This window comes from Salvelinus alpinus, chromosome 15 (genome assembly GCF_045679555.1).
Source record: "Salvelinus alpinus chromosome 15, SLU_Salpinus.1, whole genome shotgun sequence".
NCBI classification, from domain to species: Eukaryota; Metazoa; Chordata; class Actinopteri; order Salmoniformes; family Salmonidae; genus Salvelinus; species Salvelinus alpinus.
The window spans coordinates 28,673,148-28,817,326 of NC_092100.1; the positions used below are offsets into that span (position 1 = coordinate 28,673,148).

The 144,179-nt window shown below is 42.7% G+C and overlaps 6 protein-coding genes, 1 non-coding gene and 1 pseudogene across 10 annotated transcripts in view; 4 read left to right on the top strand and 4 right to left on the bottom strand.

Moving 5' to 3' along the window:
- Nucleotides 1-5,141: 5,141 nt before the first annotated feature.
- LOC139539856 (CMP-N-acetylneuraminate-beta-galactosamide-alpha-2,3-sialyltransferase 2-like) lies at nucleotides 5,142-56,817 on the top strand. Of its 3 annotated transcripts, XM_071343200.1 has the most exons (8): nucleotides 5,142-5,555; nucleotides 42,305-42,465; nucleotides 43,781-44,632; nucleotides 48,205-48,398; nucleotides 49,154-49,333; nucleotides 51,570-51,615; nucleotides 51,757-51,876; nucleotides 51,965-56,817. In XM_071343200.1, the coding sequence occupies exons 3-8, from the start codon at nucleotides 44,219-44,221 to the stop codon at nucleotides 52,136-52,138; spliced, it is 1,128 nt and encodes a 375-aa protein (XP_071199301.1). In that variant the 5' UTR covers nucleotides 5,142-5,555; nucleotides 42,305-42,465; nucleotides 43,781-44,218; the 3' UTR covers nucleotides 52,139-56,817. The 3 variants fall into 3 exon arrangements, with proteins under 3 accessions (XP_071199301.1, XP_071199299.1, XP_071199300.1); XM_071343198.1 differs by having other exon boundaries at nucleotides 42,305-44,632; XM_071343199.1 differs by lacking the exon at nucleotides 5,142-5,555 and having other exon boundaries at nucleotides 42,287-44,632.
- A 3,016-nt stretch (nucleotides 56,818-59,833) lies between these two features.
- LOC139539307 (alanine--tRNA ligase, cytoplasmic-like) lies at nucleotides 59,834-73,387 on the bottom strand (annotated as a pseudogene).
- On the bottom strand, nucleotides 73,151-85,687 carry LOC139539857 (protein-glutamine gamma-glutamyltransferase 2-like). Its single transcript, XM_071343202.1, has 13 exons — nucleotides 85,375-85,687; nucleotides 84,124-84,294; nucleotides 83,728-83,958; nucleotides 83,233-83,351; nucleotides 82,490-82,618; nucleotides 82,221-82,398; nucleotides 80,865-81,003; nucleotides 80,657-80,760; nucleotides 80,266-80,508; nucleotides 79,797-80,063; nucleotides 79,368-79,528; nucleotides 79,054-79,190; nucleotides 73,151-73,605 (listed from the first exon to the last, which is right to left on the bottom strand). The coding sequence occupies exons 1-13, from the start codon at nucleotides 85,388-85,390 to the stop codon at nucleotides 73,458-73,460; spliced, it is 2,043 nt and encodes a 680-aa protein (XP_071199303.1). The 5' UTR covers nucleotides 85,391-85,687; the 3' UTR covers nucleotides 73,151-73,457.
- Nucleotides 85,688-88,376: 2,689 nt separating this feature from the next.
- Nucleotides 88,377-88,459, top strand: trnal-cag (transfer RNA leucine (anticodon CAG)). Its single transcript has one exon. It is a non-coding gene; the product is annotated as a tRNA-Leu (tRNA).
- Nucleotides 88,460-101,554: 13,095 nt separating this feature from the next.
- On the top strand, nucleotides 101,555-115,318 carry pllp (plasmolipin). Its single transcript, XM_071343207.1, has 4 exons — nucleotides 101,555-101,858; nucleotides 105,423-105,593; nucleotides 111,056-111,172; nucleotides 113,990-115,318. The coding sequence occupies exons 1-4, from the start codon at nucleotides 101,715-101,717 to the stop codon at nucleotides 114,095-114,097; spliced, it is 540 nt and encodes a 179-aa protein (XP_071199308.1). The 5' UTR covers nucleotides 101,555-101,714; the 3' UTR covers nucleotides 114,098-115,318.
- arl2bp (ADP-ribosylation factor-like 2 binding protein) lies at nucleotides 114,933-117,423 on the bottom strand. The gene is made up of 7 exons (XM_071343206.1): nucleotides 117,261-117,423; nucleotides 117,049-117,118; nucleotides 116,826-116,887; nucleotides 116,617-116,723; nucleotides 116,383-116,468; nucleotides 115,999-116,095; nucleotides 114,933-115,838 (listed from the first exon to the last, which is right to left on the bottom strand). The coding sequence occupies exons 1-7, from the start codon at nucleotides 117,277-117,279 to the stop codon at nucleotides 115,731-115,733; spliced, it is 549 nt and encodes a 182-aa protein (XP_071199307.1). The 5' UTR covers nucleotides 117,280-117,423; the 3' UTR covers nucleotides 114,933-115,730.
- Nucleotides 117,424-118,011: 588 nt separating this feature from the next.
- LOC139539858 (RING finger and SPRY domain-containing protein 1-like) lies at nucleotides 118,012-136,853 on the bottom strand. 2 transcript variants are annotated; one of them, XM_071343204.1, is made up of 15 exons: nucleotides 136,495-136,853; nucleotides 135,258-135,703; nucleotides 131,567-131,619; nucleotides 130,141-130,253; nucleotides 125,034-125,160; nucleotides 124,159-124,217; nucleotides 123,957-124,023; nucleotides 123,754-123,885; nucleotides 123,397-123,512; nucleotides 120,284-120,427; nucleotides 120,088-120,199; nucleotides 119,828-119,930; nucleotides 119,516-119,668; nucleotides 119,271-119,375; nucleotides 118,012-119,169 (listed from the first exon to the last, which is right to left on the bottom strand). In XM_071343204.1, the coding sequence occupies exons 2-15, from the start codon at nucleotides 135,617-135,619 to the stop codon at nucleotides 119,073-119,075; spliced, it is 1,743 nt and encodes a 580-aa protein (XP_071199305.1). In that variant the 5' UTR covers nucleotides 135,620-135,703; nucleotides 136,495-136,853; the 3' UTR covers nucleotides 118,012-119,072. The 2 variants fall into 2 exon arrangements, with proteins under 2 accessions (XP_071199305.1, XP_071199304.1); XM_071343203.1 differs by having other exon boundaries at nucleotides 135,258-135,792.
- Nucleotides 136,854-137,070: 217 nt separating this feature from the next.
- Nucleotides 137,071-144,179, top strand: part of LOC139539863 (PSME3-interacting protein-like) — a 19,676-nt gene continuing 12,567 nt past the window's right edge. The window contains exons 1-4 of the mRNA XM_071343208.1: nucleotides 137,071-137,277; nucleotides 138,356-138,405; nucleotides 138,579-138,712; nucleotides 138,858-138,956. Of these exons, the coding sequence (XP_071199309.1) occupies nucleotides 138,586-138,712; nucleotides 138,858-138,956 (226 nt within the window). The 5' untranslated portion in view covers nucleotides 137,071-137,277; nucleotides 138,356-138,405; nucleotides 138,579-138,585. The remainder of the gene's footprint in view (nucleotides 137,278-138,355; nucleotides 138,406-138,578; nucleotides 138,713-138,857; nucleotides 138,957-144,179) is intronic.

The following is a 144,179-nucleotide window of genomic DNA, read 5'->3' on the forward strand; positions in this document are numbered from 1 at the left end:
AACTTTGAAGAATCTCAAATATAAAATATATTTTGATTTGTTTAAAACTATTTTGGTTACTACATGATTCCATATGTGTTATTTCATAGTTTTGATGTCTTCACTATTTATTCTACAATGTAGAAAATAGTAAAAATAAAGAAAACCCCATGAATGAGTAGGTGTGTCCAAACTTTTGACTAGTAATGTATTTAATCATCATCATTAATCTGTTATTTGCGCGTGCCTGTATTTTCAGGACAGCGACCGCGTCTTGATGAACATGATGAAACTACAGTTCCCTTGAAGCACACAACTTACCATGGATTTGCCAAATTCACACATCTGTGGCGTTGAAAAGAATGTGTATGCTGTGATGCCAATTTAGCAATTATGTTGTTAGATTTAGCAACTTTTCAGAGTACCCTGGCAACTTTTTTTCAAACAGCACCTAGCAACAAATTTAGCTACTTTTAAAAATGTATTTGGAGCTTTTAGCAACTTTTGAAAAGTGACTCAAACGCTAAAATGCACCCATTTTCCCTCAAAATTACACAAAAACGATTTTCTCTGTCACATACTCAGTCACAACACACGTCCTGGCTGCAAAAGTGCATTGTGAGTGACATCAGCAGCAGCAGGCCAGCAGCAATTTCAGCAAATTAAAAATCATTGTTGGCTGACTGCAGCAGCAGTAGTATGCGTTCGACGAGACAAACCCAATGAATATAGTTGGTCACATATGTTTGATTGAACAGAACTTACAACATCAATCAACATGTCTCAATCAAAATTGTACAGAAAAGAGTGGGAGTCTGTACCTGAATTTAAAGGGTGGCTGAAGCCAGTAATTGGGGATGATTGTCGGGCATACTGTGTGTACTGCAAATCAGATATGCTTGCAAAAATGTATGACATCAAAAAACATTGTGCTACAGCAAAGCATATAAATAAATCAAAACCGTACAACCCCACAACGCAGTCTACATTAACACAGTTGGTTAAAAAAGTGGATAACTGCAAAAGCGCAGAAGTTACTATGGCAATGGCTACCGCAGAGCATTGTTCGCTGCTAGCATGCGACCATTTAGGTATGGCTTGCAAAGCTGCCTTTTCAGATTCTGTGGCAGCAACAAACTTCCAAATGCACCGCACCAAGTGCACAGAAATGATTAGGGGAGTACTGGCTCCTTATTTTCTCAAAAGGGTAACATCAGATGTGGGGGATGAGAAGTTCAGTCTCCTTTTGGATGAGTCCACTGATGTCAGTGTCTCGAAATACCTGTGTGTGGTGGTGATTTGGTATTTCAGTGCAAAAAAAATAACCGCTGTGTCCACATTTCTCGGGCTGGTTGAATTGGAGGGGGGCGATGCCAGATCAATAGCAAAGGCGGTAGTTGAGTTTCTTGAGAAAAGTAACCTTAAAAAAGAGAATCTTCAGGTTATTGGCACTGATAATGCGTCCGTGATGACTGGGGTGCACAACGGGGTGCACATGATTTTAAAGGAAGAATGTGCATTGCCCAATTTGGTACTCATCCGCTGTGTGTGCCAGTTTTTACAATTGGCTGTCTGTGCAGCATCCAAAGAAACCATCCCTAGGAGTGTTGAGTACTTAATCAGGGAAACCTACAACTGGTTTTCCATTTCCCCAAAACGGCGCGAGGCGTACAAAGCAGTGTATGCCACCATTAATTGTGGCCAGAATCCCCTGCAGAACACCAAAGTGTGTGCCACACGTTGGCTATCGATTGAGCATGTGGTAACTCGTATATTGAGCCAGTGGGAAGAACTGAAACTCCACTTTGAGTTGACCAAGGCCAGTGAGCGTTGCTACATGGCGGATGTGCTCCACGCCATGTACATGGACAAGACCAACTATGTCTACCTGACGTTCTTGAAATCAATTCTGTCTGATGCACAAGTTGCAGTGAAGTCTTTTGAGGGAGAGCAAACAGATCCTGTCAAGCTTTTGGACAATCTGGTACACCTCTTAACATCAATTTGCAGCAGAGTAGTCAACCCTATGGCAAAAATTGATGTCCTGAAGGATGCCATTGATGGACATCTCAGTCCATCACCATACCTTCGGTACCTTTTCAAGAGCACGGTGTACCAACTCAGTCTTGCGCCAGAGGACAAAAAGGTCATTCGGAGACAGTGCATCAACTACATTGTTGCTTTAAGCAAGGAGCTGCAAGCAAGGCTCCCAGACAACCTTGAAGCCTTGTGAAACATGGCCTTGTTCAGTGTTAAGGAAGCGCTAAAGCACAATAAAGGCACCACTGAAATGATTAAAGTAGCTGAGCTACTGGGATACCAGCCACAAACAATTGATAAAATTGTTTCCCAAAGGAGAAACATCCATCTGTTTAGATGGGACTCAACTGAAAATACAGTCGAGTTTTGGAGTGAAGTCAATAACTACACGGACTCTTCCGGGTCAAATCCATTTGAAGAACTGTGCACAGTTGCACTCGCTGTCCTATACTTGCCACACTCAAATGAGGAGGTTGAACGCCTGTTCAGCCAAATGAGTGTGGTCAAGTCAAAGTTAACCTCTTGACGCTAGAGGTCTGATTTTTTTTAATTAAAAAAATAATAACTTTCCCAAGGTAAACGGACTATTTCTCAGGTCCAGATCTTAGAATATGCATATATATTACAGATTAGGATAGAAAACACTCCAAAGTTTCCAAAACTGTCAAAATATTGTCTGTGAGTACAATTGGCTCATTCATCCCCCTCCTCTCCCCTGTAACTATTCCCCAGGTCGTTGCTGCAAATGAGAACGTGTTCTCAGTCAACTTACCTGGTAAAATAACGGTAAAAAATAAAAATAAAAAAATAAAAAAATAAAAAATATATAACTGATTCTGCAGGCGAAAACCTGAGGAAATCTAACCCGGACGTGATTTTTTGATTTTTTTATCTGTGTTTCCTGGCTCGTCTTTCTTCCATTTAAAGGGGTATCAACCAGATTCCTTTTCCAATGGCTTCCTCAGGCTGTGACCAGGCTTTAGACATAGTTTCAGGCTTTTATTTTGAAAAATGAGCGAGATTTTTCAAAACTAGTCAGGTGTCCTCTGATTAGTTCCTGCGCGCGAGAGGGGTAGCTCTCCATTTTCTTTCTCTCTTTTATTGAATAGGTTACGGTCCGGTTTAAATATTATCGATTATGTTTGTTAAAAACAACCTGAGGATTGATTATAAAAAACATTTGACATGTTTCTACGAACATTACGGATACTTTTTGGAATTTTCGTCGAACGGAACGAGGCTTTGGTTTTCTGAACATAACGCACAACCCAAATGGCGTTTTTTTGTTATAAAAGTAATATTTATCGAACAAAAAGAACATTTGTTGTGTAACTGGGAGTCTTGTGAGTGCAAACATCCGAAGATTATCAAAGGTAAGCGATTAATTTTATTGCTTTTCTGACTTTCGTGACCATGCTAATTTGGGGCTAGCTGTTGTAGCATTGATTGATACACTCACAAAAGCTTGGACTGCTTTCGCTGCAAAGCATATTTTCAAAATCTGATACGATAGGTGGATTAACAACAAGCTAAGCTGTGTTTTGGTATATTTCACTTGTGATTGCATGATTATAAATATTTTTAGTAATATTTTGCGCCCTGCAATTCAGCGGTTGTTTAGGAAAATGATGCCGCTAAAGGGATCCGTAGCGCAGAGAAGTTAAGAAATAGAATGTCACTGCACACTCTCAACTCCATACTCCTGGTGCGGTATGGACTGAAGTGGCTGGTGATACCTGTTACCAGCATAAACTACCAAGTGAAGTTCTGCATCAGTTTGGCACCATAGCAGCATACAGCTTTAAAACTTCTTGCGGATCATTGGGACGCTAGCGTCCCATCTGGCCAACATCCGGTGAAATTGCAGAGCGCGAAATTCAAATTACTATAAATATTTAACTTTCATGAAATCACAAGTGCAATACATCAAAATAAAGCTTAACTTGTTGTTAATCCAGCTGCAGATTTCAAAAAGGCTTTACGGTGAAAGCAAACCATGCGATTATCTGAGGACAGCGCCCAGCACACAAATGCATAACAAATCATTTTCAACCAGGGAGTTGCTACACGAAAGTCAGAAATAGTGATATAATATATGCCTTACCTTTGAAGATCTTCTTCTGTTGGCACTCCAAACGGTCCCAGTTACATTACAAATTCTATCCAAATCTACCAATTATATGCATATCCTAGCCTGAGTAGCACGCTTTGGGCACGCTTTTCATCCGGACGTCAAAATACTGCCCACTATCCCAAAGAAGTTAAGGCCACTCCATCCTCTACTGCTGGTTCCAGCTCCGTGACAATGCAGTTGGACAGTGAAGATGAAGAGGATTTCCTTGCCAATCTATGATTCATCATATTTACAGTACGTATGCAAGGAGTGGACTTTCTGGAACTGGCGGAGACACACAGCTGATGGTGGCAGTGTGTACTGCAGTGTGTGCGAAAACAGTGGCAATATCTGGAGGAAACCATTGAGCAGCTAGCCAGCCAAGCAGCACAACAACCTGGAGAGAGCTGGAGAGAGATGCCTAGCGCATACATCATTATTTGAGTTAAGGTGCTTCTTCAATAAGATAGCATATATACCTTGTTATTAGCCTGTACCTGTAATTGTTGATCAGTTAGGTAGCATGTTAACTAACTACCAATACACTGCTTAAAACTATAATGTTCAGAATGTGTAGGTTTTCTAGTTAAAAATAAAATAAATCAAATGTAATTGTTCAATGATGTGTATTTGTTCAATAATTCAATGTGTTGTGTTTAAAAATAAAAATATTATCATATAAAAATGTGTTGTGCTTATATTACTTTTACAAATAAAAATATATGATAATAAACAAACAAATCTAAACTAACAAATGTCAAATCATATTTTTTGCCGAGATGGCCAGTCAATTTGAGTAACGTTAGTGTGTATTCTACGTAATGACGCAGTTTTACGTTATTACGCAATGACATCACAACGTCATTTAGCAACTTTTAGCAACAAATTGACCTGCCTCTAGCAACTTCCCCTGAAAATTAGTTGGCAACACTGCGTGTATGACCAGTAGGACTACAAATCCCAAAACCCTTTTAGCGCGTTTGAGGAATGCGGGGTGGGCTCATTTTTCCGGGGCTACCACTATGTATATACCACAGCCATCGGGGTTTCTAGCCATGACCGGTTTGAGCTGAGCTACGCGGTCCTTCCTCGCTTTAAACACTGCCCGACCTGTCGAATTTAAGTCCGTGAAACCGCCTCCAAATCTGTTTTATTTTGCCTAGGCTACATATCACAATACAGCCTCACATCTGGATACGGCACAGGCTGAAACAGACATATCATCTCTCACTCTGATGCATTGTTGCGTAAAATAGAAATGCAGTTATATTCCGACAACATGAGTGCACAGAAGCAAAAACATAGGCTAGATGCATAAAATAATTTAAATCAGAATATCATTTTTTTGGGGGGGGGGGGCGCAGCACACATAAAGGGATTGCTTTCGAGTTTTATACACTGGCGAAATCAGAAGATTTACAAGGTAAGACTCAAGAATATTGTTTAAATTACATTTTCATTAGACTATACACTAGGCTGTGTTGGGGATGAATAGCCTATATTTGTGAATGAATGACGAGATGTTGGGGATATAGGCTAGTCTATTTCTATTGAATGCATCTGTTGTAACCCCCTGCTCCTGTTTGTCCCCTTACCGTCACTGGTCCCCCATGCAGGAGGGAGATATCGTATATTGTTCTCAGCCCAGCTAGCATATAACGTTCCGAATTCTAAATGTAAAATCGGTGCGCAGTACTGTTGTCTACACTTGACACTTACAATCAACTTCTGCTGTCAGAATTCGAAGCTTGCATTGAAAAGACGGGTTTAAACGCACCAAAGTCGCTTTGTCGTCTGATTGTGTTCAGATCTGAGGTAGTCAGGGATGCATTATGTGAGGATTTCTCCTCAGTCTGGACCGTAGGCGATTTTAGCATGTAAATCTTGGTGGGGCAACAAAAAAAAGTGGGAAGCATGCCAGCAAAGCCACTACACAACACAACACTAAACAATACATTAATTACACTATAACGGTGACAAACGGTGCCCACAAACTGTTAGGGCCTACATAAAGCTGTCCCAACAGCAGTCCCAACACCTTACCACTGCTACACCTGGCTATCGGTGGAGTCTTGTCTGGCAGCGAAGCAGTTCATTCTGCCTCATTTACTGTTTAAAAAAAAAACATAGCTGATATGGCTGACTTGCTTAAACAAATGTGGTTTCTACTGACAATTGAGATGTACAAACTATAGCATAAGGGAACGACAAGCGGATAAGAGGCAATCTGTAGTTTCGATTAAGACATTAATGAGCGAGCTAGGACAGACGTAGTCAATATAACTATTTGTTCAGCACATTTGAAATGTATAGTGACAGAATTCAGAACATGGACCTTTCTTACAGTGTACTCCCTGTACAACAAGTCAGAACCATAGGAAAAATAAAGGGGGCATATAAGCAAACAATGAAAGCTCTGTAATCAAAAACCGGTTATAGGCTACATGAGCACCACCAAGTCAGAACAGTAGGTGAAATTAAGAGGTGAAAATAGACCAAATTATTAGGGTGAGGAACATGGGCTACTAACAGCTTACTACACAACATACACTTAGTATTACTTTCTTAGCTACAGTATACTTATCACCCTGGCAGATTACATTTTATGCAGCAACATACAATACATTTTTGGACTCACCTTGTTGTGCTTTGCTCACTTGAACAGAAAGGTGGTGCGGCGATCCTTCATGGGCAAATTTTGTCCTCAAACTTTGTCATCAAAGTCTGGCATTCTCTGCATTTATGGTGCTTTCAAGACAACTGGGAACTCAGGGAAGAAAAAGGTTGAATCATGATGGCGTCGGTGATTTTCAGGTCGTAGCTATAGAAAGAGGCCCGAGTTCCGAATTTACAATTCTGAGTTGTTTTGAAAGTTCAAAATTGATTTTCCCAGTCATAGCTCGTTTTTCCTGAGTTCCCAGTTGTCTTGAACTCACTAAAGTCAGATTTTGCAGTTGCGAGATAACAGTTGTTTTGAGCGTGGCACAAATCATGCTTCATTGACAGCATGGCCAATGTTGAATGTTTATAATTTTAAACTAGGAAAATATACCCTTAATCTTAGATTTGGGACCACACAGCCACTCCACTGAATAGCAAGCTAATAGTTGCTTTGCAATGCTTGCAGTTAGCCACTGATTCCTTCCAAACCACTCATTGTTGAATTTCAATTTCCATCTTGTTGTGTAATGTTTATGTCCAATCGCCGATGAGCACCGAAATGTTTTATCTATCATTTCTCTTCATTATTTATGACAAGGATTAAAAAGGATTTGCCAGTAGATTGTTGACTTGATTCATGATGACTGCTAGCTAAGATTTTGAAAGTATGATGTTGACATGATGAGTCCAATCAAAGCTACTGTAGATATAATGTGATTTGATGTCATCTTATCTGTGGCCAATGACCTTAAGTTTTCTTGGATGGGCACTTCTAATGTAACTATGGTAGTACCCAAGGGGCATTAATTTTCTAGCTCTACCCATAGACTTGGCGATGACGTGGTGTTCCCATGAGTGACAGAACACTGAGCCAATCACGGCGCAACGCTACGTATTTTCTGCTGGCTTGCATTTTAGAGCTGCCTTACTCAAGAAAACAAAAAAGAGACCATGTTTGTATGCGGCTTTATTAACTCAATGATATATATATTTTTGTACATTGTTTGTAAACTGATATGTGACACATATTAATGCCAAAATAACATGCAAAAAATTATAATAATAGTTGCCCCACCTGCCCTGAATCACGGGTCGGCACTGGTCTGGACACAATCATACTACCGAAAGCACATACAGTGGTCGACGTCATCAGCAGGACCGCGGTTTCATGACATACCAGATAAGCGAAGAATTTGACTTTGAACATAGATTTTTGCGTGTGTTTTTTGTGTTCAATCATAACATTCGGTTTCGGAAGTGAACGCAGTGGTGCGTTTGGTTAGCGGATCTAGACAGCTGTACTGAGACTAAGGTAGGCATGGCAGGTAGCTCAGATGGGAGTAAGTCTGAGTAGGATGAAGGTAGTAGGATCAGTGGTGAGTCTACCTACACGATGGTGCGGGAAAAAGGAAAAGGTTCAGAAAAGGGGACAAGGGTGGATTACCACAGATGGAGACATAGACGAGGGTGGATTTACCACAGATCGGGACATAGACGAAGGTGGATTTACCACAGATGGGGACATAGACAAGGGTGGATTTACCACAGATGGGGACATAGATTCCCCCCTTCCGTCTATGAGAGCAAACCGGCAGGGAGATGAGGTACAGGAGAACAACCACTAAAATGTTACATCCGATAATGTTGTCAAAGGCCATCAAATCAGATATAGAACATGTAAAAGATGCAAGGTGCGTAGGGAAAGGAAAGGGAATGATATTAGTGGTTAATATAGTTCAGAGGGTCAAGATACTGAAAATGGAGGTAAGGTGAGATGCCATATCCCTGGCAGTAGGGCGAAAGTGAGAGGGGTGATTGCTGATTGCGGGAGTTCTGATGAAGGTGTCAATGGAGGAGTTTGAGGGAGATGACCGGGGGGAAAGTGGATGATGCGAGGCGAATGAGCAGTAAGAAAAGAGAGGGTGGAGTAGAAAGCCCTATGGCGCTGTTAGAGTTTGAAGGGAATCTTCTGAGACGAGATTTATCAGCTTCTATGTTAGGGAGTTTGTGCCAGTGCAGACATGTTGTGCGGAGTGTGGGGGGCCACATGATTATGGCAGGTGTGGGGTGGAGTCCAAGGCAAGATACTGTGGGGGGAACATAGTGAGGTACAGAGATATAAGATCACAAGCAAGGTAACGTATGCTGAACTTCCGGCGCCGAAAAGAGATGGCCGCCTCGCTTCGCGTTCCATGGAAAATATGCAGTATTTTGTTCTTTTATGTGTTATTTCTTACATCGGTACCCCAGGTAATCTTAGGTTTCATTACATACAGTCGGGAGGAACTACTGAATATACGATTAACGTCAACTCATCATCGTTCCTACCAGGAATATGACTTTCCCGAAACGGATCCAGTGTTTTGCCTTCCACCCAATACAATGGATCTGATCCCAGCCGGCGACCCTGTGCGACGCCGAAAAAGGGGCAAACGAGGCGGTCTCGTGGTCAGGCTTCGGAGACGGGCACATCGCGCTCCACTCCCTAGCATACTACTCGCCAATGTCCAGTCTCTTGACAATAAGGTTGATGAAATCCGAGCACGGGTAGCATTCCAGAGAGACATCAGGGATTGCAACGTGCTCTGCTTCACGGAAACATGGCTAACTCAAGGGACGCTAACGGAGTCGGTGCAGCCAGCTGGTTTCTTCATGCATCGCGCCGACAGAAACAAACATCTTTCCGGTAAGAAGAGGGGCGGGGGGGTATGCCTTATGATTAACGAGAAGTGGTGTGATCATCATAACAACACACAGGAACTCAAGTCATTCTGTTCACCTGATCTAGAACTCCTCACAATCAAATGTCGACCGCATTATCTACCAAGGGAATTCTCTTCAATCATAATCACAGCCGTATATATTCCCCCCCAAGCAGACACATCGATGGCCCTGAACGAACTTTATCTGACTCTTTGTAAACTGGAAACCACACACCCTGAGGCTGCATTCATCGTAGCTGGGGATTTTAACAAGGCTAATCTAAAAACAAAACTCCCTAAATTCTATCAGCATATCGATTGTGCTACCAGGGCTGGAAAAACCCTAGATCATTGTTATACTAATTTCCGCGACGCATATAAGGCCCTCCCCCGCCCCCCTTTCGGAAAAGCTGACCACGACTCCATTTTGTTGATTCCAGCCTACAAACAGAAACTCAAACAACAAGCTCCCGCGCTCAGGTCTGTTCAACGCTGGTCCGACCAATCTGAATCCACGCTTCAAGACTGCTTCGATCACGCGGATTGGAATATGTTCCGCATCGCGTCCAACAACAATATTGACGAATATGCTGATTCGGTGAGCGAGTTCATTAGGAAGTGCATTGACGATGTCGTACCCACAGCAACGATTAAAACATTCCCAAACCAGAAACCGTGGATTGACGGCAGCATTCGCGTGAAACTGAAAGCGCGAACCACTGCTTTTAACCAGGGCAAGGTGACCGGAAGCATGACCGAATACAAACAGTGTAGCTATTCTCTCCGCAAGGCAATCAAACAGGCTAAGTCCCAGTACAGAGACAAAATCGAGTCGCAATTCAACAGCTCAGACACAAGAGGTATGTGGCAGGGTCTACAGTCAATCACGGATTACAAAAAGAAAACCAGCCCCGTCGCGGACCAGGATGTCTTGCTCCCAGACAGGCTAAACAACTTTTTTGCCCGCTTTGAGGACAATACAGTGCCACTGACACGGCCCCCTACCAAAACCTGCGGGCTCTCCTTCACTGCAGCCGAGGTGAGTAAAACATTTAAACGTGTTAACCCTCGCAAGGCTGCAGGCCCAGACGGCATTCCCAGCCGCGTCCTCAGAGCATGCGCAGACCAGCTGGCTGGTGTGTTTACGGACATATTCAATCAATCCTTATCCCAGTCTGCTGTTCCCACATGCTTCAAGAGGGCCACCATTGTTCCTGTTCCCAAGAAAGCTAAGGTAACTGAGCTAAACGACTACCGCCCCGTAGCACTCACTTCCGTCATCATGAAGTGCTTTGAGAGACTAGTCAAGGACCATATCACCTCCACCCTACCGGACACCCTAGACCCACTCCAATTTGCTTACCGACCCAATAGGTCCACAGACGACGCAATCGCAACCACACTGCACACTGCCCTAACCCATCTGGACAAGAGGAATACCCATGTGAGAATGCTGTTCATCGATTACAGCTCAGCATTCAACACCATAGTACCCTCCAAACTCGTCATCAAGCTCGAGACCCTGGGTCTCGACCCCGCCCTGTGCAACTGGGTCCTGGACTTCCTGACGGGCCGCCCCCAGGTGGTGAGGGTAGGTAACAACATCTCCACCCCGCTGATCCTCAACACTGGGGCCCCACAAGGGTGCGTTCTGAGCCCTCTCCTGTACTCCCTGTTCACCCACGACTGCGTGGCCATGCACGCCTCCAACTCAATCATCAAGTTTGCGGATGACACTACAGTGGTAGGCTTGATTACCAACAACGACGAGACGGCCTACAGGGAGGAGGTGAGGGCCCTCGGAGTGTGGTGTCAGGAAAATAACCTCACACTCAACGTCAACAAAACAAAGGAGATGATTGTGGACTTCAGGAAACAGCAGAGGGAGCACCCCCCTATCCACATCGACGGGTCAGTAGTGGAGAAGGTGGAAAGTTTTAAGTTCCTCGGTGTACACATCACGGACAAACTGAATTGGTCCACCCACACAGACAGCGTTGTGAAGAAGGCGCAGCAGCGCCTCTTCAACCTCAGGAGGCTGAAGAAATTTGGCTTGTCACCAAAAGCACTCACAAACTTCTACAGATGCACAATCGAGAGCATCCTGTCGGGCTGTATCACCGCCTGGTACGGCAACTGCTCCGCCCACAACCGTAAGGCTCTCCAGAGGGTAGTGAGGTCTGCAGAACGCATCACCGGGGGCAAACTACCTGCCCTCCAGGACACCTACACCACCCGATGTCACAGGAAGGCCATAAAGATCATCAAGGACAACAACCACCCAAGCCACTGCCTGTTCACCCCGCTATCATCCAGAAGGCGAGGTCAGTACAGGTGCATCAAAGCAGGGACCGAGAGACTGAAAAACAGCTTCTATCTCAAGGCCATCAGACTGTTAAACAGCCACCACTAACATTTAGCGGCCGCTGCCAACATACTGACTCAACTCCAGCCACTTTAAAAATGGGAATTGATGGAAATTATGTAAAAATGTACCACTAGCCACTTTAAACAATGCCACTTAATATAATGTTTACATACCCTACATTACCCATCTCATATGTATATACTGTACTCTATATCATCTACTGCATCTTGCCATCTTTATGTAATACATGTACCACTAGCCACTTTAAACTATGCCACTTTATGTTTACATACCCTACAGTACTCATCTCATATGTATATACCGTACTCTATACCATCTACTGCATCTGCCATGCCGTTCTGTACCACCACTCATTCATATATCTTTATGTACATATTCTTTATCCCTTTACACTTGTGTGTGTGTGTAAGGTAGTAGTTGTGGAATTGTTAGGTTAGATTACTTGTTGGTTATTACTGCATTGTCGGAACTAGAAGCACAAGCATTTCGCTACACTCGCATTAACATCTGCTAACCATGTGTATGTGACTAATAAAATTTGATTTGATTTGATTTGAAGCAGTACGGCGAGTTCAACGGACATAACCTGTGAGGAAATTGATGCACCAGCCTCCAATGGAAGGGGGAGATTAGGGAGTAGTACAAACTGGGGTCTTCAAGACATGTGACCGTCAGTGTGCGGTCACAAAATAATTGTTGGTGGTGAACTGGGTTGACTTCTTGGCTTTCATGTGTAGTGTGATGAATATGAGGTTAAGAATAATTCTACACGCATAGTGGTATGCGTGGCCAAAGATTTTCTGGGAATTACAGAAGCAACTGAAGTAATGATGCATGAGATTTTGAATCAGCCAAGAGGTGATGGTTTGGAACAACCTATTTAGGTCCTTCAATTGAACACTAGAAGCTTAATAGCTAACGGGCAGGAGTTTAAGAAGTTTGTATATGACATGGATGTAGCACCAGATGTAGTGTGTGTACAAGAGACATGGCTCACACCTCAACTGAAGTTTGTGATTCTGGGATTCAGTTTGGTACGGTGTGATAGAATTGGAGGGGTCAGGTGGGGCTTGTTCTACATTTGTTTAAGAGGTGGTGGAATACAGTGTATTGGAGATAGAAATATGTAGGAGTAGAGGTAACATTGTTATAGTTAATTTCTATAACCCCACCAAACCTCTCATGTTAGCACAGTTCGACGTAATTGATAGGATGTGTAGGGGTAGGAAGGTAATATGGTGTGGTGATTTTAATGCCCATGAAATCTGGGGAAGTAAATATAAAGAACAATGGGAGTATAGTTGAAGGATTTATGGATAACAGGGGATTAGTATGTGTTAATGATGGGAGGGGGACAGAGTCATGCTTGGACTTGACATTGGTATCTGCAGTGGTGGCAGGGAGGTGTGAATGGGAAGAGAAACCACGGTAGGGAGTGATAATTTTCAAGTTCGATGTAAGGTCAATGTGGATGTTTGTATGCAGAGTAGAGGCAATAACATGAGATGTTGCTTTGAGAAAGCTAACTTGAAGATGTTCAAGTATCTGTGTGAGCGGGTGGGACAAAAGTTATCAATGTAGGGGTCTGTGGATGAGTGCGCTGAGGCAGTAAAGTCTATAATTACAGTGGGGAGAACAAGTATTTGATACACTGCCGATTTTGCAGGTTTTCCTACTTACAAAGCATGTAGAGGTCTGTCATTTTTTATCATAGGTACACTTCAACTGTGAGAGACGGAATCTAAAACAAAAATCCAGAAAATCACATTTTCTGATTTTTAAGTAATTAATTTGCATTTTATTGCATGACATTAAGTATTTGATCACCTACCAACCAGTAAGAATTCCGGCTCTCACAGACCTGTTAGTTTTTCTTTAAGAAGCCCTCCTGTTCTCCACTCATTACCTGTATTAACTGCACCTGTTTGAACTCGTTACCTGTATAAAGGACACCTGTCCACACACTCAATCAAACAGACTCCAACCTCTCCACAATGGCCAAGACCAGAGAGCTGTGGAAGGACATCAGGGATGAAATTGTAGACCTGCACAAGGCTGGGATGGGCTACAGGACAATAGGCAAGCAGCTTGGTGAGAAGGCAACAACTGTTGGCGCAATTATTAGAAAATGGAAGAAGTTCAAGATGACGGTCAATCACCCTCGGTCTGGGGCTCCATGCAAGATCTCACCTCGTGGGGCATCAATGATCATGAGGAAGGTGGGGGATCAGCCCAGAACTACACGGCAGGACCTGGTCAATGACCTGAAGAGAGCTGGGACCACAGTCTCAAAGAAAACCATTAGTAACACACTACGCCGTCATGGATTAAAATCCTGCAGCGCACGCAAGGTCCCCCTGCTCAAGCCAGCGCATGTCCAGGCCCGTCTGAAGTTTGCCAATGACCATCTGGATGATCCAGAGGAGGAATGGGAGAAGGTCATGTGGTCTGATGAGACAAAAATAGAGCTTTTTGGTCTAAACTCCACTCGCCGTGTTTGGAGGAAGAAGAAGGATGAGTACAACCCCAAGAACACCATCCCAACCGTGAAGCATGGAGGTGGAAACATCATTCTTTGGGGATGCTTTTCTGCAAAGGGGACAGGACGACTGCACCGTATTGAGGGGAGGATGGATGGGGCCATGTATCGCGAGATCTTGGCCAACAACCTCCTTCCCTCAGTAAGAGCATTGAAGATGGGTCGTGGCTGGGTCTTCCAGCATGACAACGACCCAAAACACACAGCCAGGGCAACTAAGGAGTGGCTCCGTAAGAAGCATCTCAAGGTCCTGGAGTGGCCTAGCCAGTCTCCAGACCTGAACCCAATAGAAAATCTTTGGAGGGAGCTGAAAGTCCGTATTGCCCAGCGACAGCCCCGAAACCTGAAGGATCTGGAGAAGGTCTGTATGGAGGAGTGGGCCAAAATCCCTGCTGCAGTGTGTGCAAACCTGGTCAAGAACTACAGGAAACGTATGATCTCTGTAATTGCAAACAAAGGTTTCTGTACCAAATATTAAGTTCTGCTTTTCTGATGTATCAAATACTAATGTCATGCAATAAAATGCAAATGAATTACTTAAAAATCATACAATGTTTTAGATTCCGTCTCTCACAGTTGAAGTGTACCTATGATAAAAATTACAGACCTCTACATGCTTTGTAAGTAGGAAAACCTGCAAAATCGTCAGTGTATCAAATACTTGTTCTCCCCACTGTATATCAGATGCAGATGTGACCGTTCCAGTGTGTTCAGGGGAGGAAGACAGCGGGTGGTGCCATGGTGGACAGATGAGTTCTCAAAGGTGGTGCAGGAAAGGGATATACAGTAGCTCTACGGGTACTTAAGAATGGCTTATCAGTTAAGGAATCTCATGGAGTATCAAAGAAAGAGAGCGATGGCGAGAAGAATGATTTAAGACCGCGAAAAGGGAGGCATGGAGGGAATCTGCACCGAAATTGGTGCAGTTTGGAAAATGTTTTTAAAAATAACTGGAAAGGGTAAAAATGCTGGAATTCCGGTGTTGGTAGTGTCGTGGAATATCACCACTAAAGACTCAAAGTCAAAGTACTGCTACACAAACAAGTCATATAAGCATGGTTTGTTCCTGTATGTGACTGATTTATACCACACAAGGCTTCTTACTTTGGAACTGAGATATTATGTCACTCCTTCTAGTTCTAGTTCCCAGAGCAATGTTCTGGGCGTACTGCCAAATTGCTTATGAGTGATAATGTGGTTTACTCCTTTGTGCAGTCAATCCGTCACTCGCATGAATCCAACCAAGACAGGTTATTATAAAACAGCATTGTGCTAAACACAATTATATGCACACAAAGAAATGTCCATCACACTCCCTCATTTTATCACTCTGTGATAACTATTGTACATTTTTAAGGTAAGCATTAGATTATGGCTTAAACTATCAAAGGAGATTCTATTAAAATACTTCTAATAAAAGTCTGCGAAATCACCACAAAACCAGACACTTTATCCTTTCAAACCCTTAATTCTGGGTTGTACAATTACAACAAAAACTTCTCTAGGATAGGGGGCAGCATTTTCACTTTTGGATAAATAGCGTGCCCAATTTCAACTTCCTTCTACTCATCCCCAGAATATAAGATATGCATATTATTAGTAGATTTGGATAGAAAACACTCTGAAGTTTCTAAAAAACGGTTAGAATCATGTCTGTGAGTATCACAGAACTTATGTAGCAGGCAAAACCCCGAGGACTAACCATTCAGATTTTTATTTTTTTGAGGACACTGTCTGTTCAATGAGTTTTCATTGGGATACTAGATTTCTAATCAACCTGTTTGCAGTTCCTACCGCTTCCACTGGATGTCATCAGTCTTTGGAAATAGGTTGAGGTTATTCCTTTGTGCAATGAAGAAGAACGGCCATCTGGAATCAGTGTAACGTTATGTGTACTGTTTGAGAGTTGCGCAAGACTAGAAAAGTATTGTTAGTTTGTTGTCCTCCTGTATTGAAAACAGATAGACCCGTCTTCAATTTGATCGATTATTAACGTTTAAAAATACCTTAAGTTGTATTACAAAAGTAGTTTGAAATGTTTTTGCAAAGTTTAGAGGTAATTTTTGAGATATTTTGTAGTGACGTTGCGCAAATTGGAAGCTGTTTTTTTCTGGATCAAACGCGCCAAATATTTGGACATATATGGACGGAATTAATCGAACAAAAGGACCATTTGTGATGTTTATGGGACATATTGGAGTGCCAACAAAAGAAGCTCGTCAAAGGTAAGGCATGATTTATATTTTATTTCTGCGTTTTGTGTTGCGCCTGCAGGGTTGAAATATGCTACACTCTCTTTGTTTACTGTTGTGCTATCATCAGATAATAGCATCTTATGCTTTCGCCGAAAAGCCTTTTTGAAATCTGACATGTTGGCTGGATTCACAACGAGTGTAGCTTTAATTTGGTATCTTACATGTGTGATTTAATGAAAGTTTGATTTTATATCTTTTTTTTTTTTTTTTGGCGCTCTACATTTTCCCTGGCTATTGGCCAAGTGGGACCCACCTAGTAACTGATCCTTATTCCATAGCCCTTACACTTGTAAAACCATTGGAGTAGAATGGTTTAACTTAAGACCTTCACTACAGTTACACACGTGCTTAATTACACCATTTAATTTATGGCAATACTGTCATCATACGCAGGGGAGAGAACATGGTTATACTTTTCATGGCCTTCAGTGAGTTACTTATGGTCCTCATTATCTTCATCATTCTCATCAGCAAATGGCATTTATTTTAGCCCAATCAAACGAACAGTTTCCCCTGCAGTGGCAGAGGTGAACATGATAGTTGCTGAGACCCACGAAGAGCACAGAGCCTTAGAACAGTGTTATCACACACACAAGGACAAATATTCCCAATATAGCCCATTTTGCAAGGTTCACAGACCATGATCCAAACATAGTTAACAGCCAAGCTATCACCTCCCACTCGTTATCTTCATTGTCAGAGTGGCTTCTAGAAGTTTATGCAATGTAATCTTTGAGGGTCTGCCCATCTGCAAATCATGAACTGTCAGTGAGCAATTTGATTCTCCATCAGAGTCCATTATACAATTGTACACATTTTCACCTAGGTAGACAGACCCATTACCCTGTATACACCAGGCTGCAGTCAGTGAGCTTTCTATTGGGATGGTTGGGAGACAGGTTTTATTTTCACAAGGTCTTCTATAACTACAGTTGAAGTCGGAAGTTTGCATACACTTAGGTTGGAGTCAATAAAACTAGTTTCGTCAACCACTCCACAAATTTCTTGTTAATAAACTATAGTTTTGTCAAGTTGGTTAGGACATCTACTTTGTGCATGACACAAGTAATTTTCCCAACAATTGTTTACAGACAGATTATTTCACTTATAATTCACTGTATCACAATTCCAGTGGGTCAGAAGTTTACATACACTAAATTGACTGTGCTTTTAAACAGCTTGGAAAATTCCAGAAAATTATGCCATGGCTTTAGAATCTTCTGACAGGCTAATTGACATAATTTGAGTCAATTGGAGGTGTACCTGTGGATATATTTCAAGGCCTACCTTCAAACTCAGTGCCTCTTTGCTTGAGATCATGGAAAAATCTAAAGAAATCAGCCAAGACTTCAGAAAACAAATTGTAGACCTCCACAAGTCTGGTTCATCCTTGGGAGCAATTTCCAAACGCCTGAATGTACCACGTTTGTCTGTACAAACAATAGTATGCAAGTATTAACACCATGGGACCACGCAGCGGTCATACCGCTCAGGAAGGAGACGCGTTCTGTCTCCTAGAGATGAATGTACTTTGGAGCGAAAGTGCAGATCAATCCCAGAACAACAGCAAAATACCTTGTGAAGATGCTGGAGGAAACAGGTACAAAAGTATCTATATCCACAGTAAAACGAGTCCTATATCGACATAACCTGAAAGGCCGCTCAGAAAGGAAGAAGCCACTGCTCCAAAACCGCCATAAAAAAGCCAGACTACAGTTTGCAACTGCACATGGGGACAAAGATTGTACTTTTTGGAGAAATGTCTTCTGGTCTGATGAAACAAAAATAGAACTGTTTGGCCATAATGACCATTGTTATGTTTGGAGGAAAAGGGGGAGGCTTGCAAACCGAAGAACACCATCCCAACCGTGAAGCACGGGGTGGCAGCATCATGTTGTGGGAGTGCTTTGCTGCAGGAGGGACTGGTGCACTTCACAAAATAGATGGCATCATGAGGAATGAAAATGATGTGGATATATTGAAGCAACATCTCAAGACATCCGTCAGGAAGTTAAAGCTTGGTCGCAAATGGGTCTTCCAAATGGACAATGACCCCAAGCATACTTCCAAAGTTGTGGCAAAATTGCTTAAGGACAACACAGTCGAGGTATTGGAGTAGCCATCACAAATCCCTGACCTCATTCCTATAGAACATTTGTAGGCAGAACTGAAAAAGCTTGTGCGAGCAAGGAGGCCTACAAACCTGACTCAGTTACACAAGCTCTGTCAGGAGGAATGGGCCAACATTCAAGCTTGTGGAAGGCTACCCGAAACATTTGACCCAAGTTAAACAATTTAAAGGCAATGCTACCAAATACTAATCAAATCAAGTTTATTTTATATAGCCCTTCGTACATCAGCTAATATCTCGAAGTGCTGTACAGAAACCCAGCCTAAAACCCCAAACAGCAAATGCAGGTGTAGAAGCACGGTGGCTAGAAAAACTCCCTAGAAAGGCCAAAACCTAGGAAGAAACCTAGAGAGGAACCAGGCTATGAGGGGTGGCCAGTCCTCTTCTAATTGAGTGTATGTAAACTTCTGACCCACTGGGAATGTGATGAAAGAAATAAAAGCTGAAATAAATAATTCTCTACTATAATTCTGACATTTCACATTCTTAAAATAAAGTGGTGATCCTGACTGACCTAAGACAGGGAATTTTTACTAGGATTAAATATCAGGAATTGTGAAAAACTGAGTTTAAATGTATTTGGCTAAGGTATATGTAAACTTCCGACTTCAACTGTACCTTTCCAAGTTTGGTTATAAAAAGCAAAAGATGTCATAAGGTCCGGTTTTCGAAGAGGGGAATTGTAAACCACAGTTCTAGGAGCATTGACAAAGTCTCATTTACACCGGCTAGGACACCAAATAAAGGGAATTCTTCCCCTACCCTCAGTGGTCCTAGCCCACAGACCCAACAGGAAGTGCTTGGGGAGAGGCCATTCGCCACCATCTGTGCTGTGGAAAGGAATGAGTTCATAGTGTCTTTGAAGTCTAGTTTTCCTCTCGCAATCTTACCTGCTTCTTCTGGGCCTCTACTGCGGGCCTGCAGTGGTCCTGTTGGCTGGGGACGGTCCCTGGATTCACCTAGATCATTCCTGGCCAGCAGGAGGCAGACAACGGTCCCCACTATCATGGTGAGACCAATCCAGAAGCAGGTCCTTTTGCATTCACCAATGCTCCTTGCCATTCTGATTTCCTGGTTCTGGCACCTTCCTGCAGTGGGACAGGTGTATCCACGTATCTCATTCTGCTACCTTGACAGCAGAGGATGTGGTCAGGGGCACCTGGTATGGTCCCTTCCACCTGAAGTCTTTCCAACTTTTTCTTCGAAGGTCCTTTACCACAATGAAAGGTTGTGGTGAGCAACACCTGCAAGGTTCAGCAAAGCAGCCTTCACCCGTGGGAAGAGAGTCTTAAGAACACTGTTAAGTGATATACACAATACATCACCATGTCGTCTTCCATTGCCTGAAGGGTTAACCTATTTTGAGGGAAAGGAGTGTTAGTCATTCTCATGGGGCATTCAGTTAGTACCTTGAGTGGGGAGAGACCAGTCACAGTGTGGGACCTACCTCTAATGCTCATCAGTGCCAATGGGAGTGCTCTTACCCAGGTCAGACTTGGAATGATCTCTTGCAGGTGTGCTTTGGCCACAGTACACGCTGTGGCTCTTCGATACAGGAACACCTCGACCCACTTGGAAAACATATCAACAATGACCAGACAATATGTGTTTCCTTCATATGGCGTTAATTCAATGAAGTCCATCATCAAATACTCAAAAGGTCCCTCTGGCCTTTAGCGGGACACTGGGGTTATAAAAATACCACGTCCTAAATTGTTAGTCATACAGTACCGAGCTACTCCTAATAGACACATCATGTGTTGTTTTGTGATGGGTTTCGGCAATGCCTTTATTGATTCTAATCTGTCTTTTGAGAGGGCGCGACCCTCAAGTAATATCATGACCCAAAGCCTCCACCAATGCTGTGTGTACTGGGATAATGCGGTGCGTACTGGGATAATGCCTTTTTCTGCCTCTTTGTTCAGGGGGTACTGGGCCTTGTAAGGCCTGTGGGTGCTTTTTGGTACAACCACGAATGGCGTTGCTCCTTTCATTTTGCCAATGTCCGTCTTCCCCTTGACCCGTATTTTGTCTGGCACTTCCTGTAGCTATGGAATTGTGTCATTTGTTTCAGTCACTACCATTACTTCTTCTGTGGCTTCGGGGTAGTTGTGTGCTTCTTGCTCTTGCTGCTGCCCAATCGGGTGAGAACAAGGTAGCTGTTGAGAGTGACCATTTTCCCATTTCCTTTCCATGCCACCCAATCAGTTGCTTCCATAACACCTTTAATCCAAGGCCAATTGTCTTCCCACTTCATGTTTTTCGTTTTTGATAGACTGCAGAGGGGTCAGCACTGTGCACTTCATACAGTTCTCTCTGTGCATCTGTCAGGAGGACCGCTGCTGCGGTTAATGATTCACCATAGTATATTCCATCAATTCTCATTTCTTCCCAGGAGTTTGTTCCAGCGTGTATCATAGGCTTGGTCTTCTTCAATGGAGGGAACTGCTGTTGTGCACTGAAGGTGTCTGGGAACCTCCAAGTCTCTCTGAGTTTTCATTCCATGTCTGCATCTTCCAAATGCCAGGCATAGTAGGACTGTGCCATACATGGGAAAACTTCATTTGTTAGTGACTGAATGGAGACGTCATCTGGGTCACAGGAGAGGTGAGTATTCATTTTGCACATGAGGTCTCTTCCCAGTAGATTTACTGTGCATGATGATGAATACAGGAATCGATGTCTCCGTTTCCCAGTTTCCCATGCCACTGGGAGGAGGTATGTGAGGGGTTCGATAGAGGGGATACCCGACGCGCCGACAGTTTCCCATGCCACTGGGAGGAGGTATGTGAGGGGTTCGATAGAGGGGATACCCGACGCGCCGACAGTTTCCCATGCCACTGGGAGGAGGTATGTGAGGGGTTCGATAGAGGGGATACCCGACGCGCCGACAGTTTCCCATGCCACTGGGAGGAGGTATGTGAGGGGTTCGATAGAGGGGATACCCGACGCGCCGACAGTTTCCCATGCCACTGGGAGGAGGTATGTGAGGGGTTCGATAGAGGGGATACCCGACGCGCCGACAGTTTCCCATGCCACTGGGAGGAGGTATGTGAGGGGTTCGATAGAGGGGATACCCGACGCGCCGACAGTTTCCCATGCCACTGGGAGGAGGTATGTGAGGGGTTCGATAGAGGGGATACCCGACGCGCCGACAGTTTCCCATGCCACTGGGAGGAGGTATGTGAGGGGTTCGATAGAGGGGATACCCGACGCGCCGACAGTTTGCAATTGTTCTTTTTGAGGGAATACATTTTAAGGCAGATTTTCTTTTTTCAGGACTGTCTACTAGGAATGCATTTTTTTTCTCCTAGTATTTCAATGTCAATTAGTGAGTTATCTGTTGAGAGTGTAGTAAGGTGTAGCATCTGCAGGGGTCCTCTTCTTCATCCCGCCTCATCCTATTGTCCACCTCTAAAAAGGTCATCCACCATCATGTTTCTGGGGGGTCCATTCCACTCCTCCCTGCCTTAATTTTCTTGGCAGTCTCTGGCCAAATGTCCTGGTTTACCACAGTTATAACAATTCCAACCGATTCTTTCCAGGGGTCCAGAGTTTCCACCTCTCCCCGTCCTCAACCGCTGTAGAACATCAGCTGCAGTAAGGACTGAGCCTCCGGTGGGGCTGTTGGAAATGCTGGATATGGGCTGTTCTCTTTGCTCATGTCCTTCTCTCACTTTCCTCTGTTTCCTTTTCTTTATCTACTTTCTTTGTTTATTTAACCTTTATTTAACTAGACAAGTCAGTTAAGAACAAATTCTTATTTACAATGACGGCCTACCCCGGCCAAACCCGAACAATGCTGGGCCAATTGTGCGCCGCCCTACGGGACTCCCAATCACGGCCAAATGTGAGTCAGCCTGGATTCAAACCAGGGACTGTAGTGTCGCCTCTTGCACTGAGATGCAGTGCCTTAGATCGCTGCGCCACTCGGGAGCCCATACTTGCTTCACCATTAATCCTTTCACTGTTCTGTCCTTCCATACCGACCGCTTCTCTTTCCCTTTTTGAAAATCATCCCATTTAACTTTTATTTTCTTGTGTCTCTTCTCTGCCTCTTCCAACTTTTCTCTAACTTTTCCAAGTCTCTCTGTACTGAGGGTCCCATCTGAAGGGGATGCTCCATTTGTCCATTTAGTCCATTTCTCTGTTTGGTTTCCAAATTTCTGACTCATAATTTTCGCAATGGGCCCGAGGTTTAGAGCGACCTGTATTTTCATTCTTAGTACAACATGTCTCCATTCTCTCTCTTAGTTCCCTATCTTGAAACAGGGACACCTTAACTATAATCAGCATTACTGTAAAATACAGTCTTTAAAAAAACAGCATTATTGGTCCATATCAATATTACATTTTGTGTTTCTGTAGTTACTCTCTTACTTTTATAATACAGGGGTTTGTTTAGATATACATTCCTCACAGTTTCTCCCATTCTTATCTGCAGATCCTCTCAAGTTCTGTCAGGTTAGATGGGGACAGTCGCTGCACAGCTATTTTCAGTTCGATCAGGTTCAAGTCCGGGCTCTGGTTGGGCTGCTCAGGGACATTCAGAGACTTGTCCGGAAGCCACTCCTGCGTTGTCTTGGCTGCGTGCTTAGGGTCCTTGCCAAGACAATGCAGGAGTGACTTCCAGACAATTCTCTGAATGTCGTTGAGTGGCCCAGCCAGAGCCCAGACTTGAACCCGGTCAAACATCTCTGGAGACATCTGAAAATAGCTGAGCAGCGACGCTCCCCATCCAACCTTACAGAGCCCTTTAGCTCTTGGAGTCCCATGCAGGAAAAGTTAGACTAGAATAGCTTGCTGGACGTTATGGAATTATTTTAGCTTTTATTATACCAATAGACTATTCGAAGAGGGACGCAAGCTCTTGTTTGCTGAATATTAACTATAGCAGCCAGTAGAACTCACGGGTAGTTTGAAAGAAGGGCAAATGCGTGATGGCGGTAGGCTATAGCAGTTATTTATTCAGACCCATAACCATTCAATCTTCATGAAGAGAAGTGAAAGCCTTCTGCATCTATTTCTAGTCCTATATTATTCAAGGATGTCATTAGAATTATGAAGATAAGGACAACGAAACTGATTTAATTTAACTGATGAAGCAACAATAGAGAGAGAAAGAGGAGGTAGGCTATAAAAACATTAGAGGAAATATTATGAAAGGTATATATGCCTCAGCCTACTAATTAAACAAATAGGCCCTATTATTTTTCTAAAATCAAATTCGCTATACTTGTAACTTTGTAGGCCGCATGTGCTGCACCAGAATCTCATGTTCTCTCCCTGCTTTATCATGTTCCAACAATGTGCCAAATTCTAGTCCATATAATACAATACAGTAAAGTAATACAGTTCACACTCAAAAAGATTAGCCTACTGGAGCTAATTTAATTTATTTACCCAAGAGAGCATATAGCTAGCTGCATCTATGGTCTTTTATGTTTTTCTCTCATGCGTAATGTGCAGTAGCCTATTTATTGGATAACGGCAAAAACCATTTGGCCTTTTTTGGGCTTGGGCTCATGAAATGTCTTTAATGTAGGGCTCATGAAATGTCTTTATTGTAAGTCTTATGAAATGTATGAATGTTGAATTTTCGATCAAAGCTCTAATCAAATCCAGCCTATTTAAATGCTTTTGAATAACACTTCCGGTTTTGGTGGGAAATACCGGGTTACCCAGGAGAAAAGTGATTTATTCTCTAATATTTGTTAGATACCGGAAAAATATTCAACCCTAGTCAGAGCCTAGGCATGCTGTTCAATGGTCCAGATTGTTTAGAAGACTGGCTATATTTGCCATACCCTGTTTACTTTGGACACCGTTTCATGTAGTCTTTTCCTCACTCAAATAATGTTTGCAACAAACAGTTATGTTGTAATTAGCACAGACACACTAAGAACACATAGTATCAGTAAGCTGTGTGAATGAATTTACACTGAACAAAAATATAAACTCAACAATTTCAAAGATTATACTGAGTTATAGTTCATATAAGGAAATCAGTTCAGTTGAAATTAATTAATTAGGCCCTAATCTATGGATTTCACATGACTGGGAATACAGATATGCATCTGTTGGTCACAGATACCTTTAAAAAAAAAAGTAGGGTCGTGGATCAGAAAACCAGTCAGTATCTGGTGTGACCACCATTTGCCTCATGCAGCGCGACACTTCTCCTTCGCATATAGTTGATCAGGCTCTTTGTGGAATGTTGTCCCACCCCTCTTCAATGGCTGTGCAACTTTTCTGGATATTGGCAGGAACTGGAACACACTGTCATATACGTCGATCCAGAGCATCCCAAACTTGCTTAATGGGTGACATGTCTGGTGAGTATACAGGCCATGCAAGAACTGGGACATTTTTCAGCTTCCAGGAATTGTGTACAGATCCTTGCGACATAGGGCTGTGCATTATCATGCTGAAACAACATGAGGTGATGGCGGCGGATGAATGGCACAACGATGGGCCTCAGGATCTCGTCAAGATATCTCTGTGCATTCAAATTGCCATCAGTAAAATGCAATTGTGTTTGTTGTCAGTTTCTTATGCCTGCCCATAACATAACCCCACCGCCACAATGGGGCAATCTATTCACAACGTTGACATCAGCAAACCGCTCGCCCACACAACGTCATACACGCTGTCTGCGATTACGCTGGAGAAGTGTATTTTTCACGGGTCAGTGGCCATCGAAGGTGAGAATTTGCCCACTGTTGTCGGTTACAACTCCGGACTGCAGTCAGGTCAAGACTGATTAATGGTGAGGATGACGAGCGAGCAGATTATCTTTTCTGAGACGGTTTGATTGTGCAAACCCACAATTTCATCAGTTGTCCGGGGGACTGGTTTCAGACAATCCTGCCGGTGAAGAAGCCGGATGTAGAGGTCCTTGGCTGGCGTGGTTACACGCGTGGTTACACGCGTTAACGTTACACACGTTAACGTTTAAGTTCCTTGCTCAGAACATATGAAAGCTGGTGGTTCCTTTTAACATGAGTCTTCAATATTCCCAGTTAAGAAGTTTTAGGTTGTAGTTATTATAGGACTATTTCTCTATACCATTTGTATTTCATTTACCTTTGACTATTGGATGTTCTTATAGGCACTTTAGTATTACCAGCCTAATCTCGAGAGTTGATAGGCTTGAAGTCATAAACAGCGCAATGCTTGAAGCACAGCGAAGAGCTGCTGGCAAATGCAGGAAAGTGCTGTTTGAATGAATGCTTACTAGCCTGCTGCTGCCTACTACCGCTCAGTCAGACTGCTCAATCAAATATCAAATCATAGACCTAATTATAATATAACACACAGAAATATGAGCCTTAGGTCATTAATATGGTAAAATCCGGAAACTATCATTTCGAAAACAAAACTTTTATTATTTCAGTGAAATACGGAACCGTTCCGTATTTTATCTAACGGGTGGCATCCCTAAGTCTAAATATTGCTGTTACATTGCACAACCTTCAACGTTATGTCATAATTATGTACAATTCCGGCAAATTAATTACGGTCCTTGTTAGGAAGAAATGGTCTTCACGTTGTTCGCTACGAGCCAGGCGGCCCAAACTGCTGCATATACCCTGACTCTGCTTTCACTGGAACGCAAGAGAAGTGACACAATTTCCCTAGTTAAAATAAATTAATGTTAGCAGGCAATATTAACCAAATATGCAGGTTTAAAATATTTACATGTGTATTGATTTTAAGAAAGGCATTGATGTTTATGGTTAGGTACACATTGGTGCAACGGTAGTGCTTTTTTCACGAATGCGCTTGTTAAATCATCACCCGTTTGGCGAAGTAGGCTGTGATTCGATGATAAATTAACATGTACCGCATCGATTATATGCAACGCAGGACAAGCTAGATAAACTAGTAATATCATCAACCATGTGTAGTTAACTGGTGATTATGTTAAGATTGATTGTTTTTTATAAGATAAGTTTAATGCTAGCTAGCAACTTACCTTGGCTCTTGCTGCACTCGCATAAAAGGTAGTCAGCCTGCCACGCAGTCTCCTTGTGGAGTGCAATGTAATCGGCCATAATCGGTGTCCAAAAATGCAGATTACCGATTGTTATGAAAACTTGAAATCGGCCCTAATTAATCAGCCATTCCGATTAATCGGTCGACCTCTAGTTTATATTTTTGTTCAGTGTATTATTGAGATGTTGATTTCATCTGACATGCATTTGCTTCAGCCTAATTAATAAACTCTACTCTCACTGATATGAATTGTGATTATGTGACCGACAGAATGTAAGAGTCATTCTGCCCATGGTTTGTTGGAATAGATTGGATAAGAGACTCAATGAGTCAGTTTGAGTCTGTGCTCATTCACCAATATAGTGCTGAGGTCTCGGCGCAAATTCAATGTCCTGTTTTGGGACTATAATGTCAGTGGCAATGCTGGGTAATAGTGGTGAGGCGGCAGGTAGCCTAGTTTTTAAAAGCATTGTGCCAGTAACCAAATGGTCGCTGGTTTGAATCCCCGAGCCGGCAAGCTGGAAAAATCTGCTGTTCTACCTTTGAGCAATGCAGTTTAACAACAACTGCTCCCCAGGCGCCGATGACGTAGATGTCAATTAATGCAGCCCCCTGGCCCTCTCTGATTCTAAATGCGGAAGATACATTTTGGTTGAATGCAACAGACTAGGTATCCCCTTTCCTTCCCTAAATATCTCCCAGGACCTATAAAGCATCCAGCTGTCTTAAAGGACTGCTAACTGTGTAACCATGTATAAATCTTGTTTGGCATGCACCAAAATGACAATCAAACCATTTTTAACCAATAACAATGATTTTTAATGTACATGCTAATATTTAACTCTCTCTATAATAAACTATTAATTTAGTGTTACAGATTTTTCCGATCCACTATAGAGGACATTTTGAAACATTTTGTAAAGGGCTAGACATGTAGACTTATATTTAGTCCACTCTGAAGTAAAATCCAATTGAGCTCAACAAACATTCATACATTTTATATTTAACTAGGTTAATATGCTAACCAGGGAATTCAAACTGCTTGCAGAAGTCCTATAGACACAGCTGTAACTAGATTACTCACTTCTAAGGCCATACAGAGTGCTGTCAAAGTGTGTTAATGTAAGGAGCATCCTCCATTACAACATGAAATAGGTTACTTCACTCAATGATTAAATTCCAAAGCAACCTACTGTAACGTCCTTGTGCACAAGGACCACTGAGTTTGCCGTAAATAGGCAGGTCGCCATGTAGATAGATAGGTATGTCATATAGAGAGGAAGATATTGTATGTTGATGTTGGGCACGATTAGAAAACATGCTGGCCAAGGCAAACCGTGGCGGGTTGCATAGCAATCTGGATTTGAAGTTGTACTGGGACATCTGACCTTACTCCACTTTGGGAAACTCCTTTTTGAAGCAAAAAGGAGCATGTACTGTATATGCCCATCTTCTTCAAAAAAGTGCTTCCAGTGTGTGTGGTGTGTATGTTCGCTCTCCTACTGCCGTTACTGGCTCTGGATTCCTAACAGATGGGAAAGTCTCCTGGTAGAGACAGGCATCACAGAAAATGTGATGGCTTTGTGCAGTCAGGCTTTTGATCTTCTCAGTAATAAGTTTCTCCTCACCTGGGAAATTTGGTGGGTACTCAACCCTAGCAGGAGTAAAGACGCTTCCTGAATCTAATATCCCATTTCTCCCACACACACTTTTTATTTGAGGGGGGGCTTCAGACCTTGATATTCACCCCATCTTGTAGCCTACCACCGTTTCCCTTTTCATTGGATAATTGCTACTGCTACTAATACATCAAATCAATGTTTATTGGTCGCATACACAGTTTAGCAGATTTTATAGTGGGTGCATCGAAGTGTTTGTGTTACTAGCTCCTAACGGTACAGTAAAATGTTAAACAAGTACAAAAATAATAACATTTCAGAATTAATCCAATTAACAACCCAAATAACGCTATCAGTAATACAAGTACAATCTATGTTTATGTACACAACAACAACAAAACACTGAGAATATGTACAGCAGTAGATATATTACAGTGATCTATGTCAATAATCCAGTATATAAACATGCGATGTGTATTAACAGTTTAACAAAATGCAATGTACACTAGTAGATATATTAGAGTGAGCTATTTGAAGAATACAGTATATAAATACATAGTGTGAAAAAACTTCTAAAAGAAATGGGAAGTGTCTAGTGTGTATGTAGCCCTTTACATTCAAACCCGTATAAGGGTTGAAAATGGCAGATTTGGGCACTGAGAAGCACCTAAATTGGACTATGTTTTGATGTTCAGTTACAAGAAGACATGGTGTCATACACTTGGTTGTTCTGAACAGAATGAGCCTATCTTTGTCTATTGTGAAGAAAATCAGATCATACACCTGAACGCACTCATGACTCCTTTCTGTGCGCACCAAAATTACGATCTGTTTTTCTGAATTGCCTTTTGAAAGCTTAACACTGTAAGATCGCATTTTATAACTTAGCTAGTCATGCTGGCAATAGAACACAAAAGTACATTGAAATGATACTGAACAAAAATATGAACGCAACATGTAAAAAAAAATATAAACGCAACAGAAATGTTCCATACGGACAAAAAAAGCTTATTTCTGTCAAATTTTGTGCACACATTTGTTTACATCCCTGTTAGTGAGCATTTCTTCTTTGCCAAGATATCTATCCACCTGACAGGTGTGGCATATCAAAAAGCTGAATAAACATCATGATCATGACACAGGTGCACCTTGTGCTGGGGACAATAAAAGGCAACTCTAAAATGTGCAGTTTTGTCATACAACAAAATGCCACAGATATCTCAAGTTTTGAGGGAGAGCGCAATTGGCATGCTGACTGCAGGAATGTCCACCAGAGCTGTTGCCAGAGAATTTAATGTTAATTTCTCTACCATAAGCCGCCTCCAACTTAATTTTAGAGAATTTGGCAGTACGTCCAACCGGCCTCAGAACTGTAGACTACGTGTAACCATGCCAGCCCAGGACCTCCACATACATCCGGCTTCTAAGATGGCTAGCCAGCTAAATTAGATAGCTAGCCAGCTAAGTTAGCTAGCCAGCTAGTTAAGCTAATTGAATCTGCATGCACTTTTATACTGTCCTACAGTTACAAATAACAACACCTCCATTCAAAGTATTAAGTAGCAGCCTACCTGTTGGCTCTAGTTCGTTGTAGCATATACTTCTCATTTAACTTTTAATGATTCCATAATTTTAATCCCATCTTCCATTGATTAGATAATCTCCTAACTTGCTTTGCCACACAAGGAGGCTCTATGATTGTATTATACAACGGGTGGGTCTAATCCTGGATGCTGATTGGTTAAAACCGCATTCCAGCCGGTGTCTTTTCCACAAATTACCACCTTTACTCTGTTACATCTCACTGCACAATCCACTGTCATCAGCCCAGCCAGGCAGTTTTTACATTTGATCTCCACTATGAAAAGCATCTAGCCATTATCTCCCATTTCTTTCAGACTGGCATTTCATTTTCAACAGCGGCGATTTGTATAAACCTTGCTCTCTGTCTCTCCAACATTGTTTCAATATTCAAATTCGATCTCCAGCTGTCCCATAGTAATGAACGTGTTGGGAGTCAGGGCAGTCCAAATTATGAATCAGCTGGCATCATTTTTATGGATATATACAAAGAAAAGTCAATAGAAAACAGGTCAAATGAAACTAAATTCAGCTAGTTTGCTGTCTTTCCTGCTTCAGTTTGAAGTGATTGTGTTAGCCAACAACACAGCTATGTCCTTAGAACAACAGTGTCTTGACAATTGAGCACATTGTCTATGGACTATATCTTGTGGAAGGATGAAATAATATGAATAAATTCATCAATATAACATTTTTAATGAAAATATGTAAATCATTATTTGAATATGTTGGTAACCTGTTGTATAAAAGTGATAATGCCCTCGAAGCCGGTATTGGAGGATATATTGGCACGGGTGGTGTTAGGCAAACCATGCCAATATACCCTCCAAACACCGGCTTCTTGGGCATTATCACTTAAGTGGCGCTTTGACTTGTGATTGGCAAACAACAACAAGCTACATGCGCCACTCTTTAAATCCACCAGTTTAAGATTCTAATTTTGATTACAACGTGTGAATATGCTGTAGTTGTTTTAACGGAATAGCCTACAATGTTTTTTCAACTCAGATTTACTCACGAGGCAATGGCATACAACGTAGCATAGGCATAGCCTATAGGCATTTTTATTTTTATTATTTTATTTATTTTTATATATTCATTCGGGTTCACAGTGCGGACCGAACCAAGGTCCTCGTACCGAACGCTTTTGTACCAAACCGAGGTCCCCGCATCGAATGGTTTGGTACGAATGCATGTACCGTTACAGCCCTAATACTTATGCATATGCTTATCATATTCCTTCTGTAAGAAACATTTACATTTAGCCTGATCCATTTAGGCCAATTCCCATGAGTGTAAAGGGTTAATGTCTCTATACATGGGACAGCAGCTTTGGCTGTGAGTATTATTATTTGACCCTGCTGGTCATCTATGAACGTTTGAACATCATGGCCATGTACTGTTATAATCTCAACCCGGCACAGCCAGAAGAGGACTGGCCACCCCTCAGAGCCTGGTTCCTCTCTAGGTTTCTTCCTAGGTTCCTACCTTTTCTAGGGAGTTTTTCCTAGCCACCGTGCTTCTACATCTGCATTGCTTGCTGTTTGGGGTTTTAGGCTGGGTTTTTGTATAGTACTTTGTGACATCGGCTGATATAAAAAGGGCTTTATAAATACATTTGACTTGATTGATCGATTGATTGAGTGTGTATGTGCGTGTGTTTGTGAGCATGGGCATATGCGTGTATGTGAGTGTATATGTGAGTACAGGAGTCTTCTGGTTTGTTCCGGGGGCGTCCCTAAAGATGACGCCTGATGGTCCCAAAGAAACGCTGTTTCATTACACATCATTACAGTGTTAGTGAGCCCATTAAGACCCTTATTGGTGAACTACTGATCCATTCACAGCTCTTTGTCTGTTGGCAAGGTTACGGATACCCACAAACAGTGTGTGTGTGAGTTTTGTGACTCTTATTTTTGTCTCTTACTACAGGAGATGTTGTGATGGCTGTTCAACAGTCTGATGGCCTGGAGATTTAAACTGTTTTTCAGTCTTTCAATCCCGGTTTTGATGCACTTGTGCATTCGGAAATATTCAGGCCCCTTCCCTTTTTCCACATTTTGTTATGTTACAGCCTTATTCTAAAATTGATTAAATTAAATTGTTTACTCATCAATCACAACACCCAATAACCCATAATGACAAAATAAAAACAGGTTTTTAGAAAATGTTGCAAATGTATTAAAAATTCAAAACTAAAATATCTTATTTACATAAGTATTCTGACCCTTTGCTATGAGACTCGGAATAAGCTCAGGTGCATCGTGTTTCCATTGATCATCCTTGACATTTCTACAACTTGACTGGAGTCCACCTGTGGTAAATTCAATTGATTGGACATGATTTGGAAAGGCACACACCTGTCTATGTAAGGTCCCACAGTTGACAATGTATGTCAGAGCAAAAACCAAGTCATGAGGTCGAAGGAATTGACCGTAGCGCAACAAGAAAGGATTGTATCAAGGCACAGATCTGGGGAAAGGTACCAAAAAATGTCTGCAGCATTGAAGGTCCCCAAAAACACAGTGACCTCCACCATTCTTAAATGGAAGAAGTTTGGAACCACCAAGAGTCTTCCTAGAGCTGGCCACCTGGCCAAACTGTGGAATCGTGGGAGAAGGTCCTTGGTCAGGGAGATGACCAATAACACAATGGTCACTCTGACAGAGCTCCAGAGTTCCTCTGTGGAGATGGGAGAACCTTCCAGAAGGACAACCATCTCTGCAGTACTCCACCAATCGGGCCTTTATGGTATGGCTAGATGGAAGCCGCTCCAGTAAAAGGCACATGACAGCCTGCTTGGAGTTTGCCAAAAGGCATCTAAAGGACCCTTTTTTTTTTTCTTTGCAACTCTGCCTAGAAGACCAGCATCCCGGGGTCTCCTCTTCACTGTTGACGTTGAGATGGGTGTTTTGCGGGTACTATTTAATGAAGCTGCCAGTTGAGGACTTGTTTCTCAAACTAGACACTCTAATGTACTTGTCCTCTTGCTCAGTTGTGCACCGGGGCCTCCAACTCCTCTTTCTATTCTGGTTTGTGCCAGTTTGCACTGTTCTGTGGGGAGAAGTACACAGCGTTATACGAGATCTTCAGTTTCTTGCCAATTTCTCGTAATGGAATAGCCTTCATTTCTTAGAACAAGAATAGACTGACGAGTTTCAGAAGAAAGTTCTTTGTTTCTGGCCATTTTGAGCCTGTAATCGAACCCACAAATGCTGATGCTCCAGATATTCAACTAGTCTAACGAAGGCCAGTTTTATTGCTTCTTTAATCAGCCCAACAGTTTTCAGCTGTGCTAACATAATTGCAAAAGGGTTTTCTAATGATCAATTAGCCTTTTAAAATTGTAAACTTGGATTAGGTAACACAACGTGCCATTGGAACACATGATGCTGATAATTGGCCTCTGTACGCCTATGTAGATATTCCATAAAAAATCTGCCATTTCCAGCTACAATAGTCATTTACAACATTAACAATGTCTACACTGTATTTCTGATCAATTTGATGTTATTTTAATGGACAAAAAATTTGCTTTTCTTTAAAACAAGGACATTTCTAAGTGACCCCAAACTTTTGAATGGTAGTGTATATTTTTTACATTGTTTGGAAACTGATATGTGACACGTATTAATGCCAAAATAACATGCAAAACAGGCAAGCCCCCCCCCAAAAAAAATGTTGGGTTTTGTTTTATTTGTTGTTGCTAAAATATGGGGCTCAAAACAGACCACTCCCTGACAGAGTATGTTATACCTTCATGTTTCAAGCAGACCACCATAGTCCCTGTGCCCAAGAACGCAAAGGTAACCTGCCTAAATGCTACCACCCCATAGCACTCATGTAGGTAGCCATGAAGTGCTTTGAAAGGTTGGTCATGGCTTACATCAACACCATCATACCAGAGACCCTAGACCCATTTGCATACCGCCACAACAGATCCACAGATGAGACAATCTCAATCGCACTCCACACTGCACTTTCCCACCTGGACAAAAGGAACACTTATGTGAGAATGCTGGTCTTTGACTACAGCTCAGCGTTCAACAGCATAGTGCCCACAAAGCTCATCACTAAGCTAAGGACCCTGGGACTAAACACCTCCCTCTGTAACTGGATTCTGGACTTTCTGACGGGCCGCCCCCAGGTGGTAAGGGTAGGCAACAACACATCTGCCACGTTGATCCTCAACACGGGGGCCCCTCAGGGGTGCGTGCTTAGTCTCCTCCTGTACTCCCTGTTCACCCATGACTGCATGGCCAAGCACGACACCATCATTAAGTTTGCTGGCGACGCAATGGTGGTAGACCTGATCACCGACAACGATGAGACAGCCTATAGGGAGGAGGTCAGAGACCTGGCAGTGTGGTGCCAGGACAACAACCTGTCCCTCAACGTGAGCAAGACATAGGAGATGATCGTGGACTTCAGGAAAAGGAGGGCCGAACACATCCCCATTCACATCGAAGGGCTGTAGTGGTGCTGGTCGAGAGTTTCAAGTTTCTTGGTGTCCACATCACCAACAGACTATCAAGGTCCAAACACACCAGGAAAGTCATGAAGCGGGCACAACAAGGGCGCTACAGAGGGTAGTCCATTCGGCCCAGTACATCACTGGGTCCAAGCTTCCTGCCATCTAGGACCTATATACTAGGCGGTGTCAGAGGAAGGCCCCAAAAATGTGCAAAGACTCCAGTCACCCAAGTCATAGACTGTTCTCTCTGCTACCACATGGCAAGTGGTACCAGAGCACCAAGTCTAGGTCCAAAAGGCTCCTTAACAGCTTCTACCCCCAAGCCGTAAGACTGCTGAACAATTAATCAAATTGCCATCCGGACGATTTGCATTGACACTGCCCCCCTTTTATTTACAGTGATGCTACTCGATGTTTATTATCTATGCATAGTCACTTTACCCCTACCTACATGTACAAATGACCTCGACTAACCTGTTCCCCCCCACATTGATTCAGTACCAGTACCCCCTGTGCGTAGCCTCGTTTATAGTTTATTAAGTAAATATTTATTTAACTCTATTTTCTTAAAACTACATTATTGGTTAAGGGCTTGTAAGTAAGCATTTCACGGTAAGGCCTGTTGTATTCGGAGCATAGAAGCTGTTTTTCAGTTTCTCGGTCCCAGCTTTAATGCACCTGTAACCTGTACTGATCTCGCCTTCTGGATGATTGCAGGGTGAATAGACCGTGGCTCGGGTGGTTGATGTCCTTGATGATCTTTTTGACTTTCCTGTAACATCGGGTACTGTAAATGTCTTGGAGGGCAGGCAGTGTGCCCCCGGTGATGCGTTGGGCAGACCGCACCACCCTCTGGAGAGCCCTGCGGTTGCGATCGGTGCAGTTTCCGAACCAGGTGGTGATACAGCCCGACATGATGCTCTCAATGGTGTATTTGTCAAAGTTTGAGGGTCTTAGGGGCCAAGCCAGATTTCTTCAGCCTCCTGAGGTTGAAGATGCAGTTTCACCTTCTTCACCACACTGTCTGTGTGGGTAGACCATTTCACATTGTCAGTGATGTTTACACCAAGGAATTTGGACGTTTTTCACCTTTTCCCCATCCCGTCGATGTGGATAGGGGCGTTCTCCCTCTGCTGTCTCCTGAAGTCCATGATCAGCTCCTTCATTTTGTTGACGTTGAGGGAGAGGTTATTTTCCTGGCACCACTCCGCCAGGGCCCTTACCTCCTCCCTCCCTTTTGTCAAGGTGGGTGAGGGGAGTGTGCAGTGCAATGGCGATTGCATCGTCCGTGGATCTGTCAGGGCGGTAGGGGAATTGGAGAGGGTTGAGTGTGTCGGGGAGTAGGTGATGTGGTCTTTGACTAGCCTCTCGAAGCACTTCATGATGACGGAAGTGAGTGCTACAGGTCGGTAGTCATTAAGTTCAGTTATTTTCCCTTTCTTGGGCATGGTGATGATAGTGCACATCTTGAAGCATGTGGGGATAACAGCCTGTGGGCACGCCTAGGGATACCGTCTGGGCCGGCAGCCTTGCGAGGGTTAACACCCTTGAATGACTTGCATAGAGGTCCTTAAGCATGTGGCTCTCGTTGTCCTCAGGGGCTCTCCTTGGCAGCTCAGTCATTATTATTGAATTATAATTACTGTATAAATGAACATACACAATGTAATCATGTATGTCCAAGTGTGTCAAATATGTAAGTTGTAAACATTGTATGTCAAAACCACTGTTTGTGTGTGTGTCTCCCTAACCTTGCTAACAGACAAAGAGCTGTGATTGGATCAGTGATTTACCAATCACAGCCTTGATGGGCTTGGCAACAGTGACATGGGGTGGTGTGTAAAGAAACACATTTTGGGGAGAAAGTTTCTTTGGGATCATCAGATGACATCTTGAAACCGTCTTTAGGGAAGTCCACTGAACAAGCTGGGAACTAGACAACCACCTCCAGGGGTATTAAACGTAATTGGACTCAGGAATGTTCTTGTAATGTTCCCATGAAACATATCTAGAACATTAATATCTTATATTCTGAGAACATGGCAACCATGTTCTGTGTGTGTTTGGTGTGACGTTGCTTGCAACATTTCCATGAAACAAGTCTAGAACATTAATATCTTATATTCTGAGAACATGTTTGGTGTGACGTTATTGAAATATTATCCAAACCCTCAGAAAACTGGACACATGAATGTTCTTGCAAAGTTTCCATGAAACGTGTCTAGAACATTAGTATCTTATGTTCTGGGAACATGGTAGCCACGTTCTAGGTAAGTTCTGTTTGACGTTAACTTCTTTGGGCTGCAGGGGCAGTATTGAGTAGCCTGGATAAAAGGTGCCCATTTCAAACGGCCTCGTACTCAATTCTTGCTCATAGAATATGCATAGTATTATTACTATTGGATAGAAAACACTCTCTAGTTTCTAAAACCGTTTGAATTATATCTGTGAGTAAAACAGAACTCATTTTGCAGCAAACTTCCTGACAGGAAGTGGAAAATCTGAAATCGATGCTCTGTTCTAGGGCCTGCCTATAAATGTGCTTGATATGTATTAGTATACATGCACTTCATACGCCTTCCACTAGATGTCAACAGGGAGTGAGAGAAGAAATGGAGTGTATAACTTGATCTGAGGTCGAATAAGAGCTCTTGGCATGACGTGTCACCAATTTCTTGTTTTCAGGAAGGCGCGAGAAGTACCCGGGGATTGCCTTCTGAAAAGCTGTCGTTATAGACGGCTACTATCTCCGGCTTTGATTTTATTTGATAAATGTGACAATATCATCGTAAAGTATGTTTTTTCAATATAGTTTTATTAGATTATTGAAATTTTTTCGGGACGTTAGGCGTGTTGCGTTGTCTGCGTTTGTTCACGAAGGAGAGCTTCGCGCCACTTTGTAGCTTTCCGTGCTAATTGACTGGAGAAGAAGACATTCTAAAACCAAACAACGAAAGTTCCCGACAAAGGACCCCTTGTACAACATTCTGATGGAAGATCATCAAAAGTAGGACCCATTTATGATGCTATTTCATATATCTGTCGGAACATGTTTACTAATAGTTTGCGCCCAGATTTTGGGCACTCTCTCGCTATAACGTAAGCTGGATGTCGTAATGAAGTTATTTTTAGAATTTTAACACGGCGATTGCATTAAGAACTAGTGTATCTATCATTTCCTATACAACATGTATTTTTTAGTAACGTTTATGAATAGTTATTTGGTCAGAATAGGTGAGTGTCATAAAAATATCCGGACATTCTGGGAAAAAGATGCTACGTTAGCACAATGTATAACCACTGATTTCAGCTCTAAATATGCACATTTTCGAACAAAACATAAGTGTATGTATAACCTGATGTTATAGGAATGTCATCTGATGAAGCTTATCAAGGTTAGTCAAAAATTATATATCTTTTGCTGGTTTGTTACGATCGCTAACTTTTGCTGCTGGTAAATGGCTTGTGTTTCTGGCTATTGTGGTAATATAATGCTATATTGTGTTTTCGCTGTAAAACACTTAAGAAATCGGAAATATTGGCTGGATTCACAAGATGCTTGTCTTTCAGTTGCTGTACACCATGTATTTTTCAGAAATGTTTTATGATGAGTATTTAGGTATTTCACGTTGGTGTCTGTAATTACTCTGGCTGCTTCGGTGCTATTTGTGACGGTAGCTGTGATGGTAGCTGCAATGTAAAACTGATTTATACCTCAAATATGCACATTTTTCGAACAAAACATAGATGTATTGTATAACATGTTATAAGACTGTCATCTGATGAAGTTGTTTCTTGGTTAGTTTGGTTGGTTCTTAGGTTAGTTAGGTTGGTTTTGTGCATGCTACCTGTGCTGTGAAAAATGTCTGTCCTTTTTTGTATTTGGTGGTGAGCTAACATAAATATACGTGGTGTTTTCGCTGTAAAACATTTTAAAAATCGGACATGTTGGCTGGATTCACAAGATGTTTATCTTTCATTTGCTGTATTGGACTTGTTAATGTGTGAAAGTTAAATATTTCAAAAAAATATATTTTGAATTTCGCGCCCTGCACTTGAGCTGGCTGTTGTCATAAGTGTACCGACACCGGGCTTGGTCTCTTGGAAACAGTCCTTGGACATCACTATGAAAACTGTAGGTAATTACCTAATGTAACGTTCTCTAAAGTTGTGGGAATGTTTGTTAGCTGGGGACATACAACAGAGAAGGAACAATAATTCGCTGGAGCTGTCAGAGTATCTAATTTTTACATTGAAGGCATTTAGCAGAACAATTAGGGTTAAGTGCCTTGCTCAAAGGCACATCAACAGATTTTTCACCTTTCTCACCTTTCGTTTACTGGCCCAACACTCTTAACCGCTAGGCTACCCATCTTCTGATACACAGAGCTGTAGCTAGCCTCTACTACAGGCCTCATCATGAGACCCTTTCTACCGAGAGTCCTCAGATCTGAGGTTCACACATTTTTGTATCTCACTTTGAAAAAAACTATTTTTTTACATTCATATTTAAATATCAACAAGCCTTGATTGAGCGTGAGTGTTTTAATTGGCTGATGGAGATTTGCTGATGCTGACCCCACACATGCAGCTCTCAAACAGACTCTCACCTTGGAACTATATGGGTTAACTCTGATATTGTATGAGGAAAGTACATTTACTGTAGATTTAGGCCTCCTGTTGGTTACAATCCCACAGAAAAGTCAGCCAGTTATTTCACATTGATTTCCTTAAGGAAAGCCCCAGGTCCAGTCCCCTCCAAAAATCTTTGACAGACAGGTAAGCATTTCACTGTAAGGTCTACACCTGTTGTATTCGGCGCATGTGACAAATAGAATGTGATTTGATAACGCTTAAATGCTTTAATCCATTAAACATTAAATTTGATTAGGCCTCTCGGTCCAGGCATTGAAAATCTGTGTATTTTGTTCAGATTAATCGACAGAGGCAAGCGAACACTGTCATTGTGGCTGCATTGTAAAGTCTCAGTCCACAGAATAAGGCATCCATTATAGATGGAGTTTTAGGGGTTTTAGACTGGGTTTCTGTATAAGCACTTTGTGACATTTGCTGATGTAAAAAGGGCTTTATAAATACATTTGATTGATTGATTGATTGATAGCACAGGCGGTCTGTGGCACCTTAATTGGGGAGGACGGACTTGTGGTAATGGCTGGAGCGAAATAAGTGGAATAGTATCAAATACATCAAACACATGGTTTCCATTTGTTTGATGCCATTCCCTTCACTCTGTTCCAAGCATTATTATGAGCTGTCCTCCCCTCAGCAGCCTCCACTGATTGATAGAGCCTGTAACCAACAGCTATGCATGCACTTTCTTAAGGTGGCTACACAGTGTTGTCCATGGATATCTTTTTCTACATTTTGCTACATTGCCATGGCAGCCAGCTGTGAGGCAATGTTTCCAGGGCAACAGAGGCCCTCACCCCTCCAACCCCCCACAACCCTGTGTAGACAATCAGGACAGAGATGGAACAAAGTCTTACTGTGTTTGTGTGTGTGGTGTTGTGTGTGTGTGGTTGTGGTTGTGCGCATGCTGCACATGTGTTCTTGCATACATGTGTGTTTATAGAAGTGTTGGTTAATGGAAGAGACTTGGGTGAGGTCACTCCTGGACTTGACATGCACCACGATAGCTGCATCATGCAGGAGCAGTGAGTGGGTCCAGAGTCAAGCCCAGCCAATCTCATATGGCTATGCTTGTTTTTAGAGCGTGTCCATCTCATCTGCCAATGTGTGCTTGTCTGTTGGCTTTTCCAGCTTTGAGATATTTAGATTGACGTCAGTGAATTTGATTAGAAAAGATCATCTCTGTGGTCAAGATGATCCATGCATACACTGCAAGAGTGTAAGCCAGATTGTCACTAGGTAAACTCTCTCCCCAACATGATTATGCTTTTCTTCACATATTCAAATAGGTGATCAGGGCCGGCCCTAGCCTTTTTGGAGCCCTAAGTGAGATTTGGTTGGGGGGCACTTTTGCATTCAAAACATTTGAGAATAATTAAAGTTTTAAAGTACATTTCCTGCAATTCTACCCATTTGCCATGGGGTGGAGAGCCATTTTCTTCAGTTTCAAAGCTGTGCCTGCGAGCTGGCCCTGTAGGGGATCAGTGCCTGTGCTTGTTGCTGGTACCCTATGTTCCTGTCACAGTGAAGATAGATAGCGTATCTCTACAGGTAGCAATCACGTAAGTCTCAATCCCCTCTCCTGTATCTCCCTCCAACTCCCACACTCCTTCTTTCAATCTCTCGCCCTGACCATCCCTCCTTCTTGTGCTTTTCCGATTTCCCTGTTTTCAAGGACACTTACATGGCTCTGCAGCTTCAAGGAACAAATGCAACGCTTACTGGTGAACATGTCATGTAAAAATGTTCTAATTGGCGAAAAAAATCAAGGCATTATCGACGCTTTAGCGGTACCCCCACACATATAATCACAGTGCCCATCATTTAATCTGAAGCTGAGGCAGCATCCCTCAGCAGCATCCTGCCAAATGACCACATGTTTAGCTATTTTGCTATTGTTTATTTTACTGATCTCTTCTTCCTAAGTATTTGTGTGTGCTGTATGCTATTGTTCTCTGTCTTTTTTTGGGATGGTTCCCAAGCTTTTTGGAAGCATTTTGGCAAGTCCAGGCTGGCCCATTTTGTAAACATTGAAATGTTTGTGGATCAACAATCTTTCCTGTATGTAAGTCTTTCTGTAAATCTGATTCAGTGAGAGTAACACGCATCTCTGCACAATCACAATCCAGTATGTAGCCATGGAAACCTGAAGTCTCCTCTTTGATGAAAGCAAGGACATTTTTCATTGGGTGGCATAGTTAAAAGAGTACAAACACCGATCCTACTGAACTAGAATGAGAGATTATATTTATATGACTGATCCATCCATTACCAATGACTCAAACATGTAATTACAACAGGTGTTGCATCACAACCATCCATCTACGTAGCGCCTACCTACACTGTGGCCTGAGAGTTTAAGAGCTGCATTCAAATGTGGTTTTCAGCGCCAACGTATTATGGTCCAGTCATTGTGTAACATTATTTGGTGATTGTCCCTTTCTTTCTACATGTCATGTCTGGTCTTTGTCAACCCAGTGCTTTGGCCCTGCTGCAGATACTCTGTCTCCTTTCATCTGTAAGCTTCGGTCCCCACAGAGGCCCAAAGATAGAAGCACATCCCCTGTTCTTCCCTCAGAGACTGGCCTGAGAGAGAGAGCGAGATGAGGTGTTTGGGGGGATAGACAAAGTCACAAAATGCATTTAGCAGTAGAGATGGAAAGTGGGTTTTGGCTGAGGCAGGGGAATAAGGGAGATGAAGAGGCTGCTATACTGAGATATAACAAACTCTAATTCTGTTCAATTAGATATGCTCCTAATGAATGGGGCTTTGTTTTGTTTTGGGTTGTTTGTGTTTGGGTATGTGGTAGCTGAACAGACTTGACAAGCACCAAACCACAAATGTAACGTCTGATAAGCATCATTATTCTGTGCTATTCTGGTAGGGTAGGCATGATTCATCTTATTTTTCAAGAGGTTTGGGGTTTGTTTTGAATATAAAGACCAAGGAAAGAGTAAAGGCCGAGAGGGGCTCAGACAAGGGGGCTTTCTTTACAGCAGACACAATAACTTGAACGACACAAAAGCTTTCAAATCAAACACTGTCATGAAGTCAAAAACCCAGGTAAATGTCAGTATCTCTATTGCCGGGAATGCCACGATGCCTGTGTGTTATAAATGCACAGTCTATTGATTCACACCCTCACTTATATTATCTCCTCTCTCTCCTCCAGCTGTCCACCACTTTCTGAAAAGCGGTGTGTTGGTGTCTCAGGAGGACAGGGACCTGGAAACAAGCAGATAGGGAGCAGGAGCTATAGGAGCTACAGGGGCCACGGTGTCTATCTGCTCCTCAGTTCCCCTGTGAGGCTGTCTTTGTGTCAGGGATCAAGAGGTGAACACACACACAGACAAGGACTGTCTAACAGCAGGACTGCACCACTTTGCAGGGCACTGGAGGGACACTGGGCAGAAGGTTAGCATCTGGCTGGCAGAGAGAGGGAAGAGAGTGAGTAATGTGGTGGGCAGGCGACTGCAGTGCCGAGATTACAGATTAGGAGATTAGGGAGAGCAGCAGGTCAGGGCACATCATCCTGACAAAGCCTGTACTTCCACCAACACTACACAGCATAATTCAATTAAACCCTACAGCTACTGGCAGGCAGTGGCCCAGCCTCACATACACATACACTCACACACAAATAGACAAAGAATCTCCACTGCTGGACAGCTGCTGAGCTCCCCTTCCCTCTTGTCCTGTTTAATGTTCAGTGCCAGATGGGATTTTTTTCTTCTGATTGATTTGTCTTTTTTCAATCCAGTCACTCATAGCCTCAGTTCCTTTCAGGGCATTCATTGGTAAGCCCTTTTAAGGTCCTCATATCTAATTTTCTTAAGACTCTGTGGCAATCCTCTTTGTCATTACGGCCAGAATGCTTTGATTACTTTAGGAGGTTTTACAGTATTGCTTTTTCTCTGGCTGAAGAGCACTGGAATTCTGATGGTCGCGCAGACTTTTTGAGTCTGCACTGCTATGAATATTTGTGCCCATATTCTCCTGTCAATCAGACTTGACATGTCCAGAGAGCTCCTCCCCCAGACAGACAGACAGACAGACAGAACGTGGATACAGAGCATCTGGAGGGCTGGTAGATGCTCAGTCTGCCACACAGAGAGACAGACACACCACTCACAGCCTCGATGACAACTAGACTACAGGACACCTGGCCCTACGTTCTAGTGGAGGAGAACACAAGGTCCTGAGTAGCTCTGCTTTTTCTGCAAGTCTCAGAAACTCCAAAGTGGATCTTCTGACAGAAAAAATAAAGCTTGCGCGAGACAGGGGTAGAGAAGTGAGAAGAGAGGGGGAGACGTATTATTTGTTCAGGTTGACTAGAGACTCGATGGAGCTTCTTTCATGCCAGCCTGCCTGCAGTCGCCGCCGCCTTTTACCCTCCTTCTCCCATCTAGCCCGCTAGAGCATACTAATCAGAAGACTGCTTCAGCACTTGACAGAGGACCTCCAAACACTAGGGCGGGCTACTCACATGGACGGCTGAGATGACACTAATGACTCGCTACCTGACTCTTACCATGGATATCACTATAGGTGGATATGACTGCTAACACAGCGTGATAAGCTCTGACAGTTTATCAGACTCTAGCAGTGTACAATTTGTGCAGAGTTCATCAGAGTTTTGTATGTGCAGACACTGCTGGAGCTCCCATCGAGGCCTGGAGCAGTGCAGGGAGTGGAGAGCCGGGCTGGTGGGTGATAGGTGTGAAGAGCGGCAGCTGCGTACGGAGAGACGGAGAGCGGGGAGAAGCAACAGACACAGACTCTCTGACAAACTGTTTAGTGTGAGACACTGAGAGACTCACTGTGGAGCAGCGACTCACTGTGGAGCAGCGACTCTCCCTCTGTCTGTCGCACTGGGAGAGTGTTCTCTCTGAGCCAGCGTGAGCCAGCCAGCACACTGAGTGGAGCTGAGGCCAGCAGGGTGGGGACGGTGGCAGGAAACAGCGCATGGCATTGGGGGGGCCGGGTGCCCTCCATCACCCAGCACCGGGAGGGGCACTGGGGTTGGGGCTGGGTGTGGGGCAGCCCTGGAGGGGCGAGGGTCCAAAGGTCAGGGGAGCTGAGGCCCATGTTGACAGGCGGGACCAGCGTGGAGCGGGGTGGTCGGACGGCAGGGGCCAGGGCCGGCGGAGGGGGCATGCGGTGCTCATTGAGGGTGTGGGTTCTGCTGGGCTCCCTGGGCCTCGTCTTTCTCACCTCCCTCTTCTTCTCCATCTCTCTGAGGGGGGGCGTTGGCCTGCCCTACCTGGAGCCCCCCGGGTGGGAGAAGTCCAGCCGAGTAAAGCTAGTGCCCAACTACTCTGGTGTCCACCAGCTGGGCCCACTGGAGAGCACCCAGCAGCAGAAGACATGTGCCTGTCCCCGCTGTGTGGGGGACCCTGGGGTGTCGGACTGGTTTGATGAGAACTACGACCCGGACATCTCCCCTGTGTGGACACGGGACAACATCCAGCTGCCTTCAGACGTCTACTACTGGTGGGTGGTAAGTGATCCAGCTGAACAGCTTCTTTGTTTTACTCCATTTTACCATCCTCTATCGTTCTTCTGGTCTCCCTGGAAATAATGAGAGCAGCTCTGCCAATCATATTAAAGGAAGGCAAGCACATGATGGGTCTGTTAAAGAGGATATTGAGTAATGTCTGAAAATTGAAATTAACAAGTCAGACAAAGCTGTAGAGGTCCAGTGGAAAAATATCTCCTGTAATTCTGTTTGAATTACAGACAGGAAAGCACGCATAGGTGATTACGTAGCTAAAAGAGGTTGATATTTTTAACAGAACACTGAAGTAGAAGACGTGTGAGAGAAAGATGCTGACCTGTGAGAAGTAGCATTTAGAAAACTAAATTAGTTTGTGTTTGGTCAGAAGTTTAACTTATTTAGTGTCACATCCTTGAGTTTCTGGCCTTGCTTTATATATTCTGAACAAAAATATAAACGCAAAAATGTAAAGTGTTGGTCCCATATTTCATCAGCTGAAATAAGAGCCCATACGCATTAAAAGCTTATTTCTCTCAAATGTTGTACACAAATTTGTTTACATCCCTGTTAGTGAGCATTTCTCCTTTGCCAAGATAATCCATCCACCTGACAGGTGTGGCATATCAAGAAGCTGATTAAACATCATGATCATTACACAGGTGCACCTTGTGCTGGGGACAATAAAAGGCCACTCTAAAATGTGCAGTTTTGTCACACAACACAATGCCACAGATGTCTCAAGTTTTGAGGGAGCGTGCAATTGGCATGCTGACTGCAGGAATGTCCACCAGAGCTGTTGCTAGAGAATTTCATGTTCATTTCTCTACCATAAGTCCCTACGTAGATGGATGGTTGTGATGCAACACAGTTGTTTTAGAGAATTTGGCAGTACGTCCAACCGGCCTCACAACCGCAGCCCATGTGTAACTGGCCAGTCATGTGAAGTCCATAGATGATGGCCTAATTAATTGATTTAAATTGACTGATTTCCTTTACTGTAACTCAGTAAAGTCGTTGAAATTGTAGCATGTTGTGCTCATGTTTTTGTTTAGTATATATCCCACTCGATAATTAGGTGATTGCAAACAGAGGCAGACCAGCTAGTGCCAAGCAACTAAGTGGTGTAATGTAAATGAGCTGGTGAAAGGATGAGATTAGAGAGAGGAGCTAATGAGGTAGGTGCACAGGAAAGGTGAAAGAGGGCATAGATTAGGGTTAATGGATCTCTCGAAGAGTTAAGTCAAGAGTCTTCACTGTTGAGTTGGTTAGTACATATATACCTAGTATATGGTCAAGGTGGTTGAGCAATGAAGAGCATGTCATAGTTTCTCTGCAATGGCGCCTGAGAGGAGCAGAGCAGGAGTGGAGCAGAGTAGTAAAGACACTGTTTGGCAGCAGCAGTAACCACTGAACATCTGCCAAGAATTAGTGACCCTGCAGAAAGCCGGTGTGCTGTGCCAGGTGCTGGTATCGAGGAGGGGGAGGGGGCAAGACAGAGTAAAGAAGAGAGAGAGCATTGGGGAGAGGTCATGCAGGGGAAACTTAGAATTGGGGAGGGGGTGGCACGGGGAGAAACTGGAGAGAGAGAGAGTGCTATGTGAGAGAGAGACAGAGAGTGCTATGTGAGAGAGAGACAGAGAGTGCTGTGTGTGAGAGAGTGCTGTGTGAGAGAGAGAGAGAGAGAGAGAGAGAGAGAGAGAGAGAGAGTGCCGTGTGAGAGAGTGCCGAGAGAGAGGGTGCCGTGTGTGAGAGAGAGACAGAGTGCCGTGAGAGAGAGAGAGAGAGAGTGCCGTGAGAGAGAGAGAGAGTGCCGTGAGAGAGAGAGAGAGTGCCGTGAGAGAGAGAGAGAGTGCCGTGAGAGAGAGAGAGAGAGAGTGCCGTGAGAGAGAGAGAGAGTGCCGTGTGTGAGAGAGAGAGAGTGCCGTGAGAGAGAGAGAGAGAGAGCCGTGAGAGAGAGAGAGAGTGCCGTGAGAGAGAGAGAGAGTGCCGTGAGAGAGAGAGAGAGTGCCGTGAGAGAGAGCCGTGTGAGAGAGCTGTTAGAGCAAGAGCTGGGTGAGCGAGAGAGAGTGCTGGGTGAGAGCTGTGTGAGAGAGAGGTATTTAAAGGGGGTGTCAATTAGAGGTCGACCGAATATGATTTTTCGATACCGATACCGATTATTGGAGGACAAACAAAGCCGATACCGATTAATCGGCCGATTTATTTAAACAAATTAAAAAACATTATATATATATATATATATATATATATATATATATATATATATATATCATACACACACACACATTTTTGTAATAATGACAATTGCAACAATACTGAATGAACAATGAACACTTTTATTTTAACTTAATATAATACATAAATACACACACACACACAGCTCTGAAGTGACAATGATACTGAGTTTAAGTTACCTGTGATGAATGTTGAAAACAAAAACTTTAATTTCTATATGCAGGAAATCCTATTTTAATAATGGGCTTGGTAAGAATTGACAACCAAAGTGCGAGTCATAATTCCCATGACACCTTTTAGCAAAATCTGAAAAGCGGTTCCTTCATTTATTCCATAGGATATTTTTAGATTCACTTAAAATAAGATCTGTGTTTCGTGTAGGCTTACATCACCGTGCCAATGTTATAACTGTGTAGATATCCATAGGACAAGGTAACTCTGATCAATATTGGCTAAATATAAGCGAAGATAAAAAAAAAAAAATGTAGAGTGGATTTATGAAAATATGTTGACAAACGTTACCTTATCCTAGTGAGATTTACACGGGTATCAAAACGTTGAGGCTGTTTAAGCCTGCACGAAACACAGACCTTATTTGAAGTAGATCAAGACATTTTCTATGGAAGACATGAACGGTAAAATAACGAAGGAACCCTTTTTCAAATTCAGTCCCAAGTTATTACAGGAATTATAACGCGTCGACTATTTCTCTCTAAACCATATACCTTTGACTAATCAGGAAACTATCACCTCGAAAAGGTTCCGTATTTTATCTAACGGGTGGCATCCATGAGTCTAAATATTCCTGTTACATTGCACAACCTTCAATGTTGTCATAATTACGTAAAGTTCTGGCAAATTAGTTCGCAAAGAGCCAGGCGGCCCAAACTGTTGCATATACTCTGACTCTGCGTGCAATGAACGCCGATTTCAAGTTTTCATAACAATCGGAAATCGGTATTTTTGGGCGCCGATTTGTCTTTTTTTTTTTTTTCACCTTTAGTGTCCTCTAGTGTCAATAGCCTGATGGAACTGTTTTGTTTGGGGGTTGGGATGTTCACATGTGCTCCTATAGCAAAGACTTGAAAAACAGACTCTGTTTCACCTTCAATGTAAATGTTTTGGTCACCTCTCCCTAAAACATCTGACCTCTTTTCACCTCCATTTAAATATTTTGTAACCTCTTCTCTTTTCCATGAGTCAGTCACTAGGATACTAAAACCTACCCCTCTGCCCTCTTTTGACATCCTGTCCGAGGAATGAGAGAAAGTCTATGGTATTCTCCCAGTCCCTGACTGCTCTCCTGACTGTGTGGCCTCTCTGTCGCCCCCTGCTTGTAGATGCTGCAGCCTCAGTTCAAGCCCCACACTATCCAGCAGGTGCTGTTGCGACTGTTCCAGGTGATCCCTGGCCGCTCCCCCTATGGCTCCTGGGACCCCGCCCGCTGCCTGCGCTGTGCCGTGGTGGGGAACTCTGGCAACATGCGCGGGGCCGGTTACGGACCCACCATAGACAGCCACAACTACATCATGAGGTGAGGGAGAGCGAGGGGGTTTAGAACATAGGTTAGGTTAATCTGTTTAGTAGTTGAGGGGGTTTAGAACATAGGTTAGGTTAATCTGTTTAGTAGTTGAGGGGGTTTAGAACATAGGTTAGGTTAATCTGTTTAGTAGTTGAGGGGGTTTAGAACATAGGTTAGGTTAATCTGTTTAGTAGTTGAGGGGGTTTAGAACATAGGTTAGGTTAATCTGTTTAATAGTTGAGGGGGTTTAGAACATAGGTTAGGTTAATCTGTTTAGTAGTTGAGGGGGTTTAGAACATAGGTTAGGTTAATCTGTTTAGTAGTTGAGGGGGTTTAGAACATAGGTTAGGTTAATCTGTTTAGTAGTTGAGGGGGTTTAGAACATTGGTTAGGTTAATCTGTTTAGTAGTTGAGGGGGTTTAGAACATAGGTTAGGTTAATCTGTTTAGTAGTTGAGGGGGTTTAGAACATAGGTTAGGTTAATCTGTTTAATAGTTGAGGGGGTTTAGAACATAGGTTATGTTAATCTGTTTAGTAGTTGAGGGGGTTTAGAACATAGGTTAGGTTAATCTGTTTAGTAGCTAGTAAGTTATATTATGTGTTGTGCTATAATGCTACTGTAGGCTATTTATAGTTTTTGTAGAGAGAGAGAGAGATTTTTATTTAACTAGGCAAGTCTTGTCTAGATGTCTTGATATCCCTCTGTTTGTGTGTTTGTCTATCATTGGAGCTGCTCCCAGTATGGTCTGATTACCTGTGTCTGTCAGGATCAACCTGGCCCCCACGCTGGGCTATGAGGAGGATGCAGGCAGCCACACCACCCACCACTTCATGTACCCAGAGAGTGCCAAGAACCTGGCAGCCAATGTCAGCTTCGTCCTGGTGCCCTTCAAGACCCTGGACCTGCTGTGGATCACCAGCGCACTCTCCACTGGACAGATCCGCTTGTGAGAGCAAAACTGCCAGCACACACACACAGTCCATTCAGTTCCGGTCCTTGCTGTTCTGCAGCCCTAAGCTAGACCAAAAAAATGCTGCTAGACTTTAAAAAGTCCCAGTAAGCAAAATGACGTTGAAAAGACAACTAAAATATTCAATTTAGGTTCTGAATGAATGGTGAAAGTATATATTTTCTGTATGTTTAGAATACTTATTTTCACTTATTTTTTTAGATGTTGAAATCAGGCAAATTTTTGGTTCTGAATGAAGGTTGAAAATACGTAATTTATCTATGATCTATGGTCTATGATTGGTTCAGTTTTGGTCCGTACCGGATGTGGAAATCAGGGCCTGTCCGGTCTGCACCAAAAAAAGATTGTCCAAAAGGCGTCAGCCTCAATCCGTGCTTACTGAGGTGCACCCTACAGTGTTGCCTGAAATTACATTTTATGAATGCCCATCTATGTGGTAAGCCTACCGTTTGTAAAATACCCCAAAAAAGATGTCCAAAAGACGTTGGCCTGTGCTTAATGGGATGTAGCCTAATGTGTTGCCCCACAATGGAATTGTATGAATGCCCATCCATGTGGTAGTCCCACCATTTGTAAAACAGGCTGTTGCATTGGCTTTATTAGTCCTGATTCCTGTAACTAATCCATTTGTCTATTTAAGCTCTGAATATCAGCTACCCAACTTTATCAGAAGTTATCGTGAGCCTATTTGCAATGTGTTTATACTGCGGGAAATGCAGAATTATTCTCTTTTTCGCTATGATCAGCTTGTCAAAAATGTACCGATACAAACTTGAAACCAATGATCATGACGATGGTTGTGATTGTCCATCCATGTTGTCCATTTTACTTTGACCTGTTCTGTTTTTAGGATATGTTGCTTGTTAACATGACAGCACATTTTTTATTTGATTGAGCACCATTTAGGTTACGCTATATGATTGGAGGTTAGGCTATATGATTGGAGGTTAGGCTATATGATTGGAGGTTAGGCTATATGATTGGAGATTAGGCTATATGATTGGAGGTAGGCTATATGATTGGAGATTAGGCTATATGATTGGAGGTTAGGCTATATGATTGGAGGTTAGGCTATATGATTGGAGGTTAGGCTATATGATTGGAGGTTAGGCTATATGATTGGAGGTTAGGCTATATGATTGGAGTATATGATTGGAGGTTAGGCTATATGATTGGAGGTTAGGCTATATGATTGGAGGTTAGGCTATATGATTGGAGGTTAGGCTATATGATTGGCGGTTAGGCTATATGATTGGGGGTTAGGCTATATGATTGGAGTATATGATTGGAGGTTAGGCTATATGATTGGAGGTTAGGCTATATGATTGGAGGTTAGGCTATATGATTGGAGTATATGATTGGAGGTTAGGCTATATGATTGGAGGTTAGGCTATATGATTGGAGGTTAGGCTATATGACTGCATGATGTAAAAAAGTGTCCATCTCATTACTTTGTCATTTTATCTCCAGCCAGTAGCCTACAGAAAAGTCCACACACTCTTTCTACCATATCCTATATCTGCTACGTGATTTATGTTCGATTATTTTCTTGACAGAACGTTGGTGGAGCTCCGCAGCGTTGCGTCTCTCCAACAGCACCTTGGAGAGGCGCGCTGGGATTGGACAAGCAAAATAATTTGCGCCCCTGCCTTTGACAAAGTGGGCACTGCTTATCACAGGGCGGAATCAATGCTCGCCTAAAAAGCCCTTATGCCCTTGGTTGAGAGAAATTGTCATTTTTGGGGGGGCAGAATTGTGTGAGGATTTATGTGTTGTTGTTGGAGTTGCGTCTTGGTCAGTTTAGCTCAGAAAATGCTGCCCTCGTCAATCTGCCGCCTTAGGCGGACGCCTAATCCTGCCTAGTGAGCAGGCTGGCCCAGAGTCCATTTATATTGTTTAACATAAACACACCTTTTCGCACTAGCACATTTTGTTCACATTCAAAGTGAACTGCTGGCTTCACAATCACACCTTCATGAACACATTCTCACGCTGCGCTCTCTCTCTCTCTCTCTCTGTCTCTCTCTGTCTCTCTGTCTCTGTCTCTCTGTCTCTCTCTCTCATATATTCCAGGTCAGAGCACATCATCAACAGAGCACTCTCTCTGTGGAAAAAGGAACAGCGTGCCATCTGTGAATCAGTCAATCATTTCACAGCAATTTAGAAATTAAAGGATAAAAGTGTGCTAAGTCTCTTTCGCTCTCTCTTTCAGTACCTACGCCCCTGTGAAGCAGTTTCTACGGGTGGACAAGGACAAGGTGCTAATCTATATTTATAATCTCCATCCAACCTTTGTCATGTATTTGTTCAATAGTGCAGAATTGTAAATAAATATGTCTGTCTCCAATATCATTGGTAAACCCAGCATGGTACACTGTGCTGCTATCTAATCTCCCCAGGTTCAGATCTTCAACCCAGCCTTCTTCAAGTACATCCATGACCGCTGGACCAGGCACCATGGACGCTACCCTTCCACAGGCATGCTAGTCCTGTTCTTCGCTCTGCACGTGTGTGACGAGGTGAGGACCTCGCTAACACACTTTCACACAAACACCCAATACAGACACGTCTCTCTGCCTGTTTTTAAAACGTTATCTTGTATTCCAGGTGAATGTGTTTGGCTTTGGCGCTGACAGTCGAGGCAACTGGCACCACTATTGGGAGCAGAACCGCTACTCTGGAGAGTTCCGGAAAACAGGGGTGCATGATGCAGATTATGAGGCCCTGATCATTGACACGCTGGTTAAGGCTGGCAAGATCACCATCTTCCCAGGAAAGTGACGAGGGCTGAAGGTGTGGTGGGCTGGACAGGTTTACAGGAACACTAGAACACTCATCACCACAAGGCTTTTTGATGTTGTCATCTGCTTCTTTGTGCTTTGCATAGAGAGGGATCCAAAACAGTACATTATACAATGCCTGCTAATCATGTTCCCATTGTGCAGGATGGTAAGATGATGGTGGTTTTGGGTCGAACTACATGTGATTACACTCTGCCCCCAACAGGCCTACTACCTCCATAGAAACGACAGAACTATAAAGGGGGCAGATAAGTCTGGCCTAGCCACTGTATGGACCTGTGAACCAGTCCCATCCACGATCCCCCCTCTTGCTCAGCCATTGGGAGTTGAGTCATCACACGCCTTGGGGGTCTCACGCCCAGAGACTCAGTCCCCTCCCACTCTGTCGCCCCCACCGTAAATACCATGACAACCAGTGATGGTCACTGAGCTATCCCTGCCATGTCCACACTCACCTGCAGAGCTGCTGCTAAAGCCCTCTCGCTAGCCACACCTGCATGGAGCTAGGAGTACTAGGTAATTGAAGTTTACATGCTTTCAAGCCCAGAGGCAACTTCAAAATAAGAGTCCCTGTTGTAATTACATGACTATCATCTTGAAGGTATGTAGAGCCCACAGGGATTTGACCACATATACGGTATTAACCGTTTTATTTGTGTTAACCATTTTAAGTGACTAATCATACTGCTGATTAGGTAAATTGGGGAGAGGCTTACACACAGTCAACAACACAAGTAGACACAGACACAAACACAAACACAAGCTGACATACAGATAAGACTAAAACCACTCACTCATTCACACATATACTGTACAGTGCCTTCAGAAAGTATTGCAGCCTGAATTCAAAATTGTTTTTGTTTTTTTAAATATCACCAATCTACACACAATAGCCCATAATGACAAGGTGAAAACATGTTTTTAGATATTTTTTCAAATTAATTGTAAATGAAATATAGAAATATCTCATTTGCATAAGTATTCACACCCCTGAGTCAATACATTTTAGAATAACCTTTTGCAGGGATTACAGCTGTGAGTCTTTCTGGGTAAGTCTCTAAGAGTTTTGCACATCTGTATGGTACAATATTTGCACATTAATATTTTTTTAATTCTTCAAGCTCTGTCAAGTTGCTTGTTGATAATAGCTAGACAACCATTTTTAAGTCTTGCCATAGATTTTCAAGCCGATTTAAGTCAAAACTGTAACTACGCCACTCCGGAACATTCAATGTCGTCTTCGTAAGAAACTCCAGTGTATTTTTGGCTTTGTTTTTTAGGTTATTTGAAAATATATATTTAACCATTATTTAATTAGGCAAGTCAGTTAAGATCAAATTCCTACCCCGGACGACACTGGGTCAATTGTGTTCCGCCCTATGGGACTCCCAATCACGGCCAGATGTGATACAGCCTGGATCTGAACCAGGGACTGTAGCGACGCATCTTGCACTGAGATGCAGTGTCTTAGACCGCTGTGCCACTCATGCAGCAGGTTATTGTTCTGCTAAAAGGTGAATTTGTCCCAGTGTCTTTTGGAAAGTAGACTGAACCAGTTTTTCCAATAGGATTTTGCATGTGCTTAGCTCTATTCCGTTTCTTTTCATCCTAAAATCTCCCTAGTCCTTGCTGATGACAAGCATACCTATGACATGATGCAGCCACCACTATGCTTGAAAATATGAAGAGTGGTGCTCAGTGACGTGTTATGTTGGATTTGCTCGAAACATAATACTTTGTATTCAGGACAAAAAGTGAATTGCTTTGCCAAATTCTTTTCAGTATTACTTCAGTGCCTTGTTGTAAACAGGGTAAATGATTTGGAACATTCTGTACAGGATTCCTTCTTTTCACTCTGTCATTTAAGTTCGTATTGTAGAGTAACTACAATGTTGTTGCTCCATCCTCAGTTTTCTCCTGTCACAGCCATTAAACTCTGTAACTAGCCTCATGGTGAGATCCCTGAGTGGTTTCCTTCCTCTCCGGAAACTGAGTTAGGAAGGACGCTTGTATCTTTGTAGTGGCTAGGTGTATTGATACACCATCCAAAGTATAATTAATAAGTTCACCACAAAGGGATATTCAATGCCTTTTTTTTCTTTCTTTTGTTTACCCATCTACCAATAGGTGCCCTTCTTTGCGAGGCATTGGAAAACCTCCCTGGTCTTTATGGTTTAATCTTTTTTTAAATTCACTCCTCAACTGAGGGACCTTACAGATACTTGTATGTGTGGGGTACAGAGATGAGGTAGTCATTCAAAAATCATGTTAAACACTATTATTGCACACAGAGTGAGTCCATGCAACTTACTGTATTATGTGACTTGTTAGGCACATTTTAAGGCTTGCCATAACAAAGGGGTTGTATACTTATTGACTCAAGACATTTCAGCTTTAAATGTTTGATTAATTTGTAAAAATATCAGAAAACATCATTCCACTTTTATATTTTGGGTTATTTATTGTGTTTAGGCCAGTGACAAAAAAATCAAAATGTAATACATTTTCAATTCAGCCTGTAACACAACAAACTCAATGGGGTGTGAATACTTTGTGAAGGTACATACACACTCTCCCACACAGACACGGGTTCACACAATGTTCTTGGTAAATTCAAGCTAATACCACTAAGAATAAAAGATGGCCTGCTGCCTCCTGCTGCCTGTTAAGGGATACTGCATCACTCTGAAGCCCAGACATTACGCATGCATAGGACAAACTGAAGGCTGTCTCTTCTGTGTCTAATGATGACCACTTGATAGCTGAGAGTAATATGGCTTAACATAACTAAACCGACTGCTAGTAAAAAATTCCATTATATTTTCAGATCAGATCGCTAGTTACGAACAGAGTTTAGGAACTCTGACAAAAATGATGATATCATGTTGTTCTTATCTGACACCATGACATTGATCTGGGAAGGTCTCAGATCAGTGTAACTGACTCCATTACTATGTCTAATTTCTGTGTGGAATTTTAGTTGGTTTCAAGTAAGTGTCTCTACCTGACACACACGCCTACTTTAAGTATGTTGTGCTGAGGGCTGGCACAATTACCATGTAACCGTGTAACGGACGGTTATGGATGTAGACCGTCATGACTAAAATAACCCTCATAACCGTTTTTACAAAAATGGTGTGTGCGTGTGTGGAAAGAACAGCTGACTGAAGATGGGTCGGCCGGGTGACCGTGGTCATTTGGCTGACCAATAGCCGTCATCCAAAATTCCATGACCATCTCAGCCATAGTTGTGCATGCGTGTGTGTGAGAGAGAGAGCGAGTGCCTGTTAAAGAAATGTAATTATCTTAGTTTTGTCAGTTTGATTTTCAGGAAGAACCCTCATAACAAAGACACATATCAATTATTTACAGCCATGTGACAACACACACGTCCATGCTTGCGTGCCTTTTCCCATTGTTGGACATACAGTACCTTTTCTGTAGTGCACCATAAACCTCAGCTACAGTACAGTGCTATCTTAAGTTTTGGTAGTCATGCACATTCACACACCTACTATAAATACCTGCATGTGCTATTCAAATCGTACTGTTTGTTAGTCATGTCTCTTACACATGCACATTCTGAGGGATTCAAATGGCTTCTTTTCCCTGATTTAGACCACACACCGTACATTATACACACCCCTGGTCTCGGCCTGGCTGAGAGCTGTGCCTTCTGGACCCACACACATACGTTTCACTCTGCCTTTCTCTAGGAGCCACGTAGAAAGGCTTCCTTTATGTTACTTTTTACACAGAACACATTACCTTGACATGAACGCTATCTGTGACGACTAGTTTTGGGTGATATGACGATGGCTGAATTAATTTGCTGTGCTCAATCTGTGTTTTGCCATTGTCGGTGAGCTAACATGTTCCAAGATGACAGCCAATGGCAATGTATCTAGCTCTTAAAACACATCTCCACCATGTTTTACATGGAAAGTTTCGAAATATTCCCACCACTTTTCTGGGTGGTGCTGTCCATGCCAGAAATAGAATGTGCAATACTTCACCAAAGAGAATCAAACATAATTGACATTGTTCTAAACCTTTAATTCCATTACTCCCTATCACTTTTGTAACTCTATAAATGTTTATCCAACAGTATATAAGGCCCATATGTAATGTATCAATAAAACTAGCCCACTGAAGCTTAACGCCACGTCCTAGCTCAACTTGCATCATTTTGTTTTCACATAGTAAGGACACAGCATTTCCCCTATTATGTTGTTCAATTGCAGTGTACCTTCTGGGAAATTGACTGTGTGAAAGGTGAGATCCCTTTCCACTCTGCTGTTCCTGAGTGTATCGTTGGATAATGGATCGTTTTTTAATGTATTTGGGTTTATTGGTTCTGGTTTGTAGCGTTACCTAAATGGTTACTAATGACACATACTGTATCCATTCTGTTGCATTGTTTTGGTGGTCTGCATCTCCAGCTCTTCATTAGAGTTCTCTTGTGCACAACAACAGTATTCACCGACAACAGTGTTTTATAGTGTTACTATCATATTACTACTATTACCAATAGTATCCTCATTAGTATTATGACTATCATTGGGTCAGTCAGTACTCCATCTCTATTTTAAAACTCGATCTATATGATGGACTGTTTTTATCATATGCTATTGTAAAATAAAAGCAAAATGAAACAAATGTGGCTTTCTGGATCTTTTCTTAAAACCTCTTATGGCTGCAATCCCGCTAACGGGATGATATGACAACAACCAGTGAAAGTGCAGGGCGCCAAATTCAAAAAACAAAAATCTCATAATTTAAATTCCTCAGACATGTGTCTTATACCATTTTAAAGGTAATCTTGTTGTTAATCCCACCAAAGTGTCCGATTTCAAATATGCTTTTCAGCGAAAGCACTACAAACGATTATGTTAGGTCACACCAAACCACAATAAGCACAGCCATTTTTCCAGCGAAAGATAGCAGTCACAAAAAGCAGAAATATAGCTAAGATTAATCCCTAACCTTTGATGATCTTCATCAGATGACACTCATAGGACTTCATGTTACACAATACATGCATGTTTTGTTTGATAAAGTTCATATTTATATAAAATAAATCTGAGTTTACATTGGCGCGTTACATTCACTAGTTCCAAAAACATCCAGTGATAGTGCATAGCCACATCGTTTCAACAGAAATACTCATCATAAATATAGATGATAATACAAGTTTTTGCACATGGAATTATAGATATACCTCTCCTTAATGCAACCGCTGTGTCAGATTTCAAAAAAACTTTACGGAAAAAGCAAACCATGCAATAATCTGAGACGGAGCTCAGAACAATAGTAAAATTAGCCGCCATGTTGGAGTAAACAGAAACCAGAAAATACATGATAAATGTTTCCTTACCTTTGATGAACTTCATCAGAATGCAGTCCTAGGAATCCCAGGTCCACAATAAATGCTTGATTTGTTCGATAATGTCCATTATTTATGTCCAATTAGCTACTTTGGTTAGCGCGTTTGGTAAACAATTCCAGAGTCACAAAGCGTGTCCACTATTTTTATTTTTTATTTTTTTTATTTCACCTTTATTTAACCAGGTAGGCTAGTTGAGAACAAGTTCTCATTTGCAACTGCGACCTGGCCAAGATAAAGCATAGCAGTGTGAACAGACAACACAGAGTTACACATGGAGTAAACAATAAACAAGTCAATAACATGGTAGAAAAAAAAGAGAATCTATATACAATGTGTGCAAAAGGCATGAGGTAGGCAATACATCGAATAATTACTATTTAGCAGATTATCACTGGAGTGATAAATCATCAGATGATCATGTGCAAGAAGAGATACTGGTGTGCAAAAGAGCAGAAAAGTAAATAAATAAAAGCAGTATGGGGGGTGAGGTAGGTAAATTGGGTGGGTAGTTTACAGATGGACTATGTACAGCTGCAGCGATCGGTTAGCTGCTCGGATAGCAGATTTTTTAAGTTGTTGAGGGAGATAAAAGTCTCCAACTTCAGAGATTTTTGCAATTCGTTCCAGTCGCAGGCAGCAGAGAACTGGAAGGAAAGGCGTCCAAATGAGGTTTTGGCTTTAGGGATGATCAGTGAGATACACCTGCTGGAGCGCGTGTTGCGGGTGGGTGTAGCCATCGTGACCAGTGAACTGAGATAAGGCGGCACTTTACCTAGCATAGCCTTGTAGATGACCTGGAGCCAGTGGGTCTGACGACGAACATGTAGCGAGGGCCAGCCGACTAGGGCATACAGGTCGCAGTGGTGGGTCGTATAAGGTGCTTTAGTAACAAAACGAATGGCACTGTGATAAACTGCATCCAGTTTGCTGAGTAGAGTATTGGAAGCTATTTTGTAGATGACATCGCCGAAGTCGAGGATCGGTAGGATAGTCAGTTTTACTAGGGTAAGTTTGGCGGCGTGAGTGAAGGAGGCTTTGTTGCGGAATAGAAAGCCGATTCTTGCTTTGATTTTGGATTGGAGATGTTTGATATGAGACTGGAAGGAGAGTTTGCAGTCTAGCCAGACACCTAGGTACTTATAGATGTCCACATATTCTAGGTCGGAACCGTCCAGGGTGGTGATGCTAGTCGGGCGTGCGGGTGCAGGCAGCGAACGGTTGAAAAGCATGCATTTGGTTTTACTATAACGTGACGAAATGTCCAAAAGTTACGTAACAGTCAGTAGAAACATGTCAAACGATGTATTGAATCAATCTTTAGAATGTTGTTAACATACATCTTGAATAACGTTCCAACCGGAGAATTACACTGACTTCAGTTGAGCGATGGAACGGAGCTGCCTCTCACGTGAACGCGTGTGTTCAATGCGTGGTCACCGCATGGCAGTGGTGAATCATTCCTGTCTCCTTCGGCCCCCCTTCACATTAGAGTCATAAGACAAAGTTCTATTGACTGTTGACATCTAGTGGAAGCCGTAGGAAGTGAAAACTCATCCATATCTCGCTGTAATTTCAATGGGAGCTTGGTTGAAAATCTACCAGCCTCAGAAAAAATCCAAACAGGAAGTGGAACTTCTCAGGTTTTTGCCTGCCATATGAGTTCTGTTATACTCACAGACATAATTCAAACAGTTTTAGAAACTTCAGAGTGTTTTCTATCCAATACTAATAATAATATGCATATATTAGCAACTATGACTGAGGAGCAGGCCGTTTACTCTGGGCACCTCTGTGCACCTTTCATCCAAGCTACTCAATACTGCCCCTGCAGCCATAAGAAGGTAAGTGGGGTCGTAGGAGCAGAGACAACATCTGCCCTGTACTAAAGCTTGACATCTTTACCTAGCATCTGACTGACCAGTCAAACAGGTCATCTTACAGTACCATTGCCTATTAACTACAGGAGAAGAGAGATCTAACTACTAGTATTCGTGGACAGAATGCAACAGAAATCAAGCGTTACCAGTATTTTCATTCCACAACATGGAATGCATCAGACATGGACCAATCACAATGCATTCCTAGGAAGTGGCAATAAAATGCATTTCACAGATTTGACAATGTCATGTCATCCACGTAATTAATTAATTTACAATTATTTATTGGACACTACATATGAAAGAGACAACAAGACTGTTACAAAGCTAGCGGCACTTACAGATGCTAAGGTTGCTTCTGCCTTTCATGGCTACTGTAGTAGGTGTGAATCTACATTACAATCTCCCCACAGTCAGGGCAGGGAAGTGAGACACAAACACAATGACATGGAGAGACCACTGGAATAGAGAGGAACAGGCAATGAACAGAAGCAGTTTACCATGGAAATACTCAATCATTAGTTTAAAAGGGATGGTTTAAGAGGATAGTTGTTGGGCTTTGACTACTAGAGGACAGATCAGGTAGGAGGCTGTCGGGTTAGCATCTCGCATACACCGATCATCATTCAGTTACCCAATCAAAGTGATTAGCCTCCTTTGAGCACACAGACCATTGAAGGAGCCATCAGAATTGTGCATCGGCTCAAACCTTGATATCCTCCTTAAATTGCAGATGCATCTCCCTTTCAGAGAAAGAGACAGAGGGCTTGTGCATCTTCTTACCTTTCTAACCATTAGATGGGTGAATGTTCATTTACAATTTCCTGCCTGGAATGTCCAGTCCAGAGTCACAGAGAACAGAGCTGGAACATTCCAGTGGGGGTGGTAAGTTTTTTCCCTACAATCCTTCACCACACCCCAGTCTCCATATTAGTTTTCACCCAGTTTAAGGCAGGCAAACTGGTTGGCCATCTGTGGTGTCTTTGCTATACAGTGTGTGTTCCTGCCAGTGCCCTGGGCAGACATATCCTTGCCACCACCCTTGCCATCCATCAGAGGGCTAAGCTCCTGCACACACTCACTGGCCTTCAGACCTCGGTTGGCAACATCTTGGTAGAGGAGAGTCAACAGATAAGATACTGTCCCAACAAAATATGCAAGTTATTGCATTAAGCACAAATAAGGAGCTCATCTGTGAATTATGGTGTGAATGGATGCAAATACACATGTAGGTTAGACGAATGGCTTACCTGGAGAACCTGGCATAAACAGATGATCTTTCCAGCTTCATTGTCTACTGTGAAGAGCATAGCAGCAGTCTGGGGGGACTGGGTCTTCAGCAGCTTCAGAGACTCATTCAGAGCCTGGGACAGAGAGATGCAGACAAACACCAGGTTAGAATTACACTTCTGATTAGAATTGAGGGATCTCTGTGCTGTGTTGTGGTGTTGTAGTTTTTGGGATGCCTTAGAAAATATGCTATTGTTACCTTGGCAGAGACTCCATTTTCCATCTCCATGACTACCAGTGGCTGATCCATGACGCAAAGGTGAGAGGTCATAGGCCACTGAAAGTATGAGTAGGGGTATGTTATTTTCTGTTTGATCAAGTTTGTATTTACACAGATCTATGGTTTCTGGTGTTATTGATCTCAGGCCTTTTGTCTATTGTTTTATTTTCTCATTCCTGGGCTGCTTTGCTTCTTCTTTGGCAAACAACACCATTGCACCTTAACATTCCGCCTATCTCCCTTTTATTGGTATACAATATGTCACCCCAAGGCGCCTGTCATTATTTTCTCCTCCTCACAGAATACAATGTTTTCAAGCACGTATTACCAAGTCACTGTGTTGTTGCAGTCTCTGGGCATAGCGGTGATCTCCCAGTGGGAGAAAGATGAGATGAGGGAGGCTTTGAAGGGACTGAAGAAGACCATGGATGACCTGGACCGTTCCAACAAGGCTGATGTCCAGAAGAGGGTGAGAGAGAGCGGGGTGCCAGGTCTAGGCTAAGAGGGGTTGATAGAGGTTTTATGACCGTGTGAAGGGATTAGTACATGTCAGAAAATTGTATGCAGGGCCATTCTATAAGTATTGTTTTTCATGGTTGAGCTGGTATTTCATTGCTATGTGCTCTCCTCCCCCAGGTTCTTGAAAAGACCAAGGAGATGATTGACAGCAGTCCTAACCAGCATGGCACAGGCAATCTTCTCTGTGCGTCGCACCGCTCCTGTGCGCAGAGCACCCTTGGCGGTGAAGTCAAAGTGCAGGCGGTCAGGAGCCACCAGGGAGCCACGCTGGTCAGCCTCTCCCAGGACCCCCGCAGGGTAAAGTTCAGGATGTGGGTGGCAGTGTGGTTACTCTTGATGGGCCTATGACCAGCCTGGGAGAGAGGCAGTGGAGGTTGGACAATAGAGAGAGATGTAATGAATTTCTTTCAATACCAAGTCAGTTGAGAAAATATCTCAAAACTGAGTCATAAAATGTACTTTTGAGTGATGTATTACCTCATACACGTGCAGGATGACGCAATTGCCCACCTCCAGAGTGCCATAAACCGTTCCTACAAGCTGCACATATCCACCACGAACCTGAGTGTTCTTCACTGTGAACTCCATCCTCTGAGGAAGGGAGTAAAATGTGGTGTGATATGGACCTCTCCTCCCTGTGGCTTGTCCTTACATTGTTTCAACGGTTTGATATGCTTGTTACAATAACGGCCATAGTTTGATTGTCCTGTCCTTACGTCATCTCCAGAGTCGTCCTTCCTCAGCATGTAGCCCCCGTTAAAGCTCTGTCCTCCCTGCTCAGCATAGAATGAGGTATGGTCCAGCAGAACCCCACACTCCTGCCCTGTCATTACTTCATCCACAAAGGCACACTCCCTTCTCAGAGCCAGTACTCTCCCCACAGCCTGCTCAAACTGTGGGACAACCACAGAAACATATAAAGAGATTAAAACACTGACACAAGCAAGAAACTGATTTGAATAAATATCAAGCAAACCATCTTTGAGTTGGTTAATGAAATTGAGTTGATTTTGTTTGTGTCTTACCATATTTGCCACTGTCATCAGCACTGTAGCTGTACTTGGGTGAGTCGTCAGTAGCAGCGATGCCCTTATTGCGTAGGTCCTCGGTGGCATAGATGTCCAGCATGATGTGGTCCTCATCCCCAGAGCCCTTCCCTGGGACATGGAGGAGAAAGCCTTAGCCCAAATCCCCAATCTCAGTTCTATTTCCATTGCAAAAAACCTGCAACTAACTTTACTCTAATGCTGGATCAGTCATTCATTATGCTGAAGCATCATACTCATTCTTTGGATAGAAAGCCAACTTGCATGTTTAGCACCGATATCATATGGCTTTATTGAAGTGATTTTGACCTTCACTCCTATGTGGAAAGGAGCTTTTCAGTATGAATTACCACTGCAATGTGATGGATCTGTAATGTACTGTAAATACTGATTTATCTAATCAGCAGAGCAAGGCACTTCTCACTTAATAGTGCAATACTGACTGAGAAATGCTGACAGATAGGAAAGCATTCCTGTCTTTGTACATCCGCAAGTCAGTACTCAAGACAGGCAAATTCACAAACTCCCATGCCAATCCAAGGCTCTATCTTTTCTACTGGTCACCATTTCTCCAACATCCACCATCATCCCCCTCTGTAACGTCCACCATCATCCCCCTCTCCTCAGCGATGAGGGCAGTGAGATCCATTGGGGAAACCGTATGTGTTATACAGCAACCAGGCTGTGTCACCTACACAGGGAGAGAAAGAGGAGAGAAATGGGTTCAGAAACATTCTGTTTTGACAACAACTTAAATGTTTCTAATTGATCCCATATTCTAATGTGGCCCTTCAGTACCAGGGATGGTCTTGCTGTCTCCCAGACTCTGGATCTTTCTGTCCAGGATCTTTCGCCCCCTGCTGAGTGTCTTGAGGAACTGCTCCTCCTCCTCATTGACGATATCCTTCACCATGTCATGGTCCTTCTTCAGCTCAGGGACGTCATCACCTTGGAGAGAGGGGACCGCAGAGGAAGACAGGTAAGGGAGGATGACTAAGAGGGAGAGAGAGATACAGATAGTTAATAACATGAAGAGTAGGAGTGGGATGAGATTCCATACTAGGCACTCTACCACCACATCAACTAAGGTGGCAAAGAAGCCTCTATGAGTACCCAGCTTCTCGTGAGAGCAACACAACTGCACACAAACAGTGGGAGAGGGTTAACATGTGCACATTAACAGACTGATGTTCAGACAAGCATAGATCAAAGACAGCCAGACAGTTAAAAGGGCACCCTCTCCCTGTGTTGTCTGGCCTGCCCTCATCAGAGAGGGCGATGGTGATGGTGCGGGCGTGGTCAGCCAGGACACAGTAGGCTATGTCAATGCCATTTACGTCCTCAGCACCAACCGTTCCTGTGTAGTCCCTAGCTCCTGTGCCCTGTTTGGAACAACCACAGTGGTACAGTCAGCTAGGCCATTCAGAGCACAGAGAACACATGATTCAATTAATAATGACTGGCAGTGGTGCTTGCCTTCATGATGGCCTGGAAGTAGGGGATGAACAGGTCTGTGTCATAGTTGGACATGTTGTTCTGCAGAACAGAGACAAGACGCTCCAGACCCATGCCTGTATCAACACTTCATAGGCAGGGGATTCAGCTCTGTCTCAGACTCCCTGGTGAGGGGGAAACAGGTTCAGTGACATCATAATGCTTGTATGTGACTGTGCGCATCTGCATATGTATTATACAGGACTTGAACTGTATGAACTTGAACAGGAGTAAGGCACCATGTGCGCATACGTTTATTACACATAAGACAGCTTATTGCAAGCCACTTATTTTCAATGTTTTACCTGTTGAACTGGGTGAACACCAGGTTCCAGATCTCCAGCACGTTGGGGTCGTCCATATGGACCAGGCAGGTAGCATCTCTCCCCCCGATACGGTCAAAGTGAATCTCACTGCAGGGCCCACAAGGACCTGTGTCCGCATCTCCCAGAAGTTATCCTTCATGCTGCCTGGCAGAATACGAGCCTGTCACCCAGAGAGGACACACAGGTAAAACAGGTGAGACCCAGAGGTGAGACAGAGAGGACACAGTGGGAGCAGGTAGGGAGGGAATGAAGGCACAGAGCGAGAAAATTACTGTTTTTGTAACCAGTAGAGTGCCATCTTCAGGTTTGAAAAGGTTACCGTACCCTGAGAGTAGAGGTCGACCGATTATGATTTTACAACTCCGATACCGATTATTCAATGACCAAAAAAAGCCAATACCGATTAATCGGCCGATTTTTATATATATATATTTGTAATAATGACAATTACAACAATACTGAATGAACAATGAACACTTTTATTTTAACTTAAAACCTTTCTGGACTACCCATCCCGGATCCGGGATCATTCTCATCAGAAACGCTGACTAGCATAGCCTAGCCTAGCGCCACAGGGATATAATATAATTTCATGAAATCACAAGTCCAATACAGCAAATGAAAGATAAACATCTTGTGAATCCAGCCAACATGTCCGATTTTTAAAATGTTTTACAGCGAAAACACAACATATATTTATGTTAGCTCACCACAATAGCCCAAAACACAACGCCATTTTTTCACCATAAAGATAGCTTTCACAAAACCCACAAATAGAGATAAAATGAATCACTAACCTTTGAACAACTTCATCAGATGACAGTCTTATGACATCCTGTTATACAATACATTTATGTTTTGTTCGAAAATGTGCATATTTATAGCTACAAATCGTGGTTTTACATTGCCGCCATGGTCACAAATGGCACCAAAATGTCCGGAGAAATTTTAGACAGCCACGTAATCTAACAGAAAAACTCATCATAAACTTTGCTGAAAAATACATGTTGTACATATAATTAAAGATACACTGGTTCTTAATGCAACCGCTGTGTTATATTAAAAAAAAATAACTTTAGTAAAAAGCACAGCATGCAATAATCTGAGACAGCGCTCAGCCATTCTCCGCCATGTTGGAGTCAAAAGAGTCAACAAAAATACGAAATAACATCATAAATATTCCCTTACCTTTGATGAACTTTCATCAGAATGCAGTGCCAGGAATCCTAGTTCCACAATAAATCGTTGTTTTGTTTTAGAATGTCCATTTCTTCTGTCGAATTAGCAACTTTGGCTAGCATGTGTAGCTCACGTGTCCATGAAGATTTGACGCATGAACAAAAAATTCAAAAAGTGATAATAAAAGTCGAATAAACTGGTCAAACTCAGTTGAGAATCCATCTTTAGGATGTTTTTCTCATATATATCCAATAACGTCCCAGACGGAGCATTTCTTCGTGTCTACCTAACGCATTGCAGACAAAGATATGACAAACCCAAGTGCGTAGCCAAATACTGCCAATATGGCTGACCTCTCACTCAAACGACTCTCATCCGGTCCCACAGAAGGCTAGACACTTCATTCCACGTTCTACTGCCTGTTGACATCTAGTGGAAGGCGTATGAAGTGCATACAGATCCATAAATACAAGACAATTGAATAGGCGATGCCTTTCACAGAGACCCATTTCAGAATTTTCACTTCCTATTTGGAAGTTTGCCTGCCAAATGAGTTCTGTTTTACTCACAGATATAATTCAAACAGTTTTTAGAAACTTCAGAGTGTTTTCTATCCAATAGTAATAATAATATGCATATCATATGATCTTGGACAGAGTACAAGGCCGTTTAAATTGGGCACAATTTGTAATTGAAAAAAAGCTAACATTTAAGTGCCTTACTCAGAACATATGGTTCCTTTTAACATGAGTCTTCAATATTCCCAATTAAGAAGTTTTAGGTTGTAATTATTATAGGACTATTTCTCTCTATACCATTTGTATTTCATACACCTTTGACTATTGGATGTTCTTATAGGCACTTTAGTATTGCCGGCCTAATCTCGGGAGTTGATAGTCTTGAAGTCATAAACAGCGCTGTGCTTCAAGCATTGCTAAGAGCTGCTGGCAAACGCAGTAAAGTGCTGTTTGAATGAATGCTTACAAGCCTACTGCTGCCTATCACCGCTCAGTCAGACTGCTCTATCAAATATCAAGTCATATAGTTAATTATAATAAACACACAGAAATACATTAATATGGTAAAATCCGGAAACTATCATTTAGAAAACAAAACGTTTATTCTTTCAGTGAAATACAGAACTGTTCCGTATTTTATCGAACGGGTGGCAACCCTAAGTCTAATTATTGATGTTACATTGCATCACCTTCAATGTTATGTCATAATTATGTAAAATTCTGGAAAATTAATTACGGTCTTTGTTAGGAAGAAATGAGCTTCACACAGTTTGCAACGAGCCAGATGGCCCAAACTGCTGCATATACCCTGACTCTGCTTGCACTGAATGCAAGAGAAGTGACACAATTTCCCTAGTTAATATTGCCTGCTAACATTAATTTCTTTTAACTACATATGCAGGTTAAAAAAATATATACTTGTGTATTGATTTTAAGAAAGGCATGGATGTTTATGGTTAGATATATTTGTGCAACGATTGTGCTTTATTGGTGAATGCGCTTTTGTTAAATCATCACCTGTTTTGCGAAGTTGAAGTAGGCTGTGATTCGATGATAAATTAACAGGCACCGCATTGATTATATGCAACGCAGAACAAGCTAGTTAACCTCTTAATATCATCAACCATGTGTAGTTATAACTAGTGATTATGTGAAGATTGATTGTTTTTTATAAGATAAGTTTAATGCTAGCTAGCAACTACCTTGGCTCCTTGCAGCCACAAGGTCCTTTTGATGCTGCACTCGTGTAACAGGTGGTCAGCCTGCCACAGTCTCCTCGTGGATTGCAATGTAATTGGTCATAATCGGCACCCAAAAAGGCCGATTACCGATTGTTATGAAAACTTGAAATCGGCCCAAGCCGATTAATCGGTCGACCTCTACCTGAGAGACTTATCAACCAACACATAGTGTTACTAACCACATTAACAAGAGTAGAAATGGGTCAGGATATTTGTATCATTCAGGTAGATTTGGATACCTAATAGCCCTATTAGTTCTGACCAGAACTTCCTACTCTTGAAACTCACTCACCCAAGGTCCAGCCAGATCTGTTTACACTACAGATCCGGCTCCAGCCCAGCTTCTTCGTGACCCCCGAAGTAGGTGACATACAAGCACTCGATGGGAATCCCAAACTCCTTAGTCAGCAACTCCAGGGCCATGGTACAGGCAAGGTGCTGCAGGGAGAGGAGTCAGCAGGAAAGGAAATGAGAGAAAGCAATTAATCTTTCTAACACGCATCCACATTTACATATTGTTAATCGTTGACACACATCAACACCTTCCATCTTGAGAGACTTGTTAAATGTTGCTGAATCATAACAGGTCAGAAGACAACACTATCTAACAGGCGGTTGGTTGGTCTGCTTGATTTACCTTAAAGTAGTCTCCAAAGGACCAGGAGCCCAGCATCTCAAAGAAGGTGTGGTGGTACACGTTCTTGCCCAAATCATCCAGGTCATTGTGCTTGCCCCCAGCGCAGATGCACTTCTGTGTGTTAGCTGCATGCTTGAGTCTGGCCATGGGGTGGGACGGGTCAATGGTGTTCAGGAAAACAGGTTTGAAATGGGAGGGGTTGGTGTGGGGAGAGAGAGGGTAGATAAGAAAGATGGAGCGATAACCATTGGGATGAGTACAAGTTGGACTTTCTTCAAATAGTCTAATAACAGTACAACTGAAAAAAAGCTTTGAATATGGAAAAAACTGATATCAGGAGAGTGGAACTGGTATCTAGCTACTAGAACACATCTGCTTCAGGACAAGACACTCCCAGAGTGTATAATTCCACTTTGCTAAGACATAGTCACTAAGGTGAGAGGTCGTGATTAGCCAATGGGGCCACACTAACTATGGACCTGCAGAAGGGAGGGAGGGGGTAGGGATAGTTGGATGGGCGGTGATATTATTGTAGCGTACCTGGTTCATGCCAGCATTGGCGAAGAGTAGTGTGAGGTCGTCCAAAGGTATGGTGGCGGACGAGTGGACATACTGGTGGTCATAAAGACGGAAGAAGTCAATGAACTTCTCACGGATCTGAGCATTTTGTTGATATCGTTCATTATGGTAAGTAGCCTATACTAGAGAAATATTACATTTTATATCAAATTAGTTTGCTAATATGGGTGGTTGTTAATGGAGCAATTACCTTCACCACTGACTGTTCAAGTTTTACAGCTGGCTAGGCAGCTATAAATTCATTGAACTCCCTTTGATATTATAAACTTTAATGCAAACCATACAGTTTACATACACTTAGGTTGGAGTCATTAAAACTTGTTTTTCAACCACTCCACAAATGTATTGTTAACAAACTATAATTTTGCCAAGTCGGTTAGGACATCTACTTTGTGCATGACACAAGTAATTTTTCCAACAATTGTTTACAGACAGATTATTTCACATAGAATTCACTGTATCACAATTCCAGTGGGCCAGAAGTTTACATACACTAAGTTGACATGGCCTTTAAACAGCTTGGAAAATTCCAGAAAATTATGTCATGGCTTTAGAAGCTTCTGATAGTCTAATTGACATCATTTGAGTCAATTGGAGGTGTACCTGTGGATGTATTTCAAGGCCTACCTTCAAACTCAGTGCCTCTTTGCTTGACATCATGGGAAAATCAAAAGAAATCAGCCAAGACCTCAGAAAAAAATGGTAGACCTCCACAAGTCTGGTTCATCCTTGGGAGCAATTTCCAAATGCCTGAAGGTACCAAGTTCATCTGTACAAACAATAAAACGCAAGTATAAACACCATGGGACCACGCAGTCATCATACCGCTCAGGAAGGAGACACGATCTGTCTCCTAGAGATGAACGTACTTTGGTGCGAAAATTCCAAATCAATCCCAGAACAACAGCAAAGGACCTTGTGAAGATGCTGGAGGAAAGATGCTGGAGGAAACGAGTTGACATAACCTGAAAGGTCACTCAGCCAGGAAAAAAACACTGCTCAAAAACCGCCATAAAAAAGCCAGACTATGGTTTGCAACTGCACATGGGGACAAAGATCGTACTTTTTTGGAGAGTTCTGATGAAACAAAAATAGAACTGTTTGGCCATAATGACCATCGTTATGTTTGGAGGAAAAAGGGGGAGGCTTGCAAACTGAAGAACACCATCCCAACCGTGACGCACGGGGGTGGCAGCATCATGTTGTGGAGGTGCATCATGTTGTGGTGCACTTCACAAAATAGATGGCATCATGAGGCAGGAAAATTATGTGGATATATTGAAGCAACATTTCAAGACATCAGTCAGGAAGTTAAAGCTTGGTCGCAAATGGGTCTTCCAATTGGACAATGACCCCAAGCATACTTCCAAAGTTGTGGCAAAATGGCTTAAGGACAACACAGTCAAGGTATTGGAGTGGCCATCACAAAGCCCTGGCCTCAATCCCATTGAAAATTTGTGGGCAGAACTGAAAAAGCGTGTCCGAGTAAGGAGGCCTACAAACCTGACTCAGTTACACCAGCTCTGTCAGGAGGAACGGGCCAAAGTTTACCCAATTTATTGTGGGAAGCTTGTGAAAGGCTACCCGAAACATTTGACCCAAGTTAAGCAATTTAAAGGCAATGCTACCAAATACTAATTGAGTGTATGTAAACTTCTGACCCACTGGGAACGTGATGAAAGAAATAAAAGCTGAAATAAATCATTCTCTCTACTATTATTCTGACATTTCACATTCTTAAAATAAATTGGTGATCCTAACTGATCTAAAACAGGACATTTTTACTCAGATTAAATGTCAGGAATTGTGAAAAACTGAGTTAAAATGTATTTGGCTAAGGTGTATGTAAACTTCCGTCTTCAACTGTAGGTATGCACGTCAGCTTCGACATCGGTTTTGCACATCGGCGTTAAACTAGACATCGGGCTGATGCCAATGTTGGCATTTATAGCTAATATCGGCCGATTCCGATATGTTCACCGATATATCGTGCATCCCTAAATATTAGATTTTTTAGTGTTGCACCATTATTTTTACATAAAAGCTATATACAATTTCAGTATCATGTCTTAAGAGTGATGAACAGTGCCATCACCGTGGCTTCCGCAATGGATAAATCGACTGAGACAGCCGTAAATCTTGTGCACCATGAAAATAAGAAAAAATAATTGCGACTGTTCAAAAGAGAGCAGGCCGGGATTTGAGAAGTCAATGAGAGAAGTGAAAAACTCTTCCTTAGTTGTTCAATTTCTCTAAAACTAAAGGCACAACCTAGATTCGAGCCAATGTCTTAAGCAGTTGAAAAATGTTATTACTCCAACCACGTGAGTGACGAACGTATTAATTTTCGCCAAAAACAACCTTGTATCAAAGGAGTGCCTTGGATTTGAGGACCTGCACATGCGCAGTATGGCGCTAGATGACCGTTCGACCAGATGATGCGTTCTACGCATAGTTGCGGTGAAGAGGTCAATTGAACTCGACCAAAACAATGGAATTGCCATGGAAACACGTGGGGGAAAGAGCTGTGGGGGGGAAAGATCCTGAGTCTCCTCATTGCCCCCCAGCAAAATTAGACGACATTTAGGCTATTGTTTGTATGTGTATTTCATACTATGTTGAGGTAAAAATCAGAGTATAATGATTGTATGGGGATGTCAACCCTAACACATGTTCTTGTCATCGTTACCAATCAACTGAATTACAGTTAAAAACGAATTTGATTACAGCCACCGATTTCGGTATGCTAGCTGTGCTAACCAGCTTATGTGAACGGGAGTTAGCATTTAGCAGTCACTTCTTCTTAACATGAATAGAGACAGCTTCTACATGTTATGCAACGAAAACAGCCAAACATATCCAAATCGGACTTACAGTGCATTCAGAAAGAATTCAAAACCCTTCCCCTTTTCCACATTTTGTTACGTAACAGCTTTATTCTAAAATAGATTAAATAAAATGTTTTCCTCATCAATCTACACACAATAACCCATCATGACAAAGCGAAAACAGTTGTTTTTTTTGCAATTAAAAAAAAACTAAAACAGAAATACCTTATTAACATAAGTATTCAGACCCTTTGCTATGAGACTCAAATGAGCTCAGGTGCATCCTGTTTCCATTGATCATCCTTGAGATGTTTCTACAACTTGATTGGAGTCCACCTGTGGTAAATTTAATAGATTGGACATGATTTGGAAAGGCACACACCGGTCTATATAAGGTCCCACTGTTGACAGTGCATGTCAGAGCAAAAACCACGACATGAGATCGAAGGAATTGTCCATAGAGCTCCGAGACAGGATTGTGTCGAGGCCCAGACCTGGGGAAGGGTACCAAAAACCATTTCTGCAGCATTGAAGGTTCTTCCATTCTTAAAATGGAAGAAGTTTGGAACCACCAAGACTCTTCCTAGAGCTGGCCGCCCGACCAAACTGAGCAATCGGGGAAGAAGGGACTTGGTCACTGTGAAAGAGCTCCAGAGTTCCGCGGTGGAGATGTTAGGACCTTCCTGAAGGACAACCATCTCTGCAGCACTTCCCCAATCAGGCCTTTATGGTAGAGTGGCCAGATAGAAGCCACTCCTCAATAAAAGGCACTCCTCAGTAAAAGGCACATGACAGACTGCTTGTAGTTTGCCAAAAGGCACCTATAGGACTCTTAGACCATGAGAAAGAAGGTTCTCAGGCCTGATGAAACCAAGATTGAACTCTTTGGCCTGAATGCCAAGTGTCACGCCTGGAGGAAACCTGGCACCATCCCTACGGTGAAGCATGGTGGTTGCAGCAATATGCTGTGGGGATGTTTTTCAGCGTCAGGAAAACTAATCGGGATCGAGGGAAAGATGAACCGAGCAAAGTACAGAGAGATCTTTGATGAAAACCTGCTCCAGAGCATTCAGGACCTCAGACTGGGGTGAAGGTTCACCTTCCAACAGGACAACAACCCTAAGCACACTGCCAAGACAACGCAGGAGTGGCTTCAGTTCAAGTCTCTGAATGTCCTTGAGTGGCCCAGTCAGAGCCCAGACTTGAACCCAATCAAACATCTCTGGAGAGACCTGAAAATACCTGTGCAGCGATGCTCTCCATCCAACCCGACAGAGCTTGAGAGGATCTGCAGAGAAGAATAGGAGAAACTCCCCAAATACAGCTGTGCCAAGCCTGTTTACATCATAACCAAGAAGACTCGAGGCTGTAATCGCTGGTTAAAGAGCTTTAACAAAGTACTGAGTAAAGGGTCTGAATACTTATGTAAATGTGATATTTCCATTTTAAATTTTTTATGAATTTGCAAACATTTCTACAAACCTGCTTTGGTATTTTGGGATATTGTGTGTAGATTGATGAGGGGGAAAAAACAATCTAATCAATTTTAGAATAAAGCTGTAACGTAACAAAATGTGGAAAAAGTCACGGGGGTCTGAATACTTTCCAAATATAATTCATTATGTTTAGCTGGAAAATGTAGGCTTTGATGAAGGTAATTGCTTAATTAATTAGTGCTGGGTATGTTCTGATGGGAGGGGCTTCCCCTACAAAAGGAGCCTCTCTTTCAGTTCAAGGGGGGAACCATTTTGGTTTGTTTTTAAGCTGTCTCCATAATGCATACTTAGGATGGCAGTACTGTTGTTTTTCTTCCGGATTCACTATATAAATAAACACCCTTGCACAGAAGTACTTTTGCCATCTTTTTATTTGATAGAGGTTAGGTTTTTCAGTTTAGCCTTCTGGCCTACTCTACGTGACAAAGGGTATGGTTACATTAGTCTCACAAATAGATTTAGTCTCCGGACTCTAGCAATACTTTTGGATTCAGAGACCCATCTTTCTTTGCCAAGGCTTGTAAATCCCTTCATAAGATCATCAAGAACAATAGAAAAAAACAACACATGATTTTGCAACTCACTTTCATTTTGCATTTACAGGGTAATTTTTTTTATATAGAAATATACATGATATGATATACATTGTTAATTGACAGTTCACTTGTTTCTCACAATCAAAGTGGCAATGCCTTTGACATCCCTTATTCTGTCTGCATCAAAGTCGACCATCAGTTTTCTCAGGCCTGCTCGGGTGGGCTTGAAGGACAACTTGACCTTGACCTCTTGACCTGGTCCAATGTCATCTCTGTAGGAGAAAAGAGATTGTTTCACTACAAGCACACATTGTTCTTTCAATTCAGTCTTGCTCTGTTCCACTAACGGTTAAAATACTAACGGAGGTCTCCTGCTGTGTTCAACGAGACCATGTCAAACATGTCACGCTATACTGAACAAAAATATAAACGCAACATGGAAAGTGTTGGTCTCATGTTTCATGAGCTGAAATAAAAGATCCCAGCATTTTTCCATATGCACAAAAAGCTTATTTCTCTCAAATTTTGGGCACTCATTTGTTTACATACCTGTTAGTGAACATTTTGCCTTTGTCAAGATAATCTACATGACAGGTGTGGAATATCAAAAACATGATTAAACAGCAGGATCATTACACAGGTGTGCCTTGTGCTGTGGACAATAAAAGGCACTAAAATGTGCAGTTTTGTCACACAACACAATGCCACAGATGCCTCAAGTTTTGAGGGAGGGTGCAGTTGGCATGCTGACTGCAGGAATGTCCACCAGAGCTGTTGCCAGAGAATTGAATGTTCATTTCTTTACCATAAACTGCTTCCGTCTTTTTAGAGAATTTGGCAGTACTTCCAACCGGCCTCACAACCGCAGACCACATGTAACCACGCCAGCCCAGGACCTCCACATCCAGCTCCTTCACCTGTGTGATCGACTGAGACCAGCCACCTGGACAGCTGATGAAACTGAGGAGTGTTTCTGTCTGTAATAAAGCACTTTTGTGGGTAAAAAACTCATTCTGATTGGCTGGGCCTGGTTTCCCAGTGGGTGGGCCTGGGTCCCAAGTGGGTGGGCCTCTGTCCTCCCAAGCCACCCATGGCTGTGCCCCTGCCTAGTCATGTGAAGTCCAGAGATTAGGGCCTAATTTATTTATTTCATTTGACTGATTTCTTTAAATGAACTGTAACAGTAAAATCGTTTAAATTGTTGCATGTTGCGTTTATATTTTTGTTCAGTGTATTTTAACACCTCTTGCATGGAAGCCAAAAACCAGCTCATTCAGAAACATTGTCTGGTAATAGAAACTTTTTTGTAGCCATATATTTCTGGGAAAGGCCACACAAATTGTTTAACATTCAGGTCTGCTGGAATTTTAAACTCGATTAGCTGCCAGAAATGACAGTTGTGGCTATGTGCTGCTTAGGCTTGGGTGATATACTGTACCTTTTATACCGTATGCCGGGGTATTTCAAAATACAGATGGTATGATTTCAATACTCCCCTGAAAAAGTGTTTATTGGGTTGGGGGAAACTGATACGCCACTGCTTATAAATTAAGTATGACTATAAGAAATTAAGATGTGTCAAATAAATTAATCATCTCAGGACTCCAGCTATGCATTTTGTTTGCTAACTGGCTAGCTATGTGGCTAGATGTCAAAATCAAGCTTCTTGTTTACAGCAGAGACATTCAATCCCCTCCTGGATCAAGATCCCTGCTGCCTAAATTTGTATTTTTTTTGTGTTCTTTTAAATACCGCCCCTTGTGTGCATGCACATTCGGAAATACCACGGATGGGACAATGAGCCAGATATTTCACCGGATGTATAAATGTGAAGCATCCGGTTGATGTTTCCACTCATTACCAAATATGATGATGAGAGGAAGCCCAGTGGCCGGCAGTGGGAGAAGATGGAGCGAGATGAATTTTTGCCGACATTCTGCACATTTTCTCATCTATAAAACATTTGATCTCCATACAGTTTTCTGTTTCCAAAACTAAAATCTGTAACAAACCGAGTGGACTGCATTTTGTAGACTTTTCCCTTTGCCAAAGTTTTAAAAATTGCAGTGTTTAGAAGGAGTGCAAGGGCGAATTGAGTATTTCACACGCACATTTCACAGAGTCGATATTCTCTAACAGAAATATGCAAATAAATGCTAGAACACACCAATAGGATTTCACTAGGTCATGCTTGGCTCTGCCCACCTTGCTTGTTCGGCCCACTATGATTAAGTTCTGGTCTATCTTGGGTTATTTATAAAAATCTTTGGTAATACCATATACCCCAGTATGGTACAGAAACGATATGACTGCCCAACCCTAGTGCTGCTATGAAAATGTGGATTTTTTTTTCTTCACACTTGAGCTACATGAGATGACCAAAACATTAAGTAGGCTAGGTCCATCCAGGAAGTGTGATGTTTTGTCAAAGAATGTTAAATTCACCCAGACAGCCAGCAGATAAATTATCCTGTGTTTAGTCTGAGGGCATATGTTTACACTGGCATCTCTTTTTGGAGGTTATGTGTGGTAACATTTGTCCTGCGGTCCTGGAGAGCCACGCGGGCCGGTATAATCATCTTTGGCCTGGGATGAGGAGGATATGTTAGGCTCTCTCTTTGTCTTTTTAAGGGAGGTGGAGCGAGAGAAAAGCAGATCTTGTTATTTTTACTCATGCAATGCGGTCAGACTATGTCCTTGCTGAGGAATCTACAGTGGCAGCCAAGAGCTCTCAGAGCTCTCTGTCATTCTGTTCACCTGACTTAGAATTCCTCACAATCAAATGTCGACCGCATTATCTACCAAGGGAATTCTCTTTGATTATAATCACAGCCGTATATATTCCCCACCAAGCAGACACATCGATGGCCCTGAACGAACTTTATCTGACTCTATGTAAACTGGAAACCACACACCCTGAGGCTGCATTCATCGTAGCTGGGGATTTTAACAAGGCTAATCTGAAAACAAAACTCCCTAAATTCTATCAGCATATCGATTGTGCTACCAGGGCTGGTAAAACCCTGGATCATTGTTATTCTAACTTCCGCGATGCATATAAGGCTTATAATATACGACTCCATATTGTTGCTTCCAGCCTACAAACAGAAACTAATACAAGAAGCTCCAGCGCTCAGGTCTGTTCAACGCTGGCCCGACCAATCTGATTCCACGCGTCAAGACTGCTTCGATCACGTGGATTGGGATATGTTCCGCATTGCGTTCATTGACGAATACGCTGATTCGGTGAGCGAGTTCATTAGAAAGTGCATCGGTGACATAATACCCACAGCAACGATTAAAACATTCCCAAACCAGAAACCGTGGATTGATGGCAGCATTCGCGTGAAACTGAAAGCGCGAACCACTGCTTTCAACCAGGGCAAGGTGACCGGAAACATGACCGAATACAAACAGTGTAGCTAATCCCTCCGCAAGGCAATCAAACAAGCTAAGTGCCAGTATAGAGATAAAGTAGAGTCGCAATTCAACAGCTCAGACACAAGAGGTATGTGGCAGGGTCTACAGTCAATCACGGATTACAAAAAGAAAACCAGCCCCGTCGCGGACCAGGATATCTTGCTCCCAGACAGACTAAATAACTTTTTTGCTCGCTTTGAGGACAATACAGTGCCACTGACACGGCCCGCTACCAAAACCTGCGGGCTCTCCTTCACTGCAGCCGAGGTGAGTAAAACATTTAAACGTGTTAACCCTCGCAAGGCTGCAGGCCCAGACGGCATTCCCAGCCGCGTCCTCAGAGCATGCGCAGACCAGCTGGCTGGTGTGTTTACGGACATATTCAATCAATCCTTATCCCAGTCTGCTGTTCCCACATGCTTCAAGAGGGCCACCATTGTTCCTGTTCCCAAGAAAGTTAAGGTAACTGAGCTAAACGACTACCGCCCCGTAGCACTCACTTCCGTCATCATTAAGTGCTTTGAGAGACTAGTCAAGGACCATATCACTTCCACCCTACCTGACAACCTAGACCCACTCCAATTTGCTTACCGACCCAATAGGTCCACAGACGACGCAATCGCAACCACACTGCACACTGCCCTAACCCATCTGGACAAGAGGAATACCTATGTGAGAATGCTGTTCATTGACTATAGCTCAGCATTTAACACCATAGTACCCTCCAAACTCGTCATCAAGCTCGAGACCCTGGGTCTCGACCCCGCCCAGTGCAACTGGGTACTGGACTTCCTGACGGGCCGCCCCCAGGTGGTGAGGGTAGGTAACAACATCTCCACCCCGCTGATCCTCAACACTGGGGCCCCACAAGGGGGCGTTCTGAGCCCTCTCCTGTACTCCCTGTTCACCCACGACTGCGTGGCCATGCACGCCTGCAACTCAATCATCAAGTTTGCAGACGACACTACAGTGGTAGGCTTGATTACCAACAACGACGAGACGGCCTACAGGGAGGAGGTGAGGGCCCTCGGAGTGTGGTGTCAGGAAAATAACCTCACACTCAACGTCAACAAAACAAAGGAGATGATTGTGGACTTCAGGAAACAGCAGAGGGAGCACCCCCCTATCCACATCGACGGGACAGTAGTGGAGAAGGTGGATTGTTTTAAGGTCCTCGGCGTACACATCACGGACAACCTGAATTGGTCCACCCACACAGACAGCGTTGTGAAGAAGGCGCAGCAGCAACCTCAGGAGGCTGAAGAAATTCGGCTTGTCACCAAAAGCACTCACAAACTTTTACAGATGCACAATCGAGAGCATCCTGTCGGGCTGTATCCCCGCCTGGTACGGCAACTGCTCCGCCCATAACCGTAAGGCTCTCCAGTGGGTAGTGAGGTCTGCACAACGCATCACCGGGGGCAAACTACCTGCCCTCCAGGACACCTACACCACCCGATGTCACAGGAAGGCCATAAAGATCATCAAGGACAACAACCACCCGAGCCACTGCCTGTTCACCCCGCTATCATCCAGAAGGCGAGGTCAGTACAGGTGCATCAAAGCAGGGACCGAGAGACTGAAAAACAGCTTCTATCTCAAGGCCATCAGACTGTTAAACAGCCACCACTAACATTTAGTGGCCACTTTAATAATGGGAATTGATGGAAATTTATGTAAAAATGTATCACTAGCCACTTTAAACAATGCCACTTAATATAATGTTTACATACCCTACATTACTCATCTCATATGTATATGTATATACTGTACTCTATATCATCTACTGTATCTTGCCATCTTTATGTAATACGTGTATCACTAGCCACTTTAAACTATGCCACTTTATGTTTATATACCCTACATTACTCATCTCATATGTATATACTGTACTCTATACCATCTACTGCATCTTGCCTATGCCGTTCTGTACCATCACTCATTCATATATCTTTATGTACATATTCTTTATCCCTTTACACTTGTGTGTATAAGGTAGTAGTTGTGGAATTGTTAGGTTAGATTACTCGTTGGTTATTACTACATTGTCGGAACTAGAAGCACAAGCATTTCGCTACACTCGCATTAACATCTGCTAACCAGGTGTATGTGACTAATAAAATTTGATTTGATTTGAGATGCTATCCCTCTCTAAATCTTCAGCTGCTGCACAGGGTGCGAGATCTTAAAGAGCCCTGGGTTTTAAACAGTTTCAGGCCTACATACATTCTCTCATTGCTGAAAAAGCATATACAAATTCAATGAAGATTGGATCTCCTCTCTCACATAGAGATACTTACGGTGCTTGGATCTCCCGCGCTGCTGTCAGACCTGCCCCCTCCACAGTAAACACGCCCCCTCTGAGGGTAATAGGCAGTGGATTGGTGAAGCTGATGTGGGCAATCAATTTCCGGGATACAACTGCATCTCCCACTACCTGGAGAAAGAACATGGACAGTGCAGGCATCATCAGAAATTATAATTTCAGTAACAAACAACCTTAAATCAATATACTATAAGCCACTGTTTGCACTTGAACATATCCATTCTCATGACCAGTAGTACTCAATTTAAGCATTGCTTCACCAGAGCCATTTCCAGTTCCAGATAGTACCTTGACATGGAGCTGAGGCATGCTCAGTTGGATGTTGACCTCTTGTAAGACGACTTCGGGCTGGCCGCTGACCTGGAGTAGTGCTGTGACCCTGATCAGGTTATGCTCAGACACACATGCCCCGTAGTGATCGTACCGTAGCCGCAGCACTTCCTTATGAGCTGTGAGAATAATAGGGATGAGAGGAGAAAGTGTGTTATTGTATTGTTTCACACTTTTTCCATGGTATAGTTTTGCACTGTTTACTTGGTTCCTAAACATACAAGAACACCAGGGGTCAGACTGACCCAGTGCCACTAAAAAATAAATCAAACACAGGGTCTCACATTAGTTCAAAGTTTTCAGTCATGATTCTTGATTCCTCTCGCCTATTGCACAATGATAAACTTCACTAAAAAGTTTGATTGTGTGATGGCAGTTGAGGCCCACCTTTCTGGGCTGGCACGGTCAGGCTGGCAGTCTTTCTATGGCACTCCCCCCGGTGGAGGCTGTTGTAGGTGACAGCGTTGGACGTCACAGTCAGCTGCGCTGGGGTGTCCTCTCCACCGACGTTGTGCACCTCCACTATCACATCAAAGTCTGTCCCCAGGATGGCCTGGGCGTGTTTGATCTTCAGCTCCAGCTGCCCTGGTGCTCCATTCGGCTGCGTTACCCGCCGTCCTGCCTTCTCATACACCTCACGCTCTTTCACTGAACCTGGTAGAAAGGAAGGAGGTTGTCATACTGTTAAATTAACGGTGTGTTCGTGTGGTATGTGTCCAAAGTGACACCCTTCCCTTGGGGGTATTTGTAGTGTGTAACAGTCTACTGTACTCTTTAGGTTCTCTTCCCATCTGTGCTAGTATTTGTGCAGGTGTGAACATTACAGTATGTTTGTTTAAAGGAAGGAAGTGAATACCTTCAGGGTATTTGTAATGTTTAGTGATGTCCTCTCTGTAGTCTCCATACACACTCTTGGTGCTGATGTTTTGGCCAACTGTATTCTGGTTGAGGGAAACTTGTGAGCGTTGGCCATCTGGGTAGACTATCCAGGTGACCAGGTCTGCGTTCACCTCAGAGAACACGAAGGCTGCATCATACTTCATCCCCACATCACCATCCCTTACTGCCTTCACTGGACAGGGCCCACAACAGTACACCCCTGAGAAGGAGGAGATAGGGATGAGGGCAAGAAAAACAACTTTACAGAAAAAACATGTATGAAATGTAACTTCCTGTAGTAGCCCAACCATAAAAAATAGATTTTAGAGGGGCTTAGTAAACCAAGGCTGGTCATGAATATGAAGTACCATCACTCCTCTCCTGTGGGGTGGGATCCAGAGCCTGCCACCCATCATAGCCTTTAGGAAGATCCTCCCTGTCCATCCAGGACTCCACCCAGCAATGGTAGTTCCTACACACACCCACACATACAGTGCTGATTCTGCATAATTCTAAGCTGATATCTAGAAATGAAAGCAACATGAAAACTATAGAAGTGTAGGTTGTGAGCCTTACCAGATCATGTCCTTCCTGCCTTCAGACACACTCTCCAGCTGCTCATCATACAGATAGTCCACATTCAGGTTGCCATCAGTGTCATGGGCAGAGGAGTAGTTTGTAACTGGGCGAGTGGGTATGCCCAGACAGCGAAGAACTGTGTGATGGGTGAGAGAAAGGAACCAATCAGCAAACAGCATATAGTCTGTTTATAGCTTAATATACTGTAGCTGAATGAAATATTTGATAGTGCAAATATAGAACCAGAGAGTGTTAGGAAATTAGCTGAGAGAGAGCCGAAGAGAGAGAGCCATCTTGTGTCAGTGTGTTGTCTCCTATGTTTTTATTTTATTTTTATTTCACCTTTATTTAACCAGGTAGGCCAGTTGAGAACAAGTTCTCATTTACAACTGCGACCTGGCCAAGATAAAGCATAGCATTGCGACACAAACAACAACACAGTTACACATGGAATAAACAAACGTACAGTCAATAAAACAATAGGGAAAAAATCTATATACAGTGTGTGCAAATGAGGTAAGATTAGGGAGGAAAGATAATAAATAGGCCGTAGTGGCGAAGTAATTACAATTTAGCAATTAAACACTGGAATGATAGATGTGCAGAAGATGAATGTGGAAGTAGAGATACTGGGGTGCAAAGGAGAAGAAAAAAATAAAATAATAATAATATGGGGATGAGGTAGTTGGATGGGCTATTTACAGATGGGCTATGTACATGTGCAGTGATCTGTAAGCTGCTCTGACAGCTGATGCTTAAAGTTAGTGAGGGAGATATGAGTCTCCAGCTTCAGTGATTTTTGCAATTCGTTCCAGTCATTGGCAGCAGAGAACTGGAAGGAACGGCGGCCAAAGGGGGAATAGGCTTTGGGGGTGACCAGTGAAATATACCGCTGGAGCGCGTGCTACGGGTGGGTGCTGCTATGGTGACCAGTGAGCTGAGATAAGGCGGGGCTTTACCTAGCAAAGATTTATAGATGACCTGGAGCCAGTGGGTTTGGCGACGAATATGAAGCGAGGGCCAGCCAGCGAGAGCATACAGGTCGCAGTGGTGGGTAGTATATGGGGCTTTGGTGACAAAACGGATGGCACTGTGATAGACTGCATCCAATTTGCTGAGTAGAGTTTTGGAGGCTATTTTATAAATGACATCACCGAAGTCAAGGATCGGTAGGATAGTCAGTTTTACGAGGGTATGTTTGGCAGCATGTGTGAAGGATCCTTTGTTGCAAAATAGGAAGCCGATTCTAGATTTAATTTTGGATTGGAGATGCTTAATGTGAGTCTGGAAGGAGAGTTTACAGTCTAACCAGACACCTAGGTATTTGTAATTGTCCACATATGTGTCTCTCACCTGTACAGGCTACGCCTGAGAACACCCAGCACTGTCCGTAGCGCACCCTCTGTGCCCCGGCCTCACTCCAGCGCCTGAGGATGGGCACACTGCCAGTCCAACGTGTGGGCGGCACCCCGTCATCGTACTTCCCGTCCCAACGGCCAGACACCACGCCACGGTCATCATTAGCATTCACCTGCACAGGTGTAGAGTAGGTAGGTTAATTACTGTGAGATTATAACTATTCCCAATGTGTAGAAATAATGAAGTTGAAGGGTGAACCTTACCATGGCAGTAATTGTCCTGCTCACGTACACTGGGTCTGCTCGGTTGGCTGTGTCCATCTCTGGGTTTGTCAGTGCAGCAGGTGAATTGTCCAGGATTTCAAAACAGATGTCCACCACATCTTGTTCAAACTATGAACAATGACATGAGGGATTATACGTAAAAATATTATGAGAATGCATTAAGTGAGCTCATGATGACATAGATACAAATCTCAAACCAGTGTTAAAAAATACATACATAGAAATGTTGATTGTGACTGTGACTTTATGTACTTTCTCCTCACTAGATGGAGACAATAAGCCATGCAGGTTGTTTGTCTGTCTCTTTCTCAATTTCTATGTGACTATGTCTCTGTCTCTCTCAGATGAGACAAACCCACGTTTGAGTGGTTGGCATTTTCACACATCCAGTGTAAAAATGTCTTACATCCACCAAAGACATTTCCTCTGCCAGCTGGTGCATGGTGTCTCCAAACGACACCAAGCTGTGACAATTCACACAGGCCACCATCAAGCCTTCAGACTTGACAGAAACCACTGGCTGCCAACACCCACCCACATGCCCCGTTGTTAATCTTTCTGTTTGGAACGCCTCAGCTAGAACTGTGATTCAGGCTGCACATCACTGAGATCTGGTTCTCATTGGATCGATGGGTTGATAATGGGATCAACAGGTTTGGGTTCTCTATTCTGTCTCAGCTGTGTTGGCTGTATGTCCTTCAGAAGTGCTGTTTGTTTGCTACCTGTCCAAAGTTCCAGGGTAGTGAGGAGATCTGGTCCCAGGAACCCTGGTAAAGGAGGCCATTTTCATTCAGGATGTACTCCTCTAGCAGCTCCTCATCAGGGAGGTACACAGAGTCAGCTGGGAGGGAGAAAAACAAAGACCCATAGAAGAGAGAGGTATTCTTATTGTAGTGATATCACACAACTGGCAACCTTCATATAAGATATCTGATCCACTAATTTCATATTTTTCTATATGTTGTTATAATTTCATGTTCGGCTCAAATGTATTTCAAAGTAATCACAGGGACGGACACAAATACACAACTGAAGACAGTATCTTCCCTGACTCTGACCTTCTGAGAGTGGCACCTCCCTGAGCCCTCCACCTTACCAAAAGAGCAAATAAAACAGGACAGGGTGCAGTGCCACAACACTGAGCACTTTCAATATCTTTACTGATTCAACTAGTGTGTGTGTGCATGTGCACGCAGCGCATGCATGTGTCAGCTCACCTTTGCACCAGGGGTTGAAGAGCAGGTAAAACGACTCTGGTGTTGTCTTCTCCAGGATGTGTCCATCAGGGGAGAGGAGCAGCACTGTCACGCTGTAGATTCCCACAGGGGCGTCTGCTGGGCTGTGGATCGTCAGCAGCACCTCACTCTGAGCCCCCTGCTGGCGGAACCACCACTTGTCACTGCCAGCACGGGCATCCAACACCTTCACAACCACCTCACCCTCCTTACCTAAACACACAAACAAAACCACACATATACTGTCAGTCAAAGCTGTTTTACCAGACCATTTTATTTTTATATCTGTCAATCATAACTAACTCCTCCTCCCACTGTGCAGTAGTATCCACTTTATTGCTGACTTAAGCTTATGGTCCTTGTCCTTGAGTTGCTTACCTAGATGCAAGATCATGGCTAGTTTGTGTTTAGGGGGCAGGGTTGTGAAGCACTGCAAGGCAAGGGAGAAGGGCTGCCCCCTACGAACCAGCAGCCTTTCCACGTCCATCTCCTCTGTACGATGGGCATGGCTGTTCACCTGGCAAAGCAGGTCCATCCCCATGAATACACCTGGAACACAATGAAAGAAAAAGCATAGAGTTCAGTCACTTCTAATAAAAACCTATTCTACTGTATAGTTACAAATAATGAGTTCAAGAGGATGTCTTAGGGGGTAACCAGACCACACCTGTACTATTACTCTTGTAAATATTCATATTTCTAGAGAGATTTCTAGTTTAGTCATATCAATCACAATGGTCCCATGTTGTACAGGTCAAACCACAGAAAGGTCAGACAAGTCATCTATTTGAGCCTGACTATCAGTGTGAGTCATAAAGTCAAGGACCCCACTTAATATTTATAGAAGCTACTGTAGGTAGACAACTCCACTCAAGCATGTGGCACTGTGTGAAAACATTAACATTGCTGTTTTGATATTAAAGGGTTATGACAATGATTGTCAGAAATGTGTGTTAATACTATATTTTAACAGTAGCGCGGGAGAAAGCTTTTTTTAAAGAACAGAGGTGAATAACAAAGTTTGATGCTTTTTGCAGATGTTTTTTATAAACCATCAAGAAATAAGTAAGTATAGACCTGGTTTGCCAGGTCAGATTGGCACAAAAGAGACCAATCTAAGCCATCAAACTGAAGTCATCCTTCACCCATTCCTGAGGTTAGACACACTTGTGTGCCATATACTATGATCACACACAGAGACAGAGACAGACAGAGACAGAGACACACACAGAGACAAAGACACAGACAGACACACAGACAGAGACAGACACACAGACAGACACACAGACAGCGACAGACCAACTTTCATTTTTGACAAGGAGAAACACAGATATACTGTATATTCTGTTTAAATTTAGAAATGTACACATTTGAGAATAAACTTTGTCAGATAACACCTCTGCTCCATCCTCATATTTGTATGATTAGCGCATGTGAGCCTGTTTTTCTCATGCTCTCCTGGTATGCATTGCTTAAATTAGAATGAGTGACCTTAACACACTGCTGTGAATTCATCCGGCAGCACATTTTTCACAGATATAGAAATTGCTTGTAATATTTGTCTCCTCTACTTCGGAGGGCACTACCAATGGTTTTTTAAAATATGTGAAATAATGGTAAATCCCTTACCGTTTTGGTCAGTCATTCTCCACTCTTTGTGGTGAATAACTCCTCTGTGAATCTTCTCTTCTCTGCCGTGTAACCTCCTTTTATGATAAGTTTGACTCCTCTTTTGTCTTTTCACACAGTCCTGAAGGTGTATGCATCACTTTTCTACCCGTCTCCACCAGGACCCAGTATTTATACTGGAGAGGAATGGCCCTGTCCTAGTGCTCCAACACACATGTTCACCCATACACACCTCCCGTTCACTGTTCTCCCTGACCTCTGACATCACACTCTGTGGAGATCCAGAACAGAGGTGTATCCACAATCTGTGCGTGCGTGTGTGTCTACGTGCGTGATTGGATGCGTGCCCATGCGTGTGTGCGTGTGTGTACAAGCTTGAATTGTGAAGCACAAGCTCTGCCTACTTCAATATTTTACTTCAACTGAAAAAAGCATGAGAGCCCAAATATTTACTATAGTTTGTGTCAGCCGTGTGCGGGAACCTTTTTCTCCCACTGTGATCTAAGCTCAGACACTGTGTTCTTTGTTAAGCGGATAAAGGGTTCAGGGCATAGGGCACACTTTTACTAATCCAACAGTTTTCCAGTAAATGTTTTGCATCATATACAATTTTGCATACATGGCCACTTTTTTTCTTTCTGTATAAAGCCTGAAAGTCACCAATTACAAAATATACAAGTTGAATAAGTTTACAGCATGATATACTTGAGAAGGAAAATAAGATTTTGTTCAGCTGAATTGTAGTCCAGGACATTGACTGGAGCTATTTTTCCTGGCACATGGTAAAGCAAAATAATCAAACCCAAGCTGGTTTTAAATAAAAAGTTAAACATCCATTTAAACAAACGTTTAACATCAACTATAGAACATCGATTACACATCCAATAGAGTGAAAGCTGGGGCTCCTGAGTGTCTCAGCGGTCTAAAGCACTGCATCTCAGTGCTAGGGGCACCACTACAGACCCTGATTCAGCTCCTGGCTGTGATTGGGAGTCCCATAGGGTGAGGCACAATTGGCCCAGTGTTGTCCAGGTTATGGTTTGGCTGGGTTAGGCTGTCATTGTAAAAAATAATTTGTTCTTAACTGACTTGCCTAGTTAAATAAAAAGATGAAAGTGTATTTCTACTAAAATTATGTGAAAAGTGGGAAGGGTATTTCTGCTAAAATACATTGTGTTGAAATATCATAATGGTGATCTTTTTACTTATCCATATGATGTCTCTATGTCCCAATGTTAAAGAATAATAGTAAAAGCAAGAAGGATTTTTTTTATACTGGAACGCATGGTGTAGAAATATCATCTCATGTATCATCTGTCGTTCAATGTCATGTCATGAGGGTCAACGCTCCATGTTCAAGTCGTTATTCAATTTGTGAGACTCAACTTTAAGTCCAAGTCATAGGATTCAAGTCCACTATTCTATTACTAATATACAATATAGTAATACAATATAATAGAGTACTTTTTGAGTGTGTACATGCTCACTATCAGTTGCACTTATTAGGCTGTGTGAAGTTACACTTTTTGAGTAATGGAATGGTGAGTGCGTATGAGGTATGTGTGTTTGCCAGCCAGACCGTGTGTCAGGAAGTCATATTCCAATAATGGAGTAAGGAGACACACTACAAGAGAAACAATATGAGGGAAATTTCTTCATCACCATGACAGCACCGAGCCCCCTTGCTACAGTGTGTGACATATTTGGTTAATTCTCAGTGACTATAAATAAGAAATGAGGCCTATGGAATTGCGTGAGTGGAAAGTGGAGGGGACAATAACATCTCTAACAATAACATCTCTAATCACTCTGATGGCAGTAGATTCTCACTGTGCTGTTACATCGCTTGGGTGGTGCTTGCTTTTGCTGACACACAGAAGCCCCTCTGTCCTGCTGACACAGGGGGCAAACAACCTGGTGATCACTCTGCCCCACCCAAAAGAGAGAGATAAGTGTGTTAGACACTGAACTGAGGAATGCTGTGACAGTAAGATTTCGGGAAAATTGGGTGTCCACCGCTCACAGAACTTCTTCCACATAGCACCTAGGTGACGATGACCAATCACACACCACTACTATGTGACTCCCTTATTGGGAGGTCAGAGAGGATATGAAAACAACATGGCAGGCTGTAAAGGTCAAGTCTGGTGTATAGTGATATACAGTCAGTGAGTGGATAAGCCAAGTTTTAATAAAATAATCACTGGTCCAAATGTTCACACCAGGGGGAGCAAGTAACTCTCCACAGACACTGAAACAATGCATCTTTCATCTTATTTTTCTCTCTCATGCTTGTGCAAACGCTGAGACATAAATACTCTTCTCCTGACAGAGCGGGAGTATTTTTGGAGCATAGCCCATCCTACCTTAGGAAGCATTGCAGCCTGTAGGCTGGTTGTGTAGACACACAGGGCAGGGACAACCCAGATCGAGTGACTCCCTGAAAATCCACCCCAGGTGAGTCATGAATCCCCTCTTTCACTACAACAGTAACACTGAAGTACGGACAGCGAGTCAGACAACTCTGTCAACATGTACACAGACTATGAATAAGAGATTTAAAGTTGTCTGTGGTCCTCAGGAGGTCTTGTTCTTGCTCCTTCCTCCCCCCAAGTATGCAGCTGTGGCACTTGGTGTGCAGACATCTCCATCAACACAGGCTGAGTGCGTGCTGCAGTGATGCCAGGAGGAGGTCACATCAGGAGACAGAAACCTCTGCTTAGAGTTTGAAACCACGTGCTAACGTTAGCTAGCTGCTAGGAATTATGCATGATAGCTAGCTGCTCATTTGCTTGCTTGCTCGCAGATAAACGTCCTTGTTTCATGATTTATTCAGTTGTTATTCGTCGTACTATTATCACTAACTATCTTTTCAACCGTCTGATTAGAACAGTTGTTATTCACCGTACCATTACCACTAACTATCTTTTCAACTGTCTTATTAGACAATTGCTAGTCCAAAGTCTGTGTTCATATATGGTAAAGTCTTCTGACAAACCGACGTCAGGATGGCCGAGCGGTCTAAGGCGCTGCGTTCAGGTCGCAGTCTCCCCTGGAGGCGTGGGTTCAAATCCCACTTCTGACATTACTTTTAGGAAAGGAAATGTAATTTTGTAGGTATCAGGAAAGTTACTGTTAACTAACCAGAAGTTAATCTACACCCACTAGTTACATGTGGTACTAGGTTATTTGTTATTTTGTCTCAACGTTAGATTTGGCCCTATGTGCGCGTGACAGACAACTGGGGAAAAACTAGCTCCGACTGGGAAAAATCATTTTGAACAGTCATCCAACTCGGAATTCCAAGTCGGAAACTCGGACCGACGTCATGATTTGACTTAGTTTTTTTCCAAAGTTCCCATGCCGTGTTCAAAAGAACTGGGAATTCTAAAAAAAAATACGAGGTCAAATCATGAAGTCAGAGATCTTCAGGTCAGAAAGTCGGAGCTCTAAAAAGAGTAGAAAGAGGCCAGAGTTCCCGAGTTCGAATTACGAGTTGGATTACCGTTTAAATATTTTTTTCCCCGGGTTCCCAGTTGTTTAGAACGCACTGAAGTCAGAAATCTGAGATTTCCCAGTTCCAAGTTGTTTTGAACGCGGCACCAGTTGTCTTGAAAGCACCAAAGGTAATGTCAAAGTAGAAAAGACAGTACAGCATGAAGATAGATTTAAACTGCTTCTCCAATAGAAATCCCCAATCACACTTGTAGGCGGTGTCATGGTGAAGTTGGCTAGCTAAGGTCATGCATAGAAAACGTCATCAGGTCTAACGGGGTCATGGCTAGAAGGGATCAAGTTTATGTCAAACTAACGTCAGATTTTATGCTTCGTAGCAGGTAAGGGTAATTAACATCTCGAGTTAGGAGAATAGTTTAAGGTTAGGAAAAGGGTTAGGTTTGACATTTTAATTTGACAAAAGCTAGATCCCTTCTAGCCATGACCGTGTAACGGTCGTATCTCGCCGACCTGCGCATGTCGTCAAATCAAAGGCACTTTCAATTTAAAGTTGTTTTTCATAAAAATGAAACAGTTTATCCCTTTATCCCGAGGTTGGAGTAATAACATGTTCAACTACTTAAGACATTGTATCAAATCTAATTTGTGCCTTTAGATTTCGAGAAAATTAATAACTAAGGAAGATTTTTTCACGTCTCTCATGGACTTCTGTTTGGCATTGAGGGATTCTGTATAATTGGATCATGGACTTCCTGTTCAATCGAGTCATACGGGTGAGGGTGGGGTCAGAATTGTCAATGTGGTTTGATGTGAACAGTGTACTCCTCAGGGAAGTGTGGTTAGTCCAGTGTTGTTCACCCTGATGATGACAGATGACATATTTGAGGTGGGACAGGGCGTGGCCTTGTATGCCGTTGATGGGGCTGTATGGAAGAGAGGTGGGAATGTGAAATATGTGATGACAAAGTTACAAGAAGCTGTGGGAGTTGTGGAAGATTTGTCTCTAGCATGGGAGTTTAGGATGTCTGTGGCCATGTCCTGCTTTATGGTGTTTTCTAGGAGGAAAGTTAAAGATGCTAGGCTGCAAATATACGGTCAGGATATAGGTATGGTGTCTGAGTTTAAGTATTTCGTTATGTGGTTTGATGAGAGGCTTACATAGAAGAGACATGTTGATTATATTGAAATTAAGTGTAGGAAGGTGCTGAACCTCATGAGGGCAGTGGTAGGATATGATTGGGGGTCGGATAGACAAACACTGTTGTATATGTATCAGGCATTGATCAGGTCATCTTTGGATTATGGGTGCTTTGTATAAGGATCGGCAGCCAAAACGGTACTACAGCGCCTGGATAGGATACAGTCAAGGACACTGAGATTGTGTGTGGGTGCCTTCAGGACGACACCTAATGAGGCATTGCAGGTGGATAGTGGGGAACTGCCACTGAGGATAAGGCAGGACAAACTTGCATTAACGTACAAGGCGAGGTTGAAAGGGAGTTAAGAATGACATCCTGCGGTCACGGCGACTAGGGAATGATTGGATCGAGGAGGGGGTAAGCAGAGGAGGGGGTAAGCAGAGGGGGGGGGGCAAGCAGAGGGCGTACGGGTGGACAGTCGGGCAGAACCTGGTAGAATATGGACTGGGGGAGAGAGAGGTAGGGCTGTCAATTGCATTGGGGAGCGTTCCTCTGTGGCTATTTCCGAAACCAAGTGTACATTAGATGTGGACATGATTGAGGGCAGGATAAAACTGCGTGACGACGTGAGATGGTGTGTGGAGACTGGAGAGATATATAGATAATACTTTTTATTCATTATTAAGGATATATACAGATGGTTCAAAGGATCCAGTCAGTGGTAGGGTGTAGAGGTCGACCGATTATGATTTTTCAACGCCGATACCGATTATTGGAGGACCAAAAAAAGCCGATACCGATTAATCGGCCGATTAAATTTTTTTTTTTTTTTAAATGTATTTGTAATAATGACAATTACAACAATACTGAATGAACACTTATTTTAACTTAATATAATACATCAATAAAATCAATTTAGCCTCAAATAAAATGAAACATGTTCAATTTGGTTTAAATAATGCAAAAACAAAGTGTTGGAGAAGAAAGTAAAAGTGCAATATGTGCCATGTAAAAAAGCTAAGGCGCAGCGTGATTTGGGTTCATCATATTTTATTAAAATGTGAACCAGCAAAAAAATATATAAACAATACAATGAACGAAACGCTTCGTCATGCAAAATACATGCAACCAAACAAAGACTAGAGCCCACAACTGAAGGTGGGTTAAAAGGGCTGCCTAAGTATGATCCCCAATCAGAGACAACGATAGACAGCTGCCTCTGATTGGGAACCATACTAGGCCAACAAAGAAAAAGAAAACATAAAAAAAAAAAAACTAGAGTACCCACCCTAGTCACACCCTGACCTAACCAAAATATAGAGAATAAACAGGGATCTCTAAGGTCAGGGCGTGACAACTGCAGCTAATCAAGAAAGTAATAGGGCTAACAGAGTGTTGCATAGGAATATTACTCCTGAGAATCTAGTTGATTTCCAAAGGAAGATAGCTTTAGTACGTAGGGTCATTAAGTCTGTCAAGAGAAATGCTTGGAGACAGTTCTGCTCTACAATAGGCAGGGGTACTGAGCTGGGGGATGTATGGTCTATGTTGAAGAAAATAACTGAAAGAAGCAAGTCAACTTGAATTCCAGTTTTGGTTGTGGGTCAAAAAATGGCCGTAACTGATGAAGAAAAAGCTGACTTGTTGGGGAAGACATTTGCTAGGGTACATAGTGGGGTTACTTTGGATCAAGTATATAAGCAACGCAGGTGTGAGATTTTAAATGCTCATGTTAATGTTAATAAGAAAAGGGATACTGCTGACTCTTCTTTGGATATTGATTTTACTGTTAATGAGATGCGTTCAGCCTTTAGGCTATGGATATACTGCCCCAGGTTATGATCAGTTGGCCATGTAATGTTTAAGCATCTACCTGATGAGGTCATACATGTTCTTCTAGGATTATTTAATAAGATTTGGAGTGAGGGGGTTATACCTTCTGGTTGGAAACGTGCAGTAATATTACCTTTTGTAAAGTCTGGTAAGGACTCTTCATGAGCGGACAGTTATAGACCAATAGCACTGACCTCTAACTTGTGTAAACTGATGGAAAAGATGACAGTCATATTTCCTGGAACATAGAGGTTTATTGAGTCAATGTCAAAGTGGATTCCATAAAGGTTGATCTACTTTTGATGCATTAGTAAAGGTGAGCAATGAAGTTGAAAAAACTCTGATCATGAAAGAAGTAATGGTTACTGTCTTTTTTTTTTACATTGAAAAGGCTTATGACACTACAGTATGTGGAGAGAAAGCCTACTGATTAAGATGGAAAGACTTGGTATTGGTGGGAGATTATATAACTGGGTTTTGACCTACTAATTTAATCGCTCTTTTTGAGTTAAAATAGGATCCATTTTATCTGATGCCTATGGAGTTGACAATGGTACTCAAGGCAGGGCTATCAGTCCAATTTTGTTCAACATTATGATTAAAGATGTGTTTTTGAATGTAGGTAGGGGGCTTCCCTATATGCTGATGATGGAGCTATTTGGAAGAGGGGAAGGAATGTCTCTCGTGATCAAATCTATTCAACAAGCTACAGTGGATGTTGAAAGAGGGTCGATTGACTGGGGTTTTAAATTGTCAGTGGCAAAGACTTGTTTTATGTTCTCGAAGAAGAAAGTTGCTGATAATATACAGTTGTTTCTGTATGGACAGCCTATGGGGAGAGTTTATAAGGACAAATGTTTGGGTCTATGGTTCAATGAGCGATATACATGGGAAAATCATGTCCTAAATGTTTAAACAAAGTGTAAGAAGGTAGTGAATCTTATGCGCTCGGTCTCTGGTTATGAATGGGGTGCTGACAGACAATCGTTGATGGATATTTATAGAGCTCTGATCAGGACGACAATTGATTACAGGTGTATAGTTTATGGAACAGCGTTGAAGACTTGGCTTCAGAGCTGGGCAGAATCCAGTATATAGCTTTAAGGATATGTATTGGTGCATTTAAATCAAGATCTGTATGTGCCTTACTAGTGGAGGCAGGTGAGATGTCTTTGGATATACGGTATAAAAATGGTCATTAGCTTATTAGGTTGAAAAGCTGTGAGGTTGAGCAGCCCACTGCTACTGTTCTAGATGACTGTTGGGAATATACTAGTAGACAAGGCAGTGGTTTTGGTTGGACAGTTGGAAAGCTTGCTAATGAGAGTGGTTTGAGGAAGTTAGAGGTTGGCCCTTCTGTGGTGATAGGGACTGTTCCTCCATGGTTACTCCCTGATCATGTTGTTGATCTAACCTTGGTAGGGAAAGGAAAGATTGGTCAGAGGTCAGTGATATAGGGAAACTGGTTGACAATTACATTGGTAGAAGTTTTTGTGCTTTTCACAGATGGATCCAAAGACCCAGATAGCACAGGAGCAGGCGTTTACGTTCCTGAATTTGATGTGCAGATATGTAGAAGACTAACAGATGAACGAACTGTCAGTATACTCAGTTAAGATTTAGACATTTCTCCAAAAAGTACGATCTTTGTCCCCATGTGCAGTTGCAAACCGTAGTCTGGCTTTTTTATGGCGGATTTGGAGCAGTGGCTTCTTCCTTTCTGAGCGGCCTTTCAGGTTATGTCGATATAGGACTCGTTTTACTGTGGATATAGATACTTTTGTACCTGTTTCCTCCAGCATCTTGACAAGGTCCTTTGCTGTTGTTTTGGGATTGATTTGCACTTTTCACACCAAAGTACGTTCATCTCTAGGAGACAGAACGTGTCTCCTTCCTGAGCGGTATGACGGCTGCGTGATCCCATGGTGTTTATACTTGCGTACTATTGTTTGTACAGATGAACGTGGTACCTTCAGGTGTTTGGAAATTGCTCCCAAGGATGAACCAGACTTGTGGAGGTTTGCAATTTCTTTTCTAAGGTCTTGGCTGATTTCTTTTGATTTTCCCATGATGTCAAGCAAAGAGGCACTGAATTTGAAGGTAGGCCTTGAAATACATCCACAGGTACACCTCCAATTGACTCAAATTATGTCAATTAGCCTATCAGAAGCTTCTAAAGCCATGACATAATCTTCTGGAATTTTCCAAGCTGTTTAAAGGCCATGTCAACTTAGTGTATGTAAACTTCTGACCCACTGGAATTGTGATACAGTGAATTCTAAGTGAAATAATCTGTCTGTAAACAATTGTTGGAAGAATTACTTGTGTCATGCACAAAGTAGATGTCCTAACCGACTTGCCAAAACTAGTTTGTTTAACAAGAAATTTGTGGAGTGGTTGAAAAACGAGTTTTAATGACTCTAGCCTAAGTCTATGTAAACTTCAGACTTCAACTGTACATATGAGATGAGTAATGCAAGATATGTAAACATTATTAAAGTGGCCAATGATTTCAGGTCTGTATGTAGGCTGCAGCCTCTCCGTGTCAGTGATGGCTGTTTAACAGTCTGATGGCCTTAAGATAGAAGCTGTTTTTCAGTCTCTCGGTCCCAGCTTTGATGCACCTGCACTGACTCGCTTTCTGGATGGTAGCGGGGTGGACAGGCAGTGGCTCGGTTGGTTGTTGTCCTTGATGTGACATCGGATGCTGCAGGTGTCTTGGAGGGCAAGTAGTTTGCCCCCGGTGATGCGTTGTGCAGACCGCACCACCCTCTGGAGAGCCTTGCAGTTGTGGGCGGTGCAGTTGCCGTACTAGGTGGTGATACAGCCCAACAGGATGCTCTCAATTGTGCATCTGTAAAAGTTTGTGAGGATGTTAGGTAACAAGCCAAATTTCTTCAGCCTCCTGTCTGTGTGGGTGGACCATTTTAGTTTGTCTGATGTGTACGCTGAGGAACTTAAAACTTTCCACCTTCTCCACTGCTGTCCCGTTGATGTGGATAAGGGGGTGCTCCCTCTGCTGTTTCCTGAAGTCCACAATCATCTCCTTTGTTTTGTTGATGTTGAGTGAGAGGTTGTTTTCCTGACACCACACTCCGAGTGCCCCCACCTCCTCCCTGTAGGCTGTCTTGTCGTTGTTGGTAATCAAGCCCACTACTGTTGTGTCATCTGCAAACCTGATGATTGAGTTGAAGGCGTGCATGGCAACGCAGTCATGGGTGAACAGGGAGTACAGGAGGGGTCTGAGCACGCACCCTTGTGGGGCCCCAGTTTTGAGGATCAGCGAAGTGGAGATATAGTTTCCTACCTTTACCACCTGGGGGCGGTTCCAATTATTTTGGTAAGGAGTTTATAATAGCAATAAGGCACCTCAGGGGTTTGTGGTGCGTAAGAACAGCCCTTCTTACAGTCCATCAACTGTAATGTATTTGTCTGTGTTACAGTGAGGCTGCACCTGCAGAGGAGCCAGATGAGCTAAGGTAGTTGTCTATTATTACATGTGTATTTTCTCTGTAATTTTCAATAGTTCATAGCAGATTTATATCTGCAGTGACTCACTGGATGAGGACCCACAAGCTGAGAACATGGCTTGCCAAATTATGCTCAGGTATAGACTTGCTATCTGAACTTCAGTCACTTTAGTGTTTTTGTGGGTTTACATTATTTGGTTTAACCTCAGTCACTAGCTCCCAAATACAATCTTTCGCAATGAATACTCAGTTTCTGCCCCATCTACTCTACACTTAGGCCATGCAAGTACATTTTTCTGTCAGCGTTATTAACTCCCAAGTATTCATTTGCAAACAGAAAAATAACTCCCAAGTATTCATTTGCATGGCCTGTATTTGGAATAGAAGATGTAGAGCTGATAGTACTAATTTTAAAAGCATGTTGTTGGGCTTGTTAAAAGCATTTTTCTTCCCTTCCTTTTCACCTTGCAGTTTTGGTGAAGAGGTGGCGGCAAACGTACCACACCTTGACCATGATTATGATCAGAATCCTCTGCCTGCGGAGGAGCAGCTTGAAGAGGCATCAACGAGGTTGTTCGTCAGGCTGAGGAAATTGCGAAGCTTCAGGCAAACCAGTTCCTCCTTCTATGCTTCCAGTGTGAAAAAAGAAAAATATTTACACTGAATTTAGAGACTACAGTACTATAAAGCTGTTTTTCTGGCTTTACAGCCAACAGCAGAGACCATGGATAGATGGAGTCAGGTACAGTGCTTAAACAAAACAGATGAATACCCACTTAGAGTTGGCTTTAAAGCTTAACCCTAATGGATCAGTTCTTCCTCTTTCTGTGCCTCCTTGAACTGGATTTAGCTGTTCGTTTCAATGTATCACACTCCACAGTCACCTGGGTAGGATATGTGTCACCTGGGTAAACTACCTTTACTTCATGCTAGGATCCCTTCCAATTTGTCCCTAAAGGGTAACTGTTAATGAGCGGATGCCCCTCTGTTTCAGGAACACATTCCCACATACCAGAGTAATACTGGACTGTACTGAATGAAATACTTATGGTAGAGAAATTAACATTAAATTCTCTGGCAACAGCTTTGGTGGACATTCCTGCAGTCAGCATGCCAATTGCACACTCCCTCAAAACTTGAGACATCTGTGGCATTGTGTTGTGTGACAAAACTGCACATTTTAGAGTGGCCTTTTATTGTCCCCAGCACAAGGTCCACCTGTGTAATGATCATGAAATCAGCTTCTTGATATGCCACACCTGTCAGGTGGAGGAATTATCTTGGCAAAGGAGAAATGCTAACTAACAGGGATTGTAAACACATTTGTGCACAACATTTGAGACAAATAAGCATTTTGTGTATATGGAACATTTCTGGGATGTTTTATTTTAGCTCATGAAATATTGGACCAACACTTTACATGTTGCATTTATATTTTTGTTCAGTATAGATGAGGTAATGCGCTGAGAGCGCACATGATGACAGACTTTATAGTTACTTTGCGCTCTAGTTTCCCTCTTGAGATGTTCTGCGTCAGACTGTCTCCATACCACTGTAAAGGTCCATCTCATCTTGATTCAGAACAGTTGTAAAGCTACTGGGCTGTGGAGGCAGTGGAAAGGTGGGTAATCATCAGTGGGGGTGGGCTCTGGCACATTGAGAGTCTGACATGTCAAGGCAGATCACTATACTGCAAGGGTACACTTTGGCTGATGTGCTGGAGTGCATGAATGTGCTTCCAATGTCAGAGGTTCTTAAGGCTTTGTGCAAATTCTTCGCAAGGCAGGGGGAGTGGTACTGGGCAGTAGAGGTCACTTACAATCCCTCACCTGTCTGGGGTAAAGAGGTTTTGCTCTGCGTGGGAGGGACAGTCTTGCATCCCATTTTGATGTAGTTTGCTAGTGTACAGCAAACCAATAAGGTGATTACACTGTCCTTGTCCAGCTTTGCAGTTGCACTATGACTTTTCAATGAAGGGACTCTCAGGCAGTGATGCCAATTTAGCAATTTTGTTGCTAGATTTAGCAACTTTTCAGAGTACCCTGGCAACTTTTTTTTCAAACAGCACCTAGCAACAAATTTAGCTACTTTTAAAAATGTATTTGGAGCTTTTAGCAACTTTTGAAAAGTGACTCAAACGCTAAAATGCACTCATTTTCCCTCTAAATGACACAAAAACGATTTTCGCTGTCACATACTCAGTCACAACACACGCCCTGGCTGCAAAAGTGCATTGTGAGTGACATCAGCAGCAGGCGCTCAGCTCTTGCACAGGCAGCAGCAGGCCAGCAGCAATTTCAGCAAATTAAAAAGCATTGTTGGATGACTGCAGCAGCAGTAGTATGCGTTCGACGAGACAAACCCAAAGAATATAGTTGGTCACATATGTTTGATCTTGAACAGAGCTTACAACATCAATCACCATGTCTCAATCAAAATTGTACAGCCAGAAGTACAGAAAAGAGTGGGAGTCTGTACCTGAGTTTAAAGGGTGGCTGGAGCCAGTAATTGGGGATGATTGTCGGGCATACTGTGTGTACTGCAAATCAGATATGCTTGCAAAAATGTATGACATCAAAAAACATTGTGCTACAGCAAAGCATATAAATAAATCAAAACCGTACAACCCCACAACGCAGTCTACATTAACACAGTTGGTTAAAAAAGTGGATAACTGCAAAAGCGCAGAAGCTACTATGGCAATGGCCACCGCAGAGCATTGTTCGCTGCTAGCATGCGACCATTTAGGTATGGCTTGCAAAGCTGCCTTTTCAGATTCTGTGGCAGCAACAAACTTCCAAATGCACCGCACCAAGTGCACAGAAAAGATTAGGGGAGTACTGGCTCCTTATTTTCTCAAAAGGGTAACATCAGATGTGGGGGATGAGAAGTTCAGTCTCCTTTTGGATGAGTCCACTGATGTCAGTGTCTCGAAATACCTGTGTGTGGTGGTGATTTGGTATTTCAGTGCAAAAAAAATAACCGCTGTGTCCACATTTCTCGGGCTGGTTGAATTGGAGGGGGGCGATGCCAGATCAATAGCAAAGGCGGTAGTTGAGTTTCTTGAGAAGTGTAATCTTAAAAAGAGAATCTTCAGGTTATTGGCACTGATAATGCGTCCGTGATGACTGGGGTGCACAACGGGGTGCACATGATTTTAAAGGAAGAATGTGCATTGCCCAATTTGGTACTCATCCGCTGTGTGTGCCAGTCTTTACAATTGGCTGTCTGTGCAGCATCCAAAGAAACCATTCCTAGGAGTGTTGAGTACTTAATCAGGGAAACCTACAACTGGTTTTCCATTTCCCCAAAACGGCGCGAGGCGTACAAAGCAGTGTATGCCACCATTAATTGTGGCCAGAAACCCCTGCAGATCACCAAAGTGTGCCACATGTTGGCTATCGATTGAGCCTGCGGTAACTCATATATTGAGCCAGTGGGAAGAACTGAAACTCCACTTTGAGTTGACCAAGGCCAGTGAGCGTTGCTACATGGCGGATGTGCTCCACGCCATGTACATGGACAAGACCAACTATGTCTACCTGACGTTCTTGAAATCAATTCTGTCTGGCGTACAAGTTGCAGTGAAGTCGTTTGAGGGAGAGCAAACAGATCCTGTCAAGCTTTTGGACCTCTTAACATCAATTTGCAGCAGAGTAGTCAACCCTATGGCAAAAATTGATGTCCTGAAGGATGCCATTGATGGACATCTCAGTCCATCACCATACCTTCGGTACCTTTTCGAGAGCACGGTGTACCAACTCAGTCTTGCGCCAGAGGACAAAAAGGTCATTCGGAGACAGTGCATCAACTACATTGTTGCTTTAAGCAAGGAGCTGCAAGCAAGGTTCCCAGACAACCTTGAAGCCTTGTGAAACATGGCCTTGTTCAGTGTTAAGGAAACGCTAAAGCACAATAAAGGCACCACTGAAATGATTAAAGTAGCTGAGCTACTGGGATACCAGCCCCAAACAATTGATAAAATTGTTTCCCAAAGGAGAAACATCCATTTGTTTAGGTGGGACTCAACTGAAAATACAGTCGAGTTTTGGAGTGAAGTCAATAACTACACAGACTCTTCCGGGTCAAATCCATTTGAAGAACTGTGCAAAGCTGCACTCGCTGTCCTCTCCTTGCCACACTCAAATGCGGAGGTTGTTGCGGCGGCTGTTCAGCCAAATGAGTGTGGTCAAGTCAAAGTTAAGACATAGAATGTCACTGCACACTCTCAACTCCATACTCCTGGTGCGGTATGGACTGAAATGGCTGGTGATACCTGTTACCAGCATAAACTACCAAGTGAAGTTCTGCAGCAGTTTGGCACCATAGCAGCATACAGCTTTAAAACTTATTGCGAATCATTGGGACGCTAACGTCCCATCTGGCCAACATCCGGTGAAATTGCAGAGCGCGAAATTCAAATTAAATTACTATAAATATTTAACTTTCATGAAATCACAAGTGCAAAACATCAAAATAAAGCTTAACTTGTTGTTAATCCAGCTGCCCTGTCAGATTTCAAAAATGCTTTACGGCGAAAGCAAACCATGCGATTATCTGAGGACAGCGCCCAGCACACAAATGCAAAACAAATCATTTTCAACCAGGGAGTTGCGACACGAAAGTCAGAAATAGTGATATAATATATGCCTTACCTTTGAAGATCTTCTTCTGTTGGCACTCCAAAAGGTCCCAGTTACATTACAAATGGTCCTTTTGTTCGATAAAGTCCTTCTTTATATCCATAAAAACTCAGTTTAGCTGGCGCGGCTTCAGTCAATAATCCACTCGGTTTCCCTCCTACAAAATGCATACAAAATGAATCCCAAACGTTACCAATAAGTCAATCAACGTTTATAATCAAACCTTAGGTACCCTAATACGCAAATACACAATCAAATTTAAGATAGAGAATCGTTATTGTCTTTACCGGAGATTAAAAAAAGAACGCCCTCTTTCGGCCAGGCGCTTGGAAACACTACAGCCAAAATGGGAGCCACTAGAAAAACTACAACTTCTCCCTAATTTTTCCAAAAACCAGCCTGAAACTCTTTCTAAAGACTGTTGACATCTAGTGGAAGCCCTAGGAACTGCAATCGGGGACAATTTCGCACTATTATAAAAGTGCCAGCCATTGAAATCAGTGGTATGCTGATTTTTCTTTTGTTGATGGTTTGTCCTCGGGGTTTCGCCTGCCATTTCAGTTCTGTTATACTCACAGACAACATTTTAATAGTTTTAGAAACTTTAGAGTGTTTTCTATCCAAATCTATCCAAATCTACCAATTATATGCATATCCTAGCTTCTGGGCCTGAGTAGCAGGCAGTTTACTTTGGGCACGCTTTTCATTTGGACACCTCCCCCCACATTAAGTCATCTAAAATGGGTGCTCACTATTGGAAAATGTACTGTTACCACATGATGTCCAAAAGTACAGCCTGGTCTCATAGACTAGACGTAACATAGTAAAGGTAAATCCGGACACTCAAATTAGTATGTGTTACGTTTTGGTATGGTGGTTGGTCGGGGTGGATGGGTAGACCTATAACACGAACGTCTAGTAACCCAAAGCATTTTAGCTAATTAGCAACTTTGCAACTACTTACTATTTGTTTGCTACTTTGCAACTACTTAGCATGTTAGCTAACCCTTCCCCAAACCTTAATCCTTTAACCTAACTCCTAACTCTAACCCTTGGCTCCTGAGTGGCGCAGCAATCTAAGGCACTGCATCTCAGTGCAAGAGGTGATCGCTATAGTACCTGGTTTGAATCCTGGCTGTATCACACCGTGATTGGGAGTCAAAGAGGATGGCGCACAATTTGCCCAGTGTCATCTGGGTTTCGCCGGAGTAGGCTGTCATTGTAACTGATTTGCCGAGTTAAATAAAGGTAATAAAAAAACTATGCTAAAAAAAAACAATGCTAACAAATACTAATTGAGTGTATGTAAACTTCTGACCCACTGGGAATGTGATGAAAGAAATAAAAGCTGAAATAAATCATTCTCTCTACTATTATTCTGACATTTCACATTCTTAAAATAAATCGGTGATCCTAACTGACCTAAAACAGGGAATCTTTACTAGGATTAAATGTCAGGAATTGTGAAAAACTGAGTTGAAATGTATTTGGCAAAGGTGTACGTAAACTTCCGACTTCAACTGTATATACCTACCTACCTGTAGTCAAACTGGTGGCTGTTGTTAATGTGTCACAGAGAGAGAGAGAGAGAGAGAGAGAGAGAGAGAGAGAGAGAGAGAGAGAGAGAGAGAGAGAGAACATAAGACACCTGCCAGTCTAGAAAAGCAACCCAGGTGGTAACAACGGCTGCATTCCCCAGATCTGTATATCTGCTCTGGAAGGGTTCTATTCTCTGACTAGGGACAAAAGGAAAGTTAGTTTGTTATTGTTGTCCATTATTGTGTGGATTTGAAGGAGTGATGTCAGACTTTCCAGATAATGTGGCCACCGAGACCAGCTCCCCCCAGTCCCAACAGGGAGGGTCCAGCTTTCAGCTTGCCAGTATTTCCATGGACCTGGGCTTGATCAAGAGCATTCCTGGAATCCTGATGTTGGCTGAGATAGTGAGTGACAAATACCAGTTTCACCTTTGTATTTACTTTATGCATCATCAAATTAAGTTTATCGGTCACGTACACAGATTTGCAGTTGTTATCGCAGGTGCAGCTTGTGTTTCTAGCTCCAACAGTGCAGTAAACCTAGAAATAAATGTTTTTGTCTCCTGTACCCAGTTCATTTTTCCTTCTTTCTCTGTCCTACTCCTCATCTTCTAGGCCAATCTATATATATGTATCTTTTCAGAATCCCTGTTTTCCTCTATCTTATTGTTTTGTACGGGCTTGAGTTATACCTAGTGGTTACTAAAAGTTGTAGTAATGGACACACACAGGGACATTAATCAGGTGACAGCTTGTTTTATTTTAACATAACATAAATTAAGAATAGTTTTATGCAAAACGTCCTGTGTCTTGAATATGTTTTATGTTGACATATTTACATAATGTATTGATAATTAACAGTACATTCAGAGAGTCATATATAAAGCAGATATTTCAATATGATGCCACTCCCTTTGAACCTGTAGTACATGTGACTGACCCGGCTAGGTGGGTCACTGCACTAGGCTTCATATCACACCCTTCATAGCCATTTCAATAATTACATGAGAAAGAAATATCAGGACTCACACTGTTCCACTTGAGTACAGTGGTACATACTTGTTAAATGTGTGTATCAACAGCCATTACCCATGATTATAGACATCTCATAACACAAGACATCACATTCCTATAATTGAGCATTACCAATAACATTAATATGAATTGCTGGACCCTGTGATGGTATTGTGCAATCATGTCAATTGTGCAATCATGCCAGATATTTTGAACCCTGATGATTTTGTGAGCCCATATCTTGGATCTTCTATATTCATTATAGGTTTACTGCAGTTGATTGTTAACAGTTCACGGATATACGCCCACACACCCTATACAAAACCAGGCAGGCACACTCAAACACACACACCTTAAATTGACACAACTTAAACAAACCTGCCTTAGGCCTCAGATTGACTCCTAATAAAGCCTTTCACAGTACCAGTCTGTACTGAACCAAGATAAATTAATCGAGGGACTACCTGAAAAGGGGTTAGTTTGAAAAGCATTTGTTTAGGAAGTGATCATGCTAAAATAAGTAATATACTGTATAAAAGTAGACATTCTCCTGACTGTGGGCCTATACTTTGGCAATATTATGTCCTCATGTGTACACTGTAGACAAACATAGGCCTACATGACAGTACACTGTAGACAAACATAGGCCTACATGACAGTACACTGTAGACAAACATAGGCCTACATGACAGTACACTGTAGACAAACATAGGCCTACATGACAGTACACTGTAGACAAACGTAGGCCTACATGACAGTACACTGTAGACAAACGTAGGCCTACATGACAGTACACTGTAGACAAACGTAGGCCTCCATGACAGTACACTGTAGACAAATGTAGGCCTACATGACAGTACACTGTAGACAAACATAGGCCTACATGACAGTACACTGTAGACAAACGTAGGCCTACATGACAGTACACTGTAGACAAACGTAGGCCTACATGACAGTACACTGTAGACAAACGTAGGCCTACATGACAGTACACTGTAGACAAACGTAGGCCTACATGACAGTACACTGCAGACAAACGTAGGCCTATATGACAGTACACTGTAGACAAACATAGGCCTACATGACAGTACACTGTAGACAAATGTAGGCCTACATGACAGTACACTGTAGACAAACGTAGGCCTACATGACAGTACACTGTAGACAAACGTAGGCCTACATGACAGTACACTGTAGACAAACGTAGGCCTACATGACAGTACACTGTAGACAAACGTAGGCCTACATGACAGTACACTGCAGACAAACGTAGGCCTATATGACAGTACACTGTAGACAAACATAGGCCTACATGACAGTACACTGTAGACAAATGTAGGCCTACATGACAGTACACTGTAGACAAACATAGGCCTACATGACAGTACACTGTAGACAAATGTAGGCCTATATGACAGTACACTGTAGACAAACATAGGCCTACATGACAGTACACTGTAGACAAACGTAGGCCTACATGACAGTACACTGTAGCCAAACATAGGCCTACATGACAGTACACTGTAGACAAACATAGGTCTACATGACAGTACACTGTAGACAAACGTAGGCCTACTTGACAGTACACTGTAGACAAACGTAGGCCTACATGACAGTACACTATAGACAAACGTAGGCCTACATGACAGTACACTGTAGACAAACGTAGGCCTACATGACAGTACACTGCAGACAAACGTAGGCCTATATGACAGTACACTGTAGACAAACATAGGCCTACATGACAGTACACTGTAGACAAACGTAGGCCTATATGACAGTACACTGTAGACAAACGTAGGCCTACATGACAGTACACTGTAGACAAACATAGGCCTACATGACAGTACACTGTAGACAAATGTAGGTCTACATGACAGTACACTGTAGTCCTTTCCAGCTGTCAATGACCAAATGCGACCTCTTTGGCCTCATGGGTGGAATGTTATTAATATTTCTCATAATTTCATAATTAATTTTTTTTGTAACTGACGAAAACCTGGTGTTTCAATGTCAAACAGTTTTGTTATATTTCAATCTTCTGTGATGTGTAGAAAGTGTAATATTGGTATGCAAACTCAAAATTGAATAGATTTCAACTCTATATCCGACATGGTACAGGTGTCTTCTTTTATTTAAGCTCATAACCATGTGTGTGAGGTGTATACTTCTGTTTTGAAGTAGATTTGTTTAAGACTACCAATAATCACTCTGTTTGGCCCTTACTGATTTAGCCCACTGCAGTAAAAGGTTAAAGCTTGTGTAACACCTTTAATATTTGCTATTTGTGTGCTTATACTGTACTGTATATTAACACGCTCACACTCCTCTGAAACTCAATAGTGAGAGAAGAAAAATTCATTGACAATTTATGAGATATATCAATGTTATGTAACAACATATGGCACCTGATTTTTCATTATTAATACATTCGATGTGACAAAACTTCATGTAAGTAGATTTATGCAAATGTTTAAAAAACAGAACAACTATTAAAACTCAATTCATTTGAATGTTGTCATATTGAGTGGTTAGAGTTAGAGATACAATATGAGAGGGTATAAGAAGGAGGATGTTATGCTTACCATTATCAATCTTTGACACGTTTACCAGGTGCGTGGGTTAACCTGCAGATCAAAACTTGATCCCTAAATACATATTTGGATTCTGCTTTTTTATTGAGAAAGAGTTCTGTTTGCCCTCCTGATCTTGTCTGGGGTACTAAGTAATACTGTCAAGGTTATTTGACAGAACTATTATATTCCTGTCTGTGCTGCTGATTAATGCTCAGTGGGTAGTGTAGATTACTCCCAGGTCTTCTACACTGCTCTTCAAGAGGACACTGACTTGATCTGGCGTGAAGACTTGGATTAGAGACTCAATAGAAGGTTCACCTGTTCAAATGTCACCTAAATGTTTCTGAACATGTACCTTGTTCTGTCTCACTCTCCTCAGGGTCTTGGCCTGCTGCAATGGGCTCTAATTGCCAGTGCCTCCTCCCTTATTCCTGCCTATGGCTGGGTGATGTTTGTAGCCGTTACACTGTGGCTGCTCACCATTATCCTCTTCTTCATGCTCTTCTTTGGCGCCTATCACAAACTCAGCTCTGTGCCCTGGCCAATGTTGGTGAGTGTCCTAATCCACTAACCTCTGGTGTGATTGCTGACCTGACCTCAGGCTTATGTCATGTGTGGGTCGTTCTATGACAATTATGGCTTATTTAACAGCTTTATGTATTTTGGTATTTTTACTACATTAAATAAAATAAAAATAATTGTGTTGCTTTTTTGTCACTAGCGTTACCTATATTTTAATGACGATTCCGGCTTTCCAGAATGTAATTTGACTATTTAATTTGCATATATAATCAAAGACAGAAAGCGTTAATAATAATATTAAGAAATGTTTTTGATTAGTAATAATTGACATTAAACAAAACACTTTTTTCTATAATAACACCAGTGACGGTAACACCAGTGACCGTAGCACCAGTGACCGTAGCACCAGTGACGTCAACACCAGTGACCGTAACACCAGTGACCGTAGCACCAGTGACCGTAGCACCAGTGACCGTAACACCAGTGACCGTAGCACCAGTGATGGCAACACCAATGACCGTAACACCAGTGACCGTAGCACCAGTGACCGTAACACCAGTGACCGTAACACCAGTGACCGTAGCACCAGTGACGGCAACACCAGTGACCGTAGCACCAGTGACGGTAACACCAGTGACCGTAGCACCGGTGACCGTAACACCAGTGACCGTAGCACCGGTGACGGCAACACCAGTGACCGTAGCGCCAGTGACGGCAACATCAGTGACCGTAGCACCAGTGACAGTAACACCAGTGACCGTAGCACCAGTGACCGTAACACCAGTGACCGTAGCACCAGTGACGGCAACACCAGTGACCGTAGCACCAGTGATGGCAACACCAATGACCGTAACACCAGTGACGGTAACACCAGTGACCGTAGCACCAGTGACCGTAACACCAGTGACCGTAACACCAGTGACCGTAACACCAGTGACCGTAGCACCAGTGACGGCAACACCAGTGACCGTAGCACCAGTGACGGTAACACCAGTGACCGTAGCACCGGTGACTGTAACACCAGTGACCGTAGCACCAGTGATGGCAACACCAATGACCGTAACACCAGTGACGGTAACACCAGTGACCGTAGCACCAGTGACCGTAACACCAGTGACCGTAACACCAGTGACCGTAACACCAGTGACCGTAGCACCAGTGACGGCAACACCAGTGACGGCAACACCAGTGACCGTAGCACCAGTGACCGTAGCACCGGTGACCGTAACACCAGTGACCGTAGCACCGGTGACGGCAACACCAGTGACCGTAGCGCCAGTGACGGCAACATCAGTGACCGTAGCACCAGTGACGGTAACACCAGTGACCGTAGCACCAGTGACCGTAACACCAGTGACCGTAGCACCAGTGACGGCAACACCAGTGACCGTAGCACCAGTGACGGTAACACCAGTGACCGTAGCACCAGTGACGGTAACACCAGTGACCGTAGCACCAGTGACAAATCTGTGTATATAATGGCGCCGAAGTAGATGGCTGCCGTTTTACGATCCCGTAACCAATTCCAAATCAAATCAAAGTTTATTTGTCACGTGCGCTGAATACAACAGGTGTAGACCTTACAGTGAAATGCTTACTTACAGGCTCTAACCAATAGTGCAAAAAAGGTATTAGGTGAACTATAGGTAGGTAAAGAAATAAAACAACAGTAAAAAGACAGGCTATATACAGTAGCGAGGCTATAAAAGTAACGAGGCTACATACAGACACCGGTTAGTCAGGCTGATTGAGGTAGTATGTACATGTAGATATGGTTAAAGTGACTATGCATATATGATGAACAGAGAGTAGCAGTAGCTATTTGCACACAATGCAAATAGTCCGGGTAGCCATTTGATTACCTGTTCAGGAGTCTTATGGCTTGGGGGTAAAAACTGTTGAGAAGCCTTTATCTAGACTTGGCACTCCGGTACCGCTTGCCATGCGGTAGCAGAGAGAACAGTCTATGACTGGGGTGGCTGGGGTCTTTGACAATTTTAGGGCCTTCCTCTGACACCGCCTGGTGTAGAGGTCCTGGATGGCAAGCAGCTTAGCTCCAGTGATGTACTGGGCCGTACGCACTACCCTCTGTAGTGCCTTGCGGTCAGAGGCCGAGCAGTTTCCGTACCAGGCAGTGATGCAACCAGTCAGGAAGCTCTCGATGTTGCAGCTGGAGAACCTTTTGAGGATCTCAGGACCCATGTGATAGCAATAGCAATTGTGCTATTGTGTATGTTTTTTTGTGTTATTTATATCTTATTTTGTATATAATGTTTCTGCCACCGTGTCTTATGACCGAAAAGAGCTTCTTGATATCAGGGCAGTAATTACTCACCCCGTACTGGAGGAATTCTTCTTCTTCAATGAGTCGGACTGGAAGGATTTACTTCGGACGCCTGACAGGGCCCTCATCCCGGTCATTCGCAGGAGGAAAAGATGGAGATATCGGCGACGACAGTCCGGGTGCCTTGTCGCCGAGAGGGTAATTTACCTTTACCATCGGTTCTATTAGCCAACGTACAATCAATCAATAATAAAATAGACGAACTACGAGCGCGTATATCCTACTAATGGGACATTAAAATCTGTCATATCTTATGTTTCACCGAGTCATGGCTGAACGACGACATGATTAACATACAGCTGGCAGGTTTTAAGCTTTTTCGGCAGGATAGAACAGCGGCCTCTGGTAAGACAAGGGGCGGTGGCCTATGTATATTTGTAAACAACAGCTGGTGTTGTTCTCTAGGTTTTGCTCGCCTGAGGTAGAGTATCTCATGATAAGCTGTAGACCACACTATTTACCAAGAGAGTTTACATCTATATTTTTCGTAGCTGTCTATATACCACCGCAGACTGATGCTGGCACTAAGACCACACTCAATGAGCTGAATACAGCCATAAGCAAACAGGAAAATGCTCATCCAGAGGCGGCGCTCCTAGTGGCCGGGGACTTCAATGCAGGGAAACTCAAATCCGTTTTACCTCATTTCTACCAGTGTGTTAAATGTGCAACCAGAGGGTAAAAACTCTAGACCAACTTTACTCCACACACAGAGACGTATACAAAGCTCTCCCTCGTTCTCCATTTGGAAAATCTGACCATAATTCTATCCTCCTGATTCTTGCTTACAAGCAAAAACTAAAGCAGGAAGCACCAGTTACTCAGTCAATAAGAAAGTGGTCAGATGAAGCAGATGCTAAGCTACAGGACTGTTTTGCTAGCACATACTGGAAAATGTTCCGGGATTCTTCCGATGGCATTGAGGAGTACACCACATCAGTCACTGGCTTCATCAATAAGTGCATCGATGATGTCGTACCCATAGTGACCATACGTACATACCCCAACCAGAAGCCATGGATTACAGGCAACACCCTGAGCTAAAGGGTAGAGCTGCTGCATTCAAGGAGCGGGACTCTAATCCGGAAGCTTATAAGAAATCCCGCTATGCCCTCCGACAAACCATCAAACAGGCAAAGCTTCAATACAGGACTAAGATTGAATCGTACTACACCGGCTTCGGCGCTCGTTGGATGTAGCAGGGCTTGCAAACTATTACAGACTACAAAGGGAAGCACAGCTACGAACTGAACAGTGACACGAACCTACCAGACAAACTAAATTACTTCTATGTTCGCTTCGAGGCAAGTAACACTGAAACATGCACGAGAGCACCAGCTGTTCTGGACGAATGTGTGATCACGCTCTCCGTAGCTGATGTAAGATCTTTAAACAGGTCAACATTCACAAGGCCGCAGGGCCAGACGGATTACCAGGACGTGTACTCTGAGCGTGCGCTGACCAACTGGCAACTGTCTTCACTGACATTTTCAACCTGTCCTTGACTGAGTCTGTAATACCAACATGTTTCAAGCAGACCACCATAATCCCTGTGCCCAAGAACACTAAGGCAACCTGCCTAAATGACTACCGAGCCGTAGCACTCACATCTGTAGCCATGACGTGCTTTGAAAGGCTGGTCATGGCTCACATCAACACCATTATCCCAGAAACCCTAGACCCACTCCAATTTGCATACCGCCTCAACAGATCCACAGATCATGCAATCTCTATTGCACTCAACACTGCCCTTTCCCACCTGGACAAAAGGAACACCTATGTGAGAATGCTATTCATTGATTACAGCTCAGCGTTCAACACCATAGTGCTCTCAAAGCTCATCACTAAGCTAAGGACCCTGGGACTAAACATCTCCCTCTGCAACTGGATCCTGGACTTCCTGACGTGCCGCCCCCCAGGTGGTAAGGGTAGGGAACAACACATCCACCACGCTGATCCTCAACACGGGGGCCTGTCTGGGGTGAGTGCTGAGTCCCCTCCTGTTCTCCCTGTTCACTCATGACTGCATGGCCAGGCACGACTCCAACACTATCATCAAGTTTGCCGATGACACAACAGGGGTAGGCCTGATCACCGACAACGATGAGACAGCCTATAGGGAGGAGGTCAGCGACCTGGTAGTGTGGTGCCAGGACAACAACCTCTCCCTCAACGTGATCAAGACAAAGGATATGATTGTGGACTACAGGAAAAAGAGGACCGAACATGCCTCCATTCTCATCGACAGGGGTGTAGTGGAACAGGTTGAGAGCTTCAAGTTCCTTGGTGTCCACATCATCAAAAAACTATCATGGTCCAAACACACTAAGACAGTCGTGAAGAGGGCACGACAAAGCCTATTCCCCATCAGGAGACTGAAAATATTTGGCATGGGTCCTCAGATCCTCAAACGATTCTACAGCTGCACCATCGAGAGCATCCTGACTGGTTGCATCACTGCCTGGTATGGCAACTGCTCGGCCTCCGACCGCAAGGCACTACAGAGGGTAGTGCGTACAGCTCAGTACATCACTGGGGCCTAGCTTCCTGCCATCCAGGACCTCTATACCAGGTGGTGTCAGAGTAAGGCCCTAAAAATTGTCAAAGACTCCAGCCACCCTAGTCATAGACTGTTCTCTCTGCTACCGCACAGGCAAGCGGTACCGGAGCGCCAAGTGTTGGTACCAAAAGGCTTCTTAACAGCTTCTACCCCTAAGCCATAAGATTCCTTCCACTTGTTTTCATTTGTTTTCTTAAAACTTCTTAAAGCATTGTTGGTTAGGGCTTCTAAGTAAGCATTTCACTGTAAGGTCTACACACCTATTGTATTCGGCACCTAAACATTTGATTTGATTTGAAATATATTTGATTAGATTAGATTTTTGCAATATAACTGTCTGACATATGTTTCATTAACAATAAAACACTTCAATTAAAACAAAAACTTTTTAAAATAGGTTTTCCTGGTGGTTAAGGCGGGGGACAGGAAAGACACCATTGTCGTAGAATGACCCGTCTAGTCCCTGCTATGCTGCATTTTTGCTATACATTTATTTCAAAGTTATTTTGTCATTGTTATTCAATGTAAAATATATTTTAAATAAAATGTAGGCTGTATTCATCAACATCTGTTTTCTATCTTGTAGGTTATGGTGTATAATGCTATGGCAACCGTTTTGTACCTCACAGCATTTCTGGTCAATGCTGCATCAGTCGCTCCTTACATTTCAACATACTTCTACGGCCATATGGCAGCTGCTGCGGTAAGTCTAGAACAGACAACTTAATATCTACAGATATACAAAGACATGCAGACACTCAACATTCAACAAGCGCTCCCTTACATAGGGCCACATAGATTGAGACTGAGTACATTTTTTTATAGTCACAAGATAACCTTCAACAGGATGTGCTGATATCTATGTGCTGGGTAGGATGAATAGAAAACACAAAAGTGTGTTTCTGGCCCTTCTACTTTCTGGCACTCCTAAATGTTTGACTAAAGAGGCAGGACTGATGCGTCATGTGCACACCTGACTGTGACGGGTTCAAAGATAAAGAGAGAGCGAGAGGGAGCTAGAAAAAATACAAGGTAGATGTGCTTTTATGGTGTGGTCTCTCTCCATGGCAATCCTGGCCAGAGTCCATTTGCTATTTACAATGAGGCACATGACCAAGCCCATTGATCTTCCTGGGAGGAACAAGCCAGTCACCATAACATTGGCCCTGTTGCACAAGACCCAGGGCTATTGGAGTATATCTAACAGGGTTTGTCAACAGTAATTGCTCCTGTAAGTCGCTCTGGATAAGAGTGTCTGCTAAATTACTAAAATGTTAATGTTTCACCATGCATACATATGTAGGATCTTAATTTGAACCAGTTTGCTACAGCAGGAAAAATAATACTACTGCAACAGGAAATGTGAATTATTATTATTATTATAAGAATGGACATTTTTTTATGGGGTTGATACATTTTTCATAATAAAAACAAAATCTAAATGGATATTAAAAACTTCACAAGCTTTTTAAACCTCAAATACACTACAGTTCTCCTACAACAAGGTGATCAAATTAAGATCCTACATCATAGCGTGTTCAAAGACTTGTATCTCCTGCCTTTCACAACCCAGGAAAACAGTAGCCAGGTGACTCTAGCTAATAAAGATTCCCCTCCTATTTTCACAAACATCACAGTTTGATGTAGGTCAGGGGTCAGTATTTATGTGTATGTAGATAAAACATTTTATTTTTGCTTTGTGGAGAATGTAGCTACAATATACAGTACCAGTCAATAGTTTGGACACATCTACTCATTTAAGGGTTTTTCTTTATTTTTACTATTTTCTACATTGTAAAATAATAGTGAAGACATCGAAACTATGAAATAACACATATGGAATCATGTAGTAACGAAAAAAGTGTTAAATGTTTTATTTGAGATTCTTCAAAGTAGCCACCCTTTGCCTTGAGGACAGCTTTGCGCACACTGCATTCTTTCAACCAGCTTCATGGGGTGGTTGCCTGGAATGCATTTCAATTTAGGTGTGGCTTGTTAAAAGTTAATTTGTGTAATTTCTTTCCTTCTTAATGCGTTTGAGCCAATCAATTGTTTTGTGACAGAAGACAGATTTGGTAAAAGACTAAGTCCAAATTATGGCAAGAACAGCTCAAATAAGCAAAGAGAAATGACAGTCCATTACTTTAAGACATGAAGGTCAGTCAATCTGGAAAATGTCAAGAACTTTGAAAGTTTCTTCAAGTGCAGTCACAAAAACCATCAAGCCCTATGATGAAACTGGCTCTCATGAGGAACGCCACAGGAAAGGAAGACCCAGAGTTACCGCTGCTGCAGATGATAAGTTCATTAGAGTTACCAGCCTCAGAAATTTCAGCCCAAATACATGCTTCACAGAGTTCAAGGAACAGACACATTTCAACATCAACTGTTCAGAGGAGACTGCGTGAATCAGGTCTTCATGGTCAAATTGCTGCAAAGAAACCACTACTAAAGGACACCAACAATAAGAAAAGACTTGCTTGGGCCAAGAAACACGAGCAATGGACATTAGACGGGTGGAAATTTGTCCTTTGTTCTGATGAGTCCAAATTTGAGATTTTTGGTTCCAACCGACGTGTCTTTGTGAGACACAGAGTAGATGAACGGATGATCTCCGCATGTGTGGTTCCCACCATGAAGCATGGAGGAGGAGGTGTGATGGTGTGGGGGTGTTTTGCGGGTGACATTGTCAGTGATTTATTTAGAATTCAAGGCACACTTAACCAGCATGGCTACCACAGCATTCTGCAGCGATACGCCATCCCATCTGGTTCGCACTTAGTGGGACTATCATTTGGTTTTCAACAGGACAATGACCCGACACACCTCCAGGCTGTGTAAGGGCTATTTGACCAAGAAGGAGAGTAATGGAGTGCTGCATCACATGACCTTGCCTCCACAATCACCTAACCTCAACCCAATTGAGATGGTTTGGGATGAGTTGGACCGCAGAGTGAAGGGAAAGCAGCCAACAAGTGCTCAGCATATGTGGAAACTCCTTTAAGACTGTTAGAAAAGCATTCCAGGTCAAGCTGGTTGAGAGAATGTCAAGAGTGTGCAAAGCTGTCATCAAGGCAAGGTCAAGGTGGCTACTTTGAAAATATATTTGGATTTGTTTAACACTTTTTTTGCATGAATCCATATGTGAATCCATCCATATGTGTTATTTGTTCTGATGTCTTCACTATTATTCTACAATGTAGGAAAAAAAAGAAAAAAAAACTTGAATGAGTAGGTGTGTCCAAACTTTTGACTGGTACTGTATGTTTGTGTCATGTTTGTTGCAAGGCATATGGCATGACAACAAATGATGACAGAGGAGTTGGCTACAGCCCAAAGAGATCTGGCACCTAGTACTGGCAACCTGCCTGCATATCATCAACATTGCTAGTCAAAGATTCAACAATCTCAATTAACTGGCATTCGAGGAAGAATAATGAATACAGGCATGTACTGTATCTTATGATAACATTCTTCTCTCATCTGATTGTCTCTTACTATGTGTTTGTCTCTTGTTCAGTTTTTTGGCATTGTGGTGACTTTGTTATATGGAGCCAGCACCTTCTTTTCCTATTTGGCATGGAAGGGGGATGGAGGTAATGCAGCCAGCAACTCTGGTCCTGCATAGAACTACTCTACTATCTGTCCTGATAAACCCTCTCCATACAGAGAGACTTGGACAGTGTGAACCGAACAGTGTGACAAGTAGAGGAGATTCCAAACCTGTTCATCAAAGGACGAGTGTTTTTATATACGGTATACTTTTTTTAAAGAAGCTGGACATCAATAGTCTTTTTTTATGTCAAAATGGTGACTGGAGTGAAGACTGGAAGCATTTTGCAGACCCTTTCAAAGTTGGTTGCTATGGTAACCCCACCACTGCACATCCATCAGTACACACACTCATCATGACTCACTCACATACATGCTCCCATACATAACATAACCACTATGATCACATACTATGGGAAAGTGTAATGAATGATACATCCATTTATACTGTAATAAAGGAGGTAGGTAGCCTAGCGGTTAAGCGTGTTGGGCCAGTAACCGAAAGGTCGCTGTTTTGAATCCCTGAGCCAACTAGGCTGATGTGCCCTTGAGCAAGGCACTTAACTCTAATTGTTCCAAGGTCGCCTTCAATAAAGGCTGATCCTTGGCCATGACCCCACTCTCTGTGGGTGTCTCGGGGGGGTGGGATATGCAAAAAACACATTTCTAATTCACATGTGTTTAATACACACTTGTGTATGTGTGAAATAGGACAAATGTAAGCACCCACCTAATTATTATAATACTTGTAGATACACAGGGATCCCAATGGGTTACACGGTCTGTGTGCAACACACGTTCAGAAACCTATTTTTATATATTCTTTTTTTTTCCACCATTGTGAAGACCAAGAGAATCATGTGTACTGTTTATCCATATCAGTTCACCTTTTCAAATAAAGTAGATTGTGATTTTACAAAACTATTTAATGTCTTTATTTGAAACACTTATTTACAGGCAATGGGACATAAGACTATGTACAAACCAGTGAAATAAATACATTTAATTAAAACACTTAAAATATTACCCTCAGTAAAGACTGCTACATAGGACAAATGTGGTACTAATATTATTGAAATTATTTTACAGAAAGGGAACCCATTGGTTCAAATGAGAAAGAAGGATCTTCAAATGAGAAAGAAGGATCTGAGTAAGCACCATCGACCAAACAGCCTAGGACTGAATGTACCAGGTTTCTTCTTTCAGGCTTCATATACTGTTTGTTGTGGAGGGCTATGAGTACAATCAAAAAAACATTTCTAAAGTGTTTTCCCATTGCTGGTGCATATAGTTCTCCTAACCACCAATGCCAAGGGCTGAGCAACTAGGCTACTGTTTAGTCTGTCTAAAATGCTTGACCTACAAACACCTGGCATACGTGTTAATAATGTAACAGGCACAAAACTCAAGTCATCGAGCACAATTTTAATAAAAAACGCTGTACCCCACCCTGAGGACAAAGGTGTCTATCTTAACCAGAGAAAGGCTATTTGTAAAATATTGTAAAACAAAGACAAACCTGACTGATACCATTCCCATTGCAAACCTACAACAGTTCAAATACAAAAGCTGGGGGAAAGACATGTTCCCTGTGGTCCCCTGTGACTGGAGGGCATGGGCAAGACAAGCAATTCTGTTCTGTTGTCAGCAGCACAGTGCACTATTGGTCAATGTGTATGTTCATGTGTTTGGGGATGACTCTTCATTAGTTACTTCAGTTTTGTTGTTGTTCTGGAGGTGATGGGTTTTGAGGATGTAGAGCTGAGAGACCTCACCACTAGGCCATCACTGAGGTCAAGCCCTCGGCCCTCCCTCTCCTGCAGACAGATGAGGCATGGGTGCTGTGACACAACATCACACAACCACAAAGAGACAGAATCCTCTCTACAAATTTCTCTCAAATCACTAGTACATATCCTAAAATATACTGTCATAATGTAATGTACATCCAATTCCAAACATTGAGTTTTTACTCACTGCTCTGTAATCAATGAACATTTCCTTGAAGACCATGAAGTCTGTAAAAGTAAGCAACATGTCGAAGATGTCTCCTGACACTTCGTCTTTGTGCTGCCTGAAACATAGAAAAGAGAGAGAAAATATATTTTTGTGAAATTAGAAACAAATAAACTTTGCACTCTGCAGTTAGATGTATTTGGTTTACAAGGGGCAATGTGCCGCCTGGTGTGCCGCCACCTGGCCTACTGTGCCACAGAGTGCAGTGGTTCCCAACGAGGGGTGCTAGGACCCCTGGGGGTACTCGTGCAGACTCATGAGATCATAAGCTTACTGGAAGAACAAAAGAGCTGGTGGTACTGTAACCGAAAAAAGGTTACTCCTGAGTGGAAACGGTTTACATACTTGAGTAATTGGGTAAATGTGCTCATGTTGAAACCGGGAATTCTCTCCATCAGCTGCTGCTCAAGTTGTTTCTCAAGCAGCTCAATCTGAAGAGGTAGAAGTAAACATCAGAATATGTACAACACCTTCACATAGATCGTTTTTTCAGACCTTCTACCTTAGTTGACAGTTGATGATGAGGCAGGCAGATGAACAGAGTATAGTGCCTTACATATTCGTTGTATAGTGCCTTACATATTCGTTGAAGATTGGTGTATAGGTGAGTTTGTTCTCCTCTGAGTCATCAAACTCCAGGTAGTGTTTCTCCATGAAGCTCTGTTGCATGTGCTGGAAGTCGTCCTCTGAGGAGAAAATTGAGTAGCATTAGCAATAGCGAGTTATCCATTTAACGTTGATACACAAACAAGTCTAGAACACAAAACAAGTTTTTTTGTCCAATTTACCCATGATGATGTCTTCAATACTCCCAATGACAGCATCAAAGGCTGCATCTGAATCTGATGAGCTGGGGAGGATAAATCATTCAGCAACCAAACATATTGTAACGACCCTGGGTTTATAAGTACAATATAAACATTAATCATTCTCTTCTAAATTAACGTTACTTCACTCACTCACTTCCTCATAGACATACAGACACTCATGCACACAAACATACATACATACTTTGAAACAGCAAAATTCTCCTCATCCAAATCCACCATTTCAACGATGTTCTCGCCACCACCCAGCAGATCTTTCAAAAAGACAAGACATTGCACAATACATTAGAAAACGATAGCATTTCAACATTTGATGCTAGCTAGCCTAGCTGAGCAATCATTGCTATATTTCTCTGACTTTATTTTCGTATGACTTAAAATCAGTCAAGAACTCACTTCGCTCTTTAACGTCCATTCCTAATCTATTTAGTTAGCAAACTACGTGGCTGTATAGCTGATTGATTTTCTGTAATCGCTACCAAGGCAACAAAAAAAAACGCTCCCTTCAGTAAATTCAGTCCGGTAAAGAAATCGATCCCAGCTGATTAGTTCCGGAAGTACAGTACGGTCAGGCCATAGAATTGAGAATTATAATAATTTGATAGCACCTCTATGGGTCAGGCACTCAACATCGTGTAAACTGAAATTAATGTTAAGTGCGTTTAAGTCCTTTATTGCAATCATGGACTGTAAATTAATTTTCCCTTTTCTGTACTATGATATTGCAGCGTACATATGTAATTCATTCTGACTGATGGGTTTAGTTGTGAATGTAGCCCATGGCTAAATCATGTCAATAATAATGGCATCTTTGACAAGCAACAACATAAGATTACAGTAACTGTCCAGTGAAAATCTCACTTTTAAAAGTTCATATTCCCAAATAATGTTGACTCATCCTATAATCGTATTTGTAGTCAAAGAATACATTGGAGAAAAAACACAGACTGTTTCAGAAACGCTTGCTGTGGGGATGAGCTCCCATGAATAGTTTTAATGACCGGTTTACATCCACACATTCTGTTGTTGGGGTACTCCCAAAAAAAACTGCTTTTTAAGATCATTACTTAAATAGTTTTCCTTCCAAAAAATGTTCACTCATTGTTTTTAATTATAGTTCATATTTCATAGAAATCTGGAAACACTGGACAGTTACTTGAATACATTTATTATTACAAATATCACAATTCAGAAAACAATGATCAATCAGTAAATCACATCTTTGGGACCCCTGGGGCTACTCCATTAAGACGTTAAGATACAATTGCACTTTCAATTTTTCATAAGTTCTTCCATGACTCATTTTCTGGAATGGAGACAATTGGCCCTCCAAATTTGCACTGTGACCAAATGTAGTCATTCATACTAACAGAGATGTGTGATATCTTCTGACAACATCCTCTGATTCTGAATGATTTTCCACAACCACTTCAGGCTATCCTGGGAATCAAAACTATCCCAATTAGCTGTGATTTCGATAACTTAATTTCAATCAACTTAATTTAGTTTTAATTGCACTTACACAAATATGATACTTTTTGAATCAGAGTTCTTTTGTTAATTTTGCAATCTAATTTATAACAGAATGATTATTCAATCAACTCAGAAATGCTTCAAGTAAAGGAGAGAGCGAGAGATGGAGAGTAATAGACAAATCTGTGCTCAGTTGGTATTGTATGTTTGAGCAGGGAGTTAACATAGTCTTTTTGTTGTTGTGCCTTTACGTTAATTCAGAAAACAAGAGAATCACAGATACATTTAAAACGTTTGAGCAGAGATACACAGGACACATTGACCAGATCCTGAGGGAACATTAGGCAGATCCATGTGCAGATACTGTGTGAGTTTATGACATTAAGATTGATGAGGCAATTCTGGAAATGCTGCTGCCTGCTAATATCTCAAAATTGCCTTCCTGCCCTCTCACTCTCCCAGCACTTTCTTGCTCTCAGACTGGTATGGGGCCCATCCTCACAGAGAGAACGCTCCATGGAGTGCAGATGAAGAAAAGGTTACCCCTCCTTGTTCTATTCTCCCTACATAGTCTCTCTCCTGGGGGTCTTCGTCAGGTCCCACCAGCACTCCCTCCTCAAATTAGGCCCAGGGTCCGATCACAAATCCTAGCACAGCCCCATTGTCCTATTGGTTGGGATTGGAGGAGGGGAGGGTTGGGGAGGAGTATTCATGTCCTGGTTTGGAGGTGATGTGTCAAGACACGTGTGAGATGAGTCTGACACGTGTCTGAATGTCCTGGCGACACAGCGGGCATGTCTCCAACTGTAAGGCACACTCCATACACATCCCACTAAGGAGACAGACAAACACACAGAGGCCATGTAAGGAGCTGTAACACATAGGCAAATGGCTAGATAGGTACAAGTGGTGAAAAAGAGAGGGAAGTTGTACCTGTGTCCGCAGGGTCTCAGCTCCGTATCGGCCATCTGGTCACAGCAGAGGGTGCAGCAGTTGTCTCTGATGCTCACCTGCTTCAGCAGGGCCAGGCGCCGGTGTCTGAGGGAAACACACAAGCAGAGCCATGAAAAGCTACATAGGAGTTCACATAATGTGCAGTTGTAATGTGCAGTTGTTCAACCAGAGTGATCATTTAGAGCCTAACCATTTCCCTCAAGGCTCCATTACCTCAGACTTACCTGGGAAGGATAATCTTCTCATCAGACGCCAGCGAGGCAAAGTCATTGAAGGTGCTGAATTTAACAGATGGGGGGTGGCGGAAGGGCTTCGCCCCAAAGTTAAACTCACATTGTTGGTAGGACATGAAACTTGCTGCTGCAAAGAAGCCAGACCTGAGAAAGAGATGAAGTAGAGAGACTAAGGTAAGTGGAAGAATAGGGAGGACATTGGATGTGGCAGTGAGTTACTGAAATGTACAGCATGTGAATACTTGTGTGGGGTGGATTATGTCCATAGAAGGGAGCGAGCAGGAGTAGGGTGTGTATACTCACGTTGCTGAGGAGAACACCTGCTTCTCTGGGGGGAGTTCATGTCCATTCAGGTAGAAAAGCATCTGCTTCTTACCGAGGTCCAGTAGGAAACCGATGACATCTCCTACAGATCAACAAGAGTGTAAAGCTTAAGCATAGGCTTGTAAGGGCCAGTAGCTCAGTAACAAATGTGTGTAAGCTGAGGTCCCAACAGTCATCTCCCATTACAGCCTGCCTCTCTGAGCTACATGAATCCTGTATGGAGTTCGGGTAGAACTTACCCTCTTTCCAGCAGGGGTGGGAGTGTGGCTTACTGCGAGCATTGTACCAGATTAGCTGCCTGCAGCCATCATATGCACATGAATATTCATCATCTCCTATCCCATAGCCCTCCTGAAACACACACATTATGGCATTCAGTCTAGCATGAATAAACACTGCTTGCTGTGTGTATCAGTAAAGAATGTGAACACTTACATGGTTGAGGAACTTGCTATCCTTGGTGGCCCAGCCAATCTGCATGACCCCTGAGGTGACCACAGTGACCTCATAGTACCACACGCCTGAGTCCACACAGAAGGTACAGCGGACACTCTCGAAGGAGGACGCGTCGCAGCGCGCCTTGGGAGGGGAGAAAAGGGCAGATCTGTTATCTCTATGGAACACAAGTATTATACCCGTCAGTGTACAGTTGTGGCCAAAAGTTTTGAGAATGACACAAATATTAATTTTCACAAAGTCTGCTGCCTCAGTTTGTATGATGGCAATTTGCATATACTCCAGAATGTTATGAAGAGTGATCAGATGAATTGTAATTAATTGCAAAGTCCCTATTTGCCATGCAAATGAACTGAATCCCCCAAAAACATTTCCACTGCATTTCAGCCCTGTCACAAAAGGACCAGCTGACATGTCAGTGATTCTCTCGTTAACACGGGTGTGAGTGTTGACGAGGACAAGGCTGGAGATCACTCTGTCATGCTGATTGAGTTCGAATAACAGACTGGAAGCTTCAAAAGGAGGGTGGTGCTTGGAATCATTGATCTTCCTCTGTCAACCATGGTTACCTGCAAGGAAACACGTGCTGTCATCATTGCTTTGCACAAAAAGGGCTTCACAGGAAAGGATATTGCTGCCAGTAAGATTACACCTAAATCAACGATTTATCGGATCATCAAGATCTTCAAGGAGAGCGGTACAATTGTTGTGAAGAAGGCTTCAGGGCGCCCAAGAAAGTCCAGCAAGCGCCAGGACTGTCTCCTAAAGTTGATTCAGCAGCGGGATCGGGGCACCACCAGTACAGAGCTTGCTCAGGAATGGCAGCAGGCAGGTGTGAGTGCATCTGCACGCACAGTGAGGCGAAGACTTTTGGAGGATGGCCTGGTGTCAAGAAGGGCAGCAAAGAAGCCACTTCTCTCCAGGAAAAACATCAGCGACAGACTGATATTCTGCAAAAGGTACAGGGATTGGACTGCTGAGGACTGGGGTAAAGTCATTTTCTCTGATGAATCTCCTTTCCGATTGTTTGGGGCATCCGGAAAAATGCTTGTCCGGAGAAGACAAGGTGAGCGCTACCATCAGTCCTGTGTCATGCCAACAGTAAAGCATTCATGTGTGGGGTTGCTTCTCAGCCAAGGGAGTGGGCTCACTCACAATTTTGCCTAAGAACACAGCCATGAATAAAGAATAATACCAACACATCCTCCGAGAGCAACTTCTCCCAACCATCCAGGAACAGTTTGGTGACGAACAATGCCTTTTCCAGCATGATGGAGCACCTTGCCATAAGGCAAAAGTGATAACTAAGTGGCTTGGGGAACAAAACATCGATATTTCGGGTCCATGGCCAGGAAACTCCCCAGACCTTAATCCCATTGAGAACTTGTGGTCCATCCTCAAGAGGCGGGTGGACAAACAAAAACCCACAAATTCTGACTAACTCCAAGCATTGATTATGCAAGAATTATTATGCAAGAATGGGCTGCCATCAGTCAGGATGTGGCCCAGAAGTTAATTGACAGCATGCCAGGGCGGATTGCAGAGGTCTTGAAAAAGAAGGGTCAACACTGCAAATATTGACTCTTTGCATCAACTTCATGTAATTGTCAATAAAAGCCTTTGACACTTATGAAATGCTTGTAATTATATTTCAGTATTCCATAGTAACATCTGACAAAAATATCTAAAGACACTGAAGCAGCAAACTTTGTGGAAATTAATATTTGTGTCATTCTCAAAACTTTTGGCCACGACTGAAAAAAGTTGATTAGGTACACGCCCCCCCCGTTGACGAAAATGGATAGCTCCTATAGACAGTGAGTCACGTGGCCGTGGCTTGCTATATAAAGCAGGCAGACAGGCAATGAGGCATTCAGTTACTGTTCGATTGAACGTTAGAATGGGCAAAACGAGTGACCTACGCGACTTTGAGCGTGACGTGGTATGATTGTCAGTTCCTGGCGCGCCGGATCCAGCATCTCAGAAACGGCCGGCCTTCTGGCCTTTTCACACACACACACAACAGCGTCTATGGTTTACCGATAATGGTGCAACAAACAAATAACATCCAGTCAGCGGCAGTTCTGTGGGCAAAAACAGCTCGTTGATGAGAGCGGTCGAAAGAATGGCAAGAATCGTGCAAGCTAACAGACGGGACACAAACAGGCAAATAACAGCACAGTACAACAGTGGTATGCAGAACGGCATCTCGTGAACGCACAACTCGTTGGTCCTTGTCACGGATGGGCTATTGCAGCATCGACCACACCAGGTTCCACTCCTATTAGCTAAAAGCAAGAAGAAGCAGCTCCAGTCGGCACATGATCACCAACACTGGACAATTGAGGAGTGAAAAACATTGCGATGAATCCCGGTTCCTGTTGCGTCATGCTGATAGCAGAGCTAGGATTTGGAGTAAGCAGCATGAGTCCATGGCCCCATCCTGCCTGGTGTCAAAGGTACAGGCTGGTGGCGATGGTGTGGGTAATGTTTTCCTGGCACACGTTAGTTCCCTTGATACCAATCGAGCAATGCTAGAAAGCGACACCTTGAAGAATCCATGCCCCAAAGAATTTAGGCTGTTCTGGAGGCAAAGGGGGGGGGTCTGACCTGGTACTAGATGGGTGTACCTAATAAACTGGCTACATAATAAACTGACTACAGTGTAATGCTGGCCTTTCCCATGACTGGAACATATAGTATAATAATTCCTTATGTGTGCAACACAGTGCCCCTACAGAAAGTTGAGTTTGGATCATTCTAGTCACTGCAAGACCACTGCTCTGTTAGGCTTGTTAGATAGTAAGGCTGGGACAATACCAGGATCACAATATTCTTTCCATGGCAAAAATGAAAACCCGAAGCAGAACAAACTCTTTGGTCCTTTAAAAACCTGCTGTATGTAAAATATTGTGCTATAACTTGGAAAATAAATAAATGTGACTCTGGATGACAGCATAATGTTTGTTTCCAACATCAGGAAAGTTTTCCTAAAGAAGTTACATCCGCTTCGTGTTTTGTTTCCTTGCCACGATACTAATGAGATCGAGATGCTGGTTTTGTCCCGGCCCTTCTACATAGACACCCCTCACCTCGAGTCCACTAGGAGAGATCTTAAGATACTCGCTGACGTCGTTGCTGTTCAGCATGGCATTGATGTTGCTCAGGTTCACCTTCTCATAGGTGAACTGACGACCATCTTTCAGGACTGAGGAGAGGGAATGGTATAAGTCAGTCTCTCACACACACACACACCTCCTCAACCAATCTCAACTGTGCTGCTAAGTGCATATTCTGAAGGCACATCACACCCTGCAAGGAGCTTAAAGCCTCTTCACACAAGGAACAATGGACTGCTGCTAAAGCCAAGAGCACTGTGGGGAAATCTGTTGTGTGGGGAAATGTGGATGAGAACTGTCCTCACTAACATGATGTAGTCTACTACTCACAGAGGTTATCCAGGCTCCATTGGGAACAGAAGCCGACCTGGCGCTTCAGGTAGTCTGTGTGGTCAGCCCACGATTCCAGAATCCCCAGCCGGTCACCTATACACGACTCGGACACTGTTAGCTTGTTCTCACCTGCAACAGTGAAATATGACAGTTAGTTGTCCGTTTCATGGCCAATGTACAGGAGTTGGGGACAAACTTACTGGTCTGTGAGAACTTCTCCAAGGCTATGAGGGCAAAGAGCATAACAGTAGGATGTGCCTCAGAACTCTGGGAACAGAGATTGACATAAATTAGACAAGGTCTCATCCTCATTCTACAGAAAAACGACATGCAACCCAAGTACATGACTATTGACAGCTTGTAACAGAATTTATGATATTCTAGATCTGTGTGTTCTCTCACCACGCTCTCCAGCAGGTACTCCAGGGTTCCAGGGCTCAGGAGTCCAATGCTCGCTGGACCTGAGAGATGAGACATGTGGAGTGGGCGTTAGGAGGAGAAACAATGCTCAGGGCCACAGTAAAAGCACAGGATTGCACCAAGGTTACCTCAGATCTTCCAGAGAAAGAAAAGGTGCAGTTCACAGTTTGGGTTGTAAACAAACAGACATTTTTTATTTAACTAGGCAAGTCAGTTAAGAACAAATTCTTATTTACAATGATGGCCTAGGAACAGTGGGTTAACTGTGTTGTGGGTTAACAACTCTGTGTTGTTTTTGTCGCACTGCGTTGCTTGATCTTGGCCAGGTCACAGTTGAAAATGAAAACTTGTTCTCAACTGGCCTACCTGATTAAATAAAGGTGAAATATACATATATATATATTTTAAACTGCCTTGTTCAGGGGCAGAACGACAGATTTTTACCTTTTCAGCTCAGGGATTCGATCTAGCAACCTTTCGGTTACTGGCCCAACGCTCTAACCAATAGGCTACCTGCCGCCCCTACATTGATTAGTAGAGGCAACCCCTGTTGGGTATGTCAGACAGACTGAATCATTTCACCCTGACCACCCTCCACAGCCCAGTGCTGCAGGCTCAGCAGAGCTGTCAGAGCAAAGGCAGAGCACTTTGGCCATGTCATGACAGACCAACTCAAACCTGCTGGATCAGCGCTTTCAGTTCACACTGACCACTTGATATGCTAAAAACTGGTTGAGCAGCTCGGGTCAAATAACCTGGAGCATTAGAGAGCATTTTCATACATATTCACGCGGTATATTCTGTGAGTTGGTGTGTGTGTAAGAGAATGAGGGAGATCAGGTTGCATCCACACTGACCAGCCAGTTTCTCAGCCAGGCAGCCCAGTACAGCTGTAGTGTTGCGGTGCTTGGAAGGGATGACAGCATCCTGGTGGGCCACAGTGGAACTCAGGCTCAGCATCCCGGACAGCTTCTGTAGAGCGTCCTAACAAAGTAAGGGAAACAAGCACTGTTATGAAAGTGCAACACAGAAAAACCTTTAGATCGGCAATGTTCAAATCTACTTAATACCCACTTTCTCTGTAAGCCTATATGGAATAAAACAGGTAAAGCAACAGGCTACACTGACTAGATAAACAAAAACACTGAATCCCTCTCAATAGAGAGTAAAAATTCTGAGCCAAGACTGTGGGTTTTTCTTTTTCAAAAGATGAATCTTTAAGAGACAAAAGTACAGTGCTGACTCAAAGCAGAGAAATACACTAAAAGTTGGCCTCCAGCAGAAAAACCCTGTACTTGACAATAAGATTGGCGTGTTGTGATCAGCTGCTCTCAAGGAGTGCGTAGGAGTGGACAATCATGCTTTGAGAATTTGCGCTTTGAATTAAGAGTACTGTGTAGGCATAAGGCAAGGAAGATGGATCGTAGCGACATTACAGGTAGGGCCCTATAAAATCTGTTTAAAAAACCCAGAATTCCATTTAGTTTTTCCCAAATTCCGTTCTGCTTTGTTTTTCAAGGTATCCGTTTTCCCCATTTTTTTCAGGTTTTCGCTCAAAATCACACTTAGTTTATAGAAAAACTAAATAGTATGTTCTAAGTCCACAACAATGATTATACCACATCCGGAGACCTCTTTAGAGGTCTGGAAAAAATATAATATATATAGAATTTAATCCAACTGCGCACCAGCCAGAGACCGTCGTTTGTTAGCGATGTTTCTGTAGCGCTCATGTGAATGCAGTGCCCCCCCCCCCCCTCTCCTAAATTTAATAGTAAAGACGTACTTTAACTGTAAAAATGTATTACCCTTTTAAAATGTGCCATGAACACAACCAGTCATGTTTTCATCGGATTGTCAAAACAAATCACTTCAAAAAGTAGGTTACGTTTGCACATTTATCCAAAATAAATTTCAGCATCTGAACAGTGCACTCATTAACTTTCTAGCAAAAACTCTCACTGGAGAAAGTACCCGAGCGAGCGAAACAGCACCCCTCTGTCTTAATATACACTGAGGGTACAAAACATTACAAAACACTGCTCTTTCCATGACATAGACTGACCAGGTGAAAGCTATGATCCCTTATTGATGTCACCTGCTAAATCCACTTCAAATCAGTGTAGATGAAGGGGAGAAAGGTTAAAGAAGGACTTTTAAGCCTTGAGACATGGATTGTGCATGTCAGCCATTCAGAGGGTGAATGGGCAAGACAGAAGATTTAAGTGATTTACAGTGGCTTGCAAAAGTATTCACCTCCCTTGGCATTTTTCCTATTTTGTTGCCTAACAACCTGGAAATAAAATGGATTTCTTGGGGGGTTTGTATCATTTGATTTACACAACATGCCTACCACTTTGAAGATGCTAAATATTTTTTATTGTGAAACAAAGAAAGACGAAAAACTTGAGCGAGCATAACTATTCACCCCCCCAAAGTCAATATTTCGTAGAGCCACCTTATGCAGCAATTACAGCTGCAAGTCTCGGAGTATGTCTGGGATTTTTGCCCATTCTTCAAAGCAAAACTGCCCCAGCTCCTTCAAGTTGAATGGGTTTCACTGGTGTACTGCAATCATACCACAGATTCTCAATTGGATTGAGGTCTGGGTTTGACTAGGCCATTCCAAGACATTTAAATGTTTCCCCTTAAACCACTCGAGTGTTGCTTTAGCAGTATTGTTAGGGTCATTGTCCTGCTGGAAGGCGAACCTCTGTCCCAGTCTCAAATCTCTGGAAGACAAACAGGTTTCCCTCAAGAATTTCCCTGTATTTAGCGCCATCCATCATTCCTTCAATTCTGACCAGTTTCCCAGGCCCTGCCGATGAAAAACATCCCACCAACATGATGCTGCCACCACCATGCTTCACTGTGGGGATGGTGTTCTCGGGGGAGTTAGGAGTCGGTGTTGGGTTTGCGCCAGACATAGCGTTTTCCTTGATGGCCAAAAAGCTTAATTTAGTCTCATCTGACCAGAGTACCATCTTCCATATGTTTGGGGAGTCTCCCACATGCCTTTGGCGAACCCCAAACGTCTTTGCTTATTTTTGTTCTTTAAGCAATGGCTTTTGTCTGGCCACTCTTCCGTAAAGCCCAGCTCTGTGGAGTGTATGGCTTAAAGTGGTCCTATGGACAGATAATCCAATCTCCGCTGTGGAGCTTTGCAGCTCCTTCAGGGTTATCTTTGGTCTCTTTGTTGCCTCTCTGATTAATGCCCTCCTTGCCTGGTCTGTGAGTTTTGGTGGGCGGCCCTCTCTTGGCAGGTTTGTTATGGTGCCATATTCTTTTGATTTTTTAAATAATGATTTAATGCTGCTCCGTGGGATGTTCAAAGTATCAGATATTTTTTTTATAACCCAACCCTGATCTGTACTTCTCCACAACTTTGTCCCTGACCTGTTTGGAGAGCTCCTTGGCCTTCATGGTGCTGCTTGCTTGGTGGTGTTGCAGACTCTGGGGCCTTTCAGAACAGGTGTATATATACTGAGATCATGTGACCCTTAAAAAAAGTCCACCTGTGTGCAATCTAACTAATTATGTGACTTCTGAAGGTGATTGGTTGCACCAGATCTTATTTAGGGGAGCTCATAGCAAAGGGGTTGAATACATATGCACGCACCACTTTTCTCTTTAAAACAAGTTATTTTTTTCATTTCACTTCACCAATTTGGACTATTTTGTGTACGTCCATTACATGAAATCCAAATAAATATCAATTTAAATGCCAGGTTGTAATGCAACAAAATAGGTAAAATGCCAAGGGGGATGAATACTTTTGCAAGGCACTGTAGAACGGGGTATGGTAGTAGGTGCCAGGCACACCGGTTTGAGTGTGTCAAGAACTGGAACAGTGCAGGGTTTTTCACACTCAACAGTTTCCCGTGTTTATCAATAATAGTCCACCACCCAAAGGACATCCAGCCAACATCAGACAACTGTGGGAAGCATTGGAGTCACTTGACAACTTGTAGAGTACATGACGCAATGAATTAAGGCTGTTATGAGGGCAAAAGGGGGTGCAAAGCATTATTAGGAAGGTGTTCCTAATGTTTTGTACACTAAGTATATGTAGAACATGTATCGGATTCATTGCCATACTCTTCTTGGCCAGAAAGCAGGTGGTGCTCCAATAGTGCTCACTAGATTAGTGTCTTAGGTGCAACAGTGTGTGATGATTATTTTTACAGTCTATGGTAAGGATGGTCAGGAAATCGTTAATTAAAACCCAATCAAAATAGGTTGATGCATGTCGATTGTGTAAAGAGGACACCTCATAACAGAATGCAATATTGCAAACTAGCATACAGAACCACTCCTTCCCGATCTGAAAACAGCGATGAACATATCATGTAGCAACAGGCATGTGGGGGAAGGGTTCTTGAAATGTAACATCCAATCAAAATCTTGCCGCTTGCAGTCAGCGAACCATTCAAACCATTTTTACAATACAAAATCCTCCAGACCTCCAAGAGAGGCGTGACAGCAACATGATTTTTAGTTATGGCATTGCCGACATGAGATTACTACTAAACTAACATATGCAATTTTTTTAAGATGGTCATACCAAGGAAATTTAGGTATTTGATTTGGAATTTTAGGACCCCTGTATAAAGGAAACATGAAGAAACATTGAGTTTGGGCTTACTGCTATTAGCCTATAGACACACGGAATAACAGATTCATACACGGAAAAACAGATGGTAAATGTTTTTTATAAAAAAGGAAGTCTGTTTTGAAGTGTATGTCCTATATCTAAGAGATAAAAGAAAGCTCAGGATTAAAAAAAAAAATTAACTGTGGAATTACCTGTATACCTTTGACTATAAATTCCATAAATTTTTTGTCCCGGTACCAGGTTACCTCCAGAGTCCCTGTGACACTTGTGTGTGTGTGTGTGTGTGTGTGTGTGTGTGTAGAACAGAATGGAGTACACCATAGTGTTCGTGGGAGTCTCATCTTTCAATAGAGGGGTAATATTAATTTGTAGGCCAAACCGTTTGGTTTTTCCATGAGAAGACATATTTATTTTTGAGACATCTCCAGGTCTGACAAACAGTGCTGTAGCACTGCCACCTTCCACCGCGGATTCCGGAAGACCGACATCGGCTGATGCGGTGGATAGAGACGCAGCCCATGCAAAAAAAAACATCTCTAGCTTAACATGGGGATTTTTTTTTTGCATTTATTATACCTCGAGCAGAGCTTGGTGGGCATCAAGCGGATAAATTATTATTACATTTTTTATGCCCAGCTTATGCGGCCCCTTGATGATGTGAGGCCTAAGGCAATTGCCTCGTCTGCCTAATGATAAGTCCGCCGTTGCCTCTTCAGAAAGTTTTAGGGAGGCCTCCCGAGTGGGGCAGCGGTCTAAAGCACTACAGACCCGGGTTCGATCCCAGGCTGTGTCACAACCGTCCGTGACTGGGAGTCCCATAGGGCGGCGCACAATTGGCCCACTGTCGTCTGGGTTAGGCCGGGGGAGGGGGCTCTACCTGGCTCATTACGCTCTAGCGACTTCTTGTGGCGGGCTGGGCGCCTGCAGGCCCACCTCAAGTGTTTCCTCCGAGACGTTGGTGTGGCTGGCTTCTGGTTTAAGCGAGCGGGTGTTAAGAAGCGCGGTTTGATGAGTCATGACTCGACCTTCGCCTCTCCCAATCCCATTGGGGAGTTGCAGTGATGAAACAAGATCATAATTGGATATCACGAAATTGGGGAGAAAAAGGGGGTAAAAAATACAAGGAACGTTTTAGGGAAAATACAAATGACTGATGTATTTGTCTTGTGAAAATCGTGGGCAAATGAATGCATTTTTTAATAACTTGAATACATTTAATTGATTTCCTACATTTCAATACATTTTTGAATTCCTTTTGAAAATGTCTGGATTTTGTCCACGTTCTCCAGAACGCAGATTTTATCAGGCCCAAGTGGGAACTAGAGACCCAGATGGTAACTAGTACTTACTTTTGTGGGCAATGGGCACTCGTCAAGCAGCAGGGTGATCACAGCTGGTCCCAATGGGTCGTCCAGTGGTATCACCCGGATCAGAGACTGGACCACCTCCAACCAGCCGTCATCTTAGGTAGCATAGGGGATGGGACAGGGGAGGGAGTGGAGGTTAGCAGCGGAGAGCAAAACTGGTAATTAACAGCCCCATTGCTCTTTGTAGTTAGTTGTCACACTTGATGCAGATATGCGGTCATTGAGGTTGTTGAAACATGTCTGCTTGGGGGCTTTCTTGTGCATCATCACTCAACTGGCCAGAAACCGAAACTCATTTACGGTTGAATTCTGTTGAAAGTGAGGAATTTTGGGGTTTCTCTTCCTCCTGCCAATCCTCAATTCAAAAGAATTGACTCATTTCTAACCTTTCCCTGTGATCAGACTATGCAACCCACTGTGTACTTCCCTCTGTGGCAACAGCAGCACATAAGGCAGATTGATGTCTTTTACAGATATCCACAACATCATTGATGAACATAAGAAAAGCTGAAATGCGGTGGTGAATAAAATACTAGTGACCCTTTATATCCCACCACCAGCTACCCCACTCCTATCCCTGATAAGGCCCAGGAATAACTCCATTCTTCCCTTTCCATAGCGGAGAGTCAACACCTGACTGCCCTGCCCCAAACCTACAACTCTCTCAACCATCAAAGGAAGAGATGCACGTATAAAGTAAACAGCACAGTTGTGGCAATGAGAGGGGAGGAGACATGCTGGAGGGCAGGATACAGTAGTTAAGACCCAGTTAGGCTGTGCTAAATCCACCTCTTAGATACCAGCCAAAGAAAGGCTCAGACCTGCCACTCACTAGCATAATGCTCTGGAAGCATGGATCTTGTTCTCAAAATGAATAGCTTTAACGGGGAATAGTAAAAGGTTACAAACAAGGCTCTTCGGTCTCTCTTTATGTAGTGTTGTCTGTCTTGTCGTGATGTGTGATTTATTTTACTTATTTGATTTATTTTTAATCACAGTCCCCGTCCCCACAGCTGGCCTTTTGCCTTTTGGTAGGCCGTCATTATAAATAAGAATTTGTTCTTAACTGACTTGCATAGTTAAATAAAGGTTAAATCAAAAATAAAAGGCTCATTAATGTAGAATGAACACATTCTAGCTGAAGGATCAGATGAGATTGACTAATAGGCAGGCAGAAAGGCACATTATGGCCTGAGGACAGAGACTGACTGGGTAGCCAGCATTAGCATCATTATGTCGGCTAGAAGAGCCTTGAACAACCTTAAGATCCACTAGTCATCGATATCCGTAGGTTACAGCTGACAAGAGGCCTCACTAAGTATTTAATTTGACACAGAGGAGATAAAGCATCAGAGGACAGAGTTCCTCTTACTGTTCTCATAAGCAATCATAAGTACATCTGTCTTACCCGTTTCTGCCATCTCATGCAGCGTGATCATGGAGTAGGGAGGCTCTTGGTCACTGACAAAAAAACAAAATGTGATGGTGAACAGAGAATCTTGTGACAATGAAGTTCAATCATTGGTTACGTCTGGTCTAAGCAGTTACAAAATTCAGATGACAATTCGGAGGCAGAGAGAGTGGAGCAGTGTGATGGATGTGCGTGCGACTGTTGTCGTTTTGTCTGCGAGCGAGACTGGCCCATCGGCCTCCCTCACCCTGCCTGTAAATCTGACCACTAACAGCAGTAATACTGATCCCTGGGGAACCCCTCCTGGATAACCCAAGAGGAGAATCTGTCTTCAAATCCAATCTTATTGGTTGCATACACATATTTTTCTGCTGTTATCACAGATGCAATCCTTATGTTTCTAGCTCCAACAGTGCAGTAAGACAACAATACACACAAATCACAAAAATAATTAGTCTGGAATATACAGTACTATTCAAAAGTTTACACCTACTCATTCAAGGGTTTTTCTTTATTTGACTATTTTCTACATTGTAGAATAATAGTGAAGACGTCAAAACTATGATATAACACATATGGAATCATGTGGTAACCAAAAAACAAAAAGGTTTTAAACAAATCAAAATATATTTGATTTGAGATTCTTCAAAGTATCCACCCTTTGCCTTGATGACAGCTTTGCACTCTTGGCATTCTCTCATCCAGCTTTATGAGGAATACTTTTCCAACAGTCTTGAAGTAGTTCCCACATATGCTGAGCACTTGTTGGCTGTTTTTCCTTCACTCTGCGGTCCAACTCATCCCAAACCATCTCAATTGGGTTGAGGTTGGGTGATTGTGGAGGCCAGGTTATCTGATGCAGCACTCCATCACTCTCCTTCTTGATCAAATAGCCCTTACACAGCCTGGTGGTGTGTTGGGTCATTGTCCTGCTGAAAAACAAATGATAGTGGGACTAAGCACGAACCAGATGAGATGGCGTATCGCTGCAGAATGCTGTGGTAGCCATGCCAGTTAAGTGTGCCTTGAATTCTAAATAAATCACAGACAGTGTCACAAAGCACCCCCACACCATCACACCTCCTCCTACATGCTTCACGGTGGGAACCACACATGCGGAGATCGCCCGCTCACCTACTGAGTCTCACAGACACGTCGGTTGGAACCAAAAATCTCAAATTTGGACTCATCAGACCAAAGGACAGATTTCCACCGGTCTAATGTCCATTGCTCGTGTTTCTTGGCCCAAGCAAGTCTCTTCTTATTATTGGTGTCCTTTAGTAGTGGTTTCTTTGCAGCAATTCGACCATGAAGGCCTTATTCATGCAGTCTCCTCTGAACAGTTGATGGTGAGATGTGTCTGTTAGTATGAACTCTGAAGGATTTATTTGGGCTGCAATTTCTGAGGCTGGTAACTCTACTGAACTTATCCTCTGCAGTTGAGGTAACTTTGGGTCTTCTCTTCCTGTGTCAGTCCTCATGAAAGCCAGTTTCATCAAAGCGCTTGTTGTCATTTCTCTTTGCTTATGTGAGCTGTTTTTGCCATTATATGGACTTGGTTTTTTACCAAATAGAGCTATCTTCTGTATACCACCCTTACCTTGTCACAACACAACTGATTGGCTCAAACACATTAGGAAAAGAAATTCCACAAATTAACTTTTAATTTAAATGCATTCCAGGTGACTACCTCATGAAGCTGGTTGAGAGAATGCCAAGAGTGTGCAAAGCTGTCAAGGAAAAGAGTGGCTACTTTAAAGAATCTCAAATATAAAATATATTTTGATTTGTTTAACACTTTTTTGGTTACTACATGATTTCCATATGTGTTATTTAATAGTTTCACTATTATTCTACAAATGTAAAAATAAAGAAAAACCGTTGAATGAGTAGGTGTGTCCAAACTTTTGACTGGTACTGTGTGTATAATATATACATACACACACACGGTCAAAAGTTAACATCTCAATTTGTCCAGTTTTTATTGAAATTCACATTTTAATTTCTTAATGTACTCTGAAATTAAATCATAGAAAAAATAAACAATTGGGGACCAAAAAATTATGTATTAGTTTTGTTTAACAAAATGTAATCTACATTTTTTACTCAAAGTAGTCACCTTTTGCAGTTTTAACAGCCGAACACACTCAAGGCATTCTTTCAACAATGGAAATCAAATATTGTTCGGAAAGTTCTTCCCAACACTGTTCTAGAAGTTCCCACAAATGTGTTGCACTTGTAGGTTGCTTTGCTTTCACCCTTCTGCCCAGTTCATCCCAAACCAGCTCGATGGGGTTTAAGTCTGGAGACTGTGCTGGCCATTCCATGATTTGAAGCCTACTGTGTTGTTCTTTTCTTCTAAGGTAGTTGTGACATAGCCTGGAGGTATGTTTTGGGTCATTATCTTACTGTAGGATGGACCCCTGACCAACTAGGCGTACACCAGAGGGTATGGCATGGCACTGCAAAATGCTGTGGTAGCCGTTTTGGTTCAGGATCCAGCCAAAGAGCCCCAGACCATCACACATCCTCCTCCATGTTTGACAGTTGGTGTCACACACTGAGGAACCATCCTTTCGCCTACTCGACAGCATACAAAAACCCTGCGTGATGAACCGAAGAATTAACATTTTGAGTAGTCCACTGGCAGTGCTTCATGGCCCAGGCAAGCCTCTTTTTCTAATTTTTTACTGCCACTCGACCTGTCAAACCTGCAGCTCGAAGTCTTCTCTTCACAGTTGAAACTGAGACTTGCTTACTTCGACCAGTGTTTAGCTGTGCTTGAAGCTGTTGTCCTGTGGGCCACCTATCACGCAAGCTGTTGACTATCAGAAACGTGTCTTCTGATTCTGTTGTGGCTTTGGGTCTGCCAGACCTCTTCCCGTCAGAGTTTCCAAATGCATTTTGATGGTGTAGGAAACTGTACTCACTGACACCTTGGCTTTCTTTGCAATTTTTCTAAAGAAAATAACTACACTTTTAGGGGTTATAATGGTCTGTCTGTCACCTTTTGTTAATGCCTTTTCCTCACCATTATGATAGCAATATGCTACTTCCTGCTGTACAATGTCCAAATAATGCTTAAGAGGGTGTAGTAACACAGTCTGTTCCAACACTGCTTTTATACAGACAGAAGGTTTTTGTAAGTAATCAACAAAAGTTGGGACACCTGTAGGAATTGTTAGTATCAAGGCTCAATTTACTTCCATTGCTGCAGAACAGCTGTAAGTTGTTAACCCATTACTTGTTCCATGAAAAAGGCCTTTTTTTAAATAAAACTCTGAAATGTACATTATTTTTCAGTTTTTGATAACAAACCGTTTCTTTTTTTTTAACCTCTGGCAGTTTGCCGCTTACCTTTGTACCATTTCAGGTTATTACCTGGACTTGATCGGCTTCAATCTCACTAAAAACTGGGAAAATGGGGGTGTTCTAAAACTTTTGACTAGTAGTGTGTATGCATGCATACATACATACATACACACTCACCGAACAAAAATATAAACCTCAAGACCATGTTAATGACCATGTTAATGCCTGAAATGCCAACAAAAGGGAGTGCATAATCTGAACAAACTATACTACAGTCCTGACACATAATATTCAACTACACTTGTGAAGGGAAGCAAAGTTTATTATGCATGCCACGGCCACTTGCTTAGTTGGAAATTACATTTCAAACACTTACTTGTCAACTAGAGTCCTGATCACAGCAAGTGTGTCCAGCACCAGCCCGTCCACATTTTGTTTCTTCCGGCGAGGTTCATGGGGTCCCCGTCCACGGCGGGGCGGTCTGACTGGGTCCCGGGGCCGACTGGTTCGTGCCTCCGGGTGATCAGCAGCAGTGTGATCAACTCGCCTGAGCTGCCCGCGAGTTGCCGATCCATCATCCACATCACTGTCTTCTCTACAAACACAGCTGTTTCCCATGGTTCTGGTTGTCCTGAGGCTTTCCCAAACCCCTAGTGAATGTAGCTGCTCCAAAGAGAGCAGTAGAACCTGTTCAAGGCTCCTGCTAGCACAGAATGCAATCCAAGAAGCTACTATCATATCATTTGGCGCACTCGTGGAGGCGTCTCATGACGATCCGGGTGGGGACGTCAATCATGGTGCTACTCTGCAGATGGATGGCAACTAGGAGGAGTGGGGCAGATCAGCAGTGTTACAGTGAACAATAATCGTCATACAGGAAGGAAGTCCACGTGCACTTTCCAAACTCTGACCTGTGTAAAATAACATTGATGAAAAGAATACATGTTCAAGATAAACAAAATGCACTGAGAAATTAAAATATGTAGCTAGCTAGTGTTGTTGATTAACATTAAAGAATATACTAGTTAGCTAACATTATATACGGCTATTTGGTACAGTTTAGTTGTTAGATTTCAGTCAAATTTACCTGGCTAGCTAACGTTAGTTAGATAAGCTTGTTATGACTAATTTATGCCAAGGCTAAATTGACTGGCTGTAACAACATCCATGTTGAAAAGGATAATGCGAGTTAGCTGGTGCTAACGTTACACAAAATAATGGTAAATAGCTAAAACAGCCATGTTGAAACTGCTAATGCGAGTTAGTTGTCTGGTTAGCAGCTAACGTTTACGTTACACCAAAGATAACAGCTAACCCTTTTGTCTGTGGTTACGCTGTTGACCCCACAGGAAGCTATTTATTGTATATAATGAGAGACGTTTTATTGAACTGTAGCTAACTACAATTAGTTTAACGTTACCAAATGAGTAAGCTAACCTGCTGACTGTTAGTCAGATAACTAGCTAATTTAATAGCTAGCATTAGCCATTTTTCACACCCCCATGTTACATGACAACATTAAATGTGGCTAAACTAGCTAATGTTTGCTCTCATGAGATGCTTGTTGGTTCTATATGGGCGTGAAAATAATAGCTCGCGAGCTAGCTACTTACCTTCCAAAATAGCTGGTAATGTCCTCAGATAGTTAACGAGTTACGACAATAATCAAGATGAATAGGCCCCTGAAAAGCTTTACGAAAAACGCTTTTACTTTAAACTAGCTATCTACCCGTTAGCCAAGCTAGCTAGGTAGCTAACTAAACAAAAAGGGGAGCTTGCAAGCACAAACTAGTTAGTGTAACGTTAGATGGTTAACAATCCCATTTAATCTGCTCTTTATTGATTCAATCGGGTATAACGCCCTCAAACCCATTTCTTTAATTTCGTGTACGGCTGTACTGATAACTAACTAGCCTAGTTCCGTAGCGTCAGCTACCCCCCACCCCCCCACGATCAGCTGTCTTCAAATTAATGGGTGGTGCTGATGTCAATGCCAATGGAAGTTTTCTCAACATTCAACACATGACATCCAGCATTCTTCTACAACCAGTAAATTACAGTCTTATGATTTAGAATGTGTAATATGTATGTAGAAACGAGATTGTTTTACAGGTAGCCTAAATGAAAATAAAGTATGTGCGTGCATTCAACCACAGCTTTCAGTTGTATAATCAGCATACCGGTAGTTATTTTACTCTGAAAATGCATACTGCAGTTAAAATAATGGTTCGTTGGAGTTACAATATTTTGGACACTATATAAGTATGTATTATCATAGATTGCTACAATTATTCAGCCCATCGAAGATCGGTTTAAACTATCGCCCTTGGTCCTTCACAAATTTATAGTATGCGCGGAGCATATTTACTGTGACACGACGAGGCTCCGTGGATTAGGTAAAATTAACATAGCCAGCTAGCTATGGTGTTGTTTTTGTACTAACTATTACGTTAAAAAGAAATGACACATTGTAACATCATTGGTTAAGTTGAACTATTTCAATCATTTTCGAACCTCATAAGTTTTTGTTTGGACATGATAGAAGCGGTATTGCCACGATTTATCACCGTGTTTCGTGCTGGCTAGTTTAGCTAACGGTGTTGGCGCAGCGTTTTTAAACTGTAGCTAGTATGTTTGGTGTTGGCTACTATAAAGCTCTCTGTAGCTACACAATGTTTTTTTCTTGCTGTTTTTTTGTTAAACGTCTGTCAATGTGTCCATATTTTAGTTAACGTTAGATTGCTGCGTTAGCTAACATTAACGTGTAATGTCTTCGTGTTTCGTTTCCAATTGGTTAGCTAATCCATTATCTTGATTTGAGCCAGTAATAACTATTGAGTGACCAGTTAGGATATAGAAAACCTAGCCATTAGGTATCAATTTAGGCCTAACGGTTACTCAACCACCCACAGAATTTTGATCTGCCCGGAGTACCCCTGAAGTACACCCCCCCGTGTATTTTACCAGTAAACCTATGGTCTCATGACATAAGTATTCTCCAGTACCACCCCTATGGATAGGCCAAGTACCCCCGGGAACGACTGTTTTAGTAGGTAATGTTATACCGAGATACTTATTTGGAAACGCAAGTTACAAAAATAGAATGAGTATCAACCATAATAAAAACAACCCATACTTCAGTAATTTGTTTGATGTTGTATGATTGGTAGAAGCTAGTTAAAATATAATTTGATAGTAGACCGCTATTTAACTACACTTGCTACAAACACATTTATTGAATCGACCACTAGAGGGAGGCATAGCCTCATCCATTGTCAACAGGCTGCAATGTTTTTACTTAATTTCTTACAAGGTTTATACTCTAACCAACCATGTAGAGTGTTGTGTGTAGCATTTTTTTTTACTCTTATACTCTAATTGTTAATCTGACTTCCTACATTTCTCCCTTTTCCTTTGCATTCATATGCTTTGCATTTTTCAACACATTACTCTGAGTTATTTTCAATTCAACAGATGATTTCTTGACTTGGTGTCTGTTGTCTACTTGAGTGAGTTGAGACAAAGTAAGTTCTCAATCTCCACTGTATACCTCTATTTTGATGGATAAAAAAACTTTGATCAATGATAAAAACTCTTTCTTAGTATAGATTCGTAACATGTTTTTCGGTTAGTCTATTGTGGATGCTACTTGCTGCTGTTAATGCTCAGATTTGTGCATGCACCTTTACTTTTCAAGGAGGGAGATGGCAGTGCCAGCGGCCGGGGGCGTAGACCTCAGTCGGAAATTTGTGTCAGAGACTGTGATCGAGGAGAAGAGGAAGCAAATACAGGAGGAATGGGAAAAAGTTAGGAAGCCAGAGGACCCAGAGGGTAAGCAATCTGCCACTAACTCCTCTCTTCCTCAAAAAATGCACACAGACACAAGCAATATCTTACATCATGCCTGTACACTTGTCTCTTCTAAACATCTGCATGCCTCTGGTTTCTGTATGTTTGTGATGTCTCCCTGATACAGAGGCTCCTGAGGAAGAGTATAATGGGCGTTCACTCTTTGAGCGGCTACAGGAGCAGAAGGACAAGAAGCAGGAGGAGTATGATGAGCAGTTTAAATTCAGTAAGGGTTCCTCTCTCGTTTTTTGTCCTTCTCCACTTTCCTTCCTATCACATTCTGGGATGTCACATTGGCTGTCTCAGATTAAACTTGCATTTTTCTCGCATCTATGGAATGGCGGGGTTGAGTGAATGCCAAGAGTGTGCACAGCTGTCATAAGGGCAAGGGTGGCTACTTTGAAGAATCTCAAATATAAACTGAATTTTGATTTGTTTAACACTTTTTTTGGTTACTACATGATTCCATATGTGTTATTTCATAGTTTTGATGTCTTAATGGCGCCGGAGGAGATGGCTGCCCTTTTTACAATCCCCTAACCAATTGTGCTATTGTGTTTTTTCGCATTTATTTCAAATCAAATTTATTTATATAGCCCTTCTTACATCAGCTGATATCTCAAAGTGCTGTACAGAAACCCAGCCTAAAACCCCAAACAGCAAGCAATGCAGGTGTAGAAGCACGGTGGCTAGGAAAAACTCCCTAGAAAGGCCAAAACCTAGGAAGAAACCTAGAGAGGAACCAGACTATGAGGGGTGGCCAGTCCTCTTCTGGCTGTGCCGGGTGCAGATTATAACAGAACATGGCCAAGATGTTCAAATGTTCATAAATGACCAGCATGGTCAAATAATAATAATCACAGTAGTTGTCGAGGGTGCAACATGTCAGAATCTCAGGAGTAAATGTCAGTTGGCTTTTCATAGCCGATCATTGAGAGTATCTCTACTAGAGGTCGACCGATTAATCGGAAGGGCCGATTTCAAGTTTTCATAACAATCGGGAATTGGTCATTTTGGATGCCGATTTTAAATAAATAAAAAATTACACCTTTATTTAACTAGGCAAGTCAGTTAAGAACACATTCTTATTTTCAATGACGGCCTAGGAACGCTGGGTTAACTGCCTTGTTCATGGGCAGAACGACAGATTTTTACCTTGTCAGCTCAGGGATTCAATCTTGCAACCTTACGGTTAACTAGTCCAACGCTCTAACCACCTGCCTCACGAGGAGCCTGCCTGTTACGCGAATGCAGTAAGAAGCCAAGGTAAGTTGCTAGCTAGCATTAAACTTATCTTATAAAAAAAACAATCAATCAATCATAATCACTAGTTATAACTACACATGGTTGATGATATTACTAGTTTATCTAGCGTGTCCTGCGTTGCATATAATCGATGCAGTGCGCATTCGCGAAAAAGGACTGTCGTTGCTCCAACGTGTACCTAACCATAAACATCAATGCCTTTCTTAAAATCAATACACAGAAGTATATATTTTTAAACCTGAATATTTAGCTAAAAGAAATCCAGGTTAGCAGGCAATATTAACCAGGTGAAATTGTGTCACTTCTCTTGCGTTCATTGCACGCAGTCAGAGTATATGCAACAGTTTGGGCCGCCTGGCTCATTGCGAAATAATTTGCCAGAATTTTACGTAATTATGACATAACATTGAAGGTTGTGCAATGTAACAGGAATATTTAGACTTATGGATGCCACCCGTTAGATAAAATACGGAATGGTTCCGTATTTCATTGAAAGAATAAACGTTTTGTTTTCGAGATGATAGTTTCCGGATTCGACCATATTAATGACCTAAGGCTCGTATTTCTGTGTGTTATTATGTTATAATTAAGTCTGATTTGATAGAGCAGTCTGACTGAGCGATGGTAGGCACCAGCAGGCTCGTAAGCATTCATTCAAACAGCACTTTTGTGCGTTTTGCCAGCAGCTCTTCGCAATACTTCAAGCATTGCACTGTGTATGACTTCCAGCCTATCAACCCCCTTAGATTAGGCTGGTGTAACCGATGTGAAATAGCTAGCTAGTTAGCGGGGTGCGCGCTAATAGCGTTTCAAACGTCACTCGCTCTGAGACTTGTAGTTGTTCCCCTTGCTCTGCATGGGTAATGCTGCTTCGAGGGTGGCTGTTGTCGATGTGTTCCTGGTTCGAGCCTAGATAGCGGCGAGGAGAGGGATGGAAGCTATACTGTTACACTGGCAATACTAAAGTGCCTATAAGAACATCCAATAGTCAAAGGTATATGAAATACAGATCGTATAGAGAGAAATAGTCCTATAATTCCTATAATAACTACAACCTAAAACTTCTTACCTGGGAATATTGAAGACTCATGTTAAAAGGAACCACCAGCTTTCATATGTTCTCATGTTCTGAGCAAGGAACTTAAACGTTAGCTTTCTTACATGGCACATATTGCACTTTTACTTTCTTCTCCAACACTTTGTTTTTGCATTATTTAAACCAAATTGAACATGTTTCATTTTATTTGAGGCTAAATTTATTTCATTGATGTATTATATTAAGTTAAAATAAGTGTTCATTCAGTATTGTTGTAATTGTCATTATTAAATTTTTTATTTTTTTTTGTTAATCGACCGATTAATCGGTATCGGCTTTTTTGGGTCCTCCAATAATCGGTATCGGTGTTGAAAAATCATAATCGGTCGACCTCTAATCTCTACCGCTCCTGCTGTCTCTAGAGAGTTGAAAACAGCATGTCTGGTACAAGTAGCACGTCTGGTGAACAGGTGAGGGTTCCATAGCCGCAGGCAGAACAGTTGAAACTGGAGCAGCAGCACGGCCAGGTGGACTTGTGACAGCAAGGAGTCATCATGCCAGGTAGTCCTGAGGCATGGTCCTAGGGCTCAGGTCCTCCGAGAGAAAGAAAGAGAGAATTAGAGAGAGCATACTTAAATTCAAACAGGACACCAGATAAGACAGGAGAAGTACTCCAGATATAACAGACTGACCCTAGCTCCCGACACATAAACTAATGCAGCATAAATACTGGAGGCTAAGACAGGAGGGGTCAGGAGACACTGGCCCCATCCGATGATACCCCCGGACAGGGCCAAACAGGCAGGATATAACCCCACCCACTTTGCCAAAGCACAGCCCCCACACCACTAGAGGGATATCTTCAACCACCAACTTACCATCCTGAGACAAGGCCGAGATTAGCCCATAAAGATCTCCGCGACGGCACAACCCAAGGGGGGGCGCCAACCCAAACAGGAAGATCACGTCAGCGACTCAACCCACTCAAGTGACGCACCCCTCCTAGGGACGGCATGGAAGAGCACCAGTAAGCCAGTGACTCAGCCCCTGTAATAGGGTTAGAGGCAGAGAATCCCAGTGGAGAGAGGGGAACCGGCCAGGCAGAGACAGCAAGGGCGGTTCGTTGCTCCAGAGCCTTTCCGTTCACCTTCACACTCCTAGGCTAGACTACACTCAATCATATGACCTACTGAAGAGATGAGTCTTCAGTAAAGACTTAAAGGTTGAGACCGAGTCTGCGTCTCTCACATGGGTAGGCAGACCATTCCATAAAAATGGAGCTCTATAGGAGAAAGCCTTGCCTCCAGCTGTTTGCTTAGAAATTCTAGGGACAATTAGGAGGCCTGTGTCTTGTGACCGTAGCGTACGTGTAGGTATGTACGGCAGGACCAAATCGTAAAGATAGGTAGGATCAAGCCCATGTAATGCTTTGTAGGTTAGCAGTAAAACCTTGAAATCAGCCCTTGCCTTAACAGGAAGCCAGTGTAGGTAGGCTAGCACTGGAGTAATATGATAAAAAATGTTGGTTCTAGTCAGGATTCTAGCAGCCGTATTTAGCACTAACTGACGTTTATTTAGTGCTTTATCCGGGTGACTGGAAAGTAGAGCATTGCAGTAATCTAACCTAGAAGTAACAAAAGCATGGATACATTTTTCAGCATAATGTTTGGACAGAAAGTTTCTGATTTTTGCAATGTTACGTAGATGGAAAAAGGCTATCCTTGAAACAGTCTTGATATGTTCGTCAAAAGAGAGATCAAGGTCCAGAGTGACGCCGAGGTCCTTCACAGTTTTATTTGAAACGACTGTACAACCATCAAGATTAATTGTAAGATTCAGCAGAAGATCTCTTTGTTTCTTGGGACCTAGAACAAGCATCTCTGTTTTGTCCGAGTTTAAAAGTAGAAAGTTTGCAGCCATCCACTTCCTTATGTCTGAAACACAGGCTTCTAGCGAGGGCAATTTTGGGGCTTCACCATGTTTCATTGAAATGTACAGCTGTGTGTCATCCGCATAGCAGTGAAAGTTAACATTATGTTTTCGAATGACATCCCCAAGAGGTAAAATATATCGTGAAAACAATAGTGGTCCTAAAACGGAACCTTGAGGAACACCGAAATTTACAGTTGATTTGTCAGAGGACAAACTATTCACAGAGACAAACTGATATCTTTCCGACAGATAAGATCTAAACCAGGCCAGAATTTGGGTTTCCAATCTCTCCAAAAGAATGTGGTGATCGATGGTATCAAAAGCAGCACTAAGGTCTAGGATCACGAGGACAGATGCAGAGCCTCGGCCTGACGCCATTTAAAAGGTAATTTACCACCTTCACAAGTGCAGTCTCAGTGCTATGATGGGGTCTAAAACCAGACTGAAGCATTTCGTATACATTGTTTGTCTTCAGGAAGGCAGTGAGTTGCCGTGCAACAGCTTTTTCTAAAATTTGAGAGGAATGGAAGATTCGATATAGGCTGATATAGTTTTTTATATTTTCTGGGTCAAGGTTTGGCTTTTTCAAGAGAGGTTTTATTACTGCCACTTTTAGTGAGTTTGGTACACATCCGGTGGATAGAGAGCCATTTATTATGTTCAACATAGGAGGGCCAAGCACAGGAAGCAGCTCTTTCAGTAGTTTAGTTGGAATAGGGTCCAGTATGCAGCTTGAAGGTTTAGAGGCCATGATTATTTTCATCATTGTGTCAAGAGATATAGTACTAAAACACTTGAGTGTCTCCCTTGATCCTAGGTCCTGGCAGAGTTGTGCAGACACAGAACAACTGAGCTTTGGAGGAATACGCAGATTTAAAGAAGAGTCTGTAATTTGCTTTCTAATGATCATGATCTTTTCCTCAAAGAAGTTCATGAATTTATTACTGCTGAAGTGAAAGCCATCCTCTCTTGGGGAATGCTGCTTTTTAGTTAGCTTTGCGACAGTATCAAAAATAAATGTCATTGTTCTTATTTTCCTCAATTAAGTTGGAAAAATAGGATGATCGAGCAGCAGTGAGGGCTCTTCGATACTGCACGGTACTGTCTTTCCAAGCTAGTCAGAAGACTTAGTTTGGTGAGGCGCCATTTCCGTTCCAACTTTCTGGAAGCTTGCTTCAGAGCTCGGGTATTTTCTGTATACCAGGGAGCTAGTTT

Coding starts and splice junctions, on each gene's coding strand:
- arl2bp (XM_071343206.1), bottom strand. Junction 116,469..116,616: donor CACCAATCTTCAACGAATAT/GTAAGGCACTAT, acceptor CTACCTCTTCAG/ATTGAGCTGCTTGAGAAACA. Junction 115,839..115,998: donor TGTTCATTGATTACAGAGCA/GTGAGTAAAAAC, acceptor ATCTGTCTGCAG/GAGAGGGAGGGCCGAGGGCT.
- LOC139539856 (XM_071343198.1), top strand. CDS start 44,219: ATGTTGACAGGCGGGACCAGCGTGGAGCGGGGTGGTCGGACGGCAGGG. Junction 44,633..48,204: donor ACGTCTACTACTGGTGGGTG/GTAAGTGATCCA, acceptor CCCTGCTTGTAG/ATGCTGCAGCCTCAGTTCAA. Junction 51,616..51,756: donor TACGGGTGGACAAGGACAAG/GTGCTAATCTAT, acceptor TAATCTCCCCAG/GTTCAGATCTTCAACCCAGC.
- LOC139539858 (XM_071343204.1), bottom strand. CDS start 135,619: ATGATAGTAGCTTCTTGGATTGCATTCTGTGCTAGCAGGAGCCTTGAA. Junction 124,218..125,033: donor CCTGGCTGAGAAACTGGCTG/GTCAGTGTGGAT, acceptor CTCATCTCTCAG/GTCCAGCGAGCATTGGACTC. Junction 124,024..124,158: donor AGTACCTGCTGGAGAGCGTG/GTGAGAGAACAC, acceptor CTCTGTTCCCAG/AGTTCTGAGGCACATCCTAC.
- LOC139539857 (XM_071343202.1), bottom strand. Junction 83,352..83,727: donor CTTCAACCCCTGGTGCAAAG/GTGAGCTGACAC, acceptor TCTCCCTCCCAG/CTGACTCTGTGTACCTCCCT. Junction 80,064..80,265: donor ACATTACAAATACCCTGAAG/GTATTCACTTCC, acceptor CCTTTCTACCAG/GTTCAGTGAAAGAGCGTGAG.
- pllp (XM_071343207.1), top strand. CDS start 101,715: ATGTCAGACTTTCCAGATAATGTGGCCACCGAGACCAGCTCCCCCCAG. Junction 101,859..105,422: donor TCCTGATGTTGGCTGAGATA/GTGAGTGACAAA, acceptor CACTCTCCTCAG/GGTCTTGGCCTGCTGCAATG. Junction 111,173..113,989: donor GCCATATGGCAGCTGCTGCG/GTAAGTCTAGAA, acceptor TCTCTTGTTCAG/TTTTTTGGCATTGTGGTGAC.